At 34.9% G+C, this 137,222-nt stretch overlaps 10 protein-coding genes and 1 long non-coding RNA gene across 15 annotated transcripts; 7 read left to right on the top strand and 4 right to left on the bottom strand.

Moving 5' to 3' along the window:
- Nucleotides 1-8,414: 8,414 nt before the first annotated feature.
- LOC120332694 (kelch-like protein 15) lies at nt 8,415-11,738 on the top strand. The gene has a single exon (XM_039399995.2). It carries the CDS (start codon nt 9,119-9,121, stop codon nt 11,126-11,128), a length of 2,010 nt encoding a protein of 669 aa, XP_039255929.2. The 5' UTR covers nt 8,415-9,118; the 3' UTR covers nt 11,129-11,738.
- A 17,102-nt stretch (nt 11,739-28,840) lies between these two features.
- On the top strand, nt 28,841-29,653 carry LOC120333157 (uncharacterized). Of its 2 annotated transcripts, none has more exons than XR_013480037.1 (3): nt 28,841-29,105; nt 29,200-29,330; nt 29,577-29,653. It is a non-coding gene; the product is annotated as an uncharacterized LOC120333157 (long non-coding RNA). The 2 variants fall into 2 exon arrangements; XR_005568192.2 differs by having other exon boundaries at nt 28,854-29,105; nt 29,200-29,247.
- A 7,228-nt stretch (nt 29,654-36,881) lies between these two features.
- On the bottom strand, nt 36,882-39,953 carry LOC120332920 (uncharacterized). Its single transcript, XM_039400264.2, has 3 exons — nt 39,687-39,953; nt 38,993-39,294; nt 36,882-38,085 (listed from the first exon to the last, which is right to left on the bottom strand). The coding sequence occupies exons 1-3, from the start codon at nt 39,795-39,797 to the stop codon at nt 37,899-37,901; spliced, it is 600 nt and encodes a 199-aa protein (XP_039256198.2). The 5' UTR covers nt 39,798-39,953; the 3' UTR covers nt 36,882-37,898.
- Nucleotides 39,954-41,560: 1,607 nt separating this feature from the next.
- LOC120332985 (N(4)-(beta-N-acetylglucosaminyl)-L-asparaginase-like) lies at nt 41,561-42,533 on the bottom strand. The gene is given in 2 exon segments (XM_039400331.2): nt 41,561-41,825; nt 41,828-42,533. Coding segments are annotated over 2 exon segments (801 nt in total). The 5' UTR covers nt 42,404-42,533; the 3' UTR covers nt 41,561-41,600.
- Nucleotides 42,534-45,881: 3,348 nt separating this feature from the next.
- Nucleotides 45,882-48,021, top strand: LOC120332928 (uncharacterized). 2 transcript variants are annotated; one of them, XM_039400269.2, is made up of 6 exons: nt 45,882-46,060; nt 46,318-46,451; nt 46,727-46,803; nt 46,903-46,971; nt 47,117-47,200; nt 47,542-48,021. In XM_039400269.2, the coding sequence occupies exons 1-6, from the start codon at nt 45,950-45,952 to the stop codon at nt 47,685-47,687; spliced, it is 621 nt and encodes a 206-aa protein (XP_039256203.2). In that variant the 5' UTR covers nt 45,882-45,949; the 3' UTR covers nt 47,688-48,021. The 2 variants fall into 2 exon arrangements, with proteins under 2 accessions (XP_039256203.2, XP_039256204.2); XM_039400270.2 differs by lacking the exon at nt 47,117-47,200.
- Nucleotides 48,022-51,412: 3,391 nt separating this feature from the next.
- On the top strand, nt 51,413-68,531 carry LOC120333024 (homeobox protein Hox-D5-like). Its single transcript, XM_039400371.2, has 3 exons — nt 51,413-52,164; nt 67,358-67,553; nt 68,161-68,531. Exons 1-3 carry the CDS (start codon nt 51,447-51,449, stop codon nt 68,450-68,452), a joined length of 1,206 nt encoding a protein of 401 aa, XP_039256305.2. The 5' UTR covers nt 51,413-51,446; the 3' UTR covers nt 68,453-68,531.
- A 2,918-nt stretch (nt 68,532-71,449) lies between these two features.
- Nucleotides 71,450-76,906, top strand: LOC120332956 (protein myomaker-like). Its single transcript, XM_039400303.2, has 5 exons — nt 71,450-71,683; nt 72,318-72,463; nt 74,150-74,270; nt 74,561-74,682; nt 74,971-76,906. Exons 1-5 carry the CDS (start codon nt 71,549-71,551, stop codon nt 75,122-75,124), a joined length of 678 nt encoding a protein of 225 aa, XP_039256237.1. The 5' UTR covers nt 71,450-71,548; the 3' UTR covers nt 75,125-76,906.
- Nucleotides 76,907-78,067: 1,161 nt separating this feature from the next.
- LOC144431214 (uncharacterized) lies at nt 78,068-83,315 on the bottom strand. Its single transcript, XM_078119048.1, has 4 exons — nt 83,117-83,315; nt 82,802-82,936; nt 78,755-80,039; nt 78,068-78,627 (listed from the first exon to the last, which is right to left on the bottom strand). The coding sequence occupies exons 1-3, from the start codon at nt 83,313-83,315 to the stop codon at nt 79,315-79,317; spliced, it is 1,059 nt and encodes a 352-aa protein (XP_077975174.1). The 3' UTR covers nt 78,068-78,627; nt 78,755-79,314.
- Nucleotides 83,316-92,097: 8,782 nt separating this feature from the next.
- LOC120332932 (Golgi-associated plant pathogenesis-related protein 1-like) lies at nt 92,098-99,168 on the top strand. Of its 2 annotated transcripts, XM_039400280.2 has the most exons (5): nt 92,098-92,243; nt 93,095-93,238; nt 96,928-97,039; nt 97,422-97,591; nt 97,905-99,168. In XM_039400280.2, the coding sequence occupies exons 1-5, from the start codon at nt 92,204-92,206 to the stop codon at nt 98,060-98,062; spliced, it is 624 nt and encodes a 207-aa protein (XP_039256214.1). In that variant the 5' UTR covers nt 92,098-92,203; the 3' UTR covers nt 98,063-99,168. The 2 variants fall into 2 exon arrangements, with proteins under 2 accessions (XP_039256214.1, XP_039256215.1); XM_039400281.2 differs by lacking the exons at nt 92,098-92,243; nt 93,095-93,238 and adding an exon at nt 96,423-96,580.
- Nucleotides 99,169-105,922: 6,754 nt separating this feature from the next.
- Nucleotides 105,923-114,054, top strand: LOC120332991 (uncharacterized). The gene is made up of 18 exons (XM_078119047.1): nt 105,923-106,092; nt 106,279-106,344; nt 106,758-106,923; nt 107,369-107,514; nt 107,768-107,956; nt 108,092-108,258; nt 108,354-108,431; nt 108,957-109,168; nt 109,602-109,700; nt 109,918-110,145; nt 110,584-110,684; nt 111,691-111,868; nt 112,222-112,443; nt 112,598-112,698; nt 112,842-113,053; nt 113,117-113,325; nt 113,411-113,504; nt 113,746-114,054. Exons 1-18 carry the CDS (start codon nt 106,042-106,044, stop codon nt 113,882-113,884), a joined length of 2,658 nt encoding a protein of 885 aa, XP_077975173.1. The 5' UTR covers nt 105,923-106,041; the 3' UTR covers nt 113,885-114,054.
- A 4,799-nt stretch (nt 114,055-118,853) lies between these two features.
- On the bottom strand, nt 118,854-125,425 carry LOC120332454 (glyoxylate reductase/hydroxypyruvate reductase-like). Of its 2 annotated transcripts, XM_039399703.2 has the most exons (8): nt 125,258-125,417; nt 124,907-125,037; nt 124,423-124,541; nt 124,249-124,319; nt 123,623-123,819; nt 123,236-123,371; nt 122,135-122,265; nt 121,072-121,241 (listed from the first exon to the last, which is right to left on the bottom strand). In XM_039399703.2, the coding sequence occupies exons 1-8, from the start codon at nt 125,329-125,331 to the stop codon at nt 121,117-121,119; spliced, it is 984 nt and encodes a 327-aa protein (XP_039255637.2). In that variant the 5' UTR covers nt 125,332-125,417; the 3' UTR covers nt 121,072-121,116. The 2 variants fall into 2 exon arrangements, with proteins under 2 accessions (XP_077975480.1, XP_039255637.2); XM_078119354.1 differs by lacking the exon at nt 122,135-122,265 and having other exon boundaries at nt 118,854-121,241; nt 125,258-125,425.
- Between the last annotated feature and the right edge of the window lie 11,797 nt (nt 125,426-137,222).

Below are 137,222 nucleotides of genomic sequence, written 5' to 3'. Positions count from 1 at the left end.
GCGTACGGTGCGGGGCCGGTCGGAGCGCACCCTTTTCTCGGTGGCTGGCGGGCGAGAGAGTGCTGCGTCGCCGGCATCGGCGTCGAAAGAAGCCGAGCCGAAAAAAGTTAAAGTACAAACGTGCAAGCATACTAACCTAACCTTGGTCCGATACCTCGTGCCGAAAACGTGCGCAATAGCGTGGTGAAATAATTGTCTGGAACCTATGTCGAATGTTTGTCCTGGTTTATAAAATTTAATCATTTTATAAATGAAAACTTTCCACTTTCGTTGAGCACGAGGTCCACCGACATTCATTGATCACGAGATCAGATGATCTCGTTTGCGGAACTGCCAGGGGGTGCGAAAATTTTAACGTCATAGCACACAAAAAACGGATCCCATTGACCTCGCAGAAATATTTAAAATGAATAAAAAAAAAATTGGGAATAAATAAAGTAATAGCCTCCTAGCAAAAAATACAATCATCAGTTAGCCACTGAAAATTTCCAAGCTATTTGTCCAGTAATTAACGGCAAAAGTGATTCTTTTCATAACGCTAAAAAAAATTCCAACAACAAAATAACAAAACGATCCATAGGTCCACTCCGTGTCTAAAAACGATCCATGGATCTATCCACATTTACCCTGTTCGTATTAAATGACGAAACTCGACTCATTTACAAGGCGCTTCTGAAAATTTCTCTATATTTATCAAATCGCCTTCTGACAGTTAAACTTGAGATTTGATACAATTGCGTTAGATTAATATAGTAAAGCCTCAGTAACATAATTTAATTCATATATCATTGTATTTTTACCATTATTAATTTCATTTTAACATTCCGCACAAATAGTAGTCATTTTCGGTAAAATTAAAACTAAAGTAAAGTACTGATTTATATTGGATTTCATGTTTAGTTTTTGCCACATTCATTTTTCAAATTTCACTTCATTTGTTCTCGTTATTGGGACCTCAAAGTACATCATAAATACCATCAGCTGAATTGTCATTCACGATTTCAGAACATAAGCCCTACAATTAATTTGACATCCTTGACGATCTTTGTTTTATGGTTCTTTACGTAGTTGTATATTTGAGGTGGCTCAAAGTTAGGCGGTAGTAATAGTAATCCTAACATTTAATATTTAATAACCGATGCCAGCAAAACGACGTAATATGCCGACGTTTCCATACATAAAAATTTTCCAGGGCTTGTCTAACATTTAATAATAACGAAATTCTGTCGAGTTGGCGGGAGTAGACAAAAATTAGGGCGTTACTGACACTTTAAAATGTCCAATGCTACCACGCGTTCCGGTAAATAGGGTACACGCCAATCAAAATTTACTATATTACGTTAGGTTCGAGTGAAAAACAACAGTTCAGCGGTTACGATTATATTAAAATTATTGTTACTAAACTAGGGGGCATCTACAATTGCATAACGCACAATGAATATTTATCAAAATCATTATCCCCGCGCCCAATCTAGGAGTCCTTTTATCAGTGAGCTTGTCTGAGTTTCCTGAATGATTTCTTTCAACTGTTAGAAGGATTTTCTTCATTTTATGCTCTTACTCGTACGTGGCATCCTAATTTAGCAAGAAGAGTGAATCAAACAAGATTTAGTGCGTATCATCAAGTCTTCAACTCCGTTGACTGTGGTTTTTAGTCTTGGTACGGTTTTATTTTAAATTTGTGCTCTACTTTGGGTTTACCGTGCGGATCTAAGATTGTATTGCTTTCCAAATTAATTCGATTTCAACGAGAGCAAAATGAGAACGGCCTATTTTCAAGATTATAGAACTCATACTCACCAAATAATTGGTTTTAATTTTGGTGGTGTAATAATGGCACATGTTGAGGAACGTTGATCAGTCAAATTCAAACAAATTAATATATATATGAGTTTAGGCTTTCAAAAAAAGTCTCATTCAATGAGATTTTCAGATAGATAGATAGAAATAGCTATGAATAAATTTAATCAGTCCTTAGTACATGAGGATACCAGACTGATTAATTAGGAGTTTCTGAAAACATTCCTATATTTATCAATTTGCCTCTCAAACTATTGAAGTTAATAAACGATACATTTGTGTCACAAAGCTTCAACAAAATGACTTATTGGACACGGTGTGAATCTATAGATCATTTTGTTATTATATTGTTGTATTTCAATATAGATTTTTTCTTCCTATCGTTATGAAAATATCGCGCTTCGGTTACTGGACCAATTGCTTTAAAATTTTGGGTGGTTAAAGATTGTACCGCTAGAAGGCTATTATTTATTTTAAATATTCATGTGAGTTATATAGGTTTCGATTTTGTGTGTTATGATGTCATCAAAATTTGATCACGCTGTGTGGGTTCCGCGAACGCATATCAGCGGATCTCGCGCACGTTTTCACCACGAGGTATCTGAAGTGAGAAACTTCCGCATTTCTCAGTTCCACAGTTCTATTTTAGTTCGAGTTGGTATATGATGCAATATTCGGAGTAGTTATCTACATGATATTCAAATTGTAAGTATTGGCCATTTCCTTGACCATGTCTATAGTGATCGTCTAAATTAGGGGTTCTCAACCTTTTTCCTGTTAGGTACCCCCCGAGTCATGATATAATCAACACGAGCTCCCAGTAATCAGTCATCAAACAAAGTTGTAAAATAGTAACTAATTATTTTTAAGCTGTGTTTTGAAGCAGTGGTTCCGAACCACTGGTCCGCGTACCGGCATCGAAAGCTTTTTTGTCGGTCTCCGAGTAATTTTCTCTCAATCGCTTTACCGAACCCGAAATAACGGACGTTGTGTTTGTTTATTACGCAATTTCTCTTTCGCCGACATATTGCTCATTGTGGTATTTATGGCCGACGACATCTTGGCACCGAGTAATCACACTTTTGGTTTTTCCGGTTTCGATTCATCGCGAAGCGTCTGTCAAATCTCGCTCTTCCTGCTTAATATGAACATCTAATTAAAAGGTTATGAATATTTCGTTGTTTAAACCATGAAACAGTCATAGACAGTATAATATTCCAGGTCTTCGCCTTGACATCCCGTAAAATATGAGCTTGTTGCGACCCTGCAGGTGGTCAAAAGGCACGCAACAAAAGCATGATATATCTTTCCCAGGTGATGCACAGCAGGATTGTGAACCTGGGTCCCGGTGCCAAGTTACAGACGACTCTGACATCTTTTTTGTGAATTTATTTTGTTTGATGCGTTGATTAACAGTTAAACTGCAGAAGGATTAAAATGAGATGAGGTAATCAACAGAGTATTTTGATATTTTTTAACAAGAACGAGGAGAATAGGTCTCCTTCTGGACAAAGTTTGATCTACTTATTTCAATTATTATTTGTTTTTATTCATGTGAAATTTTTCCAAGTGCCCAACATTGCATTACATTTCGCAAATATATGCTTTTATTTTCAATTCCACTCATTTCAATTTTTTGCCGGTCCGTTGGTACATTTTATTTAATTTTAACGATCCGCCATGTAGGTTGGGAACCACTGTTTTAAATGATATTAAACAAAAGTATTCATTCCATTTATACTGAACATTAGTGTGAAGGCTGTCCCTGTTTATTGCGAATAAGTGTTTCAATTCGAAGAGCAAACAACACATTGTCTTTTGAGATTTTCCAGTTTGGCTGCAAAGCTCATTGTTGGTTGAGTCACAACAACGCAAGATCAGGGAAAATCCACGCTGAGTTTCAATAGGCATGCATTTTCCTCTGATAGTAAAGGACATTAAAAAATATCAACACATGAAAACTTAACTGTCATTCAAGTACCCCTAGAAATCTTCGTCTTTAACCCCTGGGGGTTCGCGAACCCCAGGTTGAGAATCAATGGTCTAACTAAATCACTTTGCAATACTTAAGACCGAACTCAACAAATTATGAAAATTCAGATAAAATGAATTTATTTTTATATCTTTTTGATTTAGTTTCATAAACTTATTTCAATATTTGAGACAAATAAGAGGAATAGCCTTTTAGCGATCTTAAACCATTGAAAAATATTTCAAAGCAATATGTCCAGTAACTAAAGGAAAAATAGATTTTTTTTTTCATAAAAATAAAAAAAAAAATTTAACAGCAAGAACAACAGAACTAATTTATATTGGACTTGATGTCTAGTTTTCGCCACATTCATCTTCCAAATCTTACTTTACTATTTTCGTTATTATGAATTAATTGATTATGTTAAAAATTGTCTGAGATATTTCGTTCGAAATATATAGAAATCCTGACATTTAATATCGAGGATAAATAAGGCACTAGCGATGTTAGCAAAACGATGCACTATGTCGTCGTTTCTATAAAGAAAACTTTATATTGCCAGTCATAAGAGACAGACAAATGGATTTACAGGAATCCCCTTTCGTACAAACACCTTTATTATTGATACAAAAAAAACATGCGCATATCATATTTTACTTCTCATTTTAAATTTTTGGTTCAGTCAGAAAAGAGTCCGATGGCGACAAAGGGCAGCCAGGTAAAACACAGATGACAACGTTCGGATATTTGTGCAAACAATTATAACTTTACTGACACGTTTTTAAACGAGGTTATAAGACTGAATCAATAAGAAATATTTAATAATAAATTGATTTTATTTGATTTTTTACACTCTCGCTTCGTTCGATCTTAAGTATCGCAAACCAACGGGCTGTAAAACTGTAAGAAGCGGAAGTTTCTTACCTCGGTCGGATACCTCGTGGTAGGAACGTGCGCCATTGCATGGTGGGATAATTGTCTTTTACTTATATAGAATGTTCGATTTTTTATCATTCTGTAAATCGGTTAATTAGGGAACTCACGTACTGCTATACTTAGATGTGTACAATTCCCTTCGCGTACGAGGAACTAAGTTGTCCTTTAACTCATAATATCTGATAATAACATTAGCATCCTGGCGTAAATGACGCAAATTTAATATACCTCTATTGGCCGGACATATTTGAATTTGTTCTATCTCCAATAATTTGTTGACCTAAATTTCAAAATTGTTCCAAATTTTCAATGTGTCAAGACGTGTGCTGGTTTTTTCGTCAGCTATTGTCTATTCCGAATTGTAACAGACAGACATCGCTGTGTTGTAGAACGTAGTCGTATGAAAATTCGCGAGATGTCGCTACTATTTCAATTATTTATGTTAAAAACATGCGCAGTTCACGTGGCTCTGATGACCGGACAGCGTGGTAAATGACGTTGGTTAGAACATCATCCCTTGAAATTACATTTTTGAAAGCACGTGGCGTGTTTTGGGGCGTGATATATTCATGGCAAAGGCCTGTGATGTACTATTACATAGATTTCATCAGACGCTATAATTCTCCAATGATTTCGTCATGTATTCGTATATAATACAATGTTGCGACACCGTTTTTGTATATATGACCCAATTACCAGAAAAAAATCAAAGCATTCGTGTGTTACACTGTTTGATGCCGGGTATTTTATATAACCCTTTTAGCGTTTATTATATTTTGCTCCACATCGCCGAAACCATGACGTACTTTGTCTAGCTAGTACACGATCAAAAAAGTTTACATACTCATGGCGAATATAAATGTAGAAGGAGGTTTCTATAAGTTGGAAAGCTACTTTGGAAATATTTAATTCGTAAAGCAAAAGGTTTAGGGTTTGGTAAAATGGCGAAATGAACAGTTTTGAATATAAAAGCGTTGTAAAAACGAATAAAAAAGTTTTATTCGATACAAAATTTACTGAATTTAGTAAAATGCAGAAAGTTGAATAAGATATATTATGAACAAATTGCTTTAATCAAATAGCAATGCCAAGTAGATATCGGCAACATAATATCTGTGATGTGCTGTGTGAATAGGATAGGAATAAGAAAGCGCCATTTCGTGAAGTTACAGATTTAGACCGCGAGAAATTTAAAAATATTTTGGTAATAATTTTCAAACTATCATTTCGCCAGATGGTTCCGATTTTCGTAACAGCGTCAACGAATGTGGCGTTTTTAGATACTGACGTAAGCGTAAGGTAAAAGTCAATATTTGCAATGAAACGCTACACAGCTGACCTATGTATTTCGAAATATTTAATTTTATAATAAAAAATTGGAAATATATATAAGTTGATTGAAATACATAACTATTTATTCATATAATAAACGATTCATTTATTTCGAATAGATATGCCGAAAAGTATCAATGTTGTCTTCATAAATAATTTATGATGAAAATGAGAATATTTTTACACGACCATTTTATGTTACCTTGCTTCTAGAACTGACATGGGAAAACTATAGCCGGCGGGCCAAATAAGGAATTTAATCTGGCCCGCCTGATGATGCTATAACCAAACTAAAACCAAATTCCGATGTTTTAGCTAAAAATAGCTCAAGGAATTTGTTGAGATTGCGATTAAATTTAGTATTGGCATGAGGCTTATTGTTTTCCACTTTTGCTTTTGCAACACTGTGACCGTTGTACATAAAATGTAACTTTTTACGTCACATTTACATCGCCCGTCAGTGTGAATAGGCAAAATTTTCGGTGCCTGGTCCAAAAATCTCGCCCACCCCTACAAAACGGGGCTCTTTGGACCTTCGTATTGCCGAAATGACATTGAAGAATTCTGCACGTACGCTCATTGCAGACTAGCATGTTAGTCAAGTGTAAGTCAGTAAAGAGAGACCCAAATGTTGTCTTCAGACGGTCCACTATTTCTTGTTAAGATATATATATATAATCGATTAACCGTTGCGTACCAACAGAATTTTTTTTTGAATTTATGTTCGCCAGTCAACTTATGTCATCCTCTTCAAATAGGTTTGTTCAACTCACAGAGGGCAGTGAATGGTTGTTACCTCTAGTTTACACAATCTTTTAAAATGACTTCAGGGAAGGTAGAATTGGTTACATATTGCCAATCTCCGATCTATTTGCTATGTATTTTATAAATATTCAGCAAACAAAGACATCAAACAAGTCTTGCACGAAATAGCTTAGGTTAAGTCCGGTCATCGAGGAACGAAAAATCCAACATAGGCCTACACTATTTTGCCAATTGAGCAGTCACACAAGATGACAATATTCATTATATTTATCTGGTATTGTCATTTTCGTCGATTTTGTGTGGTTTCAACAAGTAATAAGATTGTTCATAGCTAAGTAAGGAAAAAATTCTGCACAGGGCAAATGGCATTTATCGTAAAGTAGGTGCAGATCGCTTGTCCAACAGTTTACATGACGAGGTATGTTTTCATCAAGTTACCTTCTTGTGAAGATGAAGCAATATGAATAAACGGTATTCGCGCCTAGTACAGGGTACTATTATATATTCTTCTGTTTTAATATTCTAAGATTTTAAACGTTGCATTGATTAGCTTCAAAATCTGTGACTAATAGAAGCAACTTTTCCATGTAAAGTTTTCCTTTGTTTCCAATCTAAGAACGCCCTGGTGCAGTTGTTAATGACATAGAGCAGATGAGAAGAACACGATATAGAAGAACACTAAGATATGTTATAAATAACGCCGACGACTTATCCTCAAAACTAATCAATAACGATTTGTCGATCCAAAATGGATGATGTATGAATATGTATCTTGCATGTATTAATAATTGGATACCACATGGTTATTTATTTTAGGGCGATTTTGATTCGCTGAATGTAATATTTTTTGTGGCATTGCTATATGAAAAGTACCCAAATATATCTTTACAACAAATGTGATGTTCCACAAAAACACTCCAGCTACGTTTTGAAATAACAAATGAGTAGTTACCCAGTTGGGGTTCAGGATGGTTTGAATTTCCAGCGCAAACCCTAGCCATAAGTGGATAATTACTAATTTTATATTTTGAATGGTGGTGGTGTTTTTGGGCGGGGGTTTATACAACAGATCCAAATATGTAAGTAGTTCTTGATAAATCTATTTATACGCAGCTGTGTATAATTAGAGAGATTCCATGCTTAAATCAGACCCACAAAGAGCTATTATGCCTTGCCGGAGGTAGTCGCGTGAATCGCTGACGTTTGCTACACACTCACCACCAGCTGATCGTCAGCGAGAGATGCGAATGCGCGACCGCCTGACTCAGCTGTTGAAAATACATAACCGCTGAAGCGAAAAGCTTGTCTCAGTGCGGCATTCTGCACGTGCACGACGACAACATACGCTGTTCACGCTCCGACCGCGTGTTTACGATCCACCGCTCACTCTTTTTGCCTCGGAAGCTCTCTATTCTCTCTTTTAAATAAGCGAGTGGTTGAACTCGGATGGGATCGCAGCCTGCCGTTTGTTTTTCACTAAACCTTGCGCAAGCCGTATGTTGCCTTCTTTGTCGGCATCGCTGAATCGCGATTCTTTCAGACAGAAGGGTTCTGAGATTCATTCACAGCCAAGCTTATCGTTCAGAGCCTCAGGGCATAGGTTTGTTTACGCGGCAGTTTTAAGATTTTCAGCTCCGGATATTCGATATATTTATAATTATTATGACAAAAAAACGCTTAGTTTGTTGTTTACTACCACCATTTGCTTAATCCTATACCGCTGTAATCCTGTCATGATGTGAACTGCTGCCTGCACGAGATCACGTAAACTTGTTTATCGCAATAGGGCTGATCACGGCTTGCAGTAAGCGGGTCAACAACAGAAGAGATGTATAAATCGTGGCATGTTTTTAAAAGACCGTACTTATTTCAGTGTGTCCCTTGTGTACTAGGTACTGTATTGTCGTGGGTTTCGTACCATCTTTTCCGAATCATAGTTTCCAGTAGCACAACCATGGCAGAAAGAGACCGATGCGGCGTGTTTTTTTTATTATATATATTCCATATATGATCCACGATTGATACCAGTTGTTCTTTGGATAAGAAATTTGGATAAGCACAACCATGGCAGAAAGAGACCGATGCGGCGTGTTTTTTTTATTATATATATTCCATATATGATCCACGATTGATACCAGTTGTTCTTTGGATAAGAAAGTACTGTGATAACACTACGACACGGTAGCTTGTTATTGATTTGTTCGAGGGGTATTATCGCAGCACGTAATTGTATGTATATCAGCATGTAACCGTCTGCACCTTTTTTTGTTTAGAAATCATAGATCAAAATATATCGCAAAAAGCGATTTAAAAATGTCCGTGGACGAGCCCAATGCCGAACAGCATTGTTTGGCCAGCAAGTTGAAACACTATTGTGCTTTGTTTATGGAATTGAAAAATTTACAGCAAAATGGAGTACTATGTGATGCTACAGTCCAAGCACGGAATACTGGAGAAACTGTAAAAGTACACAAAGTTGTGCTGAAAAGTGCAAAGTCGTTTGACAGCGGCTACGATTCTGACACCGAGGAAGAATATTATCGTAATACCTCATGCTCTGACGAACCTGTATTCGAAGAGGTTTACCCGCCACAAGACAAAATGAAACATGTGGCAGAACAGATGGAATATATCAATACCTTGCGACGTCGGGGAGAATGTTGCGACATCACCCTGCAAGCGTCTGGTATACCTTATCAAGCACACAAGGTCGTCTTGGCCGCGGGAAGTGAATATTTTAAAATTATGTTCACTGCAGACATGAAAGAATCAAGTATGAGTTGTATCAATCTCGACGATGCCGCCAAACAGCTGGACGATTCACAGTTGCACAAGGTGCTTGATTACATTTACACAGGTGAAATATCGATAGATAACGACAGTATTTTGCCTATCCTACTTCATTCGAGATATTTTCAAATTCCGACTCTCACCAACGAGTGCCAAGATGTTTTAATTGCGCAATTGTCCAAAGTAAATTGCTGCGGTTTCTATGTCTTGGCGAAATGCTTTGCTTTGGATGCCTTAAAAAAAGAATCTAGTCTATATATACACGACTATTTTCCTGAATTAAAGGGCGTTTCTCATGACATCAATCTTTTAGAAAAAGTCGATTTCCCCCAGTTTTTACAAAGTGATAATCTTGGACAAAATTGTGCTCCATTGAACAAATGTGAAAGCCGAGTGTTGAATAATGTGGTTGAATGGCTTTCCAGTGCAAATTTTCAAGATGCTTCTGAACTTCTTAGTAATATTCGGTTCACCCTCGTGCCAAAAAAGGATATTCTGGAACAGTATAAAGTTATACAGAGCACCGGTTCCGAAAATTCTAAGTCTGCATTGAACTTTCTTCAAAATGCTTTGGAATATCACAAGAAACTGTATGAACAACCATTGCTACAAGCACCAAATTCGCAACTCCGTGCTTGTGAATCTAGTAGAGTATGTTTGGATGGAGTACTCGCACCCGATACTGTGAAGTTACCGTCAATGTGTTTTCATGCTAAACGAGCAGAAGAATTGAAAGAGAATCCAAAAGATTCGTCTGACAAAATTCGTGATCCATTCCACAGTGTGGTTCTACTCAACGGATTTGTTTATGTAATCGGCGGTACAAGACAAACTGCTCAAGGTTACAGCAAGGAAGTTCTACGTTACGATTCTCGTTTAGATACATGGATAACAGTTGCACCAATGAACCGCGAAAGAGGCGATTTTTATGCATGTGCCATTGGAAACTATTTGTACGTTTTCGGTGGACGAAACAGGCGCGGTGTTTTGAGTTCGTGTGAGCGGTACGATCCAAAGCGGAATAGTTGGGATCAAATATCTGATTTACCAGAAGCATTGTACATGATGGCTGGTGTAGTAGAAAACGGTTGTGTTTACTTGTCCGGTGGCTTTACCGAGTATGATGCCGTAGGAACAACCTCGAAGTACGACCCAGAGAAAAACCAGTGGGAAGAAATTCCAACTTTCATGTTCAAAGACCGGGGGTACCACGTCATGATAAGTGATGGACAGGGACATTTATGGGCCATAGGTGGAGTTGACAATCCGTTCGCTGGGCGCAATGTTTGGGAAGTTGAGCGTTTCGACATTGAAGATCAAATGTGGAACTACGTCGGCCAAGTGTTGGCCATTCAACCATTTTTATCCGTTCAACGGCTTAATGCATTTCTAGACGATGGTGGTCGTATATGTGTGTTCGCGGTAACAAATATTGATCATTCGCCATTGATGAGGTACGACATCGGTCAAAACTTATGGGAGGCAATTGAAGAGCCTGTGAACTATTTTGAAATTATAACTGAATCTGGATGACAATTTGTAATAAATACAAATCAATAGCCAATGGCGCTCTCGCCTATATATGTGTTAACAATTTTTATTTTTTGTATCGCTGGTGTCTTACCGAATTGTTATTTCTTTATTGACTTCCTATTACGAGTTCGTGGTGGTTTCATGAAAGCACTGTATTTTCATTTTTTATCCATAAAATGGATAATTTTTTTCCTGGTCAAGCCAGATTATGTTCAGAACTTCAGTATAATGATGATCTTTTGTCCAAGCGGTGATCCAGTGGACTTTTGTTTGGATGGTGCCTTTAAGGTTCATTCCATCAGTAGCCTGTGAGTTTCGTTTTCTAAGTCCTAACTTAGTTGCCATATTTTTCTTAAATGCGCAATTTGTCTACGTGCATTTTGTTCAGAGACTGTTTTCTGGTTGATTCATTTTCGAATCCGCTAGTTGAAAATTAGAAAAAACTAACTTTTTGTTCACGGATGGTTTCAAAATACCTATTGTGCAATTTTTTTCTTATGCCAGTGCGACTGGACGTATAGTTCACAATAAAGATATGAACTCAGTGGTGGATAGCATCTTATTTTCTTTATGTTTTTGAAAAAAATAAAGGTGTATTTGCTGAATTGAACTCTTTATTGGTGTTTGTTATACGCACGGAAAGATCAGATTGGAGATGACGTACTTTGCGAAGCAAGTTAAGGCCAACTATTTTTACGATCAAGTTACGATCTTATCACAGTAACTAGTGACCAGACCGAATGGTTCTTACTGTACGAATTCAGATAAACTTATTCATTCAAAAAAATTTCTTTGTTCTCAGTTTGGTCCATCGTGCGAGGTGTTGAAGACAATAAATGACGGGAAATGTGAAATATTGCTTGTGTGAGTTATATCGATGAACCCCAAAGTATAGAGTGAGGAATATTTTATTATTACGGGCAAATTGGCATCGGACTATTAAAACGAATTCAAAATAGTTGACAGATGGTGTTAAAAATGCAAAATATAGCGATAACACTTGGTTTCTGCCTTGTGAAATTTCAGAAATTTGAAATAGAGCGGAGGATAACTTCATTTTAGAATGACGGGACGGACCTATTTGCATTTTTATTTTGAATTTCGCAGGCTATTGGAATGTCTGGGTGACTCTATCTTTATTACAACGGCCTCCTTTTAAAAACGTTGACAAATTGGTTACATGGTTAGATACATGGCCTGATTTACGTTTAGGTAGGGTAGGCTGAAGTCTAGGCGCCTCAAGTCAATAGGGTCCTCATCATTTAATTTTTACCTATCAAAAAGGCGTGTTCAAGAATTTAATCGTTTTAAAGTTTTCAAAAAGTCAAATTTTTGTTTTATTTTTGATCAGGTTATTTAATTTATTCCCATTTGAAAGAGTGAAAATCAAATATGGTTGAATACATGCAAACCTGTTTATTATCAAGGATTGAAATGATAATTTTATTTAATCATCAAGGCTTAATATATTAGTTAGGTAATTAGGCCATGTATCCACATCTCGTGACTATAGTATTATGCGATTAGCACACGTATTTTGACTGTCAATAAAATTTATCATTATAAATATAAAACGTCAATATAAATTTGTAAAATCTCGTATGGCTTCACTATGGGAAAAGTACTCACAAATAGAATATCCCCGCAACGTCCAAATCCGATCGTTTTTACATATATATATACTTGGTCGTTTCATACAGTTGTGTGAACTTTTGCAAATAGTAATTTTATGTGGTTCTGTCGACGGCGGTCAGTTTAAATCTCTCGGTTAGTACTTTACATTTTTGCAGTTGCTAATTAGAGGCTGCTCATTTCCACCGATATCATAGTTGCTGATACCCAAAGGTAGTTTTGATATGTCAAATGTTTTATTATAATTTTAATATTACATCTGCACGCTAGGGTCGCGAGGTGCTTGGATTTTTCAAATGCTCAGTAGCCAGCACTTGTGCAATAACAGTAAAAACAAGAACCTCCTTTACTTGAAACTCAAATGCAGCATTCACACCAAATTGGAAGAGTCGTTCGGATACGGTTGGCTGGTTTTCGCAACATGATTGCTGAGAAAAGGCTGTCTGATAGCTATTGAACAAGTAGCCCGTCTAAACATTATTTTACGCATATCCAAAATCATGCAAAAACCAAGTCAAACGCACTGTTAAAGCGCATTTGAATATTTAATATAGGCCTGACTTAACACAACATGTTACGAAATTAATTATATTTGTAGAACAGTGAAGCAAGATATCTTGTTTCAGTGGTTATGTTACTCTCGCCTCTGTTTTCTCTTTTATACTTGAACACGTCAGACCAACAAAGACAGAAAAACAAGCCGTCTCGAACTCGCGAGTGGGTGAAAATACATAATTCACATTTACATTGTGGTGATTTCTACAATAAAACACATTTATCACGAACCGAGTTCAATTTTACGACCATTTATATACAATTTTTTTTATAAAAAGTTTTTCAAAAATCACCAAACTCATGTTTACAGTGAGTTTTGGAGATTTTGATGAAGTTGTTCCAGGATAGTTAAGGTTTTTGAACAATGATTACTAGCAAATATTACACGAGAACAATTTTCGAATGTTTTGGACAAAGACCCCGCCACTAATTTTCTTATGTTGAGCGTTGGCGGTGATGTTTTTTTGGCGGAGGTTTTGTACAAAAGATCACAATTTCCATAATTAGTTGGCAAGATTTGTGTTAAGGTTTTGTGGGTTAGTCGGTGGTATGAAATGAAAATTTTTAATATCTGCATGGTATATACGTACAGAATTAAAAAAATAATTCGTTATAATTATAATACACAGTTCATACATGTACATAAATATTATTGTACATTTACCTACAACTTTATAAGAATGAAGACGGAGACAAATATGTGAAGCGCTATTCGCGAATCGTGGGCGAGGTCAGTCTGTGAACAATTTCTTCAAGATATCGTAGCTGCTTGTACCTAGACTCTTTCGAGGCGAAAGTCACGAGTATGCGTCGTTTTACACAATATTGGCCCCCAGCATATGCTGTCTTTTGTGAGCGAAATACATCCTATGTATTCGTAGAAAGTAATGAAGTCTGAAACTGGAACATGACCGTGGTTAGTTTTGATATCTGTTCTTTATGGCTGTTTCTCCGGCAAATGACCCAAACAAATACTGTTGCACATATACATATTATGATATATATAAATCAATCAAAATATTAACACATTACACGACGCAATATATTAACCATCGAAATAAAAATAAATCAGCTTTGCGGTCTTGTATGGTGGCCCATCGTTGTCACGCGTAAAATTGAAAATAAAAATAAAAAACCGAAAATAAAAAAATTGTTGTAAAAAAACATAAAAATAATTGAAAAAAAAAATGAAAAAAAAAATTAAAATTAAAAAAAAAAAAATAAATAAAAACGAAAAAAAAAAAAAAAAAAAAAATTAAAAAAAAAAAAATTAAAAAAAAAATTGAATAAAAAGAAAATAAAAAGGTTGACAACGATGGTCCGCCTCGTGGCCCATCGTTGTCAGGCGTTTTTATTTTTAGAAAATTTGCTTCTGCTTGGGACCAACGTTGTCAGGCATAATCCTACGCGCACAAATGTGTTCCCTGGGTTTCAAACTCACTACTGATTTTCTTGAGCAATATTCAATATGAAAATGTGTTCTATAAATTCTCCATGCTACAAGTTCAACAAGAAGTAATATATTTATAATAATGATAAGAGAATATAAAATTGAATACGGAAATTCGGAAAATTTGTTGTTACGTGTATAAGGTAATTTAATTGGAGAATGCTGCTTAACTACTCAGTTGTCTGGACACTCGCGATGCCAGTACCGTACCGTCTTACCAAATACCGGTAGTCGGTTATAGTCGCTTTGCGTCTGACCGTACCGGTAGCCATACAATCACTCATCATCTCCCATTCTTTCACGAGTGATTGCATGGGTACCGGTACGGTCAGACGATACCGTACCGGCATCGCACGAGTGTCTGAGCAGTTAAGCAGCATTTTCCAATTAAATTACCTTCTACACGTAAAAACAAATTTTCGTATCCAATTCTATATTCCCTTATCCTTATTATAAATATATTGCTTGTGGTTGAACTTGTAGCATGGAGAATTTATAGAACATTTTCATGTTGAATTTATTGGATATTGCTCATGAAAATCAGTAGTGAGTTAGAAACCCAGGAAACACATTTGTGCGTGCAGGATTAAGTCTGACAACGTTGGTCCCAAGCAGCATCAAATTTTCCAAAAATAAAAACGCGTGACAACGATGGGCCACGAGGCGGACCAGTTTCAGTTTCCTCTGCCTTCCTTTCTTGTTTTAAGAATAGTAGGTTTCGTGGTATGAAAGTTTATAAATTTTCACTCCCGTACGAATTGCACAGCAAATATTAATTATAAGGTACAGTTTGTCCAGTGCAGTATTAATTTACCAGTTTTATTTATGTGGAATTATGACATTACCCAGTGAAGAAATGGTATTAATCGCTGACTGATAATATATCACGACTGTTGTTGAATTGAGATACCTGTACGTTATTATTTAAGTGAAAATGTGAGTTTTGAATTGACATTATTACGCTGAAATATTTTACGATCAAAATTTTTTGCGCCTCTGTCTGAACGGCGTCCATGGAACAAACCATGGCGGCCATAGCCTTGGTACGCCACTGTCAATTACGGTCAACGAAATATAGTCAGTTCGTGTCCAATTAGGGCCAGCGAAATACCTACAAATATTCATAAAGAGGTTGACTTGAGATGAAAGAAGACTTGAAAATAACCATAATACATTTCAACCGGTCTAATATTTGAGGTCTGAATCGTTTGATCATCTCGAAATATTTCTCTCAGACACTATTCGGCGATTTGGTCTGTGCATGAGCTAAAAACGACATCCACGAAGACTCAAAAAGGTTGTTGCAGGTATAAAATTACATAACGAAAATTAACTTAAAATACTCATCGTTTTTACCGCTCAACGATTTCAATGGTTCATATTAATATAAATTTCCAAAATTCGTGATCAGGGCATTCACTAAAAAGCCCAAAGAAATTCAATCATCGTACGATAAAAAAGAGGAGAAGTTGATCTGCGATATCAAAATAATGGCTACAATTTCGAAATGAGTTGAATAGTCAAGCGAGTTTAAACGGGTTTAAACATTCGTTCAGTAACACGATACCCCATACATTATATATATAGCGTATTCTAAAACATATACTTGTGACACGGAATATGTGCTTTACAAAATTAAAAAAAATATCACTTGCATTCCGTAGGTGGAAGAAGCTGCCTTTGTGTTAAATCTCACACGAAACGCCATGTACATCTTCATGGAAATAATTCTTTGCGGTTCCAGACGTTTGTTCAATGTACAGTCTGAATGGCTGACTTTGAGTGAGAATTATTTTACTCATTCTTTTGCATGTTTTGTACTTTGCACTTTGGTTTAATACAGAAAAAAAGATGAGACTCTCGGAGTGAGACGTTCTTGTTTTTTATATAATAGTTGAATGCTTCTATTCATGTATTGTAAAATACACGTCTATATTGATATAAATCTATATGACCCGGCAGCCGGCGAATCGCGATGCGCAACACAGCGGGCGTTGCTTTGTTCTGGTTGATTACACACCGCGAGTGCACATATTAGTGAAGTATTCTATATTACAAACCGGTGCAAAATAGTTTACTATTCTTTGTTACCACGATCACCCGAAACTACACATCAATGCTATCATGAAGGACTTAATTCGGTCATGCGTTTTATTACTTTGTCGATATTCGTTGTTGCTAACTTATTTATCTACGAAATGCTTTGAAGTTCAGAAGTATAAATTAAATCCAAGATTTTAAGCTACGATGAATCCTGTGCCGGGTACACCATCTTTGTCACGTGCTGAAAGACTTCACATTGTTGCCTAAATATTTTGATGTAATCTGCCTGAAGCGGTAACCGTCTAACTGTGTTTATCTCCTAAAAAATCATAAATATTATTGTACCATGGAATTTATCATAACCAGATGTTTACGACGATCATGCTGTTTACGACTATTATGTAATTTTATTCGTAGATTTTTTTGTTGTTGAGCACACCTTTTTTAAAGTGCTTCTTTTTCTATCTGTACTCACTATCTCGAGGTATCCCGAGGTAGTCATGTTTTTACAGCAACATACTTGCCAGTGGCTCTGTGTTCGTATTTTTTTTATTCAATCTCCAAGGCAATATTGGCTGTCGATACATGCAACTCTGGATTTTGGACGTTTTAAATTGTTGGACACGAAGTGGACATAACGAACGTTTCAATATTATTGACAGCCAATATTGGACATAGCGATCGTTTGAATTCTATGTTGTTGTACTTGTTCTTTGACACGTTTTAAAAAAGTCGCTTTTCTCTTCGAATACTGGACCAATTGCTTAGAAATTTTCAGTAGTTGAAGATAAAATTTTTCTCCAGAAGGCTATTACTTTTATTTATTTCTAAATTTTCGATGAATTCTATGAAATTTGATTATTCATTTAAAATATCGCTGTTTTACAATTTACTCATGGGAACACTGTTTTGAAACTTATTTCAAGCGGTTATGGGATCAAGCCTGCAGCTACGGCTCTGCTAAGTTACTATACCACAGTAAAATTGACTTATTCCTTACGCGATCTTACTATTGCAGTAGTGTAGGTTTTCTAGCAAATCTAGACTACCGTATTTGTTAATTTTGATAAGAGCAAATTGAATTTAATATGCCAGAAAAAAAACGTTCCACAATCGAATAGCAGGCCTACAGCAACAGGCACCGGTACTGGTAAGGCTTTGACCACTTCTCAGAGAACTGGCGGGCCGATCCGGTTGAAATTTGGTGTGAACCCTGGACGTGTTACAAAACTGACACAGAACAATTTTCAAAACGATCGGTCAGAGGGAAGTGAGCCAAAAACATTCTTTTAGTGGCCCGGAACAGGCTACCTGTCAATCAAGCCATCCTTCAAGTCACGCTAGAGTGATTTTGACCTTTAGAGGCCGTTAAATTCCGTCTCGGGGCGGAAAAGCGTTTGCCCGAGTATTGGGTATTTTTTAAGTGGCATCTGGGTGGGGGAAGTGTTTCCGTCCCCTCAGAGATGTGAAAACGTGTGGAAAGCCACGCCCACTTTTTACCTAAACCTAAGAAGTCGCTTTTCTCTTTCATTACTGGATCAATTGCTCTGAAATTTTCATTGCTCAAAGATAAAATTTTTCTTTAGACGGTTATTACTTTCATTTACTTCAAACGTGTCCATATATTTGAGCATAGCTCTCTTGTGTTGGTATTGTTATTATTTTTCTCCGTCATTATCATTAAAAAATCGCTTTTCTCTTCGAATACTTGACAAATTGCTCTGAAATTTTCAGTGGTTGAAGATTGATTTTTTTCCCGGAAGGTTATTACTTTCATTTTTTCCTGATTTTTTTATGAATCCTATGAGATCTAATATTTGATCAAAAATTTCGCTGTTCTCCTTTTTTATTATGGGAACACGGTTTTTAATCCGCCAAGCGTGAAGGTTGAATCTGGAAAATCTTGCAACTCGAAAATTGGAAGTTTTTCGAGATTACCGTTACTGGTAATGCTGAAGTTGAGATAAAACAGGTATAGGATAGGATTTAACGGTACCGGTACATATTTATTCCGGGGGAGAAGAAAGGGATAAGACACTTAACCATATGGCGAAACACGGCCTCTTGTCCGGTCGGTATGGGATTATTTAGTTACGGTACCGGTATTTGTTTTTCGGAATCATGGACTGCTTGCTTGGTGTCAGTCAGTCAGTCAGTCAGTCAGTAGTTTATTTTTCACCAAAATGAAAACGCACTTACAGTTAACATAAACTTAAAAAAAAGTTGAAAATGACATTTCATGTTGAAAGGTGACGCGAAAAACCAAAGTTGGTTATCGAGCAGCGACACCTGTGATAAGAGTCTAACTGTGATACAAGTTTAATAATAGATATAATACGAACAATATATAAATTATTATATCAAATATTAATATTCAAAAACCAAATTTGTTACAGAAAAGAGACTCCGGGCACCGTCAAGTACGGGAGGGGTAACTATGGGCAGTGAACAGCATAGCAACGACCAAGGTAAATATCACCTTGGCACAATGAGAGCAGGCTGGGTACAGTCATACTGAAAAAGCCATTCGGGAACGGCGTTTAGGTACCAGTTTTTAGGGGTGCACGTTCTGGTGGTGTACCTAACAATACAGTTAGGTAATACATTTGGAACTATGAGTAACGTTATGGAACCAGTTTCTACTGTACTTCAATTCGACACACTGTGACATGGTTACCGGGACTGGAGTCATTAGAAAAATTATCAGAATCGGAATAGTACATTCTAATTCTAGAAAAACGAGGAACAAAGGAATAAACAGGTAAAACTTCATTCTAGATTGTGGTCTATGAAGTCCGGAGAGTAACATTTAACCAAGCTAACGTTACACAATCAGATACTCGTGCAACAAATATAGACACTAGTTGTGAAAAATAAAATAATAATTCAATCAATACACGTACAACTAGAAATTAGGCAGGCCTTAGATCTCAATTGTATGATTAGAATAAATCTTAGATAAATGATGAAAATTTACCCCGGGTGCAATTACATAACCAAATTAAATGGAACATGAAATATACAAATTTTGGTTGCGATTTCATTAAAAATGCGCCCACAGAGCCGAGCTTATTTTCAGCGGTAGAATTTTTGGTATGGGAGTGCGCAGACGTGCAATTATCTGCATATTAGGTACTCATTCGTTTTTGTGTATGACCTTATTACCGATCAGTAGATCTCAAGCTATGTTGAAGATTTTAGTCAATCGCGGTCGAAAACTGTTTGGTCATCCCTTGTCTATATTATGTAATGCGAAAAACGCAATAACTTAATAGAAGTCATGGCGACTGACAATCGTTGAAAACACAACAGATACTGTACTGGTGATTACCCTGTGCGGGGTGAAATGGCAGATTATCTTGCCCTTCCTCATGTTTGCTCTAGAGCAGTGTTTCTCAACCGCCGGTGCCGGTCCGCCGCAACCTTGCTACCGGTCCGCCAAATATATTCAAATATTAATATATTATAAGCAAATTAACGTCATAACGCGGAAGCTGATAGCACATAGCACGGTACCTGATTGAGAAATTCGCAATTCGCACGTTCCGTAATTTGACAGTAAGACTATGATTAACGAGGTCTGATAGTAAAATGGAGTCAAACAAACAGCAATGTATTATTGTGTTATTTCAAAAGAAACCCAGCGGTGAAAACTAGTTTGAGGAAGATACTTCAACCTCACAACAGGCCCCGAAACGACTTTGCAGCAATGTTGATATGGATCACGCAGGAACAAGCAAAAAACGAATGGGAGACTTTATTGGGCAGTATAATGAGAAGTATTTGCTAGGTTTCACTATTGCTCCCAGCAGCGGAAAAATACCGCTCCCCATGTGCCTAGTTGGCGCCAAAATTTATTCAAACGACGCAATGAAACCCGCAAAGCTAACGCGACATTTCCACTCGCAGCATAGCAACCTCGTTGGAAAGACTCGTGCGTATTTCATTGTACTTTTGTCGTAATTGCATTCTTTTGATTATGTTTTGTGCACATGACATTTTTGGTTAATTTTGACGGTCCGCCGATCCGCAAAATTAGTTTTGAAATTTTACCGGTCCGCGAATTGAAAAAGGTTGAGAACCACTGCTGACACAAATACACAATCATTCTAAATATTGCCTATATGCTTTGTCTTTTATAGATTATTCGCCATACACAAATATCATATGGCTTATTATTCTTGCTCGAAATTCATTTCGAAAATATAGGCTTCATTATCCGAGTCGGAGTGCGAAAATCTTGAGTCGCGACTCGCGAGCCAAATCGAGTCGCACAGTATTGAGTCGGAGAGAGTACCATAAAATTCCAATTGCTTTAGTCACAAGTCAATCCAACGCGAATCGTTGCTGCTCCGTCACAGGTAGAGCCATACCATGTTTTGTATAAGCAACAGAAATTTATAAACAGAGTTCACATTAGCAGCAAATTTCACTGTGCCGTGGTTTACTATCTTTATCCTGGGAACTAAACTAATACTTGATTAGGTATTATTGCCGATATTTCAGCTGGCAAGCTAACTGAATGAACCTAAGTAGCAGGGGAGTTTGTTTTCATAATTAAATTTTATTTTCTACTCAAATATATTTGAGGTAAAATGCAAAATATCTAGCGGTTTCTAATAACAATTGTTTACGCCATTTTCCTAAATTTACGGAAGCATCATTGAGACATAATACGAGTTATTGTCGTGACATATTTTCGATCTGTTCAATGCAACATAGTAAAAGTAACAGTATAGATTAAACGAATCCGAAAAAGCGTTGAATTTGGCATTGACGATTATTCAATTTATAGGCCTATGACCCGTTGAATTGAAACGTTGATAAATGTAACCCAATCTAAAAGGACAGAAGTAATCACTGTTTAAAAAGCAACTCGATCATCTCAATATTTATTAAAAACAAATCTTCTTAACGTCATTGAATGAAAGGAACTTTTTCAATCAGTAAGCCAAGTTCACTAATACAGTAGTTAGTAAAGCTGCGCTACGCCGTGTGTGTAAACAGGCACGTATTTCGTATCGGGATTTGTTGACTGCAGTTTGCGGTCATGTTATGAACCGAGCGAGCGATGCTAAAATATATGGCCGTGAAGGTCGCGCACCGGTATCAGTATGGGCCTAATAGTGAAGCGAGTTTGCTGAAATAATCGGCGGACAAAAGCGGCGAAATAAATGAAACAGCATATTTTGGGTGCAATATCGGGTCTCGGAGGGAATTTGAAAAGATAAAATGGCCTGTAGTGACTTTTTTCATTTTGTTCATTTTGCTAATGTTCTTGTTGATAATTTGAATGTAACTTGACACCGTTCCTAAATGTCTCGTTGGCAAGATATATCGATGTAACAACATTCAACATACTGTTGCTGAAAACGCATTTCGCATAGTTTGAAACTTTAGCGATTTAGAAAGAATGGTCATAATGCGTATTTATAACGCATGATATTGTTTTGGTGTTTTGCGAACCTTCTCGATCGTGGTGTGCCCGGATGTTTAAATCTTTTTAGTGGCAATTTCTCCAAACGAACAAAAAAATTGCAGCGCTTGGGGCGAAGATAGTAAAATATAATCTCTCTATCAATATCTTCAGAATATCTTTATGTTTTTGCATTACATCAATAATACAAAACTGTGTCCACCATTGTGGATATTTAATATGGATTTTGGGATAACTGCATTGATTATTAGTAAAATTGATGAAAACTCACTTTAAAAGGGCCTGTTCAAGAATGAAAAATTGTGTCACTTTCGATATGATTCGATTTTATTGAATATTCAAATTAATATCATATACCAGTTATAAGAACAAAAAAAAAACAGAAATTTATTTGTTTATCCGAGCTTGTTTAAAAATAGTTCCTGATCCCCCAACTAAAACTATAAACACTACTGTGACAGAAATGTTTGCATATGGCAGTTGAGGCGATCACATGAATCAATTTTAGTCAACACTATCATTGCAACAGATACGTGCAAAATTTTCACAAAGGAGAAAAACTTCAGTGGTCTTTTGCGCCATTTATCAATTTGAATACAAAATCCTATACTGACATATTATACAATATTTACAAATAAATAGTTATAAAATTAAATCAATTACAATAAATAACTAATTCTAAATATCTCTGCCCGTAGACAAAACAAATTCAATAACAGTTTCAATAATGTCCATGTTACCAAGCACTTCTTCCAAAGTCGGTACCAATTCAAGTTGTAATTCTCTGTTGATTATATTGCTGACAATACAGTAGGTAGTGGGCTACGATCTCAGGTACTAAACACCGTTCGCAATATCCGTCGGAATGACAAACAATTTTATGTAAATGTGCAATCAGGGCGCAGTGAACAGTTTGTAATTGGAAAGAAAGAACTTGATATTTGCGTGATAAAGTTTCGTTTTCCGGTCGTGACATCTTGGTGGGATAAAATCTTGTATATTGGCTTGCTAAATCGCTATTACCATATTCCGTATTCCATTTTTCTCGAGCCAATGTATCAAAATAAGATTTTGTTTGTTTGACGCTTATTGAAGATATAACAAACATGCACTCTGGCGTTTTGACTAGAGATGTATATAACCATGTTATACAGATTTCCAGTTTATGTTCTGAAAAACATGTCCTCTAAGCTGGAGCGTGCACAATATTTTGAACTGTAACCATAATCGAAACTACACGTAAAATTCGTATATTATATTAGAACAAGTAAGCGGGGCATAGATGCTTTGGTTTTGAGAATCAAGTTGGCTATAGTTAGTTCCTCTATCACCTGTTGCATTGTTACACAATGTGCCCTAGCTATATTATGTAGTGAACGTGATACTTTTCCCACGAAATACGATGGCTTAGTGGTTAGAGAGTTGGGCTTAATAACTATGTAGGCGTTGCTGGTTTGAAGGTCTAGGTTTCGGACGCGAACCCTATCCCTTCGCTCAGGGCGTAATAAATTAGATATACAGCGCCGATTCAGAATGGTGAAAAATGAAAATCGATGTGTTAAAATTATCATTCGCGCACTCTCTACTTGCATGCTTGTATCCAAGACGCCCATTACTTGCCGTCCATATCTCGATGAAATTTTTACACCTTTTCAAGCGGTGCGAACAATTATTGCGTGATTTTTTGTCGTCAACTAACTTTTAACTAACTAACAAAAACAGAAAGAGAGCGCCAAATCCAAGTAATAAAAAAATCTTTTTTTATGACACTTCTATTTTTTCCGAGTATGTTATTTATAGGACAAGAAAATCATTAACTAATACCTAATCTTGTTCTACGATAACGGAAAATTAGTTCTATGGTAGTAGGATATAGATTGGTCAAAGATGAATGTGATACTTATTGCTATTTACAGAACATACTCAACAATAAGCTGGAAAAATATTATTTCATAAAAGCAATCGAAAATCATTACATAATACATGTAATGTGATATGATTGATACTCACAGGGAAAGGAGTTAGAACGAAGTAAGCTTAACCGTCGACACGTCACTAAGGAGAAATAAATATTCTATTTTACTATGCTGATTAAATAAAAAAAAAACATATCACATTTTCATCAAATGTTTACCGCCAAATCATTCGGTAGATCAAATACGAATCTATCCATCAAATTCTATGCCACCATGTTCGGTCCGATTATTTGCAGTAGTAAATACATGGAAGCGCTAAATTTATATATTATGCTATAAAAATCGAATTGCCCAAAAACATGATATTCAGAACTATACTTACAAGAGAAAACAAGTGAAACTTGTTTAAAATTGATATCAATAGTAGACTTTTGTCACCCAGGCGTGTTGCGCAATATTACCCCCACTTCGTCCATTCCCATCTGTCGCTTTCTGAATCGACTGGTATTATTTTTACTCAACTCTGACAACTAACGGAAAAATTTAAAATACCCGAAATTTATCTTTCACCTGCGCATTATCACTCCCTGTCACTTTAGGAAAGTTGGATATAAAAAATTCTAATTACCTGTTTTTGAACTTTGCTCAAATTTCATATATTTCCCATTTTAAAAATAATAGTACTATCGAAACGCCTCTTGCTCGACCGATCAACAATTAGTTGCAAAGGCGATTTTTATCAGGAGGTACAACCATGATTATTGGAGGATGACAGACGAAACTTCGACATATTAACAATATAAAAAGATTTTTAAAATGTAATCTATGTCATACAATTTGTTCTTGTAATGCAACCTTTCGTCAACAAGATTGGAATTGAATTTAAATTGTGAGATTCGTTTAACACTAAGTTGGAGTCACGAAGCAACGGAAGTCGTTAATAAAAAAATAGAAAAGAACATAAAAAAGGGAATTTGGCCCCATAGCTTATCCGCATTGTATTTTGTCATTTGCAAGATTATTTTTATTATATATACACGAATCAGCTGCATATGAAAGCCGCTAGCATTCATCCAATCAATTAAAACTAAACCTAAATTGTCGTGACTATCTGGTATGATTAGAAACGGAACAATCCTCCAAAACGTCGAAAGACTTAAAATTTATTGCAAAATTGTGTCGTCAGTTCACGCATATAGCCACCAATTGCAGAAGATTGTAACTTCGCTATCAAAAAATTTTTTTTGAAGATTTTTGAAATAAATGAAGGTGGAACTTCAGCATCTCGACTATAGACATCGATTTTGCCTACAAAGGATTTCCACGCCTCAAAGAGATTCAACACCGTTTGACCAGCATCTTGTAAACAAAGATTTATTACGCAGGGTGCATTATCTAGTGCAGGGCTGGGCAAATATTTTTGGTATCGGGCCACATTGAATATATATTCAAAAAGGAAGTGGCGGGCCGGACTAAGTAAAGTCAATCGTGCTTTTTCATTTTATTTTTTTACACATTTAAATAAGACAAGTACTATATCTATTGTACTTTTGTTAGAATTTTTATTCAAAGCACAATCATTAAAACTAGTTTAAAAGATAAATTTCAGAGACACACTTGCATAACAATGCCGAATTTTATCATTAATGCTGAAGACTGAAGAGTGAGTAACAATGCGGAATTAGGACCATGTCTTCGGTGGCAAAACATCGTGATTCATATAACTTTGCTGTCGTCATAGCATTTTTAACGTGAACAGGGATCGCGGAAAATTTTAATGCATTGGAAGGCGTTGCGAGCTGAAAAGTTCGGGATGCACTGCTCTAAAATACCACGACTTTCTGAGGATATAAAAATGCCAGATAAACTGCCAGAATATACTTAGTTTTGATACATATTTTCGATACGGGTATATTTGAAATGTATTAATACGGGTACATTTAAAATGTCTTGCTTTATTGTTTTCAACTTAACCCGCGGTTGACTTGACAATATATAGGCATTAACCCTCAGAAATACCACCTCATTCCGCGGATATAAAAATGTGAGGTAAAGTGCCAGATTATTTTCATTCGATTTTGTGAATTCGACAAATCTGATCTGTTCTTGCAACACTGACTTAGCTCTGTTTTAATGATTTTACCATTTTAAAAATCCCCACGTCCTCGATAAAACCACACATAGTAAAATTCATTTTAGTACCATGAACATCGATTGAATTTACTTTACATTAATTATCTTATATACCAGGCGCCGTTAATAGTTTTAGAAGTGTTTAAAAGGTACATCGCGCGCACGAAAGCCACTCAATTAGAATGTGTGTCGTGAGCACCATAAAATTTTCAGTTTCCAATTTCTACAACAGCGTTTCCAACCTGTCAGGAGCCTTCTAAATCACAACTTGTTTTTGTTCAAGTTTCTAGTTTATTTTTTATATTGGCGCTCTAAAATCTAGATTTGAGTTGCTTGCCGCATCACTCCTTTACTCCAATCGGCGGACCTCCTGTATGCGCACCAAGACGGCGCCAACCTGAAATCAGGTTGTGTACCAGGTCAGGATTCAGGTTATGCGACATCTTGGTGCGCATACTTCAGGAGTACCCAATCGGCAATTAAAAAAAAAATTAGTCGAACGTTTTTACCGACTTTTTCATTATCGTAAAATTCCGTTTGTTCACAGTCAAAGTATATTTTATATGTAAATAAAAAGAAAGTGTCTAAATCTAGAAGCCTGCTCGCGGGCCGGATGAAAAGTTGCAGCGGGCCGGATGTGATCCGCGGGCCGCAATTTGCCCATACCTGCCTAGTGTCTAGTTCTAGTACATCGTGATCTATTTCGAACGCATCCCACTCGGATAAATACATTACCTGAAAATCGGAACGCTGCACAGTTGAAACTGTTGTTGAAAAGTTGGAAGAGCCTTGTTTTGAGAGAAGTAAATACTACTTTACATAGTGTGGTATTAGTCTTCGCGAGTGAGTAGATTTAAATTCATATTCTAAATGCAAAGCTCTACTATTACTATGGTTCCACTATTACTCTGATAACATTATTTATTCCGTTTCTACTTTTCGGGACACTCGTTATGACGAAAAACGAGAATAACGTATATTATACGTCATGTGAAATAGTGTTACTTCTTCATTTATCGCATTACTGGGTTATAAACAACGTCCAAAACTTTTTTCTGAGTGATGTACTGTTATTTGCCTTCTGCTATACATTATCATCCACAGGCCCACAGCTACTAGAAATACCTGATCTTCGATTATCACTTTATTTAAATTACAAACTTCATAACATTTTAGCTAGAATTTTGTTTCATGCAAAGTTATGAATATATATAATCACAAAAGAGATTTTAATTTTTACCGACCAATTTACCTTCAATTAAATTAATATAAAGAGCCTTGAAAGAGGTTCGTTACTTTTCATCAACTATCACTACAAGAAAACGATAACCATTGTATTCACATGTACAAACTATAACTGGTGGATATAGTCAAGTTGTAAAATTGCGTATGTCCCCAAGTCATAGGCACATTTCTGCGTAAGTCACAGTGCGCCATAAATGCGTCATATAAATTAATTTAAATCCGGCTAAAACTAAAAAATTGAACCATGGGAAATTATTGAGTATTGACTCTCAATGGCATAACAATATCATTAAGAAGTTTTTCACGTTTTTCTCATAACTGCTAAAAGTGATTTACGCAGTTCGATTATTAGCGTGACGATATCATGCTGTAAAGAGGGCCATGCCTCAGACGCGCCCTAAAACATGCTAAACTACTGTTATTGGCTCTTTCAGGGTATGAATTGTAACTGTTATTTAATTTACCTTACAAGCAAATCATTTAGCGCGGTAGCAGTGAATGTTTTTAATGAAGGACAATGATTAAATAGCCACTGACTCTATATATATTCTTTGCGGTGTCGACCATATCCAATGATGACCCTCATTTCCGCAACTAGGCTAAAAATAGTAGTCGCTTGGAATTGGGCAACGCGATTGGACAGCAACTCGACTATATGTTAATTAAACGAACTATATTTCTTGCGTGAAATAATGTCATACCATTTTTTATTGAATACCGCTGAAAATACCGCTGTGAGGAGCTCACTATATGCTACAGTACATATACATATTATGTGTTGATTTGATCTCTGCTCGTATGGTTTAATCATCATGTCGACAGATTGTGATTCGCAATGATTTGGCAATGAAACGGCTCATGCAAATATGTATTATGCTTTGTTGTTGTTGTAGATGTTGAAAACATTTATAAAAAAACTTTTGCGTTTTACCGACTGCACTATCAACGTGTACAGAATCAAAATAACCCGTGATATGAAGCTGACTAGACGGGAGCTTTTATCGTTTACCTATTAAACTATCTTTTTTTCTGTTTTCTTTTTTATGTTCTGTAAGAAAGAAAGTGAAATGCTGAAGGCATTCAATTAAAGTTACTGGTGAAAATGAAGAAATGATTGAGTGCTTGAATTAAACGATTTCCTGTCTTGTCTGCCTGTTTCCGATGACAGTTTATTTGCGCAGAGAAAACGTCAACGCATAATATGATTTATGAAAACGATACCAACGTTTCGCTTCCAATTCCTATTCAAGAGCATTTAACTTTCTTGGGATATTCTGACATACGCCCATAGTATCTGTTCAATTTATGAGTAAACGATAAACAGCTAACATTGTGGATCGCGTGAGTGGTACTTTATCAAAAAAAAAAACTAGGTTAAAGCTTAATTGATTTTGTTTGATAAAAGATTTTCACCTAACACAGATTAATAGATTAGTTTATCTGAGGTATCACATTATATACCAGAAATTAAAATGAATGTAAAATTTCTACCTTGCTTAATTGCATATATTCTGATCTTCTGGGACTTAGCAGTTATGGCATTTAATAAAAATGGATATAAAGAAGGTAAGTTGTGTCACTTGCAGTATTTTCATGAATTGTATGCATTGTTCTTTACTAATAAAATCTCAACGATATAAATTTCCCCTCTTCTTCGTAGTGCCTCATGAATATATGGATTTGGAGAACTTGGATAATCTGTTTGAAGGTCAGAATATTTCGATTTTATCAAGTTGAAAAGACGTCCATGATTTATTATTTGAAATTTTTTCACAATATTTTCACAAGAAGGTAACAAACAAAATAAGATTTTAAGTTTTCATCATTCCCATTATGTGCTGTAAACTTTCATCAATTGTATCATGGTTTACGCATGATATTGTACCGGATTTCGCAATGAAATTTTGATTGGATCTTTAAACAGATCTTTGCCAACAAAAAAGATTCATTGAGTGTTGGTATAGTCAAATAATAAACATACCACTCAACTCATATTTTTTTAAGCAATTCATTCATTTTTTTGTATTTTTAATTTAGAGATCTAGATTCGATCAAATGAACATCTCAAGAAGAGTAACGTGTTTTGTGTGCATTTAAATATATTACACCGGATATTATTGTGTGATTCATATTACTTACCTTTTTAAAAGAAGTTTCTTTCATGTCAGCATAAAGTGAGCATAAGAGCAGGATTTGTAAATGAGATACGTTTAATAGATTAAAATCATACCTAACAAAAATTACATATTGGCGCTGCGAAGATTTCCGTCTTTTCGAATAAAAATAAAATAGGGAATTCCAGTGTCACATCGCCTGTTTCTTCACCGGGAAAATGTGATTATCAAGTCTTGGAGAGCTAACACTATGTTAAACTTCCGTATTAGAATAAAAATTGAAATTGAAAACAAAAATCCCGCGCGTTGAAATCCTAGTTTAATATACTCGACTCCCAGTGTGTATTTTATGCCAGGAACCTATAAATCATAATTCACGCTCATAAAATGACGTATAGGATACATAATTTTAAAGAGTTAAATAAACAAGAGACGACATTATACGAAACGCCGCATGGAGCCCCACGTTTTTAATCGGGAGCATTCTTATCTTTATTATATTCATATTAGGATAGATGTCAAAATCTAAACAGTATTAAACTGAAGAGAGATAATGCTCGAAAGATTACGTTAGCGCTTTACTTCTCTTCAAGACTATTGATTCAGAGGATTTCATTTTCTGCCGAATGCCTTTTCTATTGATATTTGTTTGTATTATGTCAGGGATTTGTGTCACTGAAAGTAATAACAGCATTAATAAAATCATGCGGTTTTTCTAAAATTTTGTAAAGACTATTCGAAATGCGCATCTGAACTATTACTCTCACTGCCGCTGCATATCTTTATGTTCGTATGAATTGTATACCCAATCTGTATATACACAGGCAAACTATTCAATTTTCTTATTTGTACACAATTAGGATGCAATTAGTCAAAGATTTTCTTTCTTTTTTTTTACTAATTTCCTTGAGTACGATTATATATGGACTTTTTGTCCTTTCATGACATATGACTACAAAGAAATATATTATGACGTAACAAATTAGTCAACTTTCGCGGCATTTTGCCTAGAAGAGCGCAGCATTTATTTGCAAGTGTAGTTTTAGTTATTATGGGGCGTCTGAAGTTTCCGCAAATTCATGGCCGGATTTCCAAACCATGGCCGCTGTGGTCAAATCATGGCGGCTGACTTTTTAGCTGCCACAAACCAATGGCGTGAAGCGGGTTACCACGGCGGTAAATTGAAAACCAATGGCGGGTAAAAATTTGCTGCCACAAACCAAAGCATGTAGACCAATGATTCTCAAACTAGGGTTTGAGAGCCGCATGCGGCTCTCAACAACCTTCCCTGCGGCTCCCGTTAATGTTTTGAAAATTAATTATTTTTAAAGAAAATTTTTCATTGAAAACTAATCATTGACTCGAAATTAAAATGCTGAAGTCTATTAGTTAGTCGAATGGATTCCCCTGTGTTTATTTGCGTAGCGTTGACTAACCTACAAGATACAATAGTGACGCAACAGTGAGCGTTTTCGCGGACACTCGGACACTTTGCGCTTGGAAATCTTTTAGACATGGCTGTAATCATTGGCTTGCTTTCGTGGATTTTCAGTTTGTGTCGCATTGCCAGATCTTATGTATAAATCAAATAACTCAATGATTATTTTAATTTCTAGAGCATTTTAATTTTGTTCCAGAAATCGAAAATAGTCCCGAAAAATATGGCGATCATCTCAAGCAGCTACTGCACCTTGCATCCTCCACGATCACGACCCGTTTTGACAAACTTATTAGAAATCAAAGCTTAATTAAATCAAATAAAAAAATCGAAATATTTTTCGAATCGAATAATTTGAATATTTTTTTTATACATAACAGGGATCCAGAACGTCGGAGGCCGATAGTCCATTTGGAAATTAATAGAAACATTGAAAAGTCGGCAATAAAGCGTTTTTTAATGGTCAATTTAATCATAATGGCTGATTGTCATTGTCACCGCGATCGTGTTGGCGGCGATATCCTAAAGTTGGTATTCTATATTTCCGCCCTTTCTCGCTTTTGCAAGAATAAGCGGTCGCCGAATATCGAAATTCCATATTTCTAGTATACCCTTGCGTTCTCATCAGCGACAGCTGTTGAATACATTTAAGGACTGATTTCAAAACCAAATTAATTCTATTCTGAGTTTCATCCTCTGCCTTGGATTTGATCTTCCTTATCACCGCTTGTAAATTAACCGCGCCTGTTTTAAGTGAACGGTAACCGAGATGCAGATATTTATTATAATGATAATTGAGTTTCTCATGCTTTTCTATGGTGTTATTTTAGTATTAGATAGATAAACCTAGCAAATTTACGAATGCGTGAATCCTGAAAGTTGATTTAAAATAGCGATTAAATAAATTGTCAATAAAGGCATTTTTTAGGCCTTTGTGCCTTATAGAGTGTCAGACTCTATCACTCTAATTGTACCTGATTACTTCAAGTTTTAACGTTTTTTTTTCAACAAAACAACACCCCGATGGTTATATTATAGCTAAAATACTTTCTCAGTAATGCTCAATTTTCTTTACGGAATTTGCAAATTCAGCACTTCACTTGATGATTTTGATTATATATATCATGCCTTATGGCTTAATTATTACTGCCCAAATGCTTCAAAATTTAACAATTGTAATCATTTTCGATGATAATAGACGCAACAATTTGTGAACGAGTCAGTGTGCATTGTTACAACGAAATTCACGATTGATTTTACGTTCTACTCTGGGCTCAACTTGGCTCGACGGCCATGCATGGTCGAGTAAAATGTTTACATATTCAAAAAATTACTTGGCAAAGGATGGAAGGGATCACTAAAGAGCTAATACAAAGTGCTTTAAAGGGAGTAGGACATGACATTTCTTATCTGGTTACAACTTAATGAATTTTTCCCATACAAGTAACTCATACCAGCTTTTGGAAAAACTTTTGGTCATTTTTTAAATCCATGCTATTTACATAACTAGAGTGTTTTAACGACCTAAAATCGCCTTTTTCACAATGAAACGCCGAAATGTCATTTTATCATTTAATTTTAAGCAACTTTATGTTGGTAATGCAAGAAATGGCTAATGACATGTCACCAAGCATGCCGAGTTTAAATCTGGGAAATTTATTTATATACCTAATCTGGTTTGACGTTTCTAAATTTACGGAACGGTCGGTACGTTTTTTTGCAAATGAATTGAAAGGATACCATAAGTGCAAAAATAAGCATATAACACCATAACGCAAAGACAACTTTTCAAATTTTTCTTATTTTTCTCATAGCGAGCGCCATTGGGAAATCTCGCACAATTCACGATTGAGTTGGAGACGCTCGAGTTCGGTGTCCAAGCAGAGCGGCGCAGGTCACGTAATACCAGATATTCAAATAGCAAAATGCCATTCGAATATTTTATTATTCGAATATTTGGCCCAGCCCTAGTTGTTACGTGTTGTTGTTACGATGACTTGGTATTTTATTTACGCGCTTAAGGTTTGTTGCTATTTTAACTTGCGTTGTTTGTGTGCGGCCCTTCATACCTTTGAGGTTTGAAATGCGGCTCTGGGACTAAAAAAGTTTGAGAACCACTGATGTAGACTGTAATAGCAGAACTGCCCCTGGTGGTGACAAACTTTGGGTAAGTGGGGACATTTTCAATATGGATAGAGTTTTGATGAATTTTGGGCTAGGTTTCAGCAGATATAATTCCGCACAATAAATTAAAATCTGGTATATGACTTTGGGAATATACCTGTGCTATCGCCCTAAACCCTTGGCAGGAGATGGCGCGGTTCGTTCGTGGCAGGAGCCGCCATGAGGTGGTAGGAACTGCGCCTCTTCATTTAGCTACATCATTTCTACATCTTACGTAATATAGTTCGTCTATGCCACCCTTTTTCATCATTCCTGCTCTATTTATGAAGTTGTACAGCTCATGTTGGTCATAGTTAACTTACTTGCTGACTTAGCCCACTGTTATAAATTGATTTCGAAAGAAATCTAAGCGATTAGGGAAGGGAATACAAGAGAGAAGTGCAGAAAACGAACTATTGTGCGATTGGAATGACATTCCCAAAATTTTTTGTCTAAAAAACTTCAAAACTGCATTACTCTCCATGTATGCTTGTGAATCTCTGTTATCAGTTATGAACCTTATTAAATCTCGTAACAGGAGTAGCCTGAAGGATGGAACCAGTAGTTTTTTAATTTCTTCGAAAGTTATTAAATATAAACCCAATGTAAAATCCGTATCAGCGGTAATGCAGCAGCAGGAGTGACAGATGATATAGAACAAGAAAATTATTCGAGTCTATTTATCGGACTGATATTTTCCCGAATAGTGAATCTGTCTGTGAATATTTGAAAAATTTGATATTGTGTATTTTTGCTTCGAAAGTAACAAAGCATTGTTTTTAAGTTTGGTCGGTACGCGGAAGAATTTTGTCGTTAAATTTAGCCGATTTTGGCTTGCTTATTTGTATCAAAAACTTGAACGCCTACATTGATTAGAGCTAGATATAATAATTGAAACAAGTTTGGTACGAGTTTGTTAAATATATATTTGTTGTAGAACGAGTTCTTATTAAGAAATCAATTGAATTTATAAAAAATATCTCCTGCGTTGAAAACAAAAGTTAGCTCATTTTGTCAAGTCAGACAAGTAATATTGCCTTTCAAACAAGCAGCTAGAAGATAGAATAATAAATTACAATGAATATCTCATGCATTTACTGTTTTATATACAGAAATAAAATACGCATGACGAACCGATCAATATAACTAAACGAAAGTAAAGAAAAAGCGATACAGTGTTTTCTGTGTTCATCACATCAGCACGAAACACCGATAGATCCGGTTTAGGTTTACATTGTTTTCAGTTTGTCTTGGATATAAGTTTGGAAAGATATATTTACTCCAGTGCACAATAAAGGAACAGCGATATTGTCCTTGAATTAGACATAGACGTAATAGTTTTGACACAAATTCATACACTTGCCAGTAATTTAGCAAGCCGGATCTGCTTACTTAAAATGTAAAGATGCAAAGTATGGACATCAAATTTATTTAGAAACTGATACCCGAACCGTCAATTCCTAATAGCCCACATCCAATTAGCTGTGGATATTAGAAATATTTCGGGTTAGGAAAAAGTGGAAACGTGTATTATTCCGTATATATACAATATATTTAAAAACAATCACTTTAAATTCAAGGCTATTAAAATGAAAGCACTAGTTTTCGTATTTATAATATTATTTGAATTCCTGAGATATGCCACAGTATCCTGTGAACTACCGGAGGAAAGGTTGCCACCGGACGAGTTAATGTCTTGTTATGTCTGCGAGCCAAGATCAACGGATCCATTTTGTTCTATTCGAGGAAAAAGAATGCTATGTGAAGACGGAGAGGTAAAGCATAGCTAAAGTTTCAATTTCGTGAAGTCATAATGAAATGTGTAAAGCATATCCAATGTTCATCTGTATTCAAAAATGTAAAGTAGCCTGTAGCATAAATATATACTAGCAGAACTACCAACGAATCAAACATCATCTGTTTGAATAAGTCAAATTGAGTTATATAAAACTAGGTTATTTATAATCTTCCGTCGTGCAATTATTTGATTTCTGTGGGGTAAAAATTCTATGCCACCAATCTAAAAATAGTAATTGTACTGTGATCTTGGGTCAATGTAGACCACTTGAATAAATTTCTGAGTTTTACGAGGCAATATTACGCAGTATTTTTTTATTTATAATATGTGATATGAAAAGTCTCGAATGAGGAAAGCTTGACGGAGAAAAATTCCCAAATGCTGCATATCCTTTTTATTGATAATCCTCTTACATTTGTATTTCATGTGTCGCTATTTAACTACTTTTTTCAATCACAGGTTTGCTACCAAGAGATCAGATCAGAGAATAGTCTTCACTTCAGACGATTTGGATGTAAACAATGGAAATCATGTAAAGAAATGGAATTTAAAAATCAACTCCAATGCTCAAGGTATATCGATGTTCATTAAGAGCATTTTTTTTAATCTAAGGTTTCGAATACGTTGGACAAATTAAATCAGAACATTGTTTTCGTGCTCTTATCGAAGCTAGTCAAATGCACATGAAAAGTTCAACGCGAAAAATCCACTGTTGTTTCCCCTTTAAAATACTTTCCAATTACAGTATATACATAAGTAATATTCTATTCTTGAATATTTACAAAGATACATATACATAACACTCACTCGAAAATGTCTGTGTTTATGATCTATAATGGGTTTTCATCAAATTTTAATGCATCATTTTGATGCTTTGGCAGCGTCAGTGCCTTTCATATATAAATATTTAAAATAATAAATATTATGATTAAGTAATTCATTGCAACATACAGCGCAATGTAAGACTGAATTTAATTAATTACATATTTCTGAAATGATGAAAGTGTAAATCAAATTGAGATCAAAATTACAAAAGATCAACGCAGACAAGGATACATATAGGCTACGTAACTATTTTAGAAAGCCTAGCTTGGGATGAAAATACATTGTATTCAACACCGTATTTCTAATTCCAAACCATCTTGTTTTACAGACAAATATTTTGTTTATTTTTATACACATGAATGGCAGGGTAAATTTGGAGGCGGAAAAGCAAGCATTATTGTGGGGACATTTATTTGGTTCTTACGGTAGTATTTGTTCAGTACTGCAATTATTAAGTACCTAATATTTGTGTTGCTGCAGAAATTGACACAAATGAATTAAGGCGCATTTTAGTCGAAAGGAAATTAAATTTCCCATTCCGGATTAGGAAAATACTGAATTAATTGATTGGACGATAATGAGTCATCATTTATGTGTTACTGTATTTCGTTTATGTTTCCCAATATGCTTTTTATCGCGTTGGTCTTCTTGAAATATAAAAACGTTAACAACTCAGGCTGACGGACATGACTTGCCACCTGCACATCGGTACCGGTAGCTAGAATAGCTGGGTACCAAGTTTATACATCCAATCGGCGGTCAATAATTAAAATATCAAGGTAATTTGAATGAATTTAAAGTTATAGCTGTTTGGCGAAACTTTTGAGTAAAAAAACAAGATCGTTTGGTCAATTACTTGCGTATGAAATAATTGCGATTTTGTTTCCTGACAAAAAGTCGCCTTGACAACAAGAGCAACAGCATCAACTAAAAAATTCCGCATCACGTAAACTCTTTTGGAACCTAAATTATACCGTCAGTACCACGAAAATTGTTCTAATATGTACTTACAAGTGACAAATATATAAAAGGATTAGTGTTATAGCAATGTTTTCTTCCTACTAATAAGAATCAGGTATGCGGAGAAAAAGCAATGGTTGCGATGTCTTCACGTTAATAAAGATATGTTAAAGAAGTTATCTTCAACAAACTGTCCCAGATAAAGCGTCAAGTATATATTATTTAACAAGGCCTGTAACAATACTAGTTCTTCCCCAATGCATACATACAAACTTCAGAATACCAAATGATTATTTGGACACCGTTGTATACAAAATAAAATATTTATATTCATTAGTCCACTCAGAATGTGACACATATGTTGCTGCAGAAAGATCGATGTAACCTCAACTTGAAAACTACAATAATATTTTGACAGGAGACCAGCATGCACTCAACCTGGATGTGAACCCCGTCTTTGTCAGAAATGTTGTTGGAATAAGAATTATTGCAACCTGAATCCTATGTTGGTAAAATTACCTGAATTAAAGGAATCCATAGCAAAGAGTAACAATTTACAAAAGAATCGAAACCAAGTAAAATCATTACCTCCTCATGTTACACCGACTAATAAACGAGGTAAACTCAAACCCGGAGTAATAATTATTCTACCTGATGGGGTAGAAGTTGATGACATTAGAAATCAAAAGGCATGATAAATTTATGGGTAAATATAAAGTATCTCTGATATTGGGTATTTAATTAACCAATGAACCGCGTATAATTTTTTTCAATGTTCAATGTAGATGAAAAGACATTTAAATTTTTTCTCAACTTTATTAGATGTTATGATCTTTTGATAAAATCTATATGTTGACTTAACGGTTGTAATTACTATTAGTATCAATTTGATATTCGTTTACCATGTGATATAATATTTTAAAAAATAATTGGCAAAGATACAGAGTATTATTTTGAAATATAGGTTAAATTTTGGTTCCACAAAAACATTTCGAACAGATGGGCAAGTTATTACATCACTGAGTTTTGGATTTGATATCCTTTCCATTAACTGACAATTTTCATCCGCTCTGTTTCACAATCTTCCCCATTTTAAAAACATTTTCAGCAGAGGAATCCATCTTTTTTCTGTTTTCTTTTTGTGACGTCGTAATGTCATCATCGAGAGATAAATATTTCGGAAGATTTTTCCGCTTGTAAAATATCTTCGTCTTATCTTTGAATCGGACGAATGTTATTTTTATTGCTCTGAAATAAAGATTTTTGCTGTTTACATATTTTACATTTTTGCTGGGTGTTTATGGAACATCGATTTCAATTGCCAACCAGCAAGACGAAAACTGTGGCGAAGCAATGGCAATATTAGCAGTCACCTAGCCTAGACACAATTTCACTTGAACCATATTTCAAGTGTGATTATAAATATTTTGTAAACACGTGCTCGTTTTCGTAAGTTTGCTAGCAAATTTCCAGTTTAGTTGTGTTTCGGAAATAAGATTCCTAGTTGCAGTGATCAAAAATTAATCCCGGAAAAAATAAATAGATATCAGTACTTTTAAATTGCAGGAGAATAAATTGAATCAAAGTAATGGTAATAAACATTCGTAAGCGTCAACTCAAAAAGGTACTTTTGCATTGGCGAAGTATGGAAAGACTCTTCCTGAGTCCAAGGGACGGGGAAACATCCATTTTTATTTTGTTAATACATAAATACAATGAAATGATGTTGGTATGGAACCCAACTGTTGAAACTTATTTAGACAAACGCAATGAAGAATATCAATGTAATTTTGATGCTTCTGAGTCCAAATAGGTAAATGTAGAAATGAGGACTTTCTTCTGCGTTTCAATAATTTTTATGAATTAGGAAAATACTGTTCGTAATATCAATTATGCATATATTAATGTATATTGCTTCAAATTGAAAATAATTTGATGGAATAATTTATTCATGATCCGTTTTATTATGCAGATTACTGCCATAACCAGAAGGAAAGAAAATATCTGTTTTCTTGGAAATACAAATATTAGAAAGGGGAAAGAGTAAACTAGTTTGGCAAAGTGTTATAGAAACTCGCGTAGATTTGTAGGCATCTCGTATTGCTTTTACGACATGTCTTGATACTGATTAATAGAAAAATCGAATGCCATATACCTCGGAGTTTTTCCTGGTATTCTTTCGACAGATTCAAGGTCATCTGAGGTTAGATCGATCTTGAATTTTTCTAGAATCAATGCCAGAATAACCTTCTCCAAATTTTCATCATTTTCTTCTTTCAAACCACGTAGAATTATACTTCTTTTTTTGGTGAATTGCTCAATAATGTTCATCTGCTTCAAATATTTATCCAATAGTTCTTTAGTCTGATTTGAGTTGGATAACAAGTCTTTTGCCGTTTCATGAAGACTTCTATTGGCAATTTGTAAGTCCCGAAGACGTTTTAATGCTTCTGCAGCCTATTTGTTTTGTATAATACAATCAAATATGTATATTAAAAATCAACGTTAGCTAATTTTTATATAAAATGCCGAAAGGGTACAATTCCAGCCACAAATCATAAATGTGATCAAGGTGCGTTTTATATGGTGTTTTCACACTTTCACTCCAAACTAGAAACGCAGGCATTGTCATGTGGAGGAGAACACGTGAAAGACTCCTGTCTGCACAGAGATGAAACACCATTCAGGCGAATTGCTCTGAAGATAGTTGATCTTAAGTGTTATTTAGCGTATGTAGTTACATAGGACCAGAGTTAGAGCATACGCCAATATCATAAATTTAATGCCGTCCAATTTTTGAATCAACATACGAAAAATTTAACTTATTTAATAGTATATAGTTTTCTTACTTGATCGTATACTGCACTCTGCTGGGATGATATCATCAATGCCACACATCCGAACAGTAATGTAATCAGTAGCAATTGACGAATAGCAACAGCTAATCGACCGCTTACCATGTCAACGACGACTCAGATATGACTTTCCTTCGAATCTCATAATTTTAATCTCATTTAAGTTTTACATTATCGTTTATCTCTGTCAAAAGTACGCACACTAAAACACATATAAAAACTATATACGTAGTCTGCAAAAAAAAAAAATGACAAACTTGTGTGCAGAATTCCATGTTTAGTGTCAATCCAAAGCATATAGTATACAACGTGCTGCTGTACTCGATGATATTAAAATCGTAAATTTATTGCGGGCAACGGCACGGTGCAACCGCCTGGGGCGAACTTACAGCTTGCTTTTATTATTTCAATCGCTGTAGCGTTTACATTACAATCATTCATGTTGCCATTGATAATAACCACTTCTACACCGTGCCTCCGCAGTGCTCATTCGGTTTCATTTTCATAATACTATTTTTAAAGATATTGCAACTCATAACATAGTTATTTTTAATCAACAATCATAATTGTAAATTGCAAATTGGGACTTGTAAAAATAGATTGCCTAAATGAAATATTTATTTTAACTGAGAATAAAACATTAGATCAGTATTATGTGCAGAAACTTGTGTTTCCTCGTTGAATTATTTCGGAACGAATTTAAAAAAAGTTTAAAAAAACAAGTGTCCCTTGTATAGATTCATAAATAAACAAAATTTATTGAGAATATTTCACTTTGCATTTTGTATAAAAAGTAAAAAAATACAAACTGAAATTCGTACCATTTGGGAATCGGATAAACGTTTATTTCGAACTCAATATAATAGCAGAATTCCAACATCGGCGGTTTAATATTTTAGCACTTAACTGATTGGACATGTTAGAATTAGTTCACAAACTAATTAGTTTTTTTTTAGTATTTTGAACATAACGGATCAGTTATGTCATCAAATAAAAGGAATCGCATGCGCTGTACGAAAAATGCCATCAAATTTGAAGCGCTTGAAATTATTTTTTTGTATTGTTCTCAATAGTGCTAATGAAAAACGTGAAAAATATTCATACGCTTTTTACTTTGTTTGAAGAGTTTAATTCTTTCTACGACTTTTCTACATGCATTTTCTCCAGACCACGCCATGTGAACCCACTATGTATTTGAGAGGTTACTATAGGTCGTATAGGAGAACGACAAGAATCGGTCAGGTTCGCATTGCTCCACAAATACAAAAGCAATTCGCGTTGATTTTGAGATTTCAGTAAAATAAGGTTTAATCATTGGTTAACATCCACAGATTGGCCACCATTGTTTTACAGCATCCACAGGCTACCCACAGCCACTACCCACTTTTATTGCCACAGACGCATATAGGCTGTTTGCAGAACCAACCGCCATAAGCATGAAACATTATAATATGTACAGTCAGTTTATAAAACAAATTTATACAATGGCGCGCATTAATATATATATATGTAGGATCAAATGAAGCTGAAATTTCATTTTTCTAGTGCAGAACATGACTGGTGTCATTGAGTCAAAATTGCTTGCAAGCATGAATTAGTTGAGCATGAACTGAGACTTCATTTCTTTGATCTAACTTTTTTTTATATTTAATTCATGCGTTTTTATAATGTTAAGTTATCGTTCATAATTTCAATACCCCCTATTTATACTTAGTATTAGGAAGGAGATTGTAATCAACATAAAATTTATTGACGTCATGCTTGAATCATTTGTACAATCGACAGAAAAAATTGTGGTTTTTTTTTTGTGGTGGTTTGTGGTTTGTGGGTATCGTTCATAATTTCAATACCCCCTATTTATACTTAGTATTAGGAAGGAGATTGTAATCAACATAAAATTTATTGACGTCATGCTTGAATCATTTGTACAATCGACAGAAAAAATTGTGGTTTTTTTTTTGTGGTGGTTTGTGGTTTGCTCTCTGTCCTCACGCAATACTCAAATTCGTTGAACCCGGTACACGCAGCTCCGTAATCACCGCGCATGTTGACACCAATTAAAGCCCCACTGAAGGTAGGGTATCTCTTTAATATACGATCGATCGCGTCTTTAGCGGCATCTGACGGTTTCATATTCCTTGTCTCATGTTTTCTACAAGTTGGTATGAAGGCAGGAGTCGCATCATGATGTCTCCATCACCGGTTGCGGCAGCACCTCCTGCAGTGTCGTCAGCATATGATCCTGCACCTGGAATAGGCGAATCACCAACTCTTCCCGGGACTTTGAAATGTTTGCCATTTGTTGATGTTCCTGAAGCTATCTTTCCGGTCTTATCTATGACCAATATTCCAATGGTATCGTGATTACCTAAAATATTATATTTATCAGATACAAATTGGTTACGCGTGTTCTGCATTTTTACGGTTGGAACATAAGGTCCACAAAACTTTTTTGAGTCAGGTGTAGTGTTGTTGCGATAATTTGGTTGACAGTTACCAGTTTTCCACTTATTACATGCTTCAACTGACGAATTGGTCGAAAGTGTCTCCTCTAGCAATCTATTCTTGACTGCAAAACTAGTAGCCTGATCTCCTACCAATAATGTGTGACTAGTGTGGTCGAAAACAGCTCTCGCAACTCCGATTGCATTTTTAATTCTTCTCAGTGAACCCACAGCACCGACGTTCATAGTGGTACCGTCCATAATCATAGCATCCAGTGTAGTTTTTCCGCTTTCGTCGCGTGAACCGCCATATCCTACAGAGCCATCACATTGATCGACTTCACATCGCGTACATCCTGCTTGTACTGCATCAAGAGCGGCGGATTGTGAAGGAGAATCTGACAATTCCTGCCAAGCGGTATCAGCTACTTGGGGCCAAGGCCAAGTGCTGACGACGATAGGAATACTTGCACCCACCAGAGAAGTGAATAAAAGTATAACAAAGACATTTTGAAAAAGCAGATTCATACTCATTTTTATCAACAATCTAAGAAAGTGTAAAAGGCACAGTGAATATACAAACGTTTGCTGAGTTAATAACATCTGATATGTATAACTTTATTTCAATAGTTCGTGCGGTTTAATAACACTTTATAAATGAATTATTGATTTTACACAAATCAGCTCCGAGGGCGGCTCTGTTTATAAGCGCCAATTGTCAAAACTAGAGTATTGGTCAGAGACCAAAGACTTATCGATCGAAATTAGGGGATCCCCCAAAACAGCGCTTTACTCCATAGTGACAGAGTGTCCCATCACTAATTAATTGATAACTCGCTAATTATACGACATAATTCGCCCAAAATCAATAGGCTTCTGGTACGAGATATGATGAATGCATATGCAAAATCTGCAGCAGATCTGATCTTGCTTTCGTGATATATCGCGTGCATCTAACAGACAGACAAATACCTATCAACATACTTACCGATTAAAATCGATAAGTAACAATTTACACATGTTGACTTGCAAAAAAAAATATTCTGTGTGAGTGCTGTTGTATAAAAATGTGTAAACGCCGATTATGACCCTATTTGCAGGATTACAAGTGTTTACTTTTCTGTACACGTCAGATAGTAAACATAGTATTCTTTTGTTTGGTGGATAACACAAAATATCTTGGCATACAAAAACAAACAGTACTATTCATGAGTTGGAATTACGCAAGACTACCTTTCCTTGCTCTATGCCTTTGCGCAAGTGGATCCGAATGCGTATAATGCAAGGCTGCTGTCCGTTCATCAGAAATAAATTGAGAATAAAACAGTTTGATGGTTCATTTTATTGAATATTTTATAAAGTCCTAAACGTTAAAAACCTGGCATCTTACATCGTGCACAATATTGGAGCTGGTTCGACTTTATTCAATTTTATAATTCGGCGTCTTGATACCCTATATGATGTGAATTTCCCATCAAGTTTTTGCACAATTTAAGAATTTGAAGTAGATTTGCTCAATATTTTGGGTTACATCTAACAACCAACACAAAGAAAAATTTACGCTAATTTCAAAAATTGTAATAGAAAATGAATCAAGATAATTTCGGGAAGAAACAGAGGTCTGCCAATCAGGATCAAAAGCAATAAAAATACTGCTCAATGTAACATAGAGTAGCCTACTTCAATATAGTTAGCGACACTATGGGATCGTTGTTCAGCGTTTGAAAGCTATAGATCAGTGGTTCTCAACCTTTTTCAGTTCGCGGACCGGTAAAATTTCAAAAAAAATTTTGCGGACCGGTGGATCTTCAAAAATATCATGAACACAAAATATAATGCAAATCTGAGTAATGCAATTAGGTGGTGCAAAAGAAGATATTCTTTATATTTGCTGCTCTTGTTTTGATATTATACGTGTTAAACGCGGTCCTAATGAAGTTTCTGCAAGGCGAAAACTCCAGCGTTATGACGTTAGTCGTCGTTATGAGGTCATAAATGCGAACTTCCAGTTGTTCAGGGTTTAAATGGGCATAGGACCTCTCACTAAGTTTGGTTGTTAGACGAATACCGGTGCTACGAATCAATAGGATATGAAAATACCAAAAGTAATGAACATGTCGTCAATACTTTGTATTTTACAATTTGCTTATAATACAATAATATTGGAATATATTTGGCGGACCGGCAGCAAGGTTGCCGCGAACCGGCGTTTGAGAACCACTGCTATAGATCACATAAATTAGTTGAAAACCTTGTTGGAACAAAGATGACATTTTTTTGTTTTCTCATGCTGAATGCCCGAAAAACGTTGTTTTGTGCGCCATCTTTTTTTTCTATTTTGGTAGGTTTTTGAACTAGAACTATGCATTGGTGTGTATGAATGACATCACAATCCTTCTGTTTTATTTTCTATTTCTAAAAAAATTGGATTTTTACGAATGAAATATTTGGAATTAATCTGAATATATCATGCGATCTACCCTTTTATCTATAAGTATCAGTATTGTCAGAATTGCCAGCATAGTGATAGACTGTTAAATGGCTCAGGCACATTGGAATTGCAGAGCAGAAAACCGATTCTAAATAAAGAGAAATGTAAAGATTTATAGATACTGAATGACGCGGCTAATTGGTGACTTATAGTGATAACGACAATTTCGCAAATTTATGCTGACCAATGACATTAAACATTAATGTTTAATGTCATTGTGCTGACTGACATGCAACGTCATAAACGTGCCTTTGCATCAATAGCAATGGTAGCGGCGGATCCACAAGAAGGAATGACATGCTATTTTGACTACAATCTTTCCGTTAAGGACACGAGCCAATGAATATACTTAATCAATAAACAGCGGATATAAACTCAATTCAACGTAATAATAAAGGAAATGATTGTAAAGATTCAAAACTGTCAGATATAGTTATACTTATAGTCGTAGATTGAATAGTAGGTTGTGAGGGGAAGATTCACATATGAGAGCCTGGATAATATATCCTGAACACGGTATTTATTGTTACATTCACGAGCCAGATAACTTATTTAAACAACCCTATAGGTAGGTAAACTAATGGTGTACAGAATTAGAAATATTTGCGACAAGCACTAACATATGTGAAGTTTCATAAAAAATATTAATGTTGTCTTCGATAAAACCTAATCTAATATTCAGCTGGAAATATCCTCCCTACAATGCTGAGATCACCGACAAAATCTGTTCCGGGAGAGTGGCGCGGAGAACTAAGCATTCAATCTCGCTCACTTAGTTGTTTCAGCATAGCTCAAAAAACGTTATCCCTTTACCCGCATTTTTACCCAAATCTCAGATTTGAATTGTTTACTCTTGATATGCCATAAATACAGCGGGCAATATGCTTCTAGCAGCTTTTGAGTGTCTGTCAAAACATTGTAAAGCCAAAATTGTTGTACGCATTTCCTCTGAAGAGCAATCAATACGATGAGAACAAATTTTAAATTCTGCCTTAAATTGTTTTATTTTAAAAAGACTGGATTATGCGTATTGTACTTTATTGTAGTCTGATGCATTGTGAAATATACGATTGTCTGAGACAATTTACAAAGGTTAAAAAGTGCGGTAGGGAAATTGAGTCGGGCAGGAGGTCGTACTGGTAAAAATTTCATTGTCTTTATATCTAACACAATGTAATGATTGAGTATTTGAAATAATCTGTTGATAACCGCGAACTTATTTATTTTATCTACAAAAATAGGATTTAGCGGAATTTTAAACCACTAAAATAAAAGAATTTTCCTATACAATCTTGCAAACTTCAAATTATCGAAACGCCGGGATGTTATTGAGACATTTTAATTATTTATTCATGATAATAATTCATTCTGTCTCATCATCGTCAAGTCGATGCTTTCTTCCAGAAATGGAATCCGAGCTTGATTTAAACAAGGTAAAAAATTATTTATACTGCATTTTTTATTAATTTAGTCGAATGCAAAGCCAAAAATAAATTAATTAGCAATCAGGCTCTGTGGAAAGCATTGTGGGTCATGTTTGAAATGTATAGCAATTAAACATATCAAGATCAATTTAAAATAAGAATTGTAAAACAAAATAAAAGAACGTTATAAAAATCACGTTACCAACAATAGTAGTTGTTAAATAAACTGATTTGAACTTCAATAATTAACATTCGGGATATTGCAGCTGTTAGGTACAACATGGTACGTCGGGTTACAAACAAATGACATCATGGCGTCCGAGGTAACTTGCGTAAAACTCAATAATTTTACGAAGACAATGAGTGGATTGAGTTTGATATCGGAAGAACATGGTGAAGGGTATGATTTCTATCTACATTCTGTTATATTGAAAATGTATTATAATTGGGTCATTTCGAACAGGACTGCCTGCCCTAATATCAATATAAAAGACTCGTGATTCGTCACCTTCTCACACAAGGTGAATATTCTTATATGCAATACAACTGGCTTTGAGAACAATAAAAAAATGTTATCAATTTTGAATCAATTTTTTAGTTCAATTTCATTATTTTCTTTTCTTAATTTTCATATTTAAACAACTATTTTATTTTGTTTCTTTTCGTTCTTATAAGAACAACGGTCGTCAAATACGGAGTACATTTTATTCGCCAAGGTCCCGGACTTTACAGCGTTGACAGAAAACAAGACGGTGAGATTTAAAACATCATGTCATATGTTGTATATATATATATATAGATAACTATTCGGATTCGTTTAATTGCATTTTTCTGTATTTATCATTCTGTAGAGGATTCATTATTAGCATCCCACAAGCTGGAATTTCACAACGATTACACGAAGGCAGTGAATGATATGGGTAAGTGTTTGAAGCTGAGCTTATCAAAATATCCCTCGATCTCATTGTTAATTTTTTTCAATATATGTGAGTATTGATCTTTTTTATTATAAATGTGACCAATTTATGATGTTTTATAAGCAATAGCAAAAAAATTGTTTTTTAGATGAAAATGAAATTTTGAGGAAAAATACGGTTATTTCAACTGATTACATTAACTATTTCGCATTCATTGGATGCCTTAGTTCTGGTAAGAAATACTTCTCCAAAGCTTGTTATGCACCCTAACCCTAACTATTAGGCAATACCGGTTACTTCAACAATACAGTACAGTACAGTAAAACATATATATATACTAAAGAACGCATTAGCTATAAATGAGCTCAATACATATTTTGTGTTACTATGAAAAAGAAATGTTTCTATGTTATTTCGGAGTGCTGAACAAACCAGTGGAATAAGTAATCTTTATCATATATGATGCAAATAACAAAACCAGCAGAAACCGGGAACAGAAGAAAATGCGCTGAAAATAATTAAAATATCGACAACTTAATCTATTGCTATTCCTTTTTTTTATGAAATACGCAGGAAAATGGAATATATGGACTTACTTTCCAAATTCAACTCCGTCTGTGAATAATGTTGTTGCTTTTTACAACAAGTTGACTGAACTTGAGATATCTACAACATTTCATCTATCTCTTTGTCCAGAAGAAGCACGCTTCATGAACTAATGAAATTAACGAAATGTAAATAGCGTCCCACTATCCAGATCATCAACATTGTATGTAAGATATATACTCTCACTTATGTAAACGTGAACGTAAATACTTCGCGTGCTAATCATCTATTAGACTACTAAAAAGCATGGTTTAGCCGGCATCGTCGTATCCTGGGCGCTCTATGAAATCTGCAAAACTCGGAATTTGGTAGAGGACTTGATATCTGAGTGACAATCAAACAGAATAGTCACAATCAGGTTTCCCTAAGAGCGTTATTTAATGCAGTATCGGGGTTTATCTGTTTTTCTTGTAAATAAATGTATTCAAAATTGGAACAGAGCTAAAACTGAAATATTCTTAGTATTGTTACAGGGGGATTATTCTAGATATGGGAAAAATAATAGACCCTCCCCCTCAAAAATAAAAAAAAATTAAAAAAGAGCGTCATTCCATCGATTTTTTGCATGGTTTATTAAAACTTTGATGGCGGAACTTTATATACATCGTCGCAATCAGTAGTTTCTGTCAAACTTTAATACGGTTTGATGTACGTGTTTTTGTTGCTACATACATAATTTCAGATTATACGTTTTAGTGTTCAGTTGACAACTCAGATCCATCAATGAAATACCCGCAGGTTTTTCAAATGCTCGCCCAATCTATTAAAATATGTACGCTTTTAGTATTACATTATAAGCTAATTGTTGCTTGTTGCTAGGAGACTACAGATTAGGAGAATAAAGAAAGACCCAATACATCTAAAACCGAGCAAACCCAATAAGATGATGTAATAGACAAACAATAGCAATAGACAAACAAATGACTACGTAGCTATACTAATACCCGTGCAACTTTGGGAACTCTGGAATTGAGAATATTCACCGTGAAAATGCTGTTTAGCACAATCTTGGCAATCATTCATTTTCTTGCTTTTCAAAGCTTTATTTACTCATATTATAAGTCACCGGAGAGTGAGCGGGCTCGCAGAACTTTTTAGACATACTATGACTGCATCCATACAGCTGCATCCATACAGCTGATGTTATTTAATGGTATATTGCAGCATAAAATAGAAATAGAACATTCAATGCATTTTTTCCTTAGTGAGATTTTTGGAAACTTTTTTGCTTTACGAGGTGCTTCATATTAGGCCTTACTGGAGACTTGGAATCCCTCAACTGCATACCAAGATTTTTGTCTGTCAGTCTTGTTGACCTGTATCGGTTGAGTTTGGTTTCGAATGCCGTCATTTTACTCGGCCGCGAGCTCCGCTCGGCTCGGGTGTTCGAGATCCAAATTCCCGTTCGAATACCGCAGCATTTTTGACTCGAATAATTTTGTCGACTACCGAGATATCACTGTACACTCAATTTAAATTGTACTACAAAATCGTGGTCCTTGATATTTTATCGCAGATCTAAAGATTTTTCTAACGTCGATATCTTGAAAATGATCTTGGGTGGTAGCATTGTGATAAAGCGGAGTCAGTGTTGAAGAACACGTCAATTTTGTATAATTCGTAACATTGCAAAAATACGAATTCAAAATAAATATAATCGGTCAGTTTGGCTAATATGCGAAATTCTGCTTCAGATAACTATTTCAAGATTCTTTGTGCAATGCCTCCTCCAGAAAAAAACATCACCGTCTCCGCTCAAAATAAAAATAGAAATAATCCAGTTACAGTTTTAGGGTGAGGGCTAGGAATGCAGATTGCGCCGAAAATTCAAATTCTCATATCTTTTCTAACCCGAACCTAAACCGCAACTAGATAATTACTAATTCATTATTTCAGAACGTGTTGTTTTTGCAAATATCGTAATAGTGGCGAGAGCTTTGTAAAAAAGATCCGTATTTTGCAAGCCTTGGGATACAGAAATTATAAACGAATCAATCCTTTGACAATTATCCGATTTTTAAACATAGGCATGTTTTCAAGATCTTCCATTATCTCAATCATTGAGTTGAAATTCTAAGCTTTTTATTACTTTCAGATGTCCCGTGTATCGTGCGCCAGTAACATAAGTAATACCGGCGCTCTCGTTTTCTCTGTACAGTCACCCCAAAGGTTTATTACTTCCAGCCAAACATACACCGAATCCATTGAATGCTTCGCGGGCCGCACGAAATTCCGTAGCGGGCCGCAGGATCGTCACCTCTGGTTTAGCCGTTCAGACGCTTCAGGACAGACATATACACAAAATGACTGAAAATAAGGGTCTCCTCGAGCGGAGATCCAACAATGAAAAAAACAAGAGAACAAGGCGCTTATACGGAATTTGATACCTTGTGTCAATATGATTCTGGTAACAAAACTGCAAGGTAGATATCAGCAACTAAACTAATTTATTTTCAAAAATATTCATAATGGTTAATTCAATCTCATCACTATTTGATAGAAATATCGGTGATTTATTTTTAACAACCTAGTACTCGCCAAGTGGCGTTGGGGAGCAGACAATCAAACGGTATCGACATGTACAACGATAAAAAAACGCCTCTAAATAACATAGCACTTGATTAGGGGGGAAAACCCTGCCCATATACAAAAATAACAACTCAATGTTTTGTTTGCAAAAATAAAAAGCAAACTGGAAGAGGCCATTCAATTGACTCACGGGGCTATGTACCCATCCTTCTACTGAACCCAGCACACATCGGCTATTTAACACACATCGGAAGTTCAGAATTAAATTACTTATTCGAATTGATTCAATTCTCATCGAATAATCAAGATAAAATATCAAGTCATTTGAAAATCCATTTATTTTATTGCTGTTTTAACTGACTTCATTTCAAACATAGTCAGTTTAAATTTACAGACGAATGGTTAGTGAGTGGGTAAACAAACAAAATGGCGATGACACCAACTCGCAATCTTGTTTCACGCTCGAAGAAACATCGTCAGGGTCTACTCTCGTTCTATACACGTATATTGCATAAGCAGAGGAATAAAATTCATCATATTGTAATGCCATTTATTATAGGCTATAATATTAGAACATTACGACTGTCTCTTTGATTTATGGATTTTGGATATTAAAGATGTTTTACATGTGGAAAGGTGTTGCCAGATAAACAAGTTGGTTTACATTGGATTTACCGAGTCATAGAGTAATAAATATTACGATTGGGTTATGAATTTCAAAACAGATAGTTATCTTTGGACAAGAACTGATTTGCGTAAACTGATCTTCGTATCAAGGTTGAGCTTGTGAATAGGCCTACTTTTAGACTGAGGTGAATTAGAAAATGCCTTTTTGAATCGTCAGTCCAAATATGTCATTGGTTGAGTTATTTCTTTTGGCTGAGATAGTAAATTTCTTGAGCTGAGACTGATGTGCTTAGTATTAGATTGAATTATAGAAAGTATACAAAAATGGTTCAATTCCTGCCAGCTAGAATGCGTTTGATAGTTATATTTCAAAAATCTTATTAGTATATACATTTGTCTGTTTGAGAGTATGCTTTGAAAATATTCAACAAAGATAAAGTATAGAAATCAGTTAACAGCAGCATGTGGTATTTTTTGTTCACAACTTATATCCAAATGATAATATTTAAGCTTGAATGCAAGAATGCTTCATGGCGGCTAGCGATATAGTTTGAAAAATATTCAGAATGAAAAATCAAATTTACTACTTGTGTTTTCAGGAATTGCTTAATGCCGCTGTTTCCGACTATCCATTTGTTTTTAAAGGTATTGTAATATATATCGGCTTTATTACTGTTAGATTATTTTTGAGTCCAGTGGGAGCCAACAACCCAAAGATGTGTGAAAGAGTTCACACTAAATATATTCATCACAAGCCTAGTTCAACTGAACGATATCAGTATGTTGGCTACAAGTCTGACCATCACATCAAATCATGGGCAGATGACAGAAATCAAGATGCCGGGCCCATAATATCTTTGCCGGAAGGAGGTTTTCCATCGTCTTACAAAAATGGTCTACATGGTGAAATTCCCCAAAGCTGGACAAATTTTGACCTCACTGGTTTCGATAAGTCATACCACTATCCTAGCACTAAAAATGGCGGATATAATATTGACTATCCATTAGACTTTACCGCGACACATTGTCAGCTTGGAATCAGGTCAAATGGCGGGGAAAGGGAAACCCGATTACCGCAAACTCATCAAAATTCACCCAAAGTGCTTGGTTCTATAAACCACGAAACTCCACAATCATGGAGTTCCAACGTTGTAAAAATTGGATCAAACTCAACCCCTCTAGATAAGTGTTATTACGTCGGTTCTTCTGACGGTCATCCGTCAAGTCTAAAATCCCTCCCACATCACTCTGTAGACTTTGATTCGGAGCATTCAACTACAAGTGATGTTAGGTATTCTAAAACTGGACAGGTATTTTCTCAGGATGGTATTGATAATAAAAACCAATCTACCAAAAGTGAAAAATCTTTGAAGTTTCCGTGGATGAAAAGTACAAAATCGCATCATTACGAATGGAAAGCTCAGTGGCAACAAGGTTGGTAAATTAGTTTGTTGTTTTGGAATGCTCAACTGTCAATTTAAATATCAATGCCGGATAAATTAGTATACACGCTAAGTGACGAATATTCACTCGGATTCAGTAACAGAAAACACAAAACATTAGGGATTGCAGTATTGTTTTATGCGAGAGGTAATTTGTAGATAATGTGACCTTACCTCAAAAGTGCCACCTTTGCTCCTACTAATATTTTACTTATTCGTCCTGCTAATGAAATAGTTGTTTAGCTATGAAAAGACGTAGTATTTCAATGTGCGGAGAAAAGGGAGAATTGTTAACTAAAATTGTTAATCTGTTCAGTGGAATTAGCAAATTGGCCGTTTTTTCAATTTACATAATCAAAAACTCATCGTCGTTTATTCGCTTTCAAGTCATGCGCATAGTTTGCATCATGCAATGTAGACTACTACTGATTTTATACAGACGGAAAATCAGCCTTTTCTTCTCATCACGATGTCTTGTTCTAAATGTGGTGAATATATGTTATAATGATATAGATTGTATTTGTAATTGAGTGACTTATTGATATTGTACTTATTTTATAAATGGCGTGATTTCAAAATATTATCCCTATAAATTGTTCAAATCGTCGAATCGGATACTCTAACCTAGGGTGGTACAAGGTTGACGGCCTCGCGGGCCACACCATTATTTTTGTATTGTTCGCGGGCCACAATAGTGCCAAGAATAGGCATACATTGCAATACAAAACAAACACTTTTATTGTCCAAAAAAATCATTATTTGTCATTTATCAAGCTAAAACATGCAAAAACCACCAAAAAACTCATTGAAACGTGCAAAAATCTTACCATATCTAATTTTGTTGTAAGGTTTCAAACTCTTCATAACGGAGAAAATGTCGTTTTATACAGGAATTATATTTGGCCCTTGCATTAATATTTAGTTATCAGCCATAGCCAACCTAGGCTAATTAATATATACCTCATTCAATTTTCCGTTTCCTGTTTAAGCCTATTTTGTTAGCATATATTCCCGACCAGAAAATAGAAAACCAGTTAACAATTTAGACTAGCCAAAAACATCATTCAACTTCGCTAGTTGCCTCAGCTAGCCTTAACACTAGTTAATTCAGTGACATTCATTAGTGATGTGACAATATGTCAAAAGATTTTTCTGGTTATTTATATGACTAAACAACAGCAAAGACAATTTTTTGTTTACCCTAGCGCAAATGCGACGCGGGCCATAGATAATGAAGCGGCGGGCCACATGTGGCCCGCGGGCCTGGGTTTGAACCATCCTGCTCTAACCAATATTATTAGAATACGATACCGTTTGATTTATTCCGCCTGTAGATGTTATTTAGAAAAAAAAATGCTAAGTTTTATGGAATTTAGACAAATCAACTGTGCACTTTCGTTTAACGCATATTACTTAATAAAGAAACCTGATTTGGACCATATTAATACCAGAGACTTTATTTAATGGTGTTATTTGTATTTTTATTACTGAATTTTGTTATTCCCTGTACTCACTAACTAGAAAAAAAAATACATTTATAAAGGATTGAGACAACTCGAATTCTAATAAGAGTAAAGTCATAATTGAGTCAATATAAATTCAATAAATCATTCCAGACAAGACATGATTTATACGTTTACTTTATTGGTTTGACAATCGAATTTGCATGGACTTAACATTACATTGGTTTTTATTCGGTGCTCCCGTAGTATGTGAACCAAGATGGCGGACACCAGAACGTAGTACGTGTACAAGGTTAGGGTTAGACCATAATTTCAGGTACAAATACTACGAGAGTCACTTGGCTAGTCTTCAAACTCGTAATAGAACTAAAATAAAAAAAATTGAAATAAAATTATGGCCTAACCCTATCCTGGTACAGATACTACGTTCCGGTGTCCGCCATCTTCGTCCACATACTACGGGAGTACCTTTTATTCTGCTTTCATCGCAAAAAAGTTAATCCAGTAACTTACTAGGCTCGGCCTGTATGCGATGAGAAGTTAATTTTACTAGACTTTTCCTAATTCAATAGGTTTGTAAGTAAAACTCTGCTTGAGTTATAGAAAGTCTATGATTTTTTCCCGTTACTTTATTAAAAAATTACAATTTATATCTGAAGCACAAAGCGTCACGTTCAAGCAATATAGCATTAAAGATTGGGGTACTGAATATTATATTGATACACACAATTATTGAAGATATAATCATGATAATAAAAAATGCTAAACTTAAAATCAATTTGCCGAAATTAGAATTTTCTAATATTCTTCAAATATTTTGTAGAACGAGGAAATTTAGTATTTTAAAATATCTTAATACGGTTTGACTGAATCGCTTCGAGTATTCCATAAATGTGATAAAGAGTTTCGTTCTCTTGACATTGTTCCTTTTTCTCATCTAGCTATGATTTCAGTAGATGCAATATATCAAATATCCGCTTTGATACAAATTATCTCTGTAGGCATCATCTGATTCTATATCTATACATATAAGCGTTTATTGTTTCCCATATTTTATGCTTGTCATAATAGACAAAAAAAACTATTTATTATTATTATTTTTTTTAAATCGGATTGCTGACTGGACTGACTTGAATTGCTCTTTTCTCTTTTATGTCTATACTTATCTTACCTGAATGGAAGAACGGAAGAAGAGTAGAACAAGTGAAATTGCGGAAACTCTATCGTTAGACTGCTTTGAATTTAGTGACTATCTCATAACCTCTTACATAGTCCGAAATCCAGTTGTAACTCGTTCGATCGCCAATTTCAGCAAGTTTATTGTGAATTGATAGCATGTCTTCTGCATTGGGATTTGCAGTTGGCATTGTTGCTGATACGACTCGTTCGCTGTCAGAATTACAGTGTAGTTCGATGATTTAGGATTCCTAAACAGTCCCTAACCTACTAATATTTGGTATACGATGATTATATGAATAACCTAAATCTAAACGTAATCAAAACTAATAGCACTGATGAATGATAACCAACATCTTTTCATAATAGCGAATTCGAAAGTTAAAATAGAGCTCTGAAATGTTGAGAGCGAGAATTATGGTGATATTCGGTCGACAGAAAATACCGGTTAAGAGTCAAGCGTCAATTTGGAGCAGTCTGAGAAAATATAACCAAAAAAACAGCTCAATAAAAAATTCGTGGCATTGAAATTCATTGGTAACGTTGGTGTTGTTAAACAGAATTAAATTTTTTCCCTGAAGAGTGATTTGGCCTGTATTGGGGACCGATATTTCAAGCAAAAAAGTTCACAAACAAATGTGCGCGTTGATCATAAGAGATTGCAACATTATTGGGATTGCTTGCCCTCTATTGCACGGTAGACGTTGCTATTATACCCTCGCTGTAGAGAAGCTATTTATCCAAGCGCCACAATTTTTACATTCCACTAACTGCTCATTTGAAATAACGGTTTACATATACAAATTTTGCAAAGGTTAAGCAAGAATTGTTGAACTACTGTTTAATTTGATTATTTTCATGAATTCTATGGTATATAATAGGCTGAACAAACTCTTTTAACACGGTGAATAAAAATTAATTAGACGTATTTTGAATAGCTTAGGAAGGTGTTTTTCTAAATTAAAATAAAGAAATAATACCAAACTTTCTTTCAGTTCTTCAAGTCTATGTATTTTTTGTTCAATTATTGGCATATTAATCGATTTTGTGTTGAAACATTTGAAACCTAAAAATACACCTTCAATTGTGTAACAATATAATATAAATTTAAATTTTCTTAAATACTTGCATACAATATAGGCTAACCTTCATAAACAGATAAAATTGAAAAATATGGAAAACTCTATTGCTCTGGAGATAACAATAGAATTTAGTGCTTTTCAAAACATAATCCTAATCTAGGACGATCAACTTGAATTGAGTTATTATTTTGCATCACGAATTATGTAAAAAATATAAATTATCAGGCGAATAAATTGATTTAGTTTTATTGCATTTGACTGTTGTTTTTCAGGTCGCAAACTTTCAAAATATTGAAAACATTGCCGATCAAATCCTATCCGTAAAAGTTTTTGTCATAATAAATTGTTCCAGACAGAGGGTAAATTTCTAATATAATAATTTTCTGTAAGAATCCACGAATATTTTGGATTTCGAATAGTATTCATTCAGACTCGAGTGTAGGAAACAAGTTTTGTTCTATTACTCTAAAAATATTTGTAGAATTAAAATTTTGTTAGTTTTTCAATTTCTAGATACTAAAATATTTTATAATAATCTTAACAACGTATTTTTAAAACCTAATTGTTAGAATGAACATTATTTTAGTTTTCAAAAATTTATAGTTACCTCAAATCCAACGCGTCCAACGTTATTAATGTATTAATCTTTGCCGTAAACGTAATACGTTTTTCTTTCTTTGTGTATATTACTTCTTTACTGTTCGGAATTTTATTTCCGTGAAAATTGTACTTATTTAAATTTCATTTGTTAAAATCACTAAAACATATAATAAACAGTTTTGTTGCAGAAGTTGACAAATATTTAGTGATAATAATATATACTATATATATAATTTTGAATATATATATAACTAAAAATTTAATGTTTATTGTAAAATAGACGCATATTTATTTCAAACTCATTTAAAAAAAACATAGCTTGAATATATTTTGAATAATACAAAATTTTTGGAGATATATAAAACTCGCATTATCTGAAATTGAAGAAAAAAATAATTCGAGAATCTCCATTGAGTTAGTAACTATAACGGTTATAACTCAATCTTTGTGGCAACGATGGTATACCGTTTTACAAGCATTTATTATAAACTGATTGGCAATTCATCGCTCAAAATTGGTTTTGTTTCAAATGTTGAAAATTGTCTGTTGTACATAATATTGAAAAATCTGCTGATGCACGAACCAAATACCTTCTTAGTTGCAATCAATCATCTCATACTCTTATACATGATAACAAGCACAAACATAATTATATTTTCCGAATCCAGCTAGTAAATTCTAGTCAGGATTGGGTCCAACGAGACTGCAGGGAATTTTTTCAACACTTTCTCACAATTAAATATTTTAATAAAAGCAATACAGTAACATATTTTTCTATCCGCATCGTTCTTCTAGATCCTTGTTTCTTAACCTGGGTTCAATCGAACCTCTGGGATTCGATAAAGCTGTTTCAGGGGTTCGACGAAGATCCTCTGAAAGAGTTGTATATCATGAACCTTCCTATTACCCAGCCAACTAATTATGTAATAGGAACTGTAGTTCATCTCAGATATACAAACGTGCACGTTTAAACAACTCACAACACTGCTTCCCGCAGATGTAAGTTTTAGTGGACCTGTAAATGAATGTTACACATTAGATTCCAGTTAAACTTCATCGAAATCTCATATCGTTACAGATGTCGTACGCTTTGGTGTACTTTCTATTGTAGCGCTTGCTGATGATTTCTGCATATATACTTATGGGCACGATATATCTTAGGTTGTTTTAACGTGGAGTTTAAATATTTGCGTGGCTTGCCCCCTATTCATAGTCTACTAATAAAAATGTATCTAAGTTTACGGACAAGTCAAGGATAGGTAGTGAGTATACATAAATATAAAAGATAAATTTGTGGCAAAGAATATTTTATTGCACAGCTTTGCTTAAAATTATCAATGATATCTCTATTTCTATGAAACGATGGACAAAGGCTTTTACCCACATTTCAATGTAGTTTGAATATTGAGAAACGAATGAAACGAGCTACCAAATTTTTTTAAGTGACATATCATCTTTCGGTTTTCAAAAAGTTGCAATTTTTGCATAATCAGTTTTTCGTCATATATTGACCTAACTTAAGATATACAAAATCAAAGAAACACCCGCTCAACTTAACAACAAAAAGCATCTGCTTCCATCAACAACATTGTGACAAAACAATGACTAATTCCATTGAGGTATTGATATCCTAGATTAGAGTTACCCAACTTATGGGTCGCGAGCCTGAACAGGGTTTTGTCTAGTAAATTTTATTGTTTATTTATTTTATATTTGTTAGTGAATCGCTCTGCTCAATAAAAATTAATTGTGTTAAGTATTACAGTGTAAAACCTTGGCAGCATATATTTCGCTTAACTAAAGCCACGCTATCTTTTCAAAAACTCGCAGTGCAGCCCAGGTAATTTTAGGTAACATATTCGCCATGTTAAAATTGCAGTTATAAAACACTGCATGTCGTTCAATATTTAAGAGTATAACGTCACGCTAATAACCGATTTGCGTAAGTCATTTTTGGCGATTTTGAGTTTTTTATAAAATAGGTATTTATGTAATGCTGCGCACCTGTCTGTTAACTCAGATTTTATTTTAAGAATTCTGAAACCCATAAAATGGAGATTTAGTATAACATGCACATTTGTGCAATTGTTTCGTCATAATGTATTATCATTGTTCCCGCATAACTATTGTGACGTCACAAAGGCAAAGTAACCTCGGCGAAGTATTTTCGAGTTTTTGCATCTCGGATTCTAGCTTAGCGCGTATTAAATTGAATTTATACTACAGTATAGGAAGACGTGCACCTGTGATATCCACTGTCCGAGTCCAATTCACCTTGGTTGGCTTTTATATTGTGTGCATTGCTGTTTTTTTTTTATTTTTATTTAATCTTAGTCTTATTTCGGTGGGTGTGCAGAACGTGTTATGTTGATGAAATATATATTTTTAAACATAAAAAATAATGTAATTGAAACTGATTAGCTATTTTGAGGATTAGACATTGTAGATACTGAGAATTATATTCGTTTTTTGAATGTTTAGTTTTCAGGACTGGTGCATATAGTAAAGTTGCAAAATTGCGTATGTCCCCAAGTCATAGACACATTTCTGCCTAAGTCACAGTGCGCCAATATGACGTCACTTAACTGCATCATACAAATTAACTTAAATTCGGCTACAATCAAAAAATTGAACCATGGCAAATTATTGACTCTCAATGGCATAACAATATCATTAGTCAGTTTTTTACGTTTTTCTCAAAACTGCTAAAAATGACTTACGCAATTCGGTTATTAGCGTGACGATAATCAGGTCGCTCGATTTTACAATTTTTTTGGGGTCACTTAAAAAGGTTGGGAGCCACTGTCTCAGGTTACACCACTATGATCCTTTCTATAACCTTGCGCACAGATAGCATCCTCTAGTTCCAATCGTTCAACACGATGGGGTTCGACGGAGGCTAGCAGAATAGCGCGAGGTTAAGAACCACTGTTATAGACGGAGTCCCCATAAATTGCTTTTATTAATCCGGTTTGAATAATATCCATTGTTTCGCCTGTTTGCATATAATACCATTGCTTTGTTATCCAGTTTGTTTATAGTTTGAATTAGGCAAGAGATCACAATGACTGCAAATTCGAAATACCATTATTTATATATATATCTGATCAGTTTGCAAGTTGCATAAAATGCATGTAATGTGTCCATCATTGAGGAGAGCGTAAAATACATTATCAATGTGTTATTTTATTTGGAATCAGCGACCAATTTCATCGTAGTTGTTTTAGGATTTCATTACCCTCATTCATACGAACTTTATTACGCGACATCGGCTGCCAGTGCGTAACAAAATGGCTGGAGACACGCCCGTATGGCCAAGAGCAACGTCGACATGACGTTGCAAGAATAAACAAAAAGGAACAGCACTAAAGAAAGTCAACATTCTTTAACAGTCTCGTTTCTCGTAATTAATTAATATCAGACTGCTTCAATTATTGTATGAATATGTACGAACTTCACACTTTCAAAATAACTGGTTCAACACCATGCCTGCACAATAATGTTATTTAATGTTATGTGTTCGTGAAACAGAATCGCCAAATAATTATGTGTCCTCGACTGTTGTAGAAAAAAATTGTTTGCAATATATTTTAATATAATTCATTCTTAGGGCAGTAAAATATATTGTTATAGTTCAAAATGGTACAACAATTTATCGTTGGCATCCATCTTTCGGAAAAATGTTTGTTTCTTCGATAAGTAAACGATTATGGGCTGTTGGTGCCATTACTATACACTAGCAAATTAAAAAAATTTTTTCAATGCCATTGGACTTGACCACTCATTGTCTTTACAAAAACAGTCAAAATAAAATATATTCATCTGACTGTTTGATACGTTTATTTGGCTAATAATTAAATAAAGCTTAAACATAAATATACCAATATTTTTGTTCGAAATGCTAGATGATCAAATGTTTTGTGATCCAAAAAGCTCAAACTTAAATGTTTAAAACCAATATGACTGCATAATGATGCATTGTTAAATACACAATTAAATTTCGGTACAAATTTTGAATTTCTTTAGTATCTATATTTAGTATTCAACTCTTAGCTACAAAACGTATTTGATTCATTGAATATGGCTGAATACTAAAACAGCATATTGTATAAAGCAATTTTTTATTACATTAATTAACAAAACTTCATGCCATAAAAGGCCAAATAGGAAAAGCCCCACGGTAGTGCCGTTAGCCAGATGTAACCTTCCGTCGAAAGCACTTTGTAAATATAATGTCTTATCAGTCGTCTTACAGCACCTTCAATCCGTAAGAGCTTTTATCGAAGCAAGCAAACTTTGATACCGTTTGATGTGCTATAAGCCACCAAGACTCTTTTGCGTATGCTTAGACTGACCTAATGGTGATACACTGCCTCTTTCTTGGAACGATAAAGAATTGTATCTATAAGGTGCGATTTTTGATTGTTCATATATGACAGGAATTATATTAAAAACAGAACAAATGCGTGTAAATTGCGAAGTCATTTACCACATAAGTTAAAACGAGGTGTGGACAGATAAGGTTTAAGAGTTTTCAGCCATGCATGATGACCGATTAGAGCCTATTTTAAAATATATAATCAGAGGTGACAAAAACATTGTCCGGTTTAAGTGGACGATCTTATGTTTGATAGATTTATCTTTTTGATGGCGATTTTCTCATCGGTCGTTTGGAGTGTATGTTTACATGCTATTTAATACTTCAAATAATGCTGATGACTGATGCTACAAATATATATGTTAGTGAAGCTAAATTCACAGTATATAACTATTTTGTAGATAGAACAATCAATAAATTGTATTATTTTCATTTACAATACAATTTGTTCAATTTTCCTTTTCCCCTTTTCACGAAGACCCAAAACTCATGTCGATGACTAAGTATTCATAGCATCGAGAAAATTGATACTAAAATGGAATATTTTTGATTGTTAAAATAATTCTGTAATTATTCTTTCACTACTCCAAATCAGGTATGTAACATCTTTCCACAATTTGTCTGCTGACAAAAGCTAACATTGATTCATTGCGTTTAGTCAAATGTTAGCCTGTTACTCAATTGTTCTTCGTGGGTGGTGCTATTTCCTAATTCTCAGAAAACCCCAATGTTTTTAAAATTGACCACATTTGTGTATTCCCACCCACTTTATTCACAATAAACAGATATGGACTTGTCATGGATAAATTAAACATCCATTCACATCATCAATGCGTAAGAATAAAAATAAAACTTCTGTTTTTTCGCCATTTTCTCATTTTCTGAGTACAATTCACTACAATTAAAGTGATGATTGTTTTAAATTTGATACCCAAATTTAAATGTGCCTATTTTGATTTTTGATCAATTAAGCACATTATTATTACTATGATTTTGTATAGATAATTAAGGAGACCCCGATTGGTATACATTGATGAGGCTGTTTCTTCATCCGCGTTTGGCCTGAGAAGACCTTCATGTTTTAATCTAAAAAGGGTGGTAAATAGAACAGAATTGTTTTGAATTTTCCGTTTAATATATTTATAAACCTAATACCTCATTACCGAGTTTATACTTGCTAATTCTCTCACTGGGAGATTTATGGATTTATGTAAAGATGGAATGCCAAACCGTTTCTCTAAAGCCAGTATTACTTTAGGTAGACACTTTTAGACACTTCTATTCTATTCAAAAACAGATTAAAAACGTAATATACAAATTCATGTCTTGCTCACGAAAAGTAGTAGGTTTGTGTTGTGTTTTCATTTCATCAAAGTCGGTTTTCTCACGATCTGAAGCTTTATACTTAGTTTGGCGCTTCAAAAAAACAAACATTCGTTCTCTGTCGATTTCACCCCGTTGAGTTATCTCAGGCATCATATAATGAAATACTGCACCGGTTGACAAGGCAAATATTAGTAATGGCTGCTGAGTTACGCTGTGTATATTTTGACATCACTATCTTGAGTATGAAACAGATTGTCCAAGCATTTGTTATAATTGAAGGATACAGCAAAATGATCATATCAAGCATAGTACATTTTTGATACACGAAACCACATATGTACTTTTCCATAACCTATTTACCAATCATCTCATACTGAATCTCCATATCAATTCAGTGATATATGCTTGGCAAACTTCTAAATATCTGTGCTTATAAATCTTTCAAAAATGTTGGCATTTTATATCACTAAATGACCTTTTAATGCACTGCTGACCCGAGAAGACGTTATTTTTAATGTGATTGCAAACACGGGTGGGATTTGTAATTTATTCGCATCATTTTTTCTGAATAAACTTGACGATATCGAACGAACTTTTGCTGGGCATTTGCCTACTCATATGACTCCCTGAGTAACTGCACATATCTGTTACAGAGAAACTTGTTCATTGTTATTAGGAAAAAAAACTTTGAATAGCAAGGTTGAAATGCGATTTACAATCAATATTCAAAAATAAAAATTTGTTACATAGACAAAATAATATAGTTTTTTTGTGATATATTGACCTGATAAAATTTTGTATTTCGGAATCTGTCAAACCATATTCATGTGTTAATTTATGCTAACATCTGTACAAACTGAAAAAAAAGAAATTATGATTAAATTTTGGCTTCAAAATCAATCAACTTTCTCTTGGCCAAATCGGATACTATCTGAATGGAGCCATTGTGTTTAAATATAACGTCAAACACATTTTTTTAAATTGGTTCGTGGTAATTAACAAAACATGACGTGTTGGCAGATGAACGTGCTGCCTCTAAAAATTGGCCATATTTTGAAAGTCAATAAAATGTTTTCTAAGATTAAAGAAGCACCAAATGTGCGTTGATCCAGTAACATTACCGAAAAACTTATATCGGGTATTAAATTAAAGGTCTCTCGTTCAAATTTTCACTCAAACAAAATGACGTCCAGTGTACACATACTACGACGTTCCATATCAGGCAAACCTTTTTATCAACACAGAATCGTGTCTTCTAACAAAAATCTTTGATGAAGTTTTGAATTAGAGAATATTGTGTCCGCTAAAAACAAAAAGAGAATGGCATGTTTTTTTTTTATTTACTTTTGTTTTATTATTTTGTCTTGTAAATTTTTCAAATATTTGCTAACACGGTCTAACGTCAGCCATAAATCGTAGTCGCCAATATATGTCAAAGTAACAAAGATAAGGTAGCTAAGAACAAGGCGGGATGGACGTTTATTATCTACCGTTTGCTATCTTAAATGACAATATTTGTTTTTGTAGAACGTACTGTCCTGTCACTCGCTGACCTATACATTTGCACGCAATCAAATACAACAATTCTCATAATAGAGTAAAATGTACATCTTCGAAAAATGTTATGAAATCACAGGTCGAACGCATTAATATATAGATGATAGTAACAAAATTATTCTGAGAAAAACAGGACATTCAAACAAAGCATGCAAATATATGTAAAGCAAATAATAGTTTTCTCGATATGTGGTCAAGATCTCACTAGAATGGCCTATAGCAGGGGTCGGGAACCTTTTTGGTCAAGAGAGCCATAAAATATACATATTCTCAATTGCATTTCCGTGCGAGCCATATAACATTTCTTCAATTAATCAGACCTGAAATGTTTACTCGAAAGTTAACACATACAATGTCAATATACATTTAATGTGATTTCTGATGCTGCATGTAGTCGCTGCGGGCCTTGAACGGTTGCTCACCTGCAGCCCAAGTTGAAATCTACGATACTCATCACCCTTTTTCGTTTAGGTTACTCCGTAGTGTTTTTAAAACTATATCGCTTTGTGATGTCACAATGTATGTTCCAGAATCCCATTGTTTGTCACAATGCCTGTCTAGTAAATATCTTACATAACATAGACATGTGCTGGGCGCGCGTTCTCAAACGTATTGGGAATTTCCTGCCAAATTTGGCTATAAAAGAGTTTGAAATCTCGAAACAATAGTAAGCCTAGTCTTAGAATATTAGATTTTTCTGGGAGCCATATGCCGTCACCAAAAGAGCCATATATGGCTCGCGAGCCATGGGTTCCCGACCCCTGGCCTATAGTCACGCTTCACGATTGGGGAGAAATTCCTCAAGGGGAGAAATTTTTTCGTTCTTAAAAAGATATTTTGCTTTGTATTTGCTGTAGTAGTACTAATATTTTTCGATTGTATATTATCACTATATATAGGCTTACCATACGTCCCGCTTTAGGCGGAACAGTCCCGCTTTTCAGCGTTTTGTCCCGCCGTCCCGATAAGTCAGCCAAAAGTCCCGCTTTTCCAGCATAATACACAAACATGTTCTCGTTACTGTTGTTTCTGTGTAGCGCAGCGCTAGCCTACTTACTGAAGGTGTGTGCGTTCGTTTCCCGCTGATTCCCATTCATAGCAGACGTATCGCATGTAAAACCAATACTAATTAGTCTAAATTCGAATTATTTGTACCGGTATCGTTAACGTCAATTCCTTCCTATTTTTCGAACTGAACCCGATATTTGGACAGAGAATATGCGCATGAAATTTCGATAACAATATGGTCAATAAAGACAGCCGAGACAGCTTTAAATGTAGGGATGTAGGCCTATGTAGTAAAATCGGAAAATGTGAAGTTATAAAATCACAGCTAAGGGGTCGTTGTCTTTCGAGGCGTCCCTATTTGAAGTCACAAAAATATTGTAACCCTAACTATATATAATACTTGTGCGCACATTATAAATTACGTAAACTACAATAAAATAGGCAACGGAAGGAATTCAACGAAAACGGCTCAATGAAGGATCATTGTCTACATCGCCATAACTATAGATGATAATTTAGAAATAAATCTTTCTCAACATTATTACCTACAGCGGACCAGAGAAATCTGACCCACGACCTTTCACAAAATTGTAATTACGGAAAAACCCGCTTCATAATCTAGGAATACGTCGTTAAGATCTTGTAAACTAAGCATGCTTTATTACAAAACAATCGTATATTGAGACGAATTTAGAGGTTACCAGCCTGACCAAATAGTTAAAAGTTATGATTATGGGTCGAGGATCCATTGTAGTCTGCGTCATGCAAAGTATTTGCACTAAGTATCTGATGCCCTGATGTGTATACAACTCACAAGTTCTATCCAAAAGAGCTTTACGCTCCTAGACACCAAATGTATCTCTGAATCGTTTTGTTATTATCTATCTTGTTGTAGTTCGGCGAATGGTTGTCGAAGCAAAATCTGATTTTAAGAGCTCCTTATACAAGTTACTTTTGATTAGCAATAAAATACTCTAGAAACAAGTGCAATTTATGCAATGAATATACGCATTAACTTTTAAGATTCTACAAGGCTGAATGTAGTTTACCTGAAGATTTTGCCACTTTACGACTTGCTAAAAAATACCGAGGTAAAGATGTAACTTGTAGCACACAGAAGTCATTATTTCAAGAATTAAATGCATCACGTTGTTCAAGGTACAGCATGTGAAGGCCATCTTATAAATTGAGGATTCTGTGCAGAAACCCATTGCCGCATTTGTTTCACGATGTTTATTCAATGTTATTAATTCAAGATTTAAGAAAAACCTTCAAAAACTTTAAACCAAGTATAACACCAAGTAATTCGAAATGTACTTATGATTCCCGAATCCACAAAATTCAGCAAAATCACACGGAAGCTATGCTTGGCAAAGTACATAAGTAATGTAATATAAATTATCACGATGTATTTGGAAATCAATTTATATCTCATCATCGTAATTCATTTTAACAAAATAAATATTAAAACATCTGTACAAAATTACACACCTGTTACAAATTAATTCCAGATCAACAGTCAACTGATAAAACTCATTGAGGAATATAGCTAATTCGATACGTTATTTATTGGGGCAAACCATATTGCCAGTGTGATTATTAGAGAAGTTGCAGCGAAGTACAAAAGTATTACTTCAACATATGCAATGAATAGGGCTTAATACAACATAACGGTGTTGTTATGATTCATGTTTATGCGAAAAATGGAAATTTGTCTGTTTATAAAATATTTACTTTTATTCAAATTTAGAAATAGTATCCTCATTCATTTTTTTTCTGAATTTTACGATGTTTTAGTATTCCCCTCTCGTATCAAAGAACTATCTGAAAAATACTTTTATATTTTCAGGAAAACAAATTTGTTTTATCATCTTACTTTTAGTAAGTTGACAGACACTATAATTAGCTTGATGAATAATAATGTTCAAAAAGTAGATATGAATATAACTATATTGATTTTATTTATTGGATTCAATGCAGTATAAGTAATTCTTTAAGGAATCCTTGTAATATTTTATCTCGATATAAATGCTGCTGTAATTTGCTTTGTCCGGACAACGATAAAGTAACTTTAATTTGATATATGTAGCGGTACATACTAGTTGCATAAACACTGTATTCTGAAAGATATCTTCTATGTTTTATCTTTTAGGCATTTCTAAACTTTGAAGTACACATTGATTTTTCAAAAATTCCATTTTATTGAAGGATTTTAAAACTGAAAATGGTAGAAACTAATAGTGGAAAATTCAGCTCAAACAAAAATGGTAGACGGGAACCATCTTGTATTATATGAACAAATAAAGTTAACTTCGTGTCACTGAATGAACCGTAAATATTTTCTTAAGTAGCATTGTTCTTTTCTTTGATAATGAAACGCTGTAATTCATTGATAGAAATATCAAATAAAATGTCACTAGAACTCTTTGTTCTAATTAAAACTTGAACGAAATGTTACGTCAATACACGTTTTAAACTATTCCATCAAAGATGAGAAATAGTTATTTAATTGTATTCTTGTATATATTATAAACATTAAGTTAATATACTAATATATCAATTTATTACATGTCATATTAACTCTTATCATTGTAGCCATGGGTATGACTTCGCCATTCTTCCCAGAGGTCGAGGAAAATAAGCGAACAAGAACTGCCTATGCGAGATGGCAATTGCTAGAATTGGAGAAAGAATTCCACTTTAGTCGTTATATCACAAGGCCCAGACGAATTGAACTTGCAGCTATGCTAAGTTTAACTGAAAGACATATTAAAATTTGGTTTCAAAACAGGTGAATGGATATTTGTATATAATTATTGTTTTGAGGCTTGATATTCGACCTGCTTAGTCACGTATTGATTGTATTTCTTAGAATTTTTATGCATACTAATTCATTATGATTTGGAATAAAACTAAAAAAATGATTCGTAATTTTCATCGTTACCCGACCTGGTCTCTAGTGCCCACTTACTGACAATTGTAAATCGTTTTTGTGTGTGTTGTGAATATATTGAATTATGTACGATGCTATGATACGAAATTATGCTGGACATTTGATGATAAAGTTGTACTCAGATTTTTTTTGATAAAACCGCAAGCGTTATATAGCACTCAAGATTTGCGTTTGTATTTCTTTTTTGTTAGAAAGAAGTCTTGAATTCAGAAATCTGTACCACGAGTTGTCATTCGAATATTATATGTGCAACAAAATGGCTTCAGATTATAGCAACTTATTATGACGTTGCCCAATAATCATTGTTTTACATTACATCCGCATAAACCAAAGGAAAAAAGATTCTATAACAGTAGCTACTTAATTCCTATTATATATATTCTGTTTTCTTGGAATAACATTTTAACTCACCAAAAATTTAAAATTAACATATAATTTTACATAGACGAATGAAGTGGAAGAAAGACAACTCGCTAACACCAAAAAATGCGATGATACTTGGCACGGAAGAAGATCTATCAGGATCCGAGACAAGCATAGCAGAAAAGAGTTGCTCTATTCCAAGTGATAAAGCATCAAATGTTCCGGTAACATTTCCCTTGTCTGACAATGACGTGAAACTTTCCGTCAGCTTATCAGAGTCTTTATCGGACCTAGCAAACTTGACGAAAATGCATTCAAATCACGGACAAGAGTTGCCAGCATTTCCACCCCCGTATTCAACACCTTCATTTTAGAAATTATTCTGGGCGTCAAAGCCTTTTCAAGCATAAAATTTAAATGCCTTGAATATCGAAAGAATCGGCGTTAAACAAATGAAATATTAATCATTCTGGTAACTGTTCCCGACCTAGTTGATCGGTATTTCAAAAGTTTATTACTGCTCTGTTATTTATTTATTCTTAGTATTTGAAAAATATTACGTTTTTTGTAGAAGTTAAGACAAAAATTATGGTTGAAATATATCATCATTTAATTGGTGAATTAGAAGTAAATTGCTCCCGACATTACATATCCTCTTCTTATCGGCCATCGAATATCAGAATTGATATTAATGATAAGCGCTATTACAGATCGCAATCCTTCAAGCCTAGAAATCTCAGAAATTGTTTTATTTTTTCCAAGAGCATACAATAACACAAACATAGAAAATAAAAAAATGCCATTGATTTAGAACCATAAGAGATAGATCAGATTTTAAAGTACTGTACAGCAACTACAAATATTCTTATTTAATATGAATAGCAAAAGAAGAAATTAGACTAAATATGATGAAAATTAACAGGTCGAATTTAACCTGGCAGACATTGCTGATAATCACTATCTAGCTTTCAGCGCTGTCCTATCGCTTACCTCGTGAATGTCAATATTGGGTAACAAAATTTTAAATCAGAATTAGAGTGTTATTATCAACAGTATTTTTTTTTTTTGATAAATAGTGACTGACAAATAACAATTCACAAAAAAAACTGTGACCAAATGTGCAACAGATATGACATCTCTGTTACAATATAAGTAAGCAATTCTAACGTCATTGATTAATGTTTGAACTTGTCAAATATTTCATATGGACCCTAATTAGACGGGAAAAATAATGATAAAAGGTGTTTCAGATATATAGTTAACATAATATTCTTTTTCTGTCTCCTAGAATGATATAATAAAAATATAGTCTGTTTAAAATTAAGGAGTTCGAAATTTTACAATAAATTATAAGCGAAATCGAAATGGACACATATATATATATATATGAAAAGAAATTTGACGAATGTTTCTTTTAAGCTAAAATTTCCAGTTGTTTCAAAGTCTCTCCAGATGTATTTACATAACCGACTAAATACTACAAATTTATCATTACAAAACACATATGATTATCGAAGTATTGCGAATCGTAGTGCTGCCATTGGCTATATTGCTAGTTACATTAGTGTACTTCGACAAGTTCAAAAATAAAAGAGTGCTACACAGCAATAGTTGCTTGATAGCCTTCAGAATATTTTTAAAGTATCGTGTGAATAACGTTTCTGCGTATTTGAAAAAAAAATATACCCCATTCATAGGATTGAATGACGTAGCTTAGTATTAAAATAGATTTTATATATCGATGTCCGTCCCACGAGAACCATTTCGCCCCAAACTTAGAGCTTAAACTTCGACCTTTCAAAGGGTTCAAATCGACGACAGCTTATCAAGCCAACCGCCAACACACGCATTGAACAATGGTCCGTTAGCGAGGCTCAAAATAACAGGTGACGGAGATCTTAGTTGTTGTGCATCTTTTCAACTAGACGGTCCTTAGGGAAAGCTGGCGGCCAGATGATTCAGTGGTTTGAAACTTTAAACATGGATACATTGCTATCAATCAAGCATTGTCAATTCATTATTCATCTTTCGTCTAAGCTTGGCCTTGTCGGAAACTAGTCACACATTTTAGACTGTGCGGCTGATACCACTAATCAATGATTCCACAATTTATCTGAGCACGTGATATAGGCTGATCTAATGTCAGTTAACAGACAGGAATAGATTTTATTCTGGACGTATCCAATTTGAAATTAATCTAATTAAAAAATTTATAAAACAGTTTCAGGCATTTTGCATCCACAAGGAATAGGAGCATGCACATTAAATTATTCGTATCTTTGGAATCAGAGTACTAGCTTGACATGGCAATGACTTTTTAAAAATATCGGTATTTGGGCAAGGTGACTTAGCATTGCAAAACATAGATTTCATGGAACTTTGAAAAAAATTAGTAAGAATGATGTTGAACCTACAAGGCGAGTGAGGAACTTGATTTTTGGTAATTTTATATCAAACGTTTGATATCTCAGGTAACAAAATTGTGTACATATCGCGTTTGCAAAAGGAAGTTTGTTTCATTTTGCAGAAATCGAAGTTCTATAACGATTCATTGTGTGTACGAATAATTGCGCAATTAAACACGAAAAAATGTAGGTGTTTCATAAATTTCTAATTAACCAGAGTGGAGCAATGAAAAATTTCTTTAATTCATAAAAGAAAATTGCAGCAGTGTAGCAACGTTGCAGAGGCTAGAGGTAGAGATTTATAAGCGCTTAAGAATTACCTTGAAACTGACTTGGCACTTACGTTATATACAGATTATTCAAAGTCTTCAAAAAATACGAGCCATCAATATTGGACTGGTTTAACCTTAGTTCAATAAATTTTCTTTTTATGTAAACAAGTAACACGAAACTTACAGCAAGAAAAAGATATTATTAAGTTAGAGTTGTGTTGGATTTTAGATACTTGCGCTTTAGATCAGGTTATAAGATATAGAATATATTAACAATTACAATTTTTAGAGAGATCATTGATTATTGAAAAAAATTTGAATCCTAGAATTATGATGATTTTAAATATAATATAATTCTTATACAATAATATCAATTGTGATCATAAGAATGTAAATGAACTATATATTAAATAACGCTTCAAGTTGGGATATAACGTTTTTGCCCTATGAACTCGACATTCCTTCAGCTGTCAAATAGTGGCGTTTAATGATCATGAATTGAGTTTAAATGCAACCCTATGTTCACAAAATGATGTTGTCAACGTTTATTTTAATATAGACAAATCCTAATTTCCTGCAGATTGACAGAACTTGTTTTTATTCACGTTTTACGAGTAAATGTTCTAGTTTCAAAAATATATTTCCAGAATTTAAGAACTTGTTTGGCACAGTTCTTAGCTTCACGAAATCTTATTCGCCTACTGTTCTCTCATGTACTCCTTCATAGGGTAACGGTTTTTGATAGAATGATAATAAGAAATTAGTAATTGCACATTCAAATGAAGGATAGAGAATGGGTCTAGCAATATTCAAATGTTTATTGCCGGCTGCCACCAGTCTAAGCCTTATTGCCCCCGGGGCATTGGCTATGAAGAAATATCTACACGCTGAAGGATTTATTTACCTCTTTGCCACAATATTCCAAATGGTAAGTTAAAGTTTATGCCAATATAATTGAAAGACTTCAACTAAACATAATTTTACTACGTGATACATGTTCATATTCCCAAGTGGAAACAAAATCACAAAACATTGTCATTGTTTATAGTTATCGTTTATTGTTTTCATTCAACGTATATCATTTTGCACCACTTGTATACTGCTGTACAATGATTGTATCAAACTCTATATTCCGTTAGGGAACGATGATTTTCTGCTGAATAAACTTTCATTATGTCAAGTTCTAGCAAGATATTACATAAAACCTATCACCCTTCGAGCAGAAAATCGCAACCAAGTTTAATCGCTGGCATTGCATCTGAAATAATCTTGTGTCTAAGTCTTATATTTACCGTATAACACAGGCTGTAATAAATTGGATAAGCTATCTTGAACTATATGTAGTATTTTTCCTAAGCCTTTTCGATTACAATAAATCTTAAAAAAAAATTGGCACGCCTCCTAATATGACAATATGACAAAAAATAATCTATATCAAAAGTTATATAAGTCGCTTTGACTTCGAAATATCAAACCTACAATGTCTTAGTTTATTCATTTTGTTAGAGCGTAATTTATGTTGGGTAGGCTTTTATAATAATCAAACCAATATTCTGATTTAGATGCATCATTTATGTCAATGCCCAGGATTGTCGATTATATTCTGCTTTATGGGAGAAGAGTTACTTGAATATTATTCAACATATTCACTTATTCTGGGGATGTTTATTACAATTGTTAATTTAACAAAATTCACTAGAGTAAGAAAGTGAGTGAGAAAAGTAATATTTTATTATTATTTTCATTTCGGTTGTTACGATAGTAATAATACTATAGTAATTCCAGGATCATCATCTAAATCAGGGGTCTCCAACTCAAAATATGTCGCGGGCCACTTTGTGAAATTTATTGACGACGCGGGTCGCAAATTAGATACAAAATTGTCATACAAAATTTAACAAAGTTAATCTGAATATATTTGTTGAAATTACCCTTGAATCTTACACTAAGCGAGACCTGAAACATATTCGTTTACTTCTGTTTGTTATTTGGCACCGTTTTGCAGCGATCAGAGACTCGATGTTTGGCCTTATTTTGCGTTTGTTTGCTGGTCTTTATACAGCATGCAAACTCTCATCCCTTAGTCGTGTGCAAAAGGATGATTTGTTAACTCTCATTGTTAAAAAATTATTTCACAAGCTTTCAAAATACACTTTTTAATAAAGCTTCCCTCAACGAAAGAACGCGACGATTGCGCAATCATCTTACTCATGGCAAAGCTTGCTTTCATTGAATCTTCACAAGTTTTGTTTATGTTTGAGAAAAGTTTCTCTGTTTCATCAGTAAAAATTTTATTTGCGATACCTTTTCGTGGCGAATTGTTTCACTATAAACATGTTTTTTCCCCCTGTGTAATGATACATGAGTTTATAATAATCTAGTTTTGCGTTAACTGCACATATAATCCATAATCAACTAATGATTCAAAACTGCACAGTTCCATTGTCTGACCGAAACTTGTTTATTTCGTCATAATAAAAACGCGAAATGGAATGATTGAATTTACAATTTAATTGTTACAATATGTATAATAAAATATGAACGTGGTAAAGTGGCATAACGGGGGGAATTTTTGTTTTACTTTTAACAGTTCGTTGTACCGGACTCTTAATGTTGAATAACACGATAAAACTCATAGTTGCCATCATACTATTTTAGTTTTTTCTGTAAAAATCTCAACCACGATGCGAGCCGCAAAAAATGCTTTGCTGGCCGCATGCGGGACGCGTGTTGGAGACCCCTGGTCTAAATCCCACATCTAATTTACATTATCATTTTTAACTCATATCCAAACAGCACGCCTACTGACACTCACAAGACGTAATAGTTACCGAAAAACCAAGAAATTTAATCAAAACTCTTTCATAACATAGGGGTCAAGATGCAGCGTTTGAAAAGAAACCTACTCTAATCGAAATGTTGTGTGCTATATATATATATATGATGACCTTTTGTATAGAAATATTATTTATTGAAGTGAATACAGGAAGAATCATGATTCTCTGGAGTCTTTACCAAATCATGAATTACTTTGGCAAACAATATGAAACATAGAATGGAGAACATTTAATAAAAATAAAAATGTTTCCTATTCATGATTTTTTTGTTATTTCAAAAAGCATACTCAAAAATATGGCGCTCCAGAAATATGTGTATCAATATGGAGGTAACTAATTTTGTTCGCCTACCTTACATCAATTTGTGTACAGAAACTGATTACCATGGGCAGGGATGTAGACAGTTGCCGAACCCGTAATAGAACTAAAATAAGGAAAATCAGAATAAAATTATGGCCTAACCATAACCTGGTACACAAACTACGAGAGTACCAAAATATTAAGGTACTGAATTAGGATTCAATTTTCAAATTAGAATTTGTTTTTATATTTTTCAGATTAACATTTTGTATTACATGTGGCATGATGTGCAGTATTCGTATTTATCAAACCTCTACTGGAATAGGGGTCTACTCTCCCCCTTTAATTATAGCAGGGATACTTCTGGCATATTCATGGGTAAGTGTATTTTACTCAATATGATTCTAACCCTTTTAATAAAGTTAAATAGTAAAAAGTGAAACAAAAATGGATGTAACAATTGATATTTGACCATTTCAATAAGTTTAAAAGCAATGGAGTTGTTTTCTGCGCATTAACATGTTTAGTCCAGCTTTTTACTTTTTGGTAATTGCTTTCTATTTTCTCTCATGTTTTAGAAAAAAAACAATTATTGCTTTTCAGGGCGTTGTGAGACCTTTCAGAGTATAATTAAAAGCGATTTAACCACCTAACCATTTTAAATTTAGGGTAGGCATATGTATGACACAAAGAAATTTTATCCCGAAAAGACGATATGGTTGAAAAACATTCTTCCAGCTTTGCTATTCGGTACTTTTTCAATGGTGATGCTGTTCTGCGTTCAAAATAGGTTAGTAGTAATAAAACCTTTTCAAAAAAATTATTTATATGGCTTAAAATAACTCATTAGTAAATTGCATCGTATTGTTATGCTGTAGCTTTTCACAAAACCTAGTCAACAAATGCACTAAACCCACAGAAAACTCAATTATTTTGTCTACGCAAAGTCGAAGAGCTTTTTGACGTGAGTTTAGGCGTTCGAATATGATGCATATGCAATGGTTTATCGGGGAAGTTTTGACTTTGCCCATTTTACCATATCAACTATAGTTCCTTAACTAAAGTTATATCTTTTCAGTATCAACTATGGATTTATTCACAGTCTCCACCATATTTCGATAGCTGTGTCATTCTATTTTTTCTTGCAAATGACTGAAGATGGAGAGAAACCAAAGGGAAACGAAAAATTTTGTAGTTGTGGAAAACTTTCTATGGTTCTGTGCTGCTGTTAACAGAAAATAGAGTAGTCATAAATTATGCCGTTAAGTGTGCGTTGCGGTTCTATAGCGAATACTTCTATGAAATCTAGTGTTTTCAAAAATTGTTGGCGCACGCAAAACGATGACAACTATTTTGTACATTTATAATGAAGTGTTAGTGCCTTTTTATTTTTATTTCTTACCGCTATACATATTATTCTATTGAAACCAGTCAGATGAACGCAGGTATTTCGTAACGTGATTTATTTTTCTTTTATTCTGTCTCTATTTAGCACTTATTCGTATAGAAAGCAAGTTCTCGCTGAAAAATAGGCAATTCAGATACTCAAACTACTGAAAATAACCATCGCTTGACAACCGTGTGATTATTTATTATACCAGGGGTTCTCAAACTTTTGGTGTTGCGGAGCCCTTGAAAGGTTGAATATTATTCGCGGAGCCCCAAAATAAATGTTAAAATTTTACTTTCAGATTAATAATCCTGAGCAAGTTAAAAGTACTTTACTTATTTTAAATGCTGAACCCTTTTTAATAGGGTTAACACAAGTCATAGATAAATCTAAATTTCAAACATAATATACTAAAGCTGTAAATTTGACACTTGACCAACATATTGATAAATTAGGGGGCGAATCTTTTCCCTTTTGACATTGAAAGACTTAAAACGCCGCTAATAACGAGCGCGATATCATTTTGTTACAATCGCCGATTTTTCAGCATGGCGTGTTTTTGAACCTTTAAACATCTTTACGCCGGTGTTTATTTTCCCTAAATCAAAAATTTCCCTCGGCATATACATGTATTGTTACACAATGACGACGTTAATTGCTTTTTGTTCTCGTGGGGAAGTATGAGTTTAATGTGAAAAACATGTTACCATATTATAGTCATCGGCGATGAAAGGCTAAAAATAATAATTAATAAAGAGGTAAATCCGCAACTCAAATTTCTTAATTGAAAAACGCCTTCTAAAATATTAAAACTGAAACTTAAAATGAAAGATCACACGTTTCGTTTTCAGCAGACTCACCTCAGATTGAAAACGCTTTTATAGACATTGTAAATCATAAAATTTGGTGTTATGTTAGGTTTTCATCGTAGTAACTGCGAAATCGAAACACAGTCAATTGTGAGCGCGATCCGCGATGTACCTTTTTTCATTCTGAAACTACCGGCAGAGCCGAATGCAATAAAATAAATTTCAATTGTTCGTATTTTGCCCAAATATTGTGATTTTTTAAACGGCGATATCTTGCTTAAAAATAATCTCAAGTGCAAAAGAACAAATCAAGTTTGACAAATCCCATGATCGCAAAAATACGATTCCAATTTATTTATAGTTGGCAGTTTATCACATATTTTATGTTATTTTAGAATAGTATTTACATTTCAGTAATCCTAATAGTAATCTCGAACTAAACGTGAGTAACGATGAGACACGTTAAATGCTCGCATCGGTCATGGATTGAATATTTTACGCAACAGAAATCTCGTTATCCGTTTTTTTAATCGCAAAGAATGTTGCGCGGAAATTTCCGATTCCAATTTTGAACCACCTGCCTCTTAAGAAACCTGGCTGCGCTCCTGCTTATAAATAATGTCATTTTTTAATTCCGCCTCTTTACCATATTTCGAGGCTATTTGTTGTCAGATTTTATCAATGCTGTTATTGCTTCTTTGAACAGTTACAAAATTTTGAGTCAGTATTTTGAAGAGTTCGCGGAGCCCCTGGGTTTCTCTCGCGGAGCCCTGGGGCTCCGTACGGAGCACTTTGAGAACCTATGTATTATACCATTCCTGTATATGGTGTGCAATGTACAATTGTATAGTGGTGTGGATCAAAATATAAAAGTATTTCAATAATTTATGACAATTGAATAAATTCTACATTGTATAGTATTAAGGTATGGATTATTGTCGACTGCAGATGTGTTAGACACCTATACACCGCTAAAATATTGATTCAATATGTCGCGTGAAGTCCGAAGTTTCGAAAAGACTGAAACATGTCGCCCACCTCCCTCTCTCTCTCGCTATCATTCTTCAACACAGCAATAAGAGAGCCCTTACAACAACGATTGCGTGTATAGTAAATGAGCTAAACATAATTAACATAGTGTTGATCTAGGTTTTATAGCCTTGCCTAGTTCTGAAACAACAATAAACTGCAGTGTAGGATTGATTAACATTCCTTACTAACTTCATATAAATACGCACTTGTTTGACAACGTGAAAATTTGTTTCTGCATTTGCCAACTAATATCCATGGGAATATGGTAAAACTAGTTACTGAGATAACTATCGATCCATTTTGTACGAATAGGGTTCCTTGCCAATCAGTTTCCATCCAGCCATGTTTGCGTAGATTGTTGGTTTTTTAGGTACCCCCAACCAATATAGTTTGTTGCAACTCCATCAAGAATCCTTGTTAACGAAGTTCTTGTCACTTTGACACATCAATCGACTTCCTCTATCTTCCTGCAACTAATTTATATTGTTCATCGCAGATCGAAACAAAAAAGAATAAGAAGCTCCCAACTACTGACGCGTTATGCTAAGAATGTCATTCTGTAAAAGATTGGATACATCGTCCGTTTTAAACGGGGAACTAATTAAATAACGCTATTAAGCACTTTTTCAATAATTTATTACTTCGGAAAAAAGCAATGTGTACTTTGTAAAAGTAATGATAGTAGGCTAACTGAAGAAGATGAAGCCTAATTATTTTTCAAGAATTGTATTATACAATTTATTAGCTTATTATATTTGTTAAAGCCTTTATATTTTTATTATGCTCATCTATGTTATTTACCATAAAACAAGAATATATACGAAAGTTTTAGTTTATTCAACTAATTCAATTCAACATTAAAATTTCCATTAAAACACGTTTTGAACAAAACATGGATTATAATCTAAGTTTAATCAAAATAAATATTAATTATGTTTAAAGGATTTACAGAAACAAAAAGTATTTCTATAATTGTGGTTGTGCGTACTGAAGCATTATTTGGTATAATTTGCGTCAACCTATCTTTATTAAATAGCTCAAGTTGATCTGTACAAAATGAAATTTTGATTGAAATATTTCATAGTTACACTCATAAGAGATTTACTTCATGATTTGAAACTCACAGCGCATGCATCAACGCTATCATCGATACGACCTGCACAAAAATGCGCGGAGGGATAAAAGACGTTGCCCCATGCGCTACAAACATCATATGAAAATGTTTACACTACGCCATCTTGCGCCTTATAAGCACACGTGGAATTTCCACCACGTCCAACTGCAAAATAAAGATACATATAGAGTATTAAGATCTCGATCGAAAACGATCTCGTTTATGAAACGAAATATGCAGTGGGCCAATCAAATGAAATATTTTGGACGAGAATCGGTTTACTTTTGCCCCATCCGACAACAACGCATTGTCTGTCTTCAGTAATCCCTTCGTCTCACAGTAAACATATTGGCGTATACAATCATCAAAACGAGGAAAAGATCCCTTCAACTGTAAAATGGTGCATGGTAATCGACAAGTATTAAGTTCAAGAAAATTAACTATCACCATTTGTTTATTAATACAAACAACGAATAGTAGATTTAAATAAATATTTTGAAATAAACAATTAAAATACCTTGATAACTGCTATATCTCCATATACATCGACTTCGTCTACTGGCATTGAACTTGGAGGTTTTGATAGGTCGTATAAAATAATCTTTTTAATATAAAAATTCTAAAATACAGAACCATGATGCACAACTATATGCTCACGAAATTGTTAATAGGGGGCTCACTAGATACGAGATTGCCATTATCGATCAGTGGAAAATCCTATCAGGGGCACATTTATTTGGCAGAAACAAGCTTGCCGCAAAACAACAGACTTCCAAGTGATCAGAAAGCAATACAGCAGTAATAGCCGTCAAGAAGAAGACGCTAAAATTTTTAATACTGAATCAAAAACGAATGGCCACTGCCATTTTGATATGCAGGCTTGTCCATGGGACAAATTTTTTCTGTCCCATCTCATCCTTTTTCAATTGAAACATTCACAAATTTTATATAACCAACAAGAGAGCTATGCTCATATATATGGACACGAAGTACATAACCAAATGTTTTACCATCAGTTCCAAGAAAATCATACGGTTTTCTGAAGAAAAATTAAAATTTTGGATGAAATATCAGGTCTTATAGGTCAGGTCTTTCTAAGTCACTTTCCTCATCATTCAACAAATCATTAATTTCCTGTTCATCGACTAACAATTCTGCTAATTTGGAGACCTGAACTTTTTCGTTTATTTTCATTTTTGATGCATATTTGATGTAGACGGAGTTGATAACCAAAGAAGGTAACATTCGTTGTCGAAGTTTAGTCAGAAACAGCCCGGCCGCACTGAACAAACGCTCTACAGAAGCAGATGATACCGGTACGGCCAAAACAATTTTTGCTCCAGCTTTCAATAATGGGAATTTGTGTTCGTTTTTCCAGTAATCCATAGGGTGGGAATTTGGCTGCCGTAATTTTTGAAACAGGTTGACTTCATTCTCAAGATTATTGTTATTTATCGGGCCATCATATTTAAGTGCTTTCTTAGGTACAGGGTCAAAAAGTAAGTCGAAATCACTTTTTGGTTTTTGTTCCACAATTCCTGCTACGTCACATTCACCAGACGATCCAGAGGAAAGATTCAAATCACTCAGGAATGAAATAACAGTTGGAATAACAGACTTAGAAAAAGCAACCCAGCCATTGGCCCATTTAGAGATGTTTACATCACTTTTCTTCTGAGTAACTGACATGACCATGTCTTCTATTTTTGCTGAAATATCAACTCCAGTGAGGAATGCAGCAGTAACTGCCAGAGAACTGCCGCAATATGGCCAAGTTTCTCCCCAATAATACTGTGAAAGTTCTGACAATATTTCTTCACCATGTTGCTGAAAGTCTCTTTGTCAATATCAACAATAAATTTGTACAACTGATAGTCTAGGATGAAGTATAACAGCAAAATTAAATGAGATGTAGCACCATTAATTTCTAATTTGTCAAAAAAGGTTTTAAATTTCTCATGTATAAAGAGCATTCCTTTAATCTGAGCAAAACTCGGAATGTGATTCAGAAATTCCTCATCATCTTCATTACAGTAATGTGAGTAATTTTTCAAATGGGCATTAAAACGTCGGTACCGGTAATATGATCGCCATTCCCGTGTTGCAGATTTTGTTGGTATAGAAAACGGGAGCTGTGATGCCTTTGACTGACGTGTATTGTAATATGTTTCGATATATGAATGTTGGCACATGAATTGGTCCAGTTCAAAAATCACGCCCACTCTGAAGCTATCGGTAACGCATGTTGATAACCTGTGCTCAGTACAACCAGATCGATGAATTTGTATATCGGTATCAAACCGTCCATCAAACGCGGCCTTCATGGTTGCTGCATTATCCGTACACACAAATAATGGACTGGAGAAAGTGGTAGATTCCGCAAGAAATTCACGTAAAAAAAAAGCTGTGTGTAAATTTCGCAGTATGAGATTCACTATTATCAATATTAATATTAGTTAGAGGAAAAGTAAACCATTTCCAATTGTGATCTAGTCCACAGGCAATAATTCCACCATATGGCAACAGATATGTTTGTCTAGCAGACCAAAAATCAACTATTCCTGAAATTGCACACTCTGGATCTTGTGCCATATTTTGAAACAATTTCTGAAATTGAAGTTTTGCTAATTTTCCTTGTTTCAGAATAGAACGAGACACTGTTTGTCGTGATATTGTGTAATTATATACCTTGTTTGCAGCATGAGTAGATCTTGCGATAAAGCTAGCAGCATCACATAGGATGTCACATCCAGCCGAAATAGATACTGTTGGATGTGATGTAAGTAGTTCAACAACTGTTTTTTGCCACGTATTCGCCAATGCTGCTGGTGGTTTTTGTACTTCCTGCTGCTTGGCATCAAAATATCTTTTGATATCCTTAGACGCGCCAGAAGAACCACATTTATGCTATGCTGTATTGCAACTCCGTAACCACTTTGATTAACCCATTTTCCATTGATCAACTTATACCAACTGTATAGAGTTTTGCACTTTGCGCAGCAAAAAAATGGTGCCAAAATACCATCAGATATTTCCGGCGTTTTAACATCGACAGTTGAAGACTTTACAAGTTTACGTGTTCTTTTGGAACATCAATCAAGTGGCATTTTTTATCACTTAACATCTTGGAAACCACAATTTTAGATACATTTTGGAACTCATATTTTTGATTGCTCATTTTCGGGTGTTGGCAATAACTGCTCCACAGCACTTTTTATGAAACCCAGCTCAACAATTCAGATTCAACTCTCCTCCGTACCGGTAGACTATAATTCGTCTTCTTAGTTTAAAATGCTAGAAGCGAAACTATGACGTAACAATGGTTCCCGGCGTAAGTTTGGCTTTTATATTCCAGTCCAATCAAGCGTACTGTTGTGATACCACGTTACTTCACTACCATGTTAAAAGTTAAAACTGCACCGTTGAAGACAATAAGACATAATGATAATTTTATACGTGCACAAAACGTAATCTTATGTAGAAATGGGTGACTTAAAAATTTCCCACGTGTCCCATGGGAATTACAAATTTGTGTTGTCCCATTCAATCCCATCCCATGGGACGTTTCCCATGGACAAGCCTGTTGATATGTCTTCAATATCTTCGCCCGGATCGACTGTTCTTTTTCTTCTTGGATCTGGGCCTAAAGCTGAAAACTAAGTGCCAAGAGACTTTATTCCACATTCTCGTTTTCGACTCATACAACAGCTTCCGTTGCCTTTGTAGCGCAATATTTATTCTTGGCTGTATACATCTTTGTCTATGGTCTATTGTCTAAAGGTAATAATGCTTATGAGTTTTCAAATTACATATTAAAATAGGCAGTATTTCTATGTCATAGTGGATAATTTTTAAATTTTAATTTTTAATAATAATAATAATTTTATTGAAAACAAATTTATTTTGATGTTGGACAGCAATATAGCACCTAACCATTCATCGTAATTTGCATATTTCAAAGTGGATGTGTCAGAGAGATTTGGAAAAACTCCGATTAATTTCTTCATTTCACCATTTAATATTTATAGTTATGATATATATTTATATGAACACTCATCGTTTTACCGAAAATAGTTAAACATCTTAAACCTACATATTTCGTGAATAGGTGCATAATGTTTTATCGCCGTAAAAAAGTTTTTATATCGGATTTTGGTGCTTATGTAGTTGATAATTCAGTCTGTTTCAACTCTTAAAATAAAAGAATCTTGGGATATATTTTGAAAGTTACTAACCTCCTGGATAAGGTACATATTCTCATTACATGATTCATAAATTCTTTCGCAGTTATGAGTATTTGAATCGATGCAAGGTTTCTTGAACTGAAATTGGGTTCTACATCGACAAGATTTGCTACATTATGACCAAACTCCGGACTTGTCGACTGGAAAGAATTCAAAACTTCGTAAATATGTACAAGCCAAGTTTTTATGTCGACAAAGTCTAATTTTGGCAATATTAGGGAAAATACAATTTTCCAAAAATAATATCGACTAGTTCTGGTGAAACTGCTGATCAAGTCTATACTGCATAAATTCGAGATATATATCCATGTTCAACTTACTTTCTCCCGAATCAGTCATGATGCATTTATCTGACTCGGGACACCACTTGCAATTTTCCTTCTTGCAGTCATGTCCAATCGTCGATTGACATTGCACAGCTGTCGCGCATTTGCAAGTTGTATATTTTGTTTTCTCTGGAATAAGTAATTTCATTACATTAAAATATAAAATAACATTATATTACTTTAAACTCAAAGACAGATTAATAAAGAACATACTATATATCTATATAATGAAACAATCGTATGCTCAAAGTGTTATGTAAATTAACATAGCGCTTCGATAATTTACAAAGCTTTATTATATCATTATACCTATGCAAGATAATTCTTTGGGACTTTTATCTGATTGATTTTTTCCACACCACTTGCATTCATGTGACGCGCATTCTTTAGCGTTTTCAATACCTAGAACTTTGCATTCTCTGATTGTATCAAACGATTCGCATTCAGTTAAATCTCCACCATAGCAACCACACACAAAAATAGCGAACACGGCGAGCAGTGTTTTCATTTTGCTAAATGAATTAGGTAAATTTGTCTTAGAATACTTTAATCTGACGCCGGGTATGACTTCAAAAAATGAATGCATCTTCTTATTTTCTTGTTTTCAATTTATGCTGATCCTCTATTTTCCGGTTTTCTTTTTTGCAGTAAAATATGACTCAGCTCACTACCGCGTGTCCTATATTTCACAACCTACTTTTTAACATAATCCATCGATCTACATTGTTATATAACGAATGTTTTTGCGGTCAACAGTGAATCATCTAGTAGTCCAACAGATACCTTTTTTTTATTTAACCCTATATTTCTTCGTGATATATTAGAACACCACGTGTTTCCTGGTACCCACGATACTTGCATTGTTTCGTGATAACGGTGCGATATATAAAATATATAGTATATTTTTACCGTTTGATGAAATAACCTATTAATGCTTCGACAGTGTTACAAATTGGCTATTTATTTAAAATTTATGAAAATCACGCCAATTACCTATAAAAATATTCAAAAAAGTCCATAACACACACATCTTGATATAACGAATGAACACATTCCTATTTGCCCAAGACAACAAACAGATCTTTAAGAAGTTATAAATAAAGCGTAAACTAGAAAATTAATAAACTAAGGAATCAAAAACACCAATCAACGAGGGTTAGAACTGTTTAAAAAAGTATTTTATCGAATAATAGTGTAGATATACAATTATATTCAAACTGGCAATGTGCATTATTTTTCATGTGTGCCAGATGACGAGTTCACGACATCAGGAACTGATTTTTCCATTCGCAATATTCAGTCACTTACAGTGATAAATTTTCCATACAAACCGGGTTTCATCCAATACTGGAATTAGGATAACAGGAAGATAAGCAGATATGTGGGCGGTTTCTTTTATATTTGGAGAAATATTGCATATAAACAACAAAGTATTTTTCACAAAAAGAATTGACGATGTGTTGTCGTTACATCGTTATAGGGCCGGTTTGTGCTATTCTGCTGTCAGTATTTGTCACCTGCGTTTATTCGAGTGTAGAAGACATTAAGTATATTTATAATTTGTTGAAAATATAGATTAGTAGAGGAATGATATTCATTTTTAATTATTTCAATTTATTTATTTAATGATTCCTGACAGTCGAGGGAAGCTTTGAACTGTAATGAATTAACTATAAACTCCGTAATTGGTACTCAATGCAATGTATCTATCCATAGTTCAATTTAAACCATGAGTGAGCGGCGGGCCAAATGCACCTTCAAGGAAAATTTATGTGGCCCGCGGAGAAGTGCCAATTTTGAATATTGTGCTGCCCGCAACCCGAGTTTTCAATTTAATTAGATAGGTGCAAGTAATTCCAATCCCTTTGCGTTGCGAAGCTTATACCTGAGTCGAATTTAAATATGCCTATGACTTTACAATGCCTTAACAGCTTGTGCAAATAATGCATGTCATGAGATCAACCAACATTTTTGTGCCTGCAACACTAGATACACCAGATAGCCTATGTTAAATAAAGGTGCGGCCCGCGGTTCCACCCAGTTATTTCTATCTGGCCCTCCTTTATTAAAGGTTGAACACCTCTGGTTTAGACCAATAAATATAGTATTGAATTTTTATTCCTTGCTCAAAACAAACTAGTGGTATAACCAACCATTACAAACATTTGAATTGTACATAAATAACACCTGTCGACCTAAATGAGATGAATATTGCATGTGCAGTAGGACAATTAGTTATTGTAACGTATTGGACTGATTCGAGAATGCAATGAAATTTGAATAATGTGGTCCCAACAATACTGAATTGAGCAGTCAATCGTTTAATGTAATGTCATCTATTTTTACAATTTTCAGTTCGCAGTAGAAATTATCGATGCATACCAAGTGAAGGAGGAGATCCACAGCATTGCGATAAAAGATGTGAAGTATGGGGTAAACGAGGAAAAAACAGATGTGCTCTCAGTAAGTAAACGTTATAATTGGAATCGTTAAGTATTTGTTTATTTATAACAATAATGTGATAAAATATTTGGCTGCACGCCAAATATTAAAGGTTAAAATGGGAATCCATGCTTTTGGAACAATTACGTATCAATCACGTCACTTATAGGATGCGATGGATTTGTCAGTTTGAGCCAAATATTGAAGGCTTTGCCTTTTTGCGTGTGTGGAATCAAATATATACACTTTGAATGCTCTTCAAAATTGCAATGTTTTCGAATTTAAGACATTTTTTTTAAATTTAAATTAATTTTGCTCTGCTTGTAAATTTCTGACTACCGAGATTGCGAACCCAGTATTGCTATTGACGCCGATAATATTGCATATTGCGAGAATTTAGGAGGATTGTGATGTCCGATACTTAGTGGTAGCCCCGAAGACAAGCAAAGACAATGCTTACATTGTATGTATGTATGTATCCTTCAAAAGTTTCGTCAGCTATTTTGAAAAGATACAACCAAATACAATTCCGAAAAATTCTTTGCATTTCTTTTGCAGCACAGACCACTATAGCTAACCGCTACCGAATTGAAATTCTACCTCGGCCATACAGGCCATTTTATAATGAATTCAACTATCACGCTTCCAGAAATTTGTGGTGTAACAACGAAAGACATAGACGAAAATGCATAACTCTACCAAGTAATTTGCAATTCTATGATTACTGACTGTATTGTGACTAATTTGGTGTTTGCGTTGATTTTTGAAATCGTGTTATTCACTCATTTATTATTATTATTATTAACCTTTTCGAAGATGATGATAATTGCGACGGTAGTACCGACTCTTGTTGTAATTCGAGAATATGTATACCAGAAAAAAATCCAACTAGAAATAAATGTGACGAAAAGGGATGCAAATTTTGTGATGACGGATCAGGAAACTCAATCTGTGTATTTGCTCCAAAACCAGGTTATTTATGTGACAAATACAGTAATAAAACTGGTTGTTGTTCTGAAAATCTAACATTGAAGGTCTATAAATAAATTATATATTGGATTGTTTGTTGGTACTATCGTAATTGTAATTATGATAGCTGCATAACTTTTGCAGCAATTGGACATGTATAATAAAAACTCTTATAATAGCTCATAACAAAAATCTAAATCGAGTACATATAATTTTGAAAACGCCTGCACCTCACGATGTACAGTTAGTATATTGCTGGATAATATAAATTGCGTCTTGAAATACAACTTCTACGTTTTACAAAGTGCCCAATTCATTCAGTATGCATATAGAAAACAGATAAGTAAACAGAGAGAGGTGTACAATTTTAAAGGAAGTAAAAGAATCTAAAGAACTTTGTAAAGACATGAATTGTTTCTGGTGTCCAGGACCAAAGAAACGTGCTCCGAAATGCATGAGAGATTGGTTTCATAATCTTGTAGACGTAATGATCAAACTCTAAGAATTTGTAATCTTTATGTTATCCAAATACGTGTAAATCCGGAAATGTTGAAAAATGTAAGGTATCCTGTATTAAAGATTACGACACCTGTTTGCTTCATGGCTGCCGAAAGTGCGGAGCAGAAGCTGAAATAAAAACGAAAGGAGGGATTTTTTTTTATTGGGGAGTAATTACAGTGATTCCATACTATGATATACTTCTTATGATAGCACATCGCGACGTTGCAAACATATAAATTTTCAAAAATTCAAGCTTAATTAATCACAATTTTTATTTATACAGAATCGACCCATTGTACAACTTGTGATTGCATTAAAAAAAAAAAAGTCGATTGCTTCGCAAAAACAGAAGTAGCTTGTGAAGCCAAGAAATGTAAATGGGTCCTAATTCAGACACAAAATGTATGATCGTCGTTTCAAGTGGGGGAAAGAAATGCATATTAGTTATGAATGAACATCACAGTTAATCAGTTACGTATGTATCCAAAAAGCGTCTTGTGGGCTGATGTCACATGTGGTAAACGTTTTCCCATTGGTAAAAATGAATTTGAACTTCATTATATGTTTTGATTTCATGCTAAAAGCGGCATGTAAATCTTAGCTTACAATATCTCCAGTACAAATTGCTTTAATCAATTGGCCATGCAAAATAGCTACTTAGATTTGGAACTGTTTCAAAAAATAACATTGTTTTACAAAGACCATTTCTGCTAGAGCTGACTGTATTTTTCTTAAGCTACGTGTACGCTAATTAAAATAATTTATAAATTAAACAACACTCCCACTTTATCTAAAAAGTGACTGAAATTAAAAATGGCAACAGTTGGGTTTTCTAAAATGCAATGCTTCGGATGGTGCTCCTGAAGTATGAGCACCAAGATGTCGCATAACCCGAACCCTAACCTGGTACACAACCTGAGTTCAGGTAGTGCGCCATCATGGTGCGCATACATCAGGAGGTCCCTTCGGACTATAGAGATTTTGATAGACTTCTTTGATTTGATCCCTCTAATTTATTTTGACGTTTCACAATCCAGGGAGTATTGTATCCATCACCGAGTAGGATACAGTGTGGGGCCGTTATTATTGACCAAGATTATGTGATTACTCATGTGATAGTCTATTGTTAACTGTTAAGATAATGACCTACTGTATGACAATTGTCCCTGATTCATGTGTTGAAGACGTTGGGGCTTTGTCCTATGAGTCAATCTTGTATTTGATTAAGAAACACTCATCTAAGCACTTTAGTAAAATCTGTTCAATACTTTTGAGAGACGACCAAGGACAGTTCTTGAATGAAACACTGATGGAGTTCAATTTCGGAACCTACAACAGATCCGAAGTTCCAGGGAATGTTGGAAAAGTAGAAAATATCAACGATTTTGGAGATATCGCCGTTCTGAAAGTAAATTAATTTTATGTATAATAAATACACACTTTTTGAAGTTTCGAGAATCCGTCGATGGCTCTATTTCCAATAAAACTAAAAGTAATCAGAAGTAATATTTTATTCTATTACTAAAAAACTTGAAAAATCTACTTATTGGGGATAATATATACTTACATTCTGTTTATTTTAGCTGGAGAACACTATGGAAAGTTTTTGTGAATCCATGTATGCGATATACATGCCACAAGGTGAAAAAGTCGAGAAATAATTGCAATGTGTCGTAGCTGGATGGGCACATACTATGACTTTTTAAAAAATATCTTTTTTACTTGTATGAATTCCACTTAGAAAGAAACAAACTCGTATACTAGGCTTTTATTAGCTCAAACGTCGACTAAGAGTCTTAAAGCAGCACAAACCAAAGAATGACTTTCAAAATCAAAACACCATGCTACTAAAGGACGAACAGTATACGTCAGCAGGGTCAAATGTCGTGGCTGTTTTAGGCGTTGCTAGATTTCAATTCATAAATCACCACAACCAGTAACAAACAGGATTTTCATATCAATAACAATATCGAAAAATCGGTTTGGAAAACAAAGTTTTTCAGTTACTCAGAGATAACAGCATTCATATAGTTTCATGTAACTCTTACCAATTTGGTAAAGTCAGTTATAGATTTTATCAAATATTACTCCTGTTTTCTTTGTAGAATTAAAAAAAATATATCGATTGTATAGGTAAAAACAGTGAATATACAAACCACTACCTATACTTTGAATCAATCATTGTGATCAGACGATCAATTTTATCAGATCTTTGGATTAAAGAAAGTCTGATAATGTTCTTTTTTATGACCAACTCCACAGATTCCGGCGTATGCATCCGCAAGAATACAACTCACGAGAGCTTTGTTAAAATTCTACATTAGGGCCTTTGTGAACAGGCTTGGGGTTCAAAAGATGATATGATACATTCTGAATTGTATTTCTGTGGAGGATATTTTGATGGGAATACGGGTGCTTGCATAGTATGGTATATAACAGTGGTTCGCAACCTTTCATGACTCGTGGATTTTAACACGGCACGAGTGTGTTCATCATTCCAAATATACAAAGAATGCAAGCTATGCGCACATTCTATAACTAGGCCTATCGATTTACATTGGTAGAGTCGAAAGCAACGTAACTGTCGTCCCATTTCCGTTTTGGTGGAAAATTAGAAATTAAAAAATATTTTTGAGCGTTTACGATGGCTACCTCGCCGTCCTGTGAAACTGTCTTCATAAGTAGACCAGATCGTTATCTGCAGGTAATATGGCCTGCTAACCTACTACAAAAATTCGTGGAGGAGAGAGTTAATTATAGTATTATTTTGATTGGTAGATTCCAAATCCCATTATGATAACGCATTCATATAGACAAGGAATTAAAAACATTCTGCATTTTCTTGTATATGAATTGTCTCAAAGAAACGGATGCATATACCCAGAAAAGCCAACAGTTTTTGCTAGTGTGATTCCACATGAAGATTCTATACACACTATGCTCTTTCCTCAATTGGATCCAAATACGTACCAAGATTGCAGAGACAATGATTCTGTCAAAGTTCAGTGAAATCAGGATAAAATCATGTCATTTGAGTCTGTCTCGATCAAGTATTGGAATTAACATATTCTCATGTCAAACAATATTCAGTTACTGGCGCATGGGTGGACTGCTGCTAAGCAATTAACGCGTATATATAATATATATACTCTATATGTTTTTGTAGGTACCTATATCAAAATTATATTGGTGCTGTATAGTTTTGCATTGATAAAAAATATATGAAAATAACGTTTTGACGACTATCTGCGAACTCCAAGAACGAAAAAGTAAACGTCATCAACATAAAAAAATGTATCTAATACTATGACGTCCTGTAGTAATTGAAAAATTATTACTTTCACATTGTTTTCTGAAAAGACTTGATGGCTCAGAATTTTACTCAGAACTAGAATTATTGTCGATATTTAAATACGTGTTTTAAATGCAGCTATCTTATCGTTCTCAAGTTTTTATGTCTCGGATTTATTTTTGCATTTGTACCATTCGGGTTTCTTATTTGAGAGTCCATGGGACTGGAGGATTGGGCTGCGTTTTGGGTTAAGTTCAAAATTACAAACATTTTGTTCAAGCTCAATTTTAAGTCATGAAATTGTTAAAGATAATGAACGTTAAATATTGCTAAGGTTATTCCTGTTTCTAGTCTCTACATCAAAGCTTTCAATTAACAATTTATCGGACTTCGGTTTTAAGCAGGATTCTGGGTTATTTTACTACATTCAATGTATATATTTACTGGGAAAAACAACATCGAATGCATCGCCTTTTTTGGATAGAACATAATAGTTTGGTAAAATACCTTGTGTTCGTACCAAATCCCAATAGGAGTGTATAACTGTAAGAAAGAAAATTGAATACTTAATTCATGTAATTTATCAACGAAACATCTATATATAATGAACGTTAGGTATGTATCTACATTTTGAACTATTTTCACTCTCAAAACATCCCGGCAAGTTGTGGGTTATACTACAGGAGCATAAAATCACAAAACGCCTTCAATATATTTATAATAGTGCCTTGACAGCTGAGTATATGTATTGTGTATTCAGGATGAGTTAGATAAACAAACAAAAGAATGTATTTCCCATTCAGCCAATCGAAATGGCATATATATATAATATAATGATATTCAAAAATAACGCGGATCAGACATAAATCAGAGAAAACGCTTTCTCACTTTTCAGAAACATGTCTACTTCAAGTATAGACGGTTATAATTTTGTTGTTTCGGTCCATTACACCACAAAGAAATCATGGTTTTACGCCGCCATACCCAACTATTCTTCTAAAGGTGAGGTTGATTTGAGGCATGAATTGATATTATTTTTCTGTGTGAAACGAGTTTCTCCACATAGACGCTCATCCGTAAAAGTATGCAATATTTTGACGATGCAACGATAGCGACCATACATAATCCAATGTTGATATTGCATAAACGTTACACTTTTATTCTAAACCCGGGTATTATAAAAAGTGTTCAAGCAGAAACTGGAATACGATGAATTTGGTATCACGTTATAAAATTTTAAAAAGTCAGATTTGTTGAGATGAGTTTCGATCGATTTAAATAGAAGTATGCTGTAAAGGCTATTTATTCTAGAACAGTCTAGTATTTCATCTGATTTTGATACTATGCGGCGACATTTGTAGAATTTTGCTTTTCAATTCTTGTACTTTGTTGGGTAGTTATAATATACTCGGACCATGTTTCATGATTAGTATTGCTTGATCAATGATTAAGAAAACATAAGATAATTGTATTCCAAACTTGGCAATGAATCTAAATCTATACTGAACAATGGAGCGAGAGTGTTCTATTATTTAAACATACTCAATTTAAGAATTTGAATGGGTGTTTGTGAGTTATTTTATGAAGTGAGTCACCACTAATAAAGCTCCGAACAACATGATATGTATTCAAAACTCGAGTAGAGAATGTTGGGATTTTGAGTTACTAAACAACCTTTGATATTAGCTTATTTAAGCATTATTTTGTACCATTTTTGGTACCGATTTTAAATTTAGGAATAAAAGTGAAATTGACATATATGTGCTATTAAGTAGGAAAACTAGGATTTTGATGGACGGAAATTGGTAGCTATGAATTCATAGCATTTCTGTCAGAGTGTCGTAATACCTCACTAGTAAACAATCAATACATTGGCAGAAAAAATCGTTAAAAATTCAATTAATCCAAATAAAGATACATTTTCCGGTTGTAACTACGCCCCTTGTATGATCGTAAAATCTCCGTATGTCGTAATTTGCCAACAACACTTGTGTTTACGATTGGTAAAACCAATTTTCAAGTCAAAATTTTAAAGAACCGTATGCGGTCCCATTTAGAAGACTGACATGGAATGAGCATATGCTTACTTATTTACATTATGTATTTAGTGCAATGTCTGTGATTCTATTTTTTTCCCTATATTTTTAAGAATAATAGTAAAATAAAAACTATTACTCAAGTCCAGTAGAAACATGGGCAATTTCTTTAGTTCATTGTTTGGAAACAAAGAAAGTGAGTATAATTAAATATCATTAATAATTAAGATTCCTAATTGATGTGACATCAAACTTAGATACTCCATAGGTTCCTCTTACAGCTCTTTACAGATATGCACATTTGCAATCGTGGATATGTGATCCTTCATTCCTGTTCATTGCCATCCATGATACATAAGAAACAAATACGAACTACCCATACCCATGCTCGACTTTGCGCGTCTAAGTAGTAAGTAGACGTTAGCGGACCAAGCGTAAAGCGTAGTATTATAATAAGACATTTAGCCTTCATATAGCACAAAATTGGAACATTCGGATATTCTCCTATCTAAATTCCGTTCCACGTCGTGAATTGCAATGCGTGCCACTCAATTTTTTCACTTCAAGATATTTTCAATATTGTTTCTATCACAATATATACTGACTTGCAACATTGCAGAAATGTATTGTGGTGCCTTTCTTTGTATGGTGTTTATGCTCTCCATAGTTATTTTTGTATGTCCGTTTGAAAAATAGGCTGTTGCTGAGTAAAAGTTCACAGGCAGACATTCAAATGTGACGTCATCCTTTACTTAGACATCCGGAATACTTTAGCGCTAAGATCGATATATTTCATTATAATTTTATCTGCAAAAAGGCAGAAATTTGCGTTTGCTATTGCTATCAACGTAGACTACATTTGTGCATGAAATTTTGCAACAAATCGCAGATAACTTATTTAATTTAGAAATAAAGTTTATATGAAATGTGCGTTTAGTATATAGTCACTCATGTCATGTAGTACTAACTGACTATGTACATAGGCAATATTATCTCAGTGCGTATGTTGTGAATTAACTATTAAAATAATGGGAAATTGCTTTGAAGGCCCGCCAAAACCGGAAGTGAAGCCTGACGACTCTCCAGATAAAGACGATAAACCGGAAGTCCCAGAAGAAGAGAGTCCGGCAGAACAACCGGAAGACAAACCTGAAGAGGAACCGACAGACAAACCGAATGAGACCGTTGACGGTAACGAAGCTTTCAATTTTCAGAATATCACGTATTTATGTTTTAGTCTAAAAAATATGCCAACTTGTTTAATTATACTCGTATAAATAAGTTGTAAGGACCAAACGTGGGCCAAGAATTTACCACAACTAAAAGTACTTTTTAAGAATCGGCCAGACTTGATATCAATAAGTTGTTTCGCTTTATCATTATAGGAATTTAAAACTATACCGCTTGCAGTCATATCTTCAAATTATCTTTGAAATACGTGTATACCAAATATGATATATTTTATATAAAAAAAATCTCGGTAAGCCCTGGTTCCGCTCTGCTACGATGTTCAAGTCAACAATGACACACAGAAACTTGAAAATTTTTGTTCAGCGCATTAAATCAAGCATTAGAGCGGAAAGCGCATACCTTCGATACCATTCAACCAATCCCACATCAAAATACCACAGTCGGTCATTTGACGTCGTTAGGTAGGCGACCGTAATTATCTACAAAATTGCCACCCGCGTAACATTAAACAGTCGGCTATTTCATCGATATAGCGCAGTAGCGTTAAGGATATATATGGGATCCATTGATTTATCTTGGAATTAGACAATGTGCGTAAGTTAGTGTATATCCAAATTACGCTTATTTCTATTTTTTCTGCCACACACTTTGGTTATTATGTATTGACTAGTAAAAATTGGTTTATGTTACAACAACGCGCATTTTTGGTGGTAAGCAATCGTATATTATCGAGCTTGGACCATACAAGTGATGATACTAAGTTATATACGTAGATAATTGAAGCAATAATGTTAAGGATGCAAAAGGTTCTCAATATTAGTTGACGTACGTGTTTATCGGCATCAGCACAGTCAAAAACATGTTCGAATAAAATGGTCATCGTATTGCGAAACGAATGCTGAACTCACAGCTATAAAATAAATCTGAGTTATAAGCGCAATCATTATACTGTTTCCTCATTATTGTCGTTTCGACTAGAATTACCCGTGATATTTTATAGTGTATTTATTTTCAATAACACTTTGAGCAACAAAGCGCCACGTGATATAACAACATTAAGATGTACTATGTGGTTGAAAATCCTCGCCTCTCGTTTCTACGAAAATCATTCTATAACGATTGGTCTTACCAATGCTCGACTTCCTCAGACGAGCAGAAACGATAAGAAAAGAACATACATGTGATTCAGATGTAGATCAATAAAATAGTGTAAATTCGTTTGAGGAGATTGATTTATAATGTAGAATGAGCAATAAGTGGCTAGATCATCAACAAATCATCAAGTATCAGAATAATAATGTGCAAATCGTTAAACAATTGAGCAAAGAATAATTGTTCTGTAGTACATATCACCTTGTTACAGTAAGTCTCACTTAAACTATACAAATCGTTTGTTAATGATATATTATCTTTTGTACAACTTTAACAACTACAACTTTATATTTTAATGTTTTGGCTATGGAAACTTCGTAGCTAAAGTAGTTTAGGGGAAAGAAAGGTTGTATCGTCAAACCGCAAATGTAAGCGAGAATTGGTTTTACCAATAAACAAGTATATTAGAACAAGTTATCTATGTTTTTTGTTAGACGTATTGAATCCGAATTTGTATGGAAATTGGCAATAAAACTTATTATAAAAATGTGCATTTAAGGTAAACAGAGGTATAATTTAGCCAATGTTCAAGTGCACTTGATATCGTTCTTGAGGGTTTTTGAATACGCTGAATACCAACGACATCGGTCTGGCATGGTAGAAGTTTAAAAGAAAGTGTTAGAGATTGGTTATAGTTCGAGCAAATATACATACAACTCATGTTCTATTAGAACCGCCAATAACATAACAGTCCACTGAGAACAGCTGAAGATTACCTGAATTTGGTGTTAGTTAAATTGAACATAAAAATTGAAGTTTATCAAACAGTTCGTGTGAAAATGTTTTGCAACTACGATGTAGCTTTATTTGGATTAACAGCGACCGCCGTCCATAAAAGTAGCAGTGAATGTCATTAACACAACTTCTAATTGAAGCACCTCATCTAGCTAGGAATTAGGTTAATTGATTATGTGACTTGGATTTTCGAGCTCTTTGAAAACAGCGTTGCCGAAGTAATCTTCAACTCGAATTTTACGACGCCCATCGGGTACTTGTCATATTTATCAAATATAGTAGGAAAAAATGAATGTAAAACATTCCTTCATTTGCGAATTTGATATAGATAGGACATAGTGAGGAAATTCAAGTTATACCGCATTAACGTACAAATTAGTCTAAACAAACCAGAAGGAATGTCAGTTAGATTCGGGTGGCATTATGTTGAGACTTACTCAGAATTACCTAATGAAACTATATGCTCATTCCAATTTAGTTGTTTAAATAAGGACAGCGATTTTTGACATATTTCAATAAACAGGAGGTCAAAATATAAAACACGTGGTTAGACCACCCAAAATTTTGTTATTTTCTACAAAATTATTTGACTACTAATAAGCATTGGGGAGTTCGTTTGAAATCAGCTGCATATTATAAATAAAAATTTACAGTAATGTAATGAGATTTGGTATGGCGAAAATTCCTACGTCTTGAATACCAGTACAAAGATTTACTGTTTTTTAATGATTTATCATAATTACGAGAGCGTTTCAAGATAAAAGAAAGTTTGTATTGATCATGGTCATAGCCAATCGTGCGTAACTTACCCACGTTTATGCGTGATATACGTCAATGTTGTACATGTCATGCAGTATTCGTGGGCGGGCTTGGGGTGAAGATTAATAGCAAGGGCTCATTGCGGGCCGAATCAAAATACCAACACGACATATTTAATCAATGGAAAACGTTTTTCTCAATTTTTACCCAAAATTCCAATGTTATAGACTCACTTGCTTTAAAGGCGTTTCATTAAAAAGACTTAAAATTGAATATTCCTACGAATTTCTCTCAACCTGATTATTGATTTTAACAGAATGATTTTTGTTTCGAGGGTGCGAGTTTATCATTTCAGTAAAAGTACCGTAATCATCGCACAGGAATAGAATGTAAAAACTTCGTTAGAAGATTGAATAATTCACAGTCAAGTAATAAGAGATATAGAGTGAGACAAAATGTTTGTTTTATTTATGTAAAATGCGAATAACACAATCAATGTTAATAAAATTCATAACTTTTGATGTAACATTTTTAAAATAGAAATAGTAGCTTAATTTCAAAATTCTCGTTCATGGTTCTTCACTTACAGTTGCATTTTTTAGCAGTAAATTAAAAAAAAAACGTAATTCGGTAATATGGGAAATTGTTTTAATAAGCAAGATAAGCGAAAAGAGGAAGACAGGGCACCAGCCCCAGGTAAAATACCTAAATCTGTTTTAGCGTTGTGTCTCTTCCAAGAGTCCCACGAGTTAATGCCTGTTGCAATAATGCAGGCTGAAATACTTATTCTATTTGAAGCTGTCGAATGATCGTTCTTGTACTACAAACCTCATTCATAAAAATTTAATTTGGCAAAACGACCCCCATTATCTAACTCAGCGTTCAATAAGTACATAACTCGCGATTCCATTAATACGTTCACGCGAAAATTACAAGGCCATAGCGATTATTCAATTTCCCAAGCCTTTTGCGTTGCTTGCAGAGTATTAATCCTGTATTTTTAGTGCGCTCCATGATCACTTTTTATTTTGAATTATATTTAGCTGGGGATGACTCGTTTGCTGCTCAGTTGTTGAAAGCACAAAATGTATACAGAAAACAACATGGAGTACCACCTCTGACTCTAAACGCAGAAATGAGCAAGGATGCTCAAATGTAAGTGGAAATTATTTTATTTTGTAACAAACTACTGAAAATTCGCCACTGACCCTTATAACCACAGATACATCGATTTGAAAGTAGTTTCCTACTCAAAATAAGATTTTCAAACAAAATGAGAACATCAATTTCTGATCTTCTGGAAGCAAGTCAGCTGGATAGCGCTTCTCATTGCACGAAAAAAAACGTGTATTGTGAGAATTTGAAAATTTGGCCTGCTCTTTAGATTGTTGATAGTTCATCGATTATTGATAATAAAATAAAATATGAATTTATATCAAGTTGTCAGAAAAGAAACCATGAAGCTCAACTCACTCAAAGTCTTAGTACATTCCACGAATTTTCGGAAGAAAAAAAGATCATAATTATTTTTGTTTAGTTGGGCGGAACGTCTTGCTAAGCGAGGACAACTGGAACATGCTGATACAGACCTGGGTGAGAATTTGGCGATGAGGTCCCCTGAACTCAGTGGACAGGACGCCGCGAAAATGTGGTACGATGAAATTCAATATTACGATTTCAGCAACCCGGGATACAAAGGAGGAACAGGTAAGCTTTGTATTGAAACATGTCATATAATAAATGTAAACTGTCGTCACCAAGGTAGGGATTGCAAAAAAGACTTTCTCCTTAAACTATGGATTAAATTCTTTTTGTGCACTATATGAAAATTTTGTAGTAAAATACTTGTATTCCGATCAGACGTTTGGTGAATGGTTCCACTTCTTCGGAGAAAATAAATTATAATAATAACATACAAAATATTGAAAATAATGGAACTTAACCTGATTAGTCTGAAAACTGGCAATTTTTGCATAAATGAAAGAAAATGCATTAAATTATACAATCTGATTTACTCCAGGCCATTTCACTCAAGTCGTCTGGAAGTCAAGCAAGGAGTTTGGAGCCGGAATCGCCAAAGCTTCAAACGGGGGTTTATATGCAGTAGGGAGATACAAACCTGCAGGAAATGTCACTAATCCTGGATTCTTCGAAGAAAACGTTCTAAAAGCAAAATAATTGCAGTACACTATATATTTTTAAAAAGCAGATGTTTTGAAACTATGCCTAGACCAGCCAAGTGTATATCAAAATACAAGTCGTTTTGAAACTAATTTATTATACATAAAAAAATATTTATGTCCATCTGAGGAGAAAAAAACTGTATCTTATTTTGAACAAAATTCTGAAAATGATTTTATTTTCTGACTATTTTCTTGTTAAATTCTCTCCAGAACATGTACATTTTCTATATTTTTCCAAAAGTAGATTTACGAAATCAATAAAAATTATGTAACATATACTTTCTTGTGTATTCGAAACAATATTAATGTTTTTAATTCTTTTTACTCACTTGCCCCACATCTCAAATTTAGTCTTCATGGCTTGATTTTTTCAAAGTAATCGAGATTTATTTCTTACCCTTACAGCGTAGAAATAATTTATGTTTAACAAAATTTTATTTTTCAATTAAATATTAGTCGAATAAAAACGCCAGAAAAAAATAAAACAGTCAGATTAGTGCATTGAAACATCCGACATGTTCATTTGTGTTTTGTCTTGTTACACATTATTATATTTCCTCTCTATTCTGTTAATGTAGGACTGGGACTGTTTTCAACTTTTGCTTCATTTTTACCATTTTATTTAGTTGGAAAACCTTGCCAAAAGTCACATAGGTTGAACCCGCATCAGTTAAAAGTAGTTATTAACCAAGAGTTCTGCCAACTAATTCTATATGGCTTATTATTTTGTAGTTGGTGTTCTGTAATGCTGTATGAAGTGTTACTTTGATTTCAGAAAATGTAAAAAAAAATAGCATTTTGACAGTATAGTAAGAATTTAGATACCGTTTATATGATATGTAACCAAAAAAATATATGTTACGAACTATATATCATTTATAATCGATGTACTTAGACTCAGTTTAGTCTTTACTTAGTTTTCGGTCATGATTTCCTCTTATAATGCAAAAGAATTAGTGAGAAGTTGGTTCATCGAACCTTTTAAGATCTTCATCCGCCCGCCATTAGAAATCTTTTTTTTTCTTCATAGTATTCGGATATAAATGTTTTAAAAATGCAAGTGAACATTTCACACTAATACAATTACTTTCTTGCTAAGAACGTATTGATATTATTTAGAGCATGAGGAATATACTTGCACAGGAATGTACTCCAGTAAAGATACAATACCTATATAGGGATATTTGAATGTGTGAATTGATTCTGTTGCCAAATCCAAGAACTTCCGACTCCGACGAAATTGTCTTTTTATTTGTGGACCAGTTTATAGATTTGCTGTTTTAGCAATTGGTTGGATTTTTTTGATTTCTAGAAAAATATTCGATCAGCACTTAAATCTTTTAGGCTGGTATTACCTTTATTTTACATTTCCGTCACGTTTGTTTATTAAACCTCTCGACAAACTAGATAGGCTACTCTATGATGCAGTAATTATCAGCTGCTGTTGCGCGGAATACTAGTGTTCCGTAAGACACCTTTAGGTGTTCCGCGTCAAAATGTTGTACGTTCAGTATTTTTATTGGCATCTGCTTAGTTTGGAGCAAAATATTAATTTTGAAAATTTAAAACGCTTTTCAAACTAAAGCTCTTCGAATATTCCCATAAAAAGTACTAAAATTAGACAATGATAGAAGTAGAAGAAAGTGTGAAGATTGTGACATTGTTTTCCTTGCATCTTTTTGGCCCTATACCCTGCACATTCATTTGTCAATGTTGGGCTGATGCAGAGAGAATTAAATGTAGTTTTTATTCAGCGACTAAGAAATTTCCTAGCGACACACAATATTACCGCCATAATGCTACTAAAGGTTTCGTGCTCTTCTAAACAAGCTCATATATCATATCAATATTGCATAGCTGCTGACAACTACAAACAGCAAGTTTGAAATAATTCTCATTACTATAGTAATGAAGCTGTTTACAACTCGAGTAAAAACATAGGAGGCTCGGAACATGGATTCCATATTTTATTTTAATTCCACTTTTTATGCTTCACAAATAGAAACACAACCTAACATTTATTAAACGCAATTTTTCACTTGCTACATCTTTTATTTTGATATTTTCTTTCTGTATTTGATTGAAAAAAAAATGCTTGGAAACATGCCTTCTTTTAACTTTTACCTCCACGTCCTTTTTCCACTTGTCACGAGAAGAACAAGTTATCCATTTTGCTACGTATATTAGAAGTACCAAAGCATAGATTATGCCCAAACTGTACTATTGATATCTCGTGCAGCAATCTCAAATTGATTTGGAAATTATTCGACCGCTATTTGGCGCAAGAGATTTTACGGCGAGACTCAATTTGCCAAGCCGACCACGAATGAGAATTCTAAAATTAAGTAGCATTGTATCCGCCATCCGAGTCTTAACGTATTCATCAAATTATTTCTCTTCTAAAATATAAATCCTACTATATCAACAGCAGTCAGACAGAAGCATTTACAAATATTTGATCCTTTCTTAGTGGGAGACATATTTCTTCCATGTTATCTAAAACAAAGATTGACACATAGAGATGCACAGTGATCTCAGCAAACATTTCGCTTCGGAATCAAAAATTTTAACTACATGTTTGAAAATTCCGGCTCGCTGATAAATATAGATTATCAAGCTTTGTTCATCAATGTATCATTCTTGATTTCCATAAAAGTTGTGTTAATTGACTGTGGATGCACAAATGTGATTTGTAGCCATTTTATATCGATAACAGTGGCAAAGTAACAACAAGGCAACAGTCGCGCGATGGATAATATGGCAATGTTCATTGCGATACTTTTAATTACTTTTCGGATAGGTTTGGCAAACTTGGATAAAAACTATGAAGAAGGTTGCTCCGAGAATACGGTTAGTTTTTTTTTCGTAAGATTTTAGCAAAAAGCCAAAAAAAGTTTCACACTGGTAAATACTTTCAGTTATAAATATAATCCAATGGCATTGAAGTTTACTACTTTCACAAACGTAAAGTTAAAAGTACAGGGCCGTTGAGCGATTCAATGATATAATATTACTTACAAATTGTAGATACAATACTGGTCGTACATATTTATACTCGTGAATTAGTAGAAAAGAAGGTAATTCGTACAGTATATAACATCGGTAATAATGTATACAACTGAGCAATGCTTAAATATACGGTGAAATGTCAAAACAATGTTACCATCAATTAATATGAGCCGACCAAAATAAAGGGGGAAATATCGAGTAATGTAGGTATCAGAAAAATAAAATAAAAATAATAGTCTTACTCACTCATTCTATCCGAAAGTGCCCAAAATTTAAAATCTATTAATTCGGTATTTGCCGAGAAAAACGTTTTCATAAAATATCATAACCCTAATCATTCCAACAAGACTAGGAATAACAACAATTCAGCAAAACGATGCCTATGTGCAGTTCGTTTCCAATAACTTTGATATCGATAGGTCAGTATAAAAACAAATCATTATATCATCAAAATTATTTTTTGGGCACAAAAATATATAATACTTAACACGATTTTGTCCCGCACACAAATTCGTAATGTAGCTAAGTGTTTTACTTGAAATGACGCGACGCTAATTTTATGTAGAATCCGAATAGTTTGATATACAATTCTCAAAAAATAAAAAAAAACGTGCCTTTGAATCGTAACATTCCACTTAATAAAGATTAATATAATACTATCGAGAATATCTTGATAGCTGATGGACCAAACTGCCGCTTTAAAATCAATTCATTTGAGTCCTATTTTGAGTAAACGTCTTTTGTTTTTGATTCAGGTCAATCATTACTGCCCGTCAACATGTGCCGTGGAAAAAGAAATTCTCTCGTATGGACGACAGATCAGAGAAAATATAATGGCTGTCCGAGGGAAGTTACAAGAAACAGAATCACTTCAGGATACATCGTCACAAGACGATGAAGAATCATTTGCATCCGGTGAATAATGCGCTATTTTGTTTTGTCAAAATTAAAAGCAAATAACCTGCCTAGGACCCAGTGTTCTCTGCGTTGCGATGATATTATTTAGATAAACTTTTGACGCGCAGAGCAATCAGTATATGTCGATACTGTCAAATTACTCGAATATTTCCATACGGGTTTAAAATTTTATTAATACTTGTTCATATCAAATGAAATATTAATCGTATTGATATTTACAATATTTTGCAAATTTTATGATTAACAGGTCATTTAACAATTCGCGAACAAAATGAATTAAAAGAAGCTGTAAGGATGTTGGAAGAAAGTTCAAATACGCAACGAAAAGCAGTTGCGGACGTCTTGACAGAAATAGAAGACCAGAAAAGAATTATTCTAAGTAAAAAGATAACTTTACATACATAATTTGGCGCTCCAGAAGTGTGTGCACCAATATGGAGGTAACTAATTTTGTTCGCCTTTTTTTCATCAGGTTGTGTAATGGGACTGAAACCTATGGGGTATATTGTGTAATGGGACTGAAACCTATGGGGGTATATTCACTTGGGTAACACAGACAGTCCCCGAACTCGTAATGGATCTAAAATAAGGAAAATCGGGATAAACTCATGGCCTAACCCTAACCTGGTACACACACTATACTAATTTTATAAACATACTTTAACTTAAATAACAGAAATCATAATATAATTTTACTTTCAGCCCTTTTGAGCGAAATAGATGAACTGGCAGATGAATGTGGAAATAAATGCGATTCAATTGAAGGTATCGATCTAAACAAGATAGTATTTTTTATTTGTGTGTTTGCAAGCAAAACGATTTTTTTTAACAATTCTAGGTGAAAACAAAGACTATGAAAAAGAACTTCCACCTATTCGCCCAGTTAATTGTGACGATGACTTATGTGGACGTGCCGCTTACGGAGTAACTGTTTTGGCTCGATATGTCCAAAACGGACAAGTCTGTTTTGAATATGGAGCTCCTGAACTGAGAAACTGTGCAGATTTGTACGAAAGAGGATACAAAAGTGAGCCTACAAAAAGTCATTATTATACAAATAAGATTACCTTTTAACAAAGAAAACATAAGCCGTGGAAAGTTTTAATTTAAATATATTCATAGTAGAGCTGTAGTTTGATTGGTTGATGCACAGAACATCAAAAAATAGATAAATAGTGTAATATATATGACAAAATTGAAAAGTTTTGGGAATTTTTCAAATGTTCATAATATTCCTTTAAAATAAAAACTTTTTCTCAATAATCCCTTATTCAAATAATTTCGGTTCGAATAGTGTAGTATAATTTGCATTCAAAGTACACAAAATTTTATTTATCTGAATTTTGAAATCAACTCTTCGAGTGATATTTTACAGAGAGTGGAATTTATAGTATAAAACCAGAAGATACAAAGCCGTCATTTCCTGTATATTGTGACATGGAAGTAAGATACTTTTTTATAATTAACTAAAGTGAAAACAACTACTATTTCAATATATTGTCATAAACATAATCAGACAACTTATACTAAACAATACTGGTAATTTGCTATTGACGATAACACAAAAGTTGTTATGTACGATTAATATTAATAATAACAATTTTAGGATTCTGGAGGAGGATGGATTGTAATTCAGAGACGAGTAGACGGATCATTAGACTTTAATCGAACTTGGGAAGAATATGAGAATGGTAATCATCACTAAACATAAAGTTATAGATATAGTATAAAGAAATACGTGGAAACCAAATGACAACAAAAAATAAAAGATTAACGCAACGTTTCTATCACATTTCGACAATTTCAAGTATATATATTAAGTACTTTAAGCAAGTATTTTTGTTGTTTCAAACATCCAGGATTTGGTAATATATCGTGTAATGGTGAATTCTGGCTTGGTAACAAATATCTGGCCAGCATTGGTCTTACTGGATACCAAAGGAGTAAAATCATCCTGACAGATTGGAGCGGAGAATATCGTGTTGCACAATATTCGTACTTTAAAGTCAATCAAGCAACTCATTGGTACACGTTGCAGATATCTGCTTTTCAGGAAGAAAATAGCAACGTCAGTGATGCAATGACGTAAGATTACATCGCGCTTTTGAATGAACTAGGAATCTATTATACCAAGAGATAATTAGAATTCTTTTCTTCAAATATTCAGATCTCATTTCAATCAAAATAATATGAGGTTTACGACTGCTGACCAAGATCACATCTACTCAGTTCTACCGACACAATGTCCAAGATCTCCTGGAGGATGGTGGTTCAATAAATGTAATTCAGCAAATTTAAACGGATATTATCACCAAGGTATAGGAGAATTTATAAACATACATTATTATCTCTTCTTGGAAATTGAAGTCCTATCATTTTAAATGAGGATAAGCAAGTATCATTTATTATAACTGATTCAATCTTTCATTTAAAAGAAAAAGGAATATGGTAATAAAGATTTTCAGTTTTCATCTGTCAAATTTTAAAATGAGTATATAAAAAATATTTTATTCAAAAATTTGCAAGAATTTCACCACAATTTTGTTGTTTAGGTTCATTTAGCCCATCAAGTCAGCCTGGTGGCATAGTGTGGACAACGTGGAAAGGACCAACTTATTCTTTGAAAGCAACAGAAATGAAGTTACGGCCTTATGGATATGACGGGGACTAAATCTTGCAGAAAAATTGTTTATTACATTCAGTATTTCAAATACCAAATTTATATATATGTTTTAGTATATATTGTAGACGCCTATATTTTATTATTATACAATTCGTACGTGTGATTAATTGTCTTTTAATACAAATTTGTATTCCATATTTCGTATGAACACGAAATGAAATGAGAAACACAATCCGAGGCTTATCAAAAGAGAGACAACCAATACTGATCTCACGAATACGATAGCTAGCAAAGCATTGTAACCTATGTAAAAGTGGATATCGTTCACAGTAATTAATTATCCGTATTATGTTATTACGTTTGTTTCGATAATAAACTTTCCATTGAGTTAATGTGGTTCCTATTTTGCCGTTTTGATAACTGATTGAGAAACATAACATTGAGAAACGAAGCAATGTGTGTGAGTTTCGCAATTCATCTTTCGAATGCAGTGTAGAATAGAGTAATTTCTATTCACGTCAATCAGTTCGAGGTAGACGAAAATAAATCGTAAGGATTGGACGGAAAATTTCAACTGGGTAAAAGAGTATCTGAAGAGCGGTGCTTTGACAATTGAAGTAAAAATTGCTAATAGGAACGAAAAAATATAGGGATAAAAAAAGTCGTCAAATCAAAAGGGATACTAACGAGATAAAGCAATAAAGTAAAAGATAAACAGATAAATAGCAGAAAATATAATATGAAAGTAAACCCAATAATTTCGATTTGCAGAATTCAATATGTATAATATGCAAAACCAAGTTCTTATATGTAAATGACAAGTATTTATAAATTTTTAAGCAACCAAAGTACTCCTCGTTTTAAGTTTCTATAATTATATTTATGAGCGAGATTAAATATCAGAAGTGGGCTACATTAGCTTAACAAATTTCCCATAGAAGAACTTCTACAGAATCTAGATTTAACTGGACAATAAAGTTTCATAGTTTGGTAACCTGGTGCCTTGTTAAAACATTTGATGGAAGGCCTATAACTGCAATAAAATGTATTCTATAATACCGAAATAGCTTTTAGATTGGACATAGAATTGCAGTAAACAATGTAGGTGATGTTTTTAGCTTCACTGAGAATTTAGTCTTTTGTATGTTAGTACTACTTTCGTATTTAAAATCGCACATGTTGATTGAACATTCTATACTAAGTACCGCCGCAAAGCTGAATAATGTAATTATAAAGGGCAAATGATAACTCAATAAATAAATTCTGATAGGTATGTGTACATACCCTGGTGAAACGTGATTTGAGGACCGCAAAAACAAATATGGCAGTCCTGGTGGTATATAGTATGTTTCCTTTTGTGTCAAATACAAAATATTAGCTTTGTGGACTCGCTTTAGTATGTCAGCAGCATATCTTGCCCCAAAATGTTGAGATGGAGAGAACTTTACTTTCTACAAATCTTGTACTTGGCGCAGGTTGGTTGAACGTTATTGTAGTTGTATAAGGACTAGGGATTAGTGAAAATACGTTATGTATATACTTTCTTCATATTATTAAATACAGCACAAGAGAATGTGTTTAAAGGGAGAATAAAGTAGTATAAGGGGGTAGAAGCACTTAAAATTAAGACAGGTAAAATATAAAATGCTTCAAAATTGCAGATTTTGTTGAAGAATTTCTGCATAGCACAAGTCGACAACTTTGAGGAGTGCACAAATATAAAATGGGTAAAGTTGAAAACATTCTTAAATTTTCGTTCTCTGGATTTTCATGCTTAACCCTAAATGTCCTTTCTAAATAGATTTTAAATATTCAAGATAACAATAAGGGTACATTGTTCTTTGTTTCAGTAATGACGAGGACAATGTGTATTATCTTGTGGTAAAAATATAAATATTGATTTGAGATATGCAACGTCGAATAATCTAAGAAATTACGCAGCATGGCTGTAACCGAAATGAGATTTCAAAAGTATCGTCATGTCGCTGTAATATGTGAAGAATGCAACTTGTACGTGACCATATTTTTTGCAATAAAATATTCAATAAAAGACAAACTAAAAATTGTTTATTCATGTTCCAAAATTTATCAATTTCATGTAATAAACAACTTTCGAAGACAATATTTAAAATATTTCAAGGGTGAACTGTGTCCAACCGAAGAAAGGTTAAACTTCATATACCAAAGTGTCGACCATGATATAAGATCGGAATTTGAAAAGTTGCAGAATGAAATCAGTGACGCTGAAAATAGAAGGAATCATTTGTCAGAAAGAAATAGATTACCAAGAAAAGTTGATTTACGAGGTAAAGAGAAATGATCATTTCATAATGCATAATAGGTATTTAAGATTCATTTCCAATAGCGTAATATACCTTACGAATAAAATGATTGCCTTTGGATACAATATATTTAAAATTTACATCAAAATATTAGCATTTATAAGAGTATACTATACTTATTTGTATTTTAATTCTTTGTGTATAACAGAATCTCAAAAAATAACATTGTCAAAATATCACAGATTAAATTCAAGTCTTGCTACACAGGATTTTATATATATTTTTGGAACATCTCGTCATATTCAAAAAAAAATTCTTCGCACAATCATTGTTTCAAGTCGATAGGTGAAAGATACTTGTCTGAAATGCTCCATAATTTATACATGTGGCTTAATACAGAAAAGATTGTTTTATAAACAGGGAAACTTTCTAGAGCCACTAACGTTATTATATTTTACCTCATTTTTAGAGCATGTTCGATCAGTGGCCGAGGATTCTCGCATTCTGGAAACTAAACTTTCTGATGTGCGACCTATCACAAATGGAGTTTCGTTTGTTTCCACTCAAGCAGATAATAACTTACATGCAGTAGACTCTCTCATAAGAAGGGCAGAGGTATATATAACGAGTTGTAACAGAAGTATAGTAAGAAATGCGATAAAGCGAGGCTTCCGTCATTTCAACTTGATTTTTATATTTTTTTTTATGAATAAATCCACTGGCTATATTATCCCTTTAAAAATTTATTGCGAGGATAAAAAACCTAACCGAATCGCATTTTACAATCAACCGTGCCTAATTAGTTAACTATTACAAAATACTATGTCAGTTGGTTGATACTTTTGTTCAATAACACTCTTTTAAACAGTTGAAAATATCATCGTTGGAAAACGACTGCGCCAGAAACGCTTTACGTGAGCATGAACGTCGGGAACATGAAAACCATTGTTCATTCTCTACCATTACTGGTGAAGATTGTGCAGAAATCCATAGGAAAGGAGGTCGGAGAGACGGAGTATATTACATCCAACCAAAAGGAGTAACGAAACCAATACAGGTTTGATTGGGCTATAAGAATACTTCACAATGTCAAAGTAGAAAAGTCCCTTAATTTTTCATCCGCGCCTAAAATGTTTGACAGTATTAGTTAGTTAGTTCTGCGTTCGTTCACTAATACTATTATATAATTCAGGTATATTGTGATATGCAAGATAAAGGCGGTGGTTGGACCGTTATACAAAGACGCTTTGACGGAAGTCTTAACTTTGACCGAAATTGGGAAACATTCAAATGGGGATTTGGTCAACAAGTTTGTGACCAAGAAAGTGAATACTGGCTGGGAAACGAATTTATACATTTGTAAGTGCTTAAATCAATTTTTCACTATCCCATATTCACAAATTAAATGTGTAGTGTTCAAATGATATATTGTTTATAAACATTGTTTTCGAAAGGCTGACGACACAAAACGCCACGGAAATGAAGATCGATTTAACCTCATGGGATGACATTGAGAGATACGCCTTATATAGGTGATAAAATAAACATTTTTATAGTAATCCTTATCCGTAAATAGTGAAATGTATATCTATCAATCAGTTTCGTATCTAGGACGTGGCGTGCCATGGACGCCGTTTGGACAGGGGGGCAAATACGGCGAAAAGTTTTGATTGTGAAATGTTTCAATAAAATGATTTCAAATTAGGAATAATTTAAAACTCGTGTTTTTACTTAAATAATAACGTACAAGTATTTTAAGTATCAATTTAACAACTGTCGATGAAAATTGTCAGTCACTTATCAAGGGGGCGCATTTTTAAACTTTGCCATGGGCGCCATTTTACGTAGATACGCCACTGCTACCAATAGATATATATATATGTTGCAAATACATGAAATTAGTTTTAAAATAGGCCGCATTTCAACATCAAAATCGCCACCAATCATCATAATCTTAACAAACTATCCTACAATAAACTTACCAATTTGGATTTTTAAATTAATATGCTGTGTAATTAAACTTGAATTATTCACACAATTTTCATTGGCAAACATAGATTTTTCCACGTCGGAGATGAATCCACCAACTACAAATTAAGAGTCAATGGGTATTTCATGGATCCAAACGGTGGAGTCGGAGATGCTTTTGGTGGATCAGGAGTGTTTTGTGGAAATTTGTCAAGAGTTGACGAAGAACAAACTCAACATAAACTAATGTCATTTACAACAAAGGATAGAGACAATGACAAGCATACAGAAAATTGCGCAGGTATGACGTAATTGTTGGGAATTTTAAATTGAGGCAAACACACAAAAGTAAGCCTTCCTCTGATTACAAAGCAATCAATATAAATACAATTATTTCAAAAATATTGTAATATATTTGTTCAAGTCCGGTTTATTTTAATCTCGATTTCTTTGTAACATTATTCGTTTTTGTGTAGGAGATATAGTTCACGTCATAGAATATGAAGATTATTATTCATTTAATTGCGTTGGATTGCATTCAGAAGCTAAAATAAAATTTGATTAGTTGATTCGGATTCGATTTGGAAGAAAGTGTACAAGAATTATTGCAAAAGATGGAACTTTTTTATAGTGTAGTCCATCAAGGATCACATTTAATCCCAAACTGTTTCTTTTACTAAGCTATCTTTTTTGTTTTACGAAATACATATAACTTCATTTTGTTGCCTTCGTAGCTAACTCTCGTGGAGGATGGTGGTATAACCAATGTGTATCAGCTAATCTCAATGGTCAAAGAGGAAGCGCAGACGAACTGCCTCATCTTGTCAATGGGGGTAAACTGTGATTTTTTTGCCTATTTAAAAAGTTGAATAGTCACCATAATGAATTGATTGATTAACATTGCAATTGTGGGAATCTGGTGAAGTCGTAAATTGGATCATTGTATGTTATTTTGCTAGTTTAGTGCACCAAACATCAATGACGATACATTGTGTTTGTTATTGTGTTGATATTCTATAAGCTATTGGTCATAAAACAAATATTTTGCAGACACTGACGGCATGGTTTGGGTAACCTGGAAAGGTTGCTGGGAATCCTTGAAGGCGTCGAAAATAAAGATTCGTCCGTTCGGATTTAGCCCAGATGACGCACCAATAAGACCAACGGATGCGGAAATACGTCGACTCCTGTTAAATCGATCAAGAATAGCTAGAAGACTACTTCGTAGGAGATGGAAACGCAATCCTGAGAAGATATACGAATTGGCAAAAGCATTAGGTCTACGAAGATAAATTCTAACAAATACTAGTGCTTCATATCAAAGCAATAAATTTCTTGGTAATCTGTGTCTGTGTATATAAGTATATATCAGTTACCACTGGTATGATGTCATTTGTTTCTATTTTTGAAACCACCATTAAACCTTTTTACAAACGTAATGTTTTGGTGTAAAAGTTCGACTTTATAAACTACCTCCGAGATAACATATTATTCTCAAAAGTAGTTAGCGATGGAAATTTTTCAATATTTCTTATACTAAGTTAAAAGAGATGCTGCGTATTTTGTAAATTTTGAATAAAAAATACCAAATATCTTTATATATTTATTTTAACTGGTAAGTGTAGATGAGTCGAAATCAATGTTGCTCAAAAATAATAAGACAGTAAACATGATTTATAATGCCTCGTCGATAGGACATACGCAAATTATCTTCAGTGTGTCTAATGAATAGACGTTTATTTGCGGATGTATTTGATTCAAACTGTACAAGAGGTTGCAATGCTGTAGGACATGGCGAAAAGTCAAGTCTAGGATATGTAGGCTTACCATATGTCTCGGTTTAGCTTAGCCTTGACAGTCCCAGTTTAAGCAAGTATGAACCATACGTTAATTTATCATTATCACCCAACTGTGTTGTCGTTAAATCATCAAAATGCCTAAATCAAATGCTTGGGAAATATGGTGAGCCTATGTAATAAGCTGCTTGGTATTGAATGATGTCAGCATTGACTGCGCCCTAACCCTTGCGGCTTCTACATCGAACACGGTCACACACTCATATATAGCCTGCAAAGTGACTACTTGGTTAGATTACCACAAAACACTAGGTGAATTGCTGAATTTTGATTGTATAATGTAAACAGCAATATCTGTCTTATGTCGATATCAAATTTATAAATATAGAATAATTGAAAAACTGGAAACTGTTTGAAGGCAAACATACGAAACAAGATACTTCAGATTCCTCAGATAACGACCTTTGTGAGCAATAAATATTTGCAAGCTTTTAACCCCCCGCAGAACAGATTTCAAACAAGCCCGCCCTCGCACATAACTGGGAGTAAGTGAATCATATACAATGAGGCTATAGTCGTGCCGTTACCTTTAAGTCTTCTTCTTACAAATGTTGTTGATCACGTATGGGGGCATTGAGTTTATTTACTTTTGTAAATATATTATAAGGAAAGCGAGACACTAGAGAGGAAACCGTACGTTGTATCATATATAGTCAGTTTTTAGAAGAATTATGGTAAAATCATCATCAATAATATGCCTTTAAAAAGATGTTTGATCGTCGTTTTGTTAGTTTTTGGAGAAACGGTAAGTTTGTTAATTTCTGCAAAATATATAATTTGTATATAGAATATTAATCTGCTACGCCAAATCACGATAAACTAATTGCTGGGCTACCTAGAGCAAGTCTGGGATTTATGCTATCGAAAATATTGATGTCTTGAACCTTGCATGTGATAGTGACTATGTGATTTTAAATTCATCATTTTCAATTTCCGATACCACATTTGAAAAAAAATATTTCTGTAGGTAAGAAAATCGGTGGAAAATTCTTGTGAAATTGCAGGCAGGTTAGAAATATCTCAAGGACAACTTAATGTAGAACTTGAGGAAATTTCCGAAAGAGTGAAGCGATTGCTCGCGCTTTCTCACCAACGTAGTGATGACAAACAATACGTGCAAACGGAAGACAAAGAGAGATATTTGGGTAGGTTTCACACTTACATTAAAATAAAAAATAAACGACCCGTTGGTCCATTTCGTGTCCAAAAACGATAAATAAAATACAGTTATGCGCGAATAAGTTACGTGAAATCATTTTGCGAGCCAAATATCACAGTATATTGGTAGATCGTGACCGGTGATCGTGATCCGGCTTTCCTAATATTTGGTTCGAGATTGTGAGATATACTTCATGTTAAATAAACTTGTTATACTTATTGACACAATTATACACATTATCAAAAAAATCTTATGAGTGTAAAATTTTGGAAAGCAAATAATGGGACACCACCAGAATAGGGATCTTTAAAATATAACTTGAACTTATTTCCATTTAAGATCAACTTGAAGACGGAAGTCGACGTTTTCTCGAAATTCAAGAACAAGCAGAGCAGCTTATTACCGAGGCGAAAGCAAATCAAGACAAGTTATTCGCTCTGATTCGCAGAAAAGATGAAAACCAGCGAAAAATACAGATTATCAGGGAAAAATTAAAACGACTACGCGGTGTCTGCTCGGAGGAAGAAGTAATGAAATGTCCGAGTGATATCATCGGGGAAGGTACCAGACCTTTTGCACCCCCTATGGATAATAACTACTTACTTAGAATATGTGTCTGGTTTCTGGTCTAGCGTAGCCTACATTCATACAAAATGTCATAAAATTATGTTATCAGCTATTCTATTATTGCAACAGTGTCAATTACTTCTATCAGATTGTTCAGACGTATTCGACAAAGGAGGACGAAGAAGCGGAATATATTTCATCCAACCAAGTAGAAACTTTACACCCTTTCCAGCCTATTGTGATCAGGAGGTTGAGTTCCCTTTAATTGATTGTCAATGTTTTTAATGTAAACAATGAGCTACTAATCATCTAGATTAGGAAAAAGGCGAAACATATATTAAAATTGTTTATCCAGTAAAGTTCAGCAACATCATAATAATATGTATTTGCAGACTGACGGTGGTGGTTGGACATACATTCACAGTCACATCAATGATGATTTTGATTTTAACCGAAGTTGGTTGTCGTATAAACATGGATTCGGTGACGTATCCTGTGATGGAAAAAGTAATTTTTGGATTGGAAATGAAGCGCTGCACGTGATGACGTCATTAAGAAACTACCACTTGAGAGCTGACGTCATGGACTGGAGTGATAACGAAGGGTAAGCAGCCAGGTGCGCATCTGGTATACTCGTAAGGAAAGTTAATAAACAAAATAACTTTAGATATGCCTCCTACTCATCATTTCATGTTGAACCGGAGGAAATGGATTATCAATTACGAATCAGTGGTTACGAAGCAGCGGAAGATCCAGATATGAGAATCGGTGATGCTTTTAAGGGTCATAACTTTGGTCACCCAGATGACGAATCGTCTACGAAACATGATGGAATGAAATTTAGCACTTTTGACAGAGATAATGATCGCTATCAGTGTATGTAAAATAAAGCTAGTTGCATATTTGGCAAGTTTGATCTTGGTAACAACCACTTAGCTTATGCTATTTTCATTTACTTTAGACAATTGTGCAAGTCAGGATGGAGGTGGTTGGTGGTTCAACAGATGCTCGGCAGTCAATCTCAATGGTCGTGTGTACCGAAATGGATTTTATAAGTAAGCATATTCGATCTAAATACAACTATATGAACCTTAGCTGTGAGTAAAGGACGACATAGGGAGTTCACAGTATTGCTATATTTTTACATCGTTAGGATTACTATAAATAATAAAATTATTCTTATAAAAAGCAATACAAGAAGTCGGTTTAAATAGCAACTATCAAAGTAGGTGATTGCAACTTTCAAAAATAATATTATTGCGTATCTAATTGTTCTCTTCATAAATTACGCTTCAGAGCCGCTAATACACTGTACGGTTTTGATAATGGAATGATCTGGGGACCATGGACGGGACTTTGGTATGCATTGAAATCATCAAGTATGAGGATACGGCCAGCGTTTCTAAACAATGAAAAATGGAGTGATAGAAACTAATCAGCGGATGAAATGAAGTGAAGATGAAGTGTAGGCTGCTTAATCTACCACAAGAAGAAGACTGTTTTCATACGTCTTAATTTTGCTATGCTGTTGATTAGACATAAAGTTTACAAATGGATCGTTTCACAAAATAGTTGTTGTTTGTTTTTTCGTTGTCGGGAAACAAATCAACTTTTTCCGCATAACAAACCAATCGACGTCAAATTTTAACAATTGAAGGCGATTGAAGCCTCTAGCTACAAGACTATTACTTTTATTATTTTATTTTACTCATAATTAGTTTTATTTTAAATAAAAAAGGCATTTTTTCATTGCGCTACGCTTGACCGCCTCTGTCACGCATGGTCCCAGCAAATCTAGTGTTCAGTACTGTATAGTGTTGAGCAAACAAAATTCGGCGCATGTTCACTAAATGCCGTAGGCGTAGGTACTTCTAGTCGGCGTGGCGAAGACATCTTTGCATATAGTATTCCTAACCCCACCTGACTACGTCATACGAAAATTACGTCACAACCCGTCATGGAGCTTGCCAAAGAAAAGCTGCGACCGCCCGAAATGGCATCTCCGCCGACGATAACGAACTCGCTAACGCCAGCGATCTCTCTCCTACGGGGACCGTTACGACGAGAAAACCACAGAAACAGCTTGCTTGATTTCGGGTGATCGTCTGCGCGTTTCAGACGACAATCCGCATACTTTATCGGGCCTTATTTCGTCACTGTGACGTTGTAGTGACGTAATTTTTGGATGACGTAGTCAGGTGGGGGTTAGAAATGAGATATCCGAAAATGGTTATGCCAAGCCAACTAGAAGGACTCGACGGCGTTAAGTGAACTAGGCCCCGAAATTCAGAACTCCCAAGAAACAAGACTCCGGCGGGGTTTTCAACGAACATGATCGGATCAGAAGTGGGAATATTCTCGGTTGCCAGGAGTCTCAACTAAATCTATAATATTCGATATCTCTTTGAAATGACTGTTTAGATTTTAGAATAACAGATAGAAGTACTGTGCATAGGACGGACTTCAATTATCCGTACATAAATATTAAAACATACGACAATCGTGTCTCGTTAGGATAAGATGAACCGATAAGATGATTGGGCGATTCGTGTATTCCTGACTAGACAATCCTGAACTGGTTGTTTTGTAATTTTTACCAGTGTTTGGGTTGTAGCGATTAACTCATATACATATATATATATATCTGTTTGTGTCATGAATCGGTCATGGATTGCGCATTTGCACTTATTGAGATTTTAAAGCCGACCTTGGGATTTTTGTAATGGCGATATCTTAATTAAAAATAATCTTCAGTGCTGAAAGAACAACTCAAATTTGAGAATCGCAAAAATCATCATCGTTAAATTATATATTTACGGTTGAATTATAAGACATTTTAGATGCTCGCATCGGCCGTGTATTGAATATCTCACGCGACAGAAAACTCGTTATCCGCCGAAATAGTTTTTTATGATTTTAATTTTTGGTTGGTTGCCTTTTTTTCATAGTTTTCAAGAATCGGATGAATGCATTTTTCAATCATACTGTGTGGCATCAATCACTCCAAATAAAAAAAATTCGAATGAAACTTTAGTCCTAAAATAAGGACTATAACTAATTTCTAATCTCTCATGTGATCCCTGACTATAATGCATGAATGCCACATAGTTTCTGCAATGTTTGAATGCGGTGCTACTTCGTTTTCTCAGTGTTTTGATGTGGCTGGCAGAAAACCTGATAATATATTATATATAGGTGCCACTTGACCACACAATGTAATTTCGATGTTTTATTGGACATAATGATGGATGTAAGCAGATGTACGCAATACCGCAGACTTTGCAAAGTTTAGATGCGGTTGTGGTCAACACTACATGACATAGTCCCCATGTAGTTTTAGTTTCAGTTATGTTTAAATGTGAGTTTGGGAAACATGTTAGAAGTGTTCAGATGTGGATGTGATAAACATAAAATACATCAGCGCAGCACGTTTTTGGTGTTGCTGCTGTAGTGAACATTAAACATGTCGAAAAAATGGATTTGTCAACAGATGTCATGGTTTTCCTTGTTTGGAGACTGATTCTGAGTTCAAATTTTGATTTCGGATCAGGGCGGATTCGGAGTCTAAAAATTTTGATTTCGCTTATTTCAGGTGTTCAGCATAGACAGTGTCGTCACGCCTTACTGTGCCGATGCGATTCAAATCCATCTTATTTTTCCCCTCCGTCATCTGGTTGTAAAAATATCGCTTTTCTCATTGATACTGAACTAATTGCTTCGAAGTTTTCATTGGATCGCTGCTGTCGCTAAAGGCTATTAATTTTATTTATCTCAAAAATATCTGTAGGCTGTAGCCGTATAAGAAATGTTTTTCATTTTGACGTTTTGCGCGGTGACGTCAAATAATGAAACATTACTTATATATAGTACCACGATAGAATATACCCGATCATCATCATCTTGGCCAACGAGCACGGAAGCGGAAGATAGGCTACCGGTATTGCAGTGGCGGTGCGTGGTCATTTTGACAACCGGGGCAAGCTACTGCGGGACCAAGTCACCCTCATCTACGGGGACAGGATGAGCGCTGTAAGTTCTCCCATCATTTTATGAGTATAAAAACCATTCCATTTGTAACAACCAATCGGCAAAAGCGACAATTTTTAACGATAAGAAAGTGTCTTTAAAACCGGTCCAAGTCAAGCGATTAATAAATATAGACATAGTTTATTTTGAAACCTCTTTCAAAAGGAAAGGCAATATTTACCCAGATAAATACAATGACATATTAACAGAAACTTCGGGAAAGCAGACAAAACCTAAAATAAGGTTTAAAACGTTATTATGGAGAAAGGAAAGTTAATGCAAAGATAAGAACATGCGTCGCTCACTCATAGATATATATGCTGCTAGACTTCTACTGCTTGAACATATATGCAACACGCCGCGGTTTTTTGGAAGCAAAATGCTCAATAACGCGCTGATTAAAGTCATGCATCCCAGAAATAACGTCTCTGTGAATGGATAAAACAGCCAAGGAATTTAATCTATCTTGCTTCATTGTGTTTCTGAGACACGTTTTAATACGCTTCAGCGTGCTGAATGTTCGCTCTGCGTCGGCGGAAGAAATAGGCGTCGTCAAAATGATGTCCAGAAATTTTGCAGACGCCGCAAAGGTAGTTACTAGAGTGTTATCTATGAGGAACCCAATTCGCAATTCATTTTCCAATTTACCCACGTTTATCATGGGGTAAAATTTGGAGACAGTAGCCAACAAATAGATGGGAAATTGACGTGCAAATTTTGAAAAATTTTTGGGTTTCATCAAAGAGAACGCGGCAAGGTGTTCAGTGCGCAGACGATCGCCTATTTGATTCACCAGAATGTCACAGCATTCCTTTGCAGACAAAATCAAACGCTGCGTTGTTTGCCCGCGGCGTAAAGAAGCACTCCATGTGTCGTCGTGTTTTATTGTTTCCCGGATACGAGATACAGCATCGCAGAAGTCTGAAATACACGACTGCACAGACGCTCCATCCATTAGCCTTGACTGCAATGCGCCGTATAATACATCCACGTGATAGAATATTGTGGAGAAAAAAGCGAGAAAAAATGAAAACTCACCATCTTCTAGCAGACGCTTTAGACCTGCCGCCTCCCTCACAGAGCGTTCGTCCCAAACCGGAGAGCTCTGAATGCCATTGAAACACTCAATGAGCTTAGACCTAATTTCGGACACGCCCTGCACCACGCGTGATTGGAAGTTCCAACGTGTTGGTGCACAAGCTGGGAGACGGCGGCTACATATCTGGCGAAGGAGGTCAGAGCGCTTCGGCGAAACGGAAAAAAATGAAGAAAACCCCGAAACATTTGCAAAAAATATACGGACGAGAGGGGTATCAAGATACATATTTTTAATAACGAGGTTAAATTGGTGTGCATAACAATGTAAAAAATGCGCATGAGGAAAATCTTCTTTTATATAAACTTGAACACCATGTTTCGACCCACTCATGACTGCCGCGCCGTCATAAGTTTGAGCTATCAATTTTGACTTCGCGTTGTAAGGCACTTCTTTCAGTACAGCCGATATCCCGCAAGCCGTGCGATCAACGATTGGTACAAAGCTGTGAAATCTCTCGGTAGGTTTACCATCTTTCACAAACCGAAAAATCACAGACAGTTTGGAAACGCACGTGATGTCAGTTGTCTCGTCAGACTGAATCGAAAGGAACTGGCAATTCTCAATTTCCAGAGCCAGATGTTGCAAATAAATTTTATACATTGAGTCGAGCAAATCATTTTGGATATCCTTAGATGTCCCTTTCGAAACAGTTGCGGCATCAAGATGATCTCTCAATACTGCATCTAGGGATGCGGTGTATTCTACCATATCCAAAAATACCCCTCTATTAGAAGAGCCAGCCCGTTCATCGTGCCCACGGAGGGACAGCTCGTGACAACCAATGAACTTCAAAACATCTATCAATCGACCGAGAACATGGCGGTTTTTCTCGACGTTTTAGTTGTGCCGACGAATAGAAACCGCGCGTCCTTCATCCAACTGTGCTGCAATATTAACATTTCCGAATGTTCGGTATTTTACTGCATTGTCCAGATGCTCCATAGAAGATTGATGATCCCTGGCACGCTCGGAAAGATGTTTAATATCTCTAAAACCGAATTTACACCAACGGGAGTCACGGGCGGTAGCAAAAAGTAGGCAATAAAAACAAAAAAGTGCATTTTTGTCCTCGCTGTAACACAACCATTCGTGTTTTTTATACCAAGTTTCTGCGCAGAACGTACGCCGACGTGTAACGTAGCGAGGGTTAAAGGCGACGGCGATTGACAGTGTAGAAAAAGACCGTCTTCCTCGCTAACGACTATTGAACTGTCTTTGGAATACAGGCGAAATACTCGGCTATTCTGTTGTCCCAATATACATATAAATCAGTCAGAAATATCAACACCGCTACAACGGTGCACTAGTGTATTACAAGTGTTCATAAGAATGTAAGATGTAAGATACATGTGCAGTGCAAGTGAAGCAATATATACGGAATGAATATAATGAATAAAGTAACGAAATGAAAATACGAGACGATACTGTACAAACGCACAACGTCAGAGCGTCATACAACAGAACGAGAGAACTAACGTATACGCATTAGTAACCAACGTAAGACATACGTATTACGTTACAGACGCTTTCCTCCGTCATGGGATTGTTCCAGTGAACAATTTTTTGGTTGATAAGGCCCTAGACGCTGTACCTCTAATTTTTGTTCCAGCGGCAGCTGCGAAAACGGAGTGCGAAGTAGTGCATCAACCTTATTCATTATGAGGTCTAAGGCTAAGAAATGCGAAGCCGGAAGGAAGTGAGGAGCTCAAAAGGAATGTGGAAAATCGAAAGCAAATGTACTAAAGGTCTCTAACTGATTCAAATAGCGAAACAAGCGACAAAAACGAAGGCGAGGAAACTATCAACTCTTCAAGCAACCAACGAACGAGAAGGAATGCGTGAATATGTCAACACGTTGTTGTAAGAAACGTCGGCATTGTGTCGTCATAATTTCGGGGCTAGCCCTGATCGGCCCCGATGATTTAGTAAAAGAAACAGAAAACAAACGAGACAAACGCGGCGAGTGGAAGATAAAAGAGTGAATACGATATACAATGAGCAACCGGGGCAAAATCGGCGTCGCCCCGTCGACGTTCGGCGAAGGCTTTGCGAGCGAAAAATGAACCATGTCGGGAGAATATGGCTAGTGTAGACAGTCTGTGCAACCGATATTGAGGTATTTTTCGAATATTTTTTATTATACCGAAAAAACAACCGGGGCATTGCCCCGGTTGGCCCTATTGACGCGCCGCAACTGCGGTATTGTAAAAGACTTGATTTTAAATCTGTGACTTGAGTCATTTGGTATTTCGATCCACGTTGGAAATAGGCACGTGATCATCATAGTCACAGAATCCGGGACAGCCAGGACGGTACGGGTAACCTGATATTGGAAGGTTACGGTACCTGTTCCACAGTTCCAGCTTCGTTTAGGATATGGTTTTTGAGGGAACGGTCCATGTCAAAAAGGTACATGTCTTTAATATCATAATGCTTATAGGATAGGATTTTACATATTTACCGCGGGGGAGAGGAAAACCGATAAGACGGCTTAACCATATGGCGGAGTACGGCCTCTCGTCCGGTTACCATTCCATGTCGGGTATGGGATTATGTAGTTACTTGTTTTCGGAAGCATGGACTTGATTGTGGAGGAAGCCGTAACCGACCAGCGGTTAAGTGGTTCACCCTACGACGGCTCTCTCCTCTCGCACATAACCATCCCCGCATGGGATGCGAACCCATGCAAAGTAATTAGAGGTGCGGTGGCGAGCGTATTCTTTTAACGCTTAGCATGAGCCACACTGCCGCGCCAAAAGTTTTCCTTATAAATTTTGATATTAAAGTTAAAAATTACAACTTATAGTCGGGAGTATCGATGTTTTTCTCAGCCCGTAATAGGACACAACATTTTCTAGCTTAATTAGATAGTCTATTGCTATTTTTCAGCTACTTCAAATCACTACAAAGCAATGAAAAAGTGTGGTGACAAGACTATTCCAAACGACTGCAATGACGCGCTCACACGGGATTCATTTCAATAAGTATTTCTAGATACGACATATTCTTGCCGTTATCCTCTCCCGCTCTTGCGTGGAGATTAAAATATCAGAGTGGGAATCCGGTAAAAGCAAAACTATGTATTTTTGTACTAGAGTTGGGAGCTACATGCTAGAGTCTCTGGAAAGGTATCACGGATTCCGAATGTTTGAGAAGTAGTGCTCTAAAAATTCTCTTCTTTTGATTGTTTTATTTTTTATATCTCGTGTGAGCATCTAGGTCGCATAACGCCTTTAACTGCCTATTATAAATATCAGATGGTTGATGCGGCGGCGGTCCAGAAGTGTGTGTACCAATATGAAGGTAACAAATTTTGTTCGCCTAGTTTACATCAAATTGTGTAAAGATACTGAAGCCTATGAGAAGGAGATATATTTACTTGGGTAACACAGACAGTCTCCGAACTCGTAATAGAACTTTTGCAGTCCAACGACAAAACAAACTTTAGAACAAAATGTTCCTACCGCCTTTATATATATATCAACGAGAAACAGAGCCAAGAGGATTGATCGTATAATTAAAATAATTAAATCGATAAAATATCAGGAGATGGAATATTTTGCAGGCATTTCTATACCTTCCAACCCACATAACAAATTCTCGGCAGCTAGAGTAGCCATTTTCGTTCGGGTTTGCAACGAGGCACTTGCAATATGCGGCGTTATCACTGTAGAAATAAAACAGTAGGTCAGAGAACAGCAAAGGATTTTTTTATGGTACTGAAGTATCCAGTCATTTTATTATTTCGCTATTTTTTTACTAATTCAGTAATGGTAAACTTGAAATTTCCAACGCAAACAAAACAATACGGTTATAGAGTTCTAGCGTGTACGAGGCGGATCGTGTTGTTTGCGTTTGAACTTCTAAGTTTGCCTCCATTTACATTAAACGGAATACTTTTGAAGAAATAATAATGATAAAACAACGAAATGCTTCCCATTCACCAACGAAATATACAATCATCGCGATGGCGACTGGCGAGATCTATTTCCGCATTCGAGGGTGAGTGTGTATGGCACAGTAAGAAATGCCGCCCAAAAATCATATTAAATGTAACATAACTGACTCACACATGAAGAAAAAAAAAATTGTTTCTATATCTGTCCTAAAATGAAAGCCAAAGTTAATATAGTTTGGCGCGGCGGTGTGGCTCAACGGGCTAAGTGTTAGGTGTTCGCTCGCCACCGCACCTCTAATTACTCTGCGTGGGTTCGAATCCCATGCAGGGATGGTTATGTGCGAGAGGATTGCCGGACTCATCGCCGTCGTTGGGTGGTTCACGTAACCGCTGGTCGGTTACGACTTCCTCCACCACCAAGTCCATGCTTCCGAAAACAAACAATATAACTTATCCCATACCTGACTTGGAATGGTAACCGGACGAGAGGCCGTGGTTCGCCATATGGATAAGCCATCGTATCGGCTTTCCTCTCCCCCGGGATAAATATGTAAATCCTATCCTATCCTAGTATTAACCATAGGCAGATCGGTTGAAGCCAGCCTAGAACTCAAAACAATATAGCAATCTAAAACGGTTTCAACAATTAATTCATAACATACCACAGTTGTTTAATTTAAAAAGTGCATTATCAACAGGTAGAGGTTCCGGATTTGTTACATCAATTCCAGCAGCTGCGATTTTATTGGACGACAAGGCTTCATACAAAGCATCTTGATCAACAATACCACCCCTGTATGAACATGGGAAGCAAAATGTAATGAAATAACAGCGCAAATATAGGCTTAAATCACATATGGAATAACTCGGATTGTAAAGTGAACAATTAACTTATGGCGAATCTCGGCATCTCATCCGGTTACCAGTCCATATCAAATATGGGATTAGTCAGCCAGTCATTTGTTTCATATGCATGGACTTGATGGCGGAGGAAGTTATAACCGACCAGCAATTGGTTATGTGAACCACCATACGGCGGCTGAGTCCAGCAAACCTTTCACACATAATAATCCCAGGATTCAAACCTGCGAAGTGCTAACCCACACAAGGTAATCAGAGGCGCAGTGCGAATGTATTCCTGACACTCAGAATGATGCACCACACAACCAACCAATTATAACATAACATCAGAATCTATTGATATGTTGTGCATGGAATCATGTAAAGAATCCATGGTACATGGAGGGTTAGCTATACATGCAAATAATGGGGTTACAGTTTTAAAATATACATAGTAAAGAGGAATAAATGAGTTTCAAAATAGACAAAGTGAATTTATTAAAAAAAGATTGAATAGGTTTGAATATAGTAATACAGAGCCTGTCAGCTTTACAATAACAGCTTACAAATTCAAGTGCAGGATTTTTATTAGGATTTTCATATTTATCCCAGAGGGTAATGTCAATAAAACAGCTTAATCATATGGCGAACCATTGCCTTTCTTCCGGATACCAGTCCATATCGAATATGGAATATATTAGCCAGTTATTCGCTTCAAATGCATGGGCTTGATTATAAAATAAAGAAGTATTTTAATATTAAGAGCTTTAGAGTTTCAGGAAGTGCTTGTGATCCATTGTTAAATACCTTGGGCCTATAAAATTTCATCACCTTTTGCTCCCATCACAGATTCACAATACAATCAGTTCAAAACTCTCACTTTTATAGTGTACTGGAATAAAATCACAAAAAAACATGTTTACCTGGCTGTATTTATAAAGATCGCAGTCCTTTTCATTTTATTAAAAGCTTCTCTGTTAAATAGATTTGTTGATTCTGGAGTCAAAGCACATAAGCAGAGCACAAAGTCACTTCTTTTCAAAAGGTCATCTAGAGTAGCTGTGTTAAAATTTTATCAAACAATAATTGTGTCATCCATCGAAGAAACAAATAAACATTTACTGGGACCAGGAAAGCAATTTTCCACATACACTAAACGATGGCTACCGGTGCCAGATATCCAGGATGTAAATCTCTAAGTTTGGAGAAGAACTTGAGTAGGCCAAAGTTCAGTGTTGTTAACCAGTGGACAGAATATGAGCGTAAAAAAAAATTTGTAGGCAATTTTTGTACAATAAAACCCTAGTTACCATATTCGACTGAAAGTTCGTTTTCCTCTTCTATTGACCTTCGTTTAGTATTATTATACAGAAACTTTTTTGGTCCAAAAGGTCTGAGTCTCTCCAGCGTTGCGATTCCAATTCTACCCAAACCAACTATACCGACAGTACCTCCCAATAAAGATGGACCACATAACCATGTAGGCTTCCAAGTTCCCCAGCCTCCACTAAATATGGAAAAGAGACAAGTGAATAAAGTTGGCTAATAAGTATTTATTGTGAGGCAAGCTTTTAACTTAGTATATTTCAATACAGGAATGACCTTAGTGCACCGTTAGCACTATTGATTTTATAATTTTACAGAAATCAATCCCCACAAGCTGTCTAGATTATGTTTTTGAGTATATACAGACAGTGCTCACGCTCACCATGGTATAAGATTTTCATATACATCCTGTAGGAGGAGGATGTATAAGTACAAATAATTGAGAAAGCAAAAAACCTATAATTCAAATTTGATTTCATACACTATTGGCAGTGTACCAAGTAACCTTAATTCCCAACGATACTTTAATGCAAAAAAAAGTAAAAATCCTCTATATTCCGCAAGAATAGACAAATTCAATTAAGGTTTCAGTATGCTCACATATACTGACCTCTGCGCTTCTCGTGTTGCTTCAACAATTCTACGAGATGTTGCAAGCAATAATGCTAAAGTAAATTCTGCCTATGACAAAATTAAAAAGCATTCATTAAAATAATTCAATTTTTGACATACGAAAGAATGAGAGATCTTCATATTGCAGCAAGTCTCAAAATTTCTATTTTACCGTTGCCGCTGTTAAAACATCTGGAGTATATCCAATATTTATATTTCTTCTGGCACATTCACGTAAATCTATGTGATCAACACCAACAGACATAGTGCTTACTACTTTCAATGATGGACCTGATGATAAAAATTTTGATGAAAAAAGTTAAGCTCTATAAAACCATATCAAAAACCATTGTGAATTATCATCCCATATCAACTCCTTGAAGACTAATTACACATAAAATTTTAATAGATTAAAATATTCAGCCATTGAAAGTGAATTTAATAGCACCTTATTTTAATAAAAACAAGAAAACAAAAATTTCTTAACTATGTGTATGCAATTACAAAAAAATAAAAGAAAAAATTTCTAACAAATTGAAATTAACAAGTGCAAACTTCCCTTTAGCCCTTTGGCGCTTTTCTGGCTGACTTTAATATATCCCACCAAATCTCAATTAAACAACAATATTTCTTGGACAAATCATCTTCTATGTTACCTGCAGCATCAAGTGTTGCACTGCCAATTTTATCAGTAAGAAGACAAAATAATCCATCAATTCCTTCTATTCGTTTATGCAATGTTTGGTTAGGGATGCATTCATCACTGTCCCAGACATCAATATTGCATCTGAATAAGCACAATATTAGTCAAGCTAAAAAAACGTTAAGACTGACTTCTGATAGCAAAGAAGTCTAGATATCGTCCGACCGTATATGTCTACACTGTTAGGATAATTGAATTAAATATCAGCCATCAAAAAAACTGAAAAGATGACTGCAAGAAGCTGTTTGTTAACTATGCCGAGGCTACGAATTTAGCAATACACTAAAACATGTAAAATACCTACTTGGTAGCAAGAATATCGATGGCTTCTCTCGGTATTCTCCGTGTAACAAGAATTCTAAAAACCGTGGAGGACATTCCAACGTCGAAGAGGTACCGGTACCGTCCTGTGCGTTAATCCCAAACACAAAAAGCAGAAGTCCACAAGACTGCAAAAATGCAGAAAAGCGGAGTCTAAAACACAATATTATAAAACCGCTCGACGTATTATTACTGGTATTACATATAGTTACGATTACCGATTAAATTTTGTTGACAATATTCGTCATATTAGCAACGCAAACTTGACAAACCCATTTTAATATGAACATTCAATAATACCTATATTCGGATATGCAAACAAGTCAACTTTTACCCAGTGCACTTTCTCCAACTTGCACAGCAGGTTGGGGAAAGTGGGGAAGGTTGAGATATTTTTTTTACTTTTGCATAATTTGAGCCATTTATTCTGCACAATCATTTCACTTTGCAGGATTATTGCAGAGAGCGTAAATGTAGTTTTTATTCAGCGGCTAGGAAATTCCCTTGCGACACACATCTTACCACCAAAATGCTTTAAAAAACGCTTGTCAAGTGTCCCACTGTACCCCACTTGTGGGCACATTCGGACAGAACCTGGGGCACAATGGGTCATTCTGTTAAATTCAACGTATTATTCCCTTAAAAATAAGCATTATCATATAAAGAACAGGGAGACTACAAATTTTAAGATTCAATATTTTTTAAATCAATGTCCATCCAAAATATTTCAGATATTTTTCCATAAATTTCCGTAAACAAATTGAATTATTTCCTTTGTCAAATCTGAATTTAGAAATACTTTTGATTCTCGAATATATTTCATATTGGGCCATGGGGCGAAAGATACCAAAATATTACACAAAAGATAACGCATCTCAATGAGCATATATATGCTCATTGCGCATCTCTAGGCCTCTGAGCACTCAATGGATCAAACACTGCCGAATTGTGCCCAGTGGCATGTCCCACTGAACCCCGATCCATTATTTCCCATGGGAAACAAATATTTTTAGACTGTCCCATGGCGAAATTAGGAAGGTACATCCACTCGCCAACGTTATGAATATTTTACAGTGGAGTGAAGCTGAAAAATATCAGATGGTGGTTTGTCACGTTGGAAAGGCTAAAGTAGAAAAAAGAAAAAAAAAAAATGGTGAAATTTTAGTTTCTACCTCCCAAAACCAATTTCACTTTCCAGTAGAAAAGGATTACATACCTAAGAGCTATCTATGAAATGACGTACTTTGCAAAGTAAGAGTAATCGAAATAAAAGTTTATTGTATATTGTAATGAACTGCAAAAGAATGTAACTATATGGAGGGAGAAAGCAGCTATCAAGAAAGGAAATTTCACCCTTGATTAGGTACCAATCATGTTTTAATAAGAAGATTACAATTGATACAAAATTAGAAAAAGGAATGATCCCCCAAGTTGTTGGGACTCTGCATAAATGCCCTACTAGATGTGGAATTTGTTTAATAGATGATCGGGGCTGAAGCCTGGATATCATTTGGATGCATTCTCAGCACGGTAGACCAGAGGATGTCAAACTCGCACCCCTCGAACACTCAACAATAATTATGATATTTTTATTTTTATTAAAAATGAAATTTTACTTAAGTTGATTTGTATAAATTGCAATAATGGTGATATGCAAGAAATTAATAAGTGAATGGCATTTGAAATTTAGGGTAGACTTAAATTTTCGAAGAAAGTTATGTCTCAAATTTACAATAAACTGGGATTTGGTCTTATTACACTGGCTTTGGTTGCAACAGCATTAAAAAAGATAAGATTTTATTTCGATTCATTCGCAAAAACAAAGTAAACATATCTACACAAAAGATTAAGACGAAGAATCTGGAAAGTGAACAAAACCTAATAAAATAGGTTTAAAACGTATTAAACGCGTTCACTTACCAAAGAAGAAAGAAAACGAGTCACAAACACAAACAAATAAACATGAATATTGACGGCAGTCATTACTCAGGCGTTTCACTTGGTAATCAGGTTGCGTGCAATCTTTTCAATATCCGCTGTGCGTGTGATGCGGCATGTAAACAAACAATCCGAAAAATCCTAGAATGAAGTGCGAATGCATGTTTCCGTTCCATGCTCAAACATATATCTAGTAAAATCTACTAAAACGTTAACACACCAATTTAAAAATCGATTGTGAATTTTTAAATACCAGTTCGTGCAGTTTAACCGTAGTAATATATATTTACGGTTTAACATTTGTATATCCGGTCTTTTCCATATTTGAGCAGAGCATAATTTCGTCCATCACGAAATCTTCCATTTTGCACATTTCCAGTCCATCATTAAAAAATCTGCCATTTCTGTTATTTGTTTATTGATGTCACTAAGTCTGGGATTCACTTCTCGAATGCATATCTTCGGCTCGAGGTAGCCACGTCCTCACGCGACGGCGTTCGGTACTGAAAGAAACAATTTATTTATTCAAATTTGTACACAGTAATATTTTGTCTAATTTAGAATTCCCAACATAAGTAGGTTCAAAATATATTGCAACAACATGAAAATAATATTCTCTACCGTTACCTTTTTTATTATTTCAATTTTTGACTCATTTCAAATGTTGGTGTCGCAGACTTATGATGACCCCTTCTGTTTCTTGCGTTGAAAGCCACCTGCTTTTAAATTGCGACTAAATCCGTTTCTGTATTGTATAAGCTGTGCCTTGAATGTGTGTATTATTTCCTGCATGACGAAATGAACGAAGATAAAAAAAATTAATCACTGAATTTCCACGCCTTATGTTTTTTTCTCTCTCCCAAATGCTACCGTATATGAATATTTATATCACTCCCTGTTATGTTGGTAATTTATTGAATGACTAAGTTTCTCTTTGTATCCATTGCTTTCTTTAATTGCAATTTTTACTTTTGACTCGTCTTAAATCTAGGTGTCGCTGACTTATGATGACCATTTCTGGTCCTTCGCGATTTCTTGTCAATTGCAATGAAATCTGTTACTGTAATGCATAATTTTTTATCTGTTGTGAACTTGTGTTGTAATTTCTAGCACGACGAAATAAACGTATTGTCTATTGTCATAGTTCATGTTTTTAATGTAAATAATATATAGGTTCAGATTCTAATATATAAAATCAAAACGGCAACGAACATTATATATGTTAAACAGTAATGTCATATCGGTGTTTAACATGTTTTGTTATTTCATGATTGGAGTCTTTAGGCCCATTGCTATATTTGAAAGGTTTGTCATACTGTATTTTTGTGAGGTTTCCGATTACAACTTATATTCACCTTATGTAGTCAAGTCAGCAACAGCAAACAGACGTCTTTCAGCCTGTGATTTCGCTCCACAAATTTGCCATCAAGTTACAATTTCTTCTAATTTAGGTATGGACTATCATTTTAAAGGGCTTATATTACAATAATTTTCATAATTCGGACAAGGTTTTATTTTCGGGTTAACGCGGTAGTAAGCAGTGGCATTGACACAACTTGAAGAACTGTATAGCAGGTACCGGACTTCAGTGCTACCAGGTACTGCAGTACTGGTAGCCGGACATCCTATCTAATATAGTCAGCATAGTATATATAGTACGGTACCGTATTTTATACCTTTGAAAAAGATATTACGAGTTCCACCTGATCCAGTACACTCCAGGTGCAACATTGGCCCTCAACCAAGCTACAGCTCAAACTCGCGAATGAAAAGCGAAACCGCCGCGTCCCCCAAGAGTGAGATAAAAACAGTGTCTGGCAGCAGCCGTCACGCTCCGATGGTTCGTATGAAAGTCCGTAATGCTGACGTGTTATTTAAACTACCGGTACCGTACCAAGGCTGCAAGAGGTGAAAACTAAATTATTTAGTAAATACTGAAATAAGCCTACGAACAATACAGAAATGTTGGCCATCCTGCCAATAGGCAGGATAAGTTGTACTGTACCGGTATACAAAAAAGATGAATATCTCCAACCTATAATGGTACAATACCGGTCTCCTAACTAGGTCAAAGAATATGACTGAATACGAGAGAGAGATTTATTTTGTCAACCAGAATACAAGCATTGTATCAATAAAAATTATATACAAAACACACAGTTATTCGGTATAGACTAGGGAGCGATACGACCATCACAGTCAGCTCCCCCCTGCCCCCCATGCTCGCTATCAAGATTAACAGTTAAGATGTTTGAACAATTTAACAAAAACTCCTTGGAAGAAGGGTTGACTAAGTTACGGAACATTTTTGGAATCGGTTAAAAATGTAGTCCATTATTAAACCACTGCTTTTTTTTTGTAGATTTTCACTTAGTGGACACTTGGCAAGTACCACAGTTAATTTATAAAAAAAAAATTGTAAATTAATAACAAATCAGTAGAAGTCAGCTCGGGTATTCAAACATGTGATGATTGAAGTGAGAAAAAAAAATATTTTTAAATTTTAAGCAATTAAATGTGGTGTTGTTCAGAGAAAATTTCGAGCTCAAAAATATGAAGGGGTCTCTCGTGATCTAAATCCAGCCCTGAACATCACCAATGTTGGGATAGGTACATGGTGTCAACATATGTAGTCTTACCATACGTCCCGCTTTTTAGCGTCTTGTCCCGCCAAGTCAGCTAAAAGTCCCGCTTTTGCGTTAAGCCATCCAGCGTAATACAAGAACATGTTCTCGTTACTGTTGTTGCTGCGTAGCGCAACGCTAGCCTACTTAATGAAGGTGAATGCGTTATATTTTCAAAAATAAAAATGAGCTATAGCACTTCCGTCGACATTGTCTGCCCTTGAAGGCATTTGGGCTGGATTCCAGACATGTCGTCCTGATCCTTGACGTAAAAAAAAAGTGAATGCGTTATTTTGTTTGTTTCGTTGTTTTCCGCTAACATTCTTAGCAAACGTATCACATGTAAAATCAATTCTAATTGGTCCTGTTCGGACGTTCACGTGAATGTATTATTGAACAACGTCTTTTTGAGGGTGTTATTTACAGAAAAGCATGCTTGGGCGAATAAGGAAATTCTCAATGCTTGAAAACGGCAGACTATTTAATTTTTCTTTATTCCTTCTGCTGTACATAAAAAAATCTAAATTCCGATCATTTGTGTCGTTAGCGTCTATTCCTTTCTATTTTTCGAACTGAACCCGATATTTAGACAGAGAATATGCGCATAAACTCTCGATGACAATATGGTCAATGAAGAGAGCCGTGATGGCTTTAAATGTAGGCCTATATAGTAAAATCGGAAACTGTAGAGTAACAGGATCACAGCTAAGGGGTCGTGTCTTTGGAGGCGTCCCGCTTTGAAGTCAAAAAAATATGGTAACCCTAACATATGAACTGAGTTAGGCCATTGGATTTTGAAAGGTGTACCAGAAATGTACATAGTTACATGGAATTCATGAAATATATAACATCCAATAAACAACCAAAATAGGTCTTTCGTTGAACGCCGGTTGTGGTCCCAGTACCGGTATTCCAGTATTCTGATATCACAAGCAGTTGGAGCTCATATCCCACAAAGCACGAAGCGTTGGCAGAATTTCATGGTCTATAGAGAATGACGTCATCGGAAACACCGCGCTCATTAAAATTTCAATGAACGATTATCAAAAATCTTGACCATGTTTATCATGATAAAAATATCAAAAAAGATGTAAAATATATTCTATCTTCAAAACTGCTCACGTATACAATGAAAGATACCTGGACAAATAACAAAAAATGCAAATTTCTGCTCTGGTGATTACATTCCCCATAAGAGCTAATGCTAAAAAAAAATTTTTACATCACTTTTCTTTTTGCGCGTAGGGTAGGTTTTTAATGAATAAGGTCTATTGCCGATTGTTTTCGTCAGCATGGCGTGTTTTTAAACCTTAAACATCTTTACGCCGGTGTTTATTCTCGCTAAATCGAAAATTTCCGTTGGCATATACATGTATTGTTCCACAATGACGACAATAATTGCTTTTTTGTTCTCGTGGGAAATTATGTGTTTAATGTGAAAAACATATTATGGTCATCGGCGACGAAATGCTAAAAATAATAATTTATAAAGAGGTAAATCCGCAACTCAAATTTCTTGATTGAAAAGCGGCATTCTAAAATATTAAAACTAATACTTAAAATGGAAGATCACACTATAAGTTTGGTTTCAGCAGACCTCAAAACGCTTTTATAAACATTGGTAATCACAAAATTTGGTGTTATGTTAGGTTTTCTTTGGTTATTCATGGTAGTAACTGCGAAATCGAAACACAGTCAATTGTGCGCGCGATGTAGGCTACCTTTTTTTATTCTGAAACTATCCACGGAGCCGAATGCAATAAAATAAATTTCAATCGTTCGTATTTTGCCCAGACCTTGTGATTTTTAAAAGCGATATCTTGCTTAAAAATAATCTCGAGTGCGAAAGAACAAATCAAGTTTGACAAATCCTAAGATCGCAAAAACACGACTCCAGTTTGGTTTATAGTCAGGGGCGTGCCAAACTAGTCTGCTGCCCGGGGCGAGTTTCTGATAATGCTGCCCCTCATACCAAATTTTTAAAATAAGTTGGGTGATTAACAGATTATAGATGTCGTTATACACGAGAATGAATCAAATAAAGGTCAAGTAGGAAAGAAACTTTTGTTTTATTAAAATGAGCATCAAAAAAAAATGTTGCAATTGTAAAATATAGAAAAAAAATTCTGGGGTCAAGGGTCGGGGAAACAACCCTTGTTGAATAACCATCACCACAGAACACAAAATGTTAGCTTTTAATTAAATAAGAACACATTTAGAAGAGCATGCGCAATAACGCAAACTCTACAACTTGGTTCTGCTGCCCCCTACAATGTGCTGCCCGGGGCGGTTGCCCCTTTCCCCCCCCTCTAAGCAAGCATTTCCACTGAGTGATAAATTTTGGAAAATTGAAATTTCATTGCGGAGCTTTGCTTATAATTACCGTCATCCATTCTGGACTATCTCAATATGACGGTATCTCTATTTCTGCAAAACAATGTACAAACGCAATTGAGTGTACATTAGTTTGAAGTTTGATAATCGAATAACTTGAGCTACCAATACTTTTCGAGGTATCCTTCGGATCCATAAAGTTGAAATTTTTGCAATATCATTTTCCGGCTTTTCACCCGCATAACTTATAGTTATACAACAAACGTCTGGTTCTGTCGCCGACACCATTGTGGCATACACTAGCTATTCACACATAGAGAATCGATATCCAAGGTTACACTATGAAATTACATTCTATAACTTTGCACAAAATTAGGTTTTCAATTGTGACAACCCTTGTTTTATCTGTTAAATGATGTCATGTGATATTATTGCTATATTTTGTATTTTCAACACTGAGGGCCCTGTGACACTGTCGATCTGTCCTTTGGTATCCTGTTGGCGTGTGATGTGGTTGGTACCGGTAGCAGGGTTGCCATATTGGCTTTTTCAACGCCAAGTTTGCCGTCAGAATTTCCGTTTGGCTTTTTGGCGTTTTTATGGCTTTTTCAAGTCTCTTCTAGTGTCTATTATTAAAATCATATGAAATACAATATTTAGTGTGTAGTGTGTAAAATCTGACAAATCATGGGGATTTGTACTTAGTAAAATTGTTGGCTTTTTCTGCCTTTTTTTTAATGTCTTGATTTGGCTTTTTTGATCGCTGGAGTCTGGCAACCCTGACCGGTACAGTGTGGTTGGTTTTTGGTTGGATTCTGGTCATGAGTGTCTGTGGGAGTGCCTCTGGTCTCCGGTGAGTTATAAGAGATGTTTGTTTGTGGTTTTGTGACTGCGGGATGGGTATTTGTTGGATGTTTTTAGGCTAGACAGTAGACTGATATTATTGTTTCAGTACAATGCCATGCAGTTATTTTAGCGTTGTATTTTTGGTTGTCGTCAGGGAATTAGCTATCATCAGTACTGTTCAAAGTGTTTTTATTGTGTATATTCTGTTTTCTTGCATTGTGCTGCCTGGTACTTGCCGCTTTATTGTATGTTTGTCGTTTTTGTTTTGGGAGTATTTGGTTGTGTTGAGATTGTTAATTAATAAATAGAACAAAATAGTATAAATTGAAGTGAATATTGAGAGGAAACTTGACGTCAGACCATATTGGAATATATTCTGAACTTGGATAATTATTTCATAGACTGCCGGTACGCTACACAATTATAAAGTTCTCATTGAGATTCTAGTTCAACCATTTAATACGAGAGTGTTCGACGGGAAGCGTGTTAAAGAGCGTAGAGGTTTGGCAAGGGTCAAGAACTACTATTCTCAAAGTGCTCCATACGGAGTACCGGGGTTCCGTGAAAGAATCCTGGGAATTATTAATGCATTGATAAAATTTGACAACGGTAACGCCGGAATGTGGCAACGAGGCGGCAATTTAAATAGACATTATCTTCAAGTTCCAATAGAAATTGCCATATTCAAATTACAGCCTTGTTTAATGTGTTTGTCAAGTGTATTTTTTCTAAGTAAAGACCAGGAAATGCACCCATCGCATACGTCACTAAATAAAGTAATATACCCAGGAACATTAATCGCTAATTAACAATATATTTTTAAATTTTTTGTGGGGCTTCGTAAATAATAGTCAATAATATCTCATCACGACGCCATACCCCCAAAAGTTTGAAAACCCCCGTGTTAGAGTGACATTTCGAGCGTGACGTTTGTTTGCTGCCATGCCTTCACTAAGTTTCAACATGCCTTCGATCGTGTTATGATCTGGGTTTGGAGTATTGAGGTAAGGGACTAGGATCTCGATCCCTGCTTTAATATTAGTAAATTGACTTGGTTCAGGACCAAATTTCCCATATCTCTAGCCTCAAGATAGGAAAACAAATAAAATGAAATTGACTGCACTTACTTGACAAAGTCCAAGAACGCATCTTTTAGGAAATTCAAAGATAGGGTTGCACTCTAAAAATACCAATATTGAATTTGATAAGTTAAATGAAACGTAGTTTTATATTTTAGCTGAAGTTATATTTATTACACCGAGCTTTAACAGTATTGACGCAGATACATATTTCAACCAAAAGGGTCGAATCATTGACACCACTCGAGTTACCATTTATCAAACACTCGAATTGACAAGCCTTTTTCAATAGACTATGAGGAACGCTTAGTGAACTTAGTTTTTTTTTTGTTGACATTACTTAGAACAGAGTGATCTAGACCTTTTGTACCATCGCCCCCCTAAAGTAGTTTATACAACTTCATCGCCCCCCGGCACTACAAAAAAAATGTAAAGTCAGAAATAAAAATATTTTACAGACCAAATAAGAAGACGAATCATAGTTTATAGTGTTTTTAATGAGATGGATGAGCTTGGTGTTCTTCAGCGAGTTTTTTTTATTATATATATCTAAAATTACCCCGTTTACTGATGGAAAGGCGATTTCGTTGTTTTGATAGAAATAGTAGCACGGCACGGCCACTTTTTCACCATATAAGAGTTCGAAAATGAAAAAATCCACGGTTCTACCCCCTCAACAACCGCGGTGTACCCTTGCATTTAGCATTCAACTCCCTAAATTCACCCCATCTCACATTAAAATAATGAAAACAAAGGTAATTTTCCCAAACTCATAATAATAATTTTCGTACATCTCATTCATTCCTACAGCCTGATGACCTGCACTAAAATACATGATATATCACGGTCTTCGGTAAAATACATCCCCGATTCCTTATCCTACCACGGCCTCCAGTCCGATCACCAGTCCATATAATTAATCGGCCATTTGTTTTAGATTCGTGCACTTGGATGTGGGAGAAGCCGTGACCGACTATCGGCTACGGCCCAGGGGCCGGCAAATTTTATGTCGCTCGCGGGACAAAATTTAGGTTTGCTAGTCTTTTGCGGGTCATATATATAATTTTTGAAAGTTAAAAACGGAACAGCGCGCGAAAACTGCGACAATTCGTGAACTCAACTCAGTCGTCTTATTAAAAAATTATTACAATGACATTAAATGTGACATCGCCTTTTGCTGCATCACGCTTGAAAGCTTTACGACGCTAAGATTTGAACATTTTCTAATTGGGCATCACTAATACTAGTTCTTTGCTTGTTCTCTGTAATGTCCATTTTCGAAAATTATTGTTTGCGAGATAAAAAAAAATAAACGCCCAGACACATTTCTCACTCAGACAGATTTTCAGGCGTGGTTACATTACCTCATTTTTGCGTTTTTGAATTATATTCGTTAGTTTTTAGTTGTTTTTCGGAAATTTAAATATAAGTCAATGATCTTCCTAAGAGTTTTAGTTAAATTAGTGTAGAAATAGCTGTGGTAGACTAGGCTATAATTCTTTACCGGTATTTTTGAAAAACAGATTGTTGAATGGTATGAATTAGAATATTAGTTTAAAACAAATACCCCATTTTACAGGCCACAACTCGCGAAACCGCTTTTAAAATAAGCACCGAAAATTTTAAAATAGTAAAGTATAGGAAGAATTTTCCGGGGTCAGAGGTCGGGGAAAGCTCCATTCAGTGAAGCGTTCTAGCCAGATTATTTCACTCATGCCCTATTTTGCCGACCACTTGGATACGCAATCATTTCGCGTGTGATAATCGCCCACGTGATTCAAACCACGAAAGCACGCAGAATACAGAAATCAAGTGCACGATGCGCCGAACAAAAATAGGTTTCTCGAAATCGCCCCCCTATCGCCCCCTTCGACTTTTTCGCCCCCCTCTGTATCGTCTTCGCCCACCGGGGGGCGATATCGCCCACTTTGGGAATCACTGGTCTAGACCGCGGCCCACCTTATAAACGTTCCATGCGGCCTGTAGAACAGTTTTAACGTGCACTATACTAAACCATTGGCAGATATTTGTATTTCTTAGCAGAACAATTTCGATTTATTTTATAGCTATTCCAACTCGGAATAGTCCTTTTCCTAATCCCAATGTCGGGATTGATGTTCGTTAAAATCATGGAATTTCATTATTGTATCTATAAACGTCAATGCGGTGCGGTGCCGATGGGAATGACGTCCTGTGATCGATAAAAGGAGAATGAATTGTCTTGTGCAGACAGGACCAAGCCGATGAGGTGAGCTCGCGTCAAATAACTTCTCATTTGAAAAGATGTTTTGTGCCTTTATTTTAGTCAAAACACTGCTCTATTTTCTGGCGTTGGCTGGCGAGCAGTGACGAACCGCCGAGCAGATTTAGCGCCGCATGATCCAGTTTTTTATATGGGTCCGAGGTCCCAACTTAGACGGCCTTGTTTTTTTTTCAGACATTAAAACTAGGCCTGCTCACGCTACCAGTAATATATATTTTTTAAAATAACAATTCATCATACAATCAGTGTAGAAAAAAGGTGACCAAAGTAAATTGAGAGGAAACGCATTTCCTTACCCACAACAACGTTAAACCACAGTGTCTGGTGCGTTTTCAAGTAATATTTGTCACGAAAGAATATAATTTTAGGCGACATTACGAAACCAAACACGAGAAAAGACGGTACTCCAGTAGTATATGCACCGGGCTAGGGTTAGGCCATAATTATATTCCGATTTTCCTTATTTTAGTTCAAGTGCTAGTTCGGAGACTGTCTTGTGTTAGCCAAGTGAATACACCCCTGCCCATAGTAATCAGTTCCTGTACACAACTTGATGTAAAGTAGGCGAACAAAATTAGGTACCTCCATATTTGTACACATACTTCTGGAGCGGCGCCGAAAAGATACCGAAAATACCACGATATTTCTCGGGGTGCAAATTTAAAATAACTGAAGGCTTTATATAGTTTCCTTGAAAAACTGATTAGAATGATAAACTTTCATTCTTAAATATATTTAAAGTGAGTAAACTCACGATGTTTTGATCACTTTTGAGTTTTCGCCGTCTACGGCCCGCGAGACCTCCTCTTCGTAAGTTTTTTGCGGCCCTTCAACCTCCCAACCTTGGACCACCTTGACTTAGAA

Source organism: Styela clava, chromosome 13 (assembly GCF_964204865.1).
Source record: "Styela clava chromosome 13, kaStyClav1.hap1.2, whole genome shotgun sequence".
NCBI classification, from domain to species: Eukaryota; Metazoa; Chordata; class Ascidiacea; order Stolidobranchia; family Styelidae; genus Styela; species Styela clava.
This window is presented reverse-complemented; position numbering and strand designations above follow the sequence as displayed.

Bases quoted from the DNA above. Each gene is read 5' to 3' on its own strand.
- LOC120332694 (XM_039399995.2), top strand. From the start codon at position 9,119: ATGTCCGTGGACGAGCCCAATGCCGAACAGCATTGTTTGGCCAGCAAG.
- LOC120332920 (XM_039400264.2), bottom strand. From the start codon at position 39,797: ATGGTAAGCGGTCGATTAGCTGTTGCTATTCGTCAATTGCTACTGATT. The intron at 39,295-39,686 runs GTAAGAAAACTA...CAAAACAAATAG, and splicing joins AGAGTGCAGTATACGATCAA to GCTGCAGAAGCATTAAAACG. The intron at 38,086-38,992 runs GTATATGGCATT...TCTTTATTTCAG, and splicing joins ATACCAGGAAAAACTCCGAG to AGCAATAAAAATAACATTCG.
- LOC120332928 (XM_039400269.2), top strand. From the start codon at position 45,950: ATGTTATTGAGACATTTTAATTATTTATTCATGATAATAATTCATTCT. The intron at 46,804-46,902 runs GTGAGATTTAAA...ATCATTCTGTAG, and splicing joins CGTTGACAGAAAACAAGACG to AGGATTCATTATTAGCATCC. The intron at 46,972-47,116 runs GTAAGTGTTTGA...ATTGTTTTTTAG, and splicing joins GAAGGCAGTGAATGATATGG to ATGAAAATGAAATTTTGAGG.
- LOC120333024 (XM_039400371.2), top strand. From the start codon at position 51,447: ATGTGTGAAAGAGTTCACACTAAATATATTCATCACAAGCCTAGTTCA. The intron at 52,165-67,357 runs GTTGGTAAATTA...TTATCATTGTAG, and splicing joins GAAAGCTCAGTGGCAACAAG to CCATGGGTATGACTTCGCCA. The intron at 67,554-68,160 runs GTGAATGGATAT...AATTTTACATAG, and splicing joins AAAATTTGGTTTCAAAACAG to ACGAATGAAGTGGAAGAAAG.
- LOC120332956 (XM_039400303.2), top strand. From the start codon at position 71,549: ATGGGTCTAGCAATATTCAAATGTTTATTGCCGGCTGCCACCAGTCTA. The intron at 72,464-74,149 runs GTGAGTGAGAAA...TATATTTTTCAG, and splicing joins AAATTCACTAGAGTAAGAAA to ATTAACATTTTGTATTACAT. The intron at 74,271-74,560 runs GTAAGTGTATTT...TTTTAAATTTAG, and splicing joins TACTTCTGGCATATTCATGG to GGTAGGCATATGTATGACAC.
- LOC144431214 (XM_078119048.1), bottom strand. From the start codon at position 83,315: ATGAAAACACTGCTCGCCGTGTTCGCTATTTTTGTGTGTGGTTGCTAT. The intron at 82,937-83,116 runs GTATAATGATAT...TACTTATTCCAG, and splicing joins CAAAGAATTATCTTGCATAG to AGAAAACAAAATATACAACT. The intron at 80,040-82,801 runs GTAAGTTGAACA...AAATATTGTCAG, and splicing joins CATGACTGATTCGGGAGAAA to AACTTTCACAGTATTATTGG.
- LOC120332932 (XM_039400280.2), top strand. From the start codon at position 92,204: ATGGGCAATTTCTTTAGTTCATTGTTTGGAAACAAAGAAA. The intron at 92,244-93,094 runs GTGAGTATAATT...ATTGCTTTGAAG, and splicing joins ATTGTTTGGAAACAAAGAAA to GCCCGCCAAAACCGGAAGTG. The intron at 97,040-97,421 runs GTAAGTGGAAAT...ATTTTTGTTTAG, and splicing joins ATGAGCAAGGATGCTCAAAT to TTGGGCGGAACGTCTTGCTA.
- LOC120332991 (XM_078119047.1), top strand. From the start codon at position 106,042: ATGTTGAGATGGAGAGAACTTTACTTTCTACAAATCTTGTACTTGGCG. The intron at 106,345-106,757 runs GTAAAGTTGAAA...AAATATTTCAAG, and splicing joins AGTGCACAAATATAAAATGG to GGTGAACTGTGTCCAACCGA. The intron at 109,701-109,917 runs GTAAACTGTGAT...AATATTTTGCAG, and splicing joins GCCTCATCTTGTCAATGGGG to ACACTGACGGCATGGTTTGG.
- LOC120332454 (XM_039399703.2), bottom strand. From the start codon at position 125,331: ATGTCCTCCACGGTTTTTAGAATTCTTGTTACACGGAGAATACCGAGA. The intron at 125,038-125,257 runs GTAGGTATTTTA...GTGCTTATTCAG, and splicing joins ATCGATATTCTTGCTACCAA to ATGCAATATTGATGTCTGGG. The intron at 124,542-124,906 runs GTAACATAGAAG...TTTTATCATCAG, and splicing joins TGCAACACTTGATGCTGCAG to GTCCATCATTGAAAGTAGTA.